At 42.9% G+C, this 144,179-nt stretch overlaps 6 protein-coding genes across 9 annotated transcripts; 2 read left to right on the top strand and 4 right to left on the bottom strand.

The window, feature by feature from the left end:
- The first annotated feature begins 4,195 nt into the window (after positions 1-4,195).
- Positions 4,196-8,149, top strand: tmx2b (thioredoxin-related transmembrane protein 2b). The gene is made up of 8 exons (XM_070922122.1): positions 4,196-4,384; positions 5,577-5,637; positions 5,844-5,957; positions 6,534-6,610; positions 6,704-6,810; positions 6,887-6,952; positions 7,033-7,162; positions 7,964-8,149. The coding sequence occupies exons 1-8, from the start codon at positions 4,196-4,198 to the stop codon at positions 8,147-8,149; spliced, it is 930 nt and encodes a 309-aa protein (XP_070778223.1).
- Positions 8,150-12,690: 4,541 nt separating this feature from the next.
- zdhhc5a (zinc finger DHHC-type palmitoyltransferase 5a) lies at positions 12,691-34,113 on the bottom strand. The gene is made up of 11 exons (XM_070922017.1): positions 33,652-34,113; positions 30,187-30,308; positions 24,713-24,870; positions 23,033-23,205; positions 22,177-22,279; positions 21,859-21,950; positions 21,359-21,485; positions 20,374-20,482; positions 20,109-20,218; positions 16,836-17,980; positions 12,691-15,081 (listed from the first exon to the last, which is right to left on the bottom strand). Exons 1-11 carry the CDS (start codon positions 33,813-33,815, stop codon positions 14,841-14,843), a joined length of 2,544 nt encoding a protein of 847 aa, XP_070778118.1. The 5' UTR covers positions 33,816-34,113; the 3' UTR covers positions 12,691-14,840.
- Positions 34,114-50,749: 16,636 nt separating this feature from the next.
- Positions 50,750-68,888, bottom strand: slc43a1b (solute carrier family 43 member 1b). Its single transcript, XM_070922081.1, has 14 exons — positions 68,735-68,888; positions 62,168-62,351; positions 61,985-62,040; positions 61,398-61,474; positions 55,774-55,866; positions 55,518-55,651; positions 54,831-54,976; positions 54,103-54,249; positions 53,861-53,896; positions 52,576-52,708; positions 52,313-52,442; positions 52,117-52,190; positions 51,149-51,272; positions 50,750-50,971 (listed from the first exon to the last, which is right to left on the bottom strand). The coding sequence occupies exons 1-14, from the start codon at positions 68,886-68,888 to the stop codon at positions 50,750-50,752; spliced, it is 1,710 nt and encodes a 569-aa protein (XP_070778182.1).
- A 9,906-nt stretch (positions 68,889-78,794) lies between these two features.
- Positions 78,795-101,066, bottom strand: LOC139299094 (sarcoplasmic/endoplasmic reticulum calcium ATPase 2). Of its 3 annotated transcripts, none has more exons than XM_070922006.1 (23): positions 100,949-101,066; positions 100,536-100,553; positions 100,291-100,373; positions 99,806-99,910; positions 98,677-98,815; positions 95,317-95,483; positions 94,365-94,520; positions 94,085-94,226; positions 93,567-93,733; positions 84,176-84,264; positions 83,899-84,001; positions 83,579-83,710; positions 83,199-83,324; positions 82,611-82,832; positions 81,741-81,852; positions 80,932-81,173; positions 80,632-80,852; positions 80,332-80,534; positions 80,147-80,232; positions 79,718-79,851; positions 79,459-79,576; positions 79,083-79,217; positions 78,795-78,956 (listed from the first exon to the last, which is right to left on the bottom strand). In XM_070922006.1, exons 1-23 carry the CDS (start codon positions 101,064-101,066, stop codon positions 78,795-78,797), a joined length of 3,180 nt encoding a protein of 1,059 aa, XP_070778107.1. The 3 variants fall into 3 exon arrangements, with proteins under 3 accessions (XP_070778107.1, XP_070778099.1, XP_070778091.1); XM_070921998.1 differs by having other exon boundaries at positions 78,795-78,968; XM_070921990.1 differs by having other exon boundaries at positions 78,795-78,977.
- Positions 101,067-103,920: 2,854 nt separating this feature from the next.
- Positions 103,921-108,397, bottom strand: pold4 (DNA polymerase delta 4, accessory subunit). 2 transcript variants are annotated; one of them, XM_070922154.1, is made up of 5 exons: positions 108,298-108,397; positions 107,062-107,177; positions 106,645-106,728; positions 104,725-104,836; positions 103,921-104,197 (listed from the first exon to the last, which is right to left on the bottom strand). In XM_070922154.1, the coding sequence occupies exons 2-5, from the start codon at positions 107,165-107,167 to the stop codon at positions 104,173-104,175; spliced, it is 327 nt and encodes a 108-aa protein (XP_070778255.1). In that variant the 5' UTR covers positions 107,168-107,177; positions 108,298-108,397; the 3' UTR covers positions 103,921-104,172. The 2 variants fall into 2 exon arrangements, with proteins under 2 accessions (XP_070778255.1, XP_070778263.1); XM_070922162.1 differs by having other exon boundaries at positions 108,308-108,395.
- Positions 108,398-116,272: 7,875 nt separating this feature from the next.
- On the top strand, positions 116,273-124,603 carry p2rx3b (purinergic receptor P2X, ligand-gated ion channel, 3b). Its single transcript, XM_070922096.1, has 12 exons — positions 116,273-116,394; positions 117,908-118,043; positions 118,134-118,205; positions 119,927-119,996; positions 120,211-120,304; positions 120,730-120,807; positions 120,898-121,039; positions 121,516-121,652; positions 122,401-122,494; positions 123,405-123,470; positions 123,698-123,775; positions 124,481-124,603. Exons 1-12 carry the CDS (start codon positions 116,273-116,275, stop codon positions 124,601-124,603), a joined length of 1,212 nt encoding a protein of 403 aa, XP_070778197.1.
- The last annotated feature ends 19,576 nt before the right edge of the window (positions 124,604-144,179 follow it).

The following is a 144,179-nucleotide window of genomic DNA, read 5'->3' on the forward strand; positions in this document are numbered from 1 at the left end:
CAAATCTGCCAAGTGGCTGCGGCCACGGCGGTTTCAAGAATTCCTGCAGCCCTCGAACGTCGCCTCACCGTTTCGTTACGTGAGGAGGCTCGATTCCCTCCGTCATCCCGTTAGTTTGGAGGCTGCTGCTGATGATGGATGCTGCAGCTGCACGGTACCGGGAGAGGGTAGGATGGCAGAGCAGCCGGCTGCCATATAAAAAGGTCCCTACGAAAGTACAATAAGAATATTAGCGGAAACAATAAACCACCGACATGTTTGTAACAGGTAGTTACATTGACAATGGCAGAATGGTGGATGCTACCAGAGAAATATCTCCGCTGTGTAATAATAAGACACATTTGCGCCGATTTTGTCGCAGTTGCCGATTGAAGAGCTTCCTCTGCGGGCAGGCCGGGCCCGTCTCCTGGCTGTGTTGCGGTAGCCATGAGGCTAGTGCCGTTAGCCACAGGGAATCGCCGCTCGCGGGGCGATAAGCCCCGGATAACATGGAGCTGCACACTTCAACCGTGCAGTTAACAGTTAGACTTAGAAATAATTACAGTATTCAACAATTTTTTTTTATCACTGTCTATATAAATAATAATTTGACCAAAGCTAAATAAAACAGAGAATGTAACGTTAGTGTTTAAAAATCCCATATTTCTCCTGGCCAATGAAAAAAACCTAGCCAACGTTACTGTTAATAACGGGAGCTGTCAATGACAAGCGGGCTGCAGGGGCAGTGTCGACGGCTTACCTCTCTCCTCGCGTCGGCCCGGATGGAAATGTCGACGCGGTCCGACCTTTGGAGGTGAGCTCCAGCCGGAGATACGGCTCGGCGGCGTCTGCTGTTGATAATCCCGTCTGGATTCCTGCTTCACGAGCCACTCGTTGGGATGACTGCCGTAACGAAACAGTCCGGAGTCAAGCCAGCGAGAGTGGTACAGGGCACTTCCTGTTTGAATTTTCACAATAAAAACGTTTCAACCTAAACGGTATACTCTGTAGCCATACGTTGTTCTGTGTAGCTTTAATTGAAAGAAATGTGTAGTTTTACCACCCAAAAAGCACAATCTTGGTTTTCAATAAAACATTGTCCACATTGTAAAACATATAGGAGCATGACCTTGCTCATGCCTGTATTTTCAAATATGATCAATCCACAAACACATCAGTACGATCTTTCTGTAAGTCAAACTTTTCAATTGAGTATGAATGAATGAAACATGTTGCCAAACCTGATCATGGCTATTTGAACTTTCAACTCGTGACATATATTCATTGTGTTATTAACAACAGAATAAATGCTGTTAAAGATACTACTATGCTAAGATACACTTGGACGTTTCGTCCCTTCAAGACTTTTATTTTGAAGAAAAAGTCAAACTTTCTGTACGTTTAACTCTGCCGAGTTTGACACCTGGCACACACACGCCAGGGCTGACTGAGCGGCTTTGATTGGAGGGATTTAAGACAGAAAACCGATCCCAGACCAGCTGCTGAGCCGGAAGTGGAGCACTGGCAGTGATACTTTAAAATGAATAAATGAACCAGTAATTACATTTTTAAAAAAAAGATCCTAATAAAACATTATAATAATAACAAGAATTTGCTTTATAGTATAATTTCAAAATGAAAATAAAATAGAAAAAGAAAGATGGACCATCTTCATCTGATCTCCTCCTCCTCGTCCTCCTGCTGTGTGCTACTGACATGATTTTCCTGTTCACGTTGGAGGAAGTGATGAGGGAGCTCTGCGAGGGCCCCATAGGACAGCAGCATGCAGTGCAGGACCAGAAAACCAAATGAAACAATGGAACAAAGCTACTGCACCACCGAATAAATGTTTGTGACATTTTAGCATTTGAAATTCGTCAAATATGTTGATGTTTATGTCATAATGTTGATGATGGAGTGTGCATGGATAAGAACATAGTAACTCAGAAGTGACAGATGACAGAAACTTACATCAGGATCCACCACAAATATCAGGAAAGAAAAAGCTGAGTTTGCTAAAGCTACCATGATTCCTTTATGCATTAAGCCAGTGGTCCCCAACCTTTTTCTTAGAATCCCTATTTTACCATTGTACCAATACAAAAAGGGGGAAATATCTTTATGTATATTTCATTATATTCATTGCATAAAAAAACTATAACAGCACAGAACAATTAACCTAAATAGTGAATGTAATACCTGCAGTAAGTTTGTGTAAAACTAGCCATTTGTATAAAATTCTGAACAGACTATTTCCTGTGGATATTTCAATGTATCAGAGGACTTTTCCTTAATTTTTTTATAAACACAATTCCATGTCCGTATTATGATTCTATTTTAATTTCACTATCATACATACCTTTTAATAGTCCAAGCAGCCTAGCTTTATGATAAATAGACATAAGACATAAACTTCTAAAAAAAAAACTTAAATATAGTTGTCTTCTTCATAGAAATTAACTAAATGCATGTATATTATTCTTACACCCTTAAAATCAAGAGGGCTTCACGACCCCCCCAGGTTGGGAACCACTGCATTAAGCTATAGAGTTTATATTATGCCACCTATGTTTTTATACAAGCACAAGCATGGATACATAGACAGACAGAGGTGCTAATTCATAAGCTCAGACAAAAAAAGACAAAAACAAAATCAACATACAAAGCATTCACAAATGCTGTGTGCATCAAACGTATTCAGTTTTTTTTTTATTCCTTTTCCCCTTATCAACATTAATAACATTGGAAACATCAGATTTAAAGCTCATTTTCAGTGTCATGGGTACATGAGCAAATTTATTCATAACAAAAACACCTCTGTCAGATCAACACATGTAGGCAATGAGCTCACAAGTCCAAAATGAACACATTTCCTGATGAATCACACAGGGTGATGTCACTCCAAATCACACAGCAGACATTTTTTTTCTACTACACGGTTCTGCTGCGTTCAGGTCAGGTGGGAAAATTGGGACAACAAATAAGAAACACTCTCACGCTCCCATTTGGAGCCACCCGTACGTCACGATAGAGGTTTTCACTTGGTGATGATACATGTTTCAGCTCGAACTGAAAACATTGTAGTGGAAAAATACAATTGCATTTGCATTTCAATTGCAATTGAATGGGTATATTCTTACTCTTGGAGACATGAGTGCTCCATGGGGTTAGGGTTAGAAGGTCTCTGGCACATACAGTGGCCTGTCAGTAACACTGAACTGACGTGTGTGTGTGTGTGTGTGTGTGTGTGTGTGTGAGGAATGCTGCAGAGCATTGTACTGGGGTGGCGGTAGAAGTCAATAATAATCGAAACCTCAGCAAAAATAACGGAAACTATCTGTAAGTTACTATAAATGATATGGAACCACTAGATGTAGCACTAGAGCACCAGCAACCCGTCGACCACACCTCCCCCTGACCAGAAACAGCGGTTGTATCGCTCGCCTCAAAGCCACCAGACTCCATTGACAAAAACACAGATTTACCTCGCAGATCAACTCACCAAAACCATCTTTAAATATCTGATTTTGGGCGGGAGGTGAACAATATATTGAATATTGGACCTAGAAACACTGGTAGACAAATAAGTGAATTATGGCACAGCATTAAATCCAAGTTTTCCAACCCTTCATGTAAAATCATAACAACAATGGGACAGGTATTATTATATCACAGTGAACCAATCAGCAGTGACTTGTTCTCTACCCTGACCAATCAGCGCCTGCTATAAGACATTCGTCCTGATTGACCTCCGTACCTCTTTCCGCCCCTTTAAATCGGGATTTCTTTACAATTTTGCCGACTGCAAACTGCAAAGCTAAACCAAGCTACCGGGAGTTAGCCACTGTTACACAGGAACTTAGGTCCTTCCACCTTCATATTAAAAGTGGATATATGTTCATTTGGGCGAGAAAACGAGCCTGTGGGCGTAAATAACATACAAATGTATTGAAATATAAAACGTAATATTAAGTTCACTTAAAATACATTTTATTATATTGCATTTTAAAGGTAACACGGTGCATGGCATGCAATACACGGTTTTATTTTTAACTTCTAAACCGGAAGTTGCATTTGTGGTTACTTCCACATTGTTGAACACGAAGCTAGCTAACGCCGAGCCATTCATTTTGAGCTAACGGCTTCATCGCTGGGTAGCTTGGCCTTTTCGGGGTTCAGTTCCCGTCTTAGTTGTAGCGCGACGGTTAAATAGAAAATGGCTCTCCTAACGCCATTATTCGCTTTTCTGTACCACCTGCCGCAGGTGTACAAGTGGCTGTTGAAGCCCTACTATGTAGCTTCTCTGTTCATGTCCATAGCCTTCCTAGCTGTCCGAAAGACGCCTGGAATCTGCGACCATCTGGCCACACAGCGAGAGGACGGCAACTCCTGCGACTTCGACTGGGTCCGTAGAAAATGCCAGAAATTCACAAATTGCTTTTCAAGAATGTTTTTTTCAAGGGTAACTGTCAGTGGGATGAACACAGTTGTAGATCGTTGGACAGGCTGACAGCAAAGGACAGGTGACATTAGCTGTTCTAAGCTATAGGGAAGGAATGACAGGCCAAACTGCGTTCAAAAAACCTGAAATTCATAGTTTTTTTGAATTGGCAGAGATACTCACAATTAATCAAGGTATTATTATTGTATACGGCACATATAGACTACGCTTATTTTAAATGCATTTTTTTTACATTCAGCATTGGTTAATGTAGCTAACGTTGGCTAAATTATTGACCTTCTTTAACGTCAGTAAGTTGCAGGACAAGGAGAATCAACACAGGAGAGTGAATGAGGCAAGAGTTTTATGAAAACATTAGCCAAATCGTGTTTGCCGAATTTATCAGTGGATTCTCAACTAAACAAAGGGTTAGGGTTAAAAGTCGTATATCTCAGACTCCAATGCATAAATCTATGTTGACTATCATGTCTTAAAAGCCTAAGATTTTTATATGGAGTTTGTGGTGACATTGTCGCCACACAAAAGAGCATGAACTTGAAAGGAACGGAGGCCTGCTTGATATTACAGTAGCTGCTGCAGAAGCCTGGCCTTGATTTAAGTGTTCTCTCATCAACGCCGCAGCTCTTTGGGAGGAGATGCTTGCTGATGCTGTTGCGTGCACACCTGCTGCAGCTTCCAGGGCCCCTACAAACGTCCTGCTTAAATGCACTGTAGAGTGTAGTACACAAGCCATACAGCATTCATGCAGTAATGTTAGAATGAACCAAATTAACATAACCTTTGTATTACTGGTTGACACTGCCTCCATGCTCTCTGGCCCACACATTATACAATTATAGTGACATGTATGTCCACAGGTCTGGTTTTATGGGGCGTTCATGTACATCATATTGTAAATGACCAGGTAGGCGGCCATCATGGTGTCCCACAGTGATCTAAATGCTCTCAAACATGTTTCTTTCCCCGACCCTTACAGTGATCTGTCTTGTTTTTCCAGCTTTGAAAAATATGTGTGAAATATGTTAAATGTTGACTATTACCATCATTGGATTGAAACATGTCGGCACGATTCTTGGAAGGACGAACACCAATATGAACCAGACTGATTAAAGACGTGTCACGTTTGTGTTCTCAGAGGGAGGTGGAGATCCTCATGTTCCTCAGTGCCATCGTCATGATGAAGAACAGGCGGGCGAGTGAGTGAATGTCTTCTTTTCCCTGAGAATAAATATAAATATATCATGTTATATTGTCCTCTGTGGCAACATTAAAAGTTCTAGAAGAAGCAGAAAATATTGCCACCATCCTCCAAAACCCACATTTTGAGTAACGGGTAAGCGTCATTAACTCCTGCTGACTTAAATGTGTGTTCATGGAGTTTGTGTCTCTGTGTTCGTGTCAGTAACGGTGGAGCAGCATGTGGGCAACATCATCCTGTTCAGCAAAGTGGCCAATGTCATCCTGTTCTTCAGGCTGGACATCAGGATGGGACTGCTCTACCTGACACTCTGCATAGGTCAGTCCAACCTTTTTTCTATTACACACACACACACACACACACATGGCTGACTTCTCAGATGTGGCTTAAAGTCTCTTAAATATATATTTTTAAAATTAGTTTTTATTATTTTTATTTAAGATTTACGTCTTCAGTAGGAACCGATGGGATTTGTTGACATGATGTTAGCCAGCCAAAATGATCCAGCTAATTCTCTTCCAGCTAACGTGGTTCTTCAAATGTACATTAGAGGTTCGACTTTGTTAATAGGGTTCACTGCAGCTGCATGGTAGTTGACTTAAAGCTGAGGTAAACATATTCTACCATTTGAAATGAATCCTGCCAAAATCTCTCATTTAAAAAAAAAAGAATCAAATCAAGCTAACGTAGCAATCCACGTTTGAAGAGCAGAGCACGCGGTTTAATAGTAGATATCTTGAAAGTAAATACAGATATAAGGCGTACATTTTAGTTAGGCGTCTTTATAAATGATTTGAACAATAAAATGATCATATTTGTCCCCATTGATTCTGCCCATATCGTCATATCCAGTCCTAACATTCCCTCTCCTGTCGGTTCTTTTGTGTGTCTCAGTGTTTCTGATGACCTGCAAGCCCCCTCTTTACATGGGACCTGAGTACATCAAATACTTCAACGACAAAACCATTGACGTGAGTAAGATGGCGGGATTTGGTAGTAGCAGTTTGTCCATTACCAATTTCTTTTTTTAATCCTAAAATCCAAATGTGTTTGTGTGTGTCCAGGATGAGCTGGACAGAGACGGTCGTGTGACGTGGATCGTTGAATTCTTCGCCAACTGGTCTCCGGAGTGCCAGTCCTTTGCTTCCGTTTATGCCGATCTCTCTCTCAAGTAAGACTCCCCCTCTCAGTAAAAGTATGAAGTGACATGAACGCAAGTAACTTTTTTTGTTGTTGTGGTGTTTCAGGTATAACTGTGCCGGCCTCAAGTTCGGCAAAGTGGACATCGGACGTTACGGAGAGGTTTCCAAGAAGTAATACGTTTTCATTTGTCTCGATGTCTTGATGGGCTTTTATTTAGTCAGAGAGGACTGAGTATGTTTTCGTTCCGTAGGTACAAGGTGTCCACGTCTCCGCTGTCCAAGCAGCTCCCCTCCTTGGTGTTGTTTCAGGGAGGGAAGGAGGTGATGCGGCGCCCCCAGGTGGACAAGAAGGGCCGAGCTGTGTCCTGGAGCTTCACCGAGGTCAGACTGGACCGTACACCTCAGATCTGTTTATCAGACTGTTCACCTGGGGCACCAAAGAGTGCACCGGTGTCTTGAGTTAAATGAGGATCAGAGAACAAGTAAACAAGCCTGAGAATTGAGCAGAGCGTTTAACGCTCATTGTGGTCAGCACTGTAAGAGTTCCCTACCTAGGGCTGTTGAGCAATTTATTTATTTTGCTATACAATGTTAGGAAATAATGGAAAATGCCTCAATTTCCCAGAACCCAAGGTGAAGGTTTTACAGTGTGCCCGGTCAGGCTTAGCCGGTTTGCAGTTTTGGAAAGCGGAAGTAATAATCATGCAGGTATTAAGCCCCCCTCGCCTTACGAAAGTCGGAACAAGCTTTTAAACGAGGCCTTGTAGATCTAATATGAGTGAAGATTCAGTATTCGTTTGTTCAGTAACAGATTTTGGTGGACTGCTTAGGGGAAATAAGTGAAAGTTTACGTAACATTAATGGCAAACCACCACCAGGGCTTTGCATTGTGGGACACAGTAGGCGAGATAGACTGGTCCGATGCGTACTGGAGATTTCTTCAGAATCGGTACGACATCTGGGTGTTTTTGACATACTACATATTTTGCTTTTGTTTGCATACTACATGGTACATTTTGGCCAAATCAGTACGTACTGCTAGCATAGTAGGCGGTTTCCAGTACAGCCACAGTGTGGGTTCCTGAAAGCCGACTCTCAAGAACACTAGTCCGTGAGAAATACTGAATAGTGCCGGTTTGTTTCCGACTCACGTTAACAACAGCCTCTGTCTCTCTGTACCAGGAGAACATCATCCGAGAGTTCAACCTGAACGAACTCTACCAGAAATCCAAGAAGCTCAACAAGGCCAAGGGAGACAAGGTCAGCCAATCCCAGTTCCCTCCAGTCCCCGAGGAGGAGGAGCCAGAGCAGCAGGGAGCCGATGCCCAGGAGGAGGAGGAGCAGCACGAGTCCAAGAAGGACAAATAAGGCGGTTTGTGTCTCTCAGCTTGGACCTTGCACTTCTTGGACAGAACTTGTGCTCTCCTTCCCCTCTCCTTTTTTAAAGTGTTCAGTTTGTTCACACTTTCGAGTCATAACAGGACTGGTGTCGCTGTGGACCCCCCCCCCCCCTCTCCATTGTGTGGCAGGAAAGAACAGCAGAGAAGAAGTCCAGGCGTTCATGTCGCTGTTGTGTTTTGTGACCTTTCAGATCACATGTGGGCGCCTGGACTTTGGCCTCCCCAGCACCCCTTTACACCCAATGATCCAGCAGTGGTGACCTCAGTCCTCAAAGAGAACAAGTGTTCACTTTTAGTGGAGGGACAAACTGGGAAACGGTAAACCAGCTTTTTGAAGGGGGGTGTGTAATGTTAAAACCTGTTCCAGTATATCAGCATGAGGCCTGGAAATGTGCCGTGGTCACTGGATCACCGGAGTCTCCTCAGCACATTTCTGAGGGTTAAGCTGTGAGGTCTGTCAGTTGAGTTCTTACTAATCAACAGTAAGTGAATGTGATACTACTTTTGTTGTTTTTTGATTTAGATTTTTTTTTATGCAACTAATTTAATTCAGATTTTTTTTAAATAATTCTATGATTAACTGTATATTTATGTAAACTCACACAAACACACAAAGTAGGCTGTTTTTTACATAGAATTCATGTGCAGTGTTGAACGGTACATGCAGGTTCCTGGTAGTTTTGGTGTTTAAGTTAGAGGTACAGTATTAGAGCACATCTGCGTCACTCGAGTTTAGGTAGAGGGTGATGGCGTCCCCCATTCCTCCTGATGGAATTTGTACTATTTTGGACAGACCAAGCTCAACATTCCCTCGATTTCATGTTGTTTTTCCTCTCCTTTGCTCGTTGCTGCCTCTCAGACAGAGATGAAGCTGCCAGTATTTTACAGTTTCTCTACCTTTTCTGGCCAGGCACTCCTGTTTTTGGCTCCCAAAACTCTCAGGACCCCAGCAAATAGGCCGTAGTCAAATAGAGTGCTGCAGGAATGAGTCCTAAAACCCGGAAATGAGTTAGCATTTTTACACTTCGGGTTCCCTCGTCTGGAAGTCAATGGGTTTTTGGTTAGATGTCTGAAATAAGGTCTTTGGTTAGCACTAGTTCAAGAGATTTTCACGTTTTGTTCTACGACATAAAATGCGTCAGTAGATACCCCACTCATGAATTTTGAAGCTTTTACGTGTCTTAAAAAAGACGGTTGCTAACAAGCGGCTAAATGAGACTACAGCGGTTGTCGTGGACAGTAAATGTCTTCATGACGAACACGGAAAGTCATCTACTCACTAGTCCGCCTTTAGAGCCTTGTTGTGTTCATACTCTATATCTATCTGTCACTATATCTATATCTATCTATATTCTCTTAGAAGTGAAGCGTGGTGGTGGTGACGTTGAAGTAATGCGACCATGGTGTAGTTATTTTATAGCCTAACATTAGCTTTTTACTTCTGCTGATTCCATTTATGCTTCAAAAATCCTATAAGTGGTGTTCATTAGTGAAGATTATCTTGCTGAACAAAACGTGTAAGTATCATAAACTTTTGTTTTGCCACAGAGCTTATTTTCTGCAATAATCCAAAATCCCATGGAGAAATCCCATTGGCTTTTTGTGGGGGGATCAGGGCGATGCTAACTTTTGGGTTGGCCCACAAAAACACGTCATCCCTGCAACACACTATTGTTATGTGAGTTTTAAAGATGGCATGGAGGAATCTCGCGACCAGAACCCCATACAGATCTCAGTGTCATATATGAATATTCTAAGTAGTTTTATCTCACTTTGCTGCATTTGCTAACAGCAACAGCTACTGTGACTGTCCTGCTGACTTTGCCTCTAGCGCCATCATCAGGTCAAAGTTTTAATGTGTCCAAATACCTGCAGAGCTAATGACATTCCCATCGCCCTCATCTGTACTTTGTGTTTACTGCTAATTAGCTAATGTTGGCATGCTAACACACTAAACTAAGATCGTGGTAAACATTATACCTCCTAAACATTAGCATGTTGGCATGTTGACATTAGCATTTCGCTCAAAGCACTGCTGCACCTAAGTACAGCCAGAGCTAGCTAGCATGGCTGTAGACTGTGCTAGCTGCCAAACACCTGCTTACTCATTGGTCGAATACTGGACAAATCTGTGATTAGCATGTTGACAAACTGAAGTCCGGTCCATCACATTCCAAGATTTTCTTGTTTTAATTTCTTTTTTTTTATTTTTATAGATTGCATTTACATTATTAATTATCAGAGAGGCTGGTGAGCTGCTGCTTCTTGGTCTTTTTGGACCAGATGGAACAAGAGGCAGCTTTATCTCCTGTTTCTTTTAACATTCCTAATCAGATTTTGAGCGTTTTTCCCCCCTTGTTGTAATAAACACATGCACTCCTTAACTGTTTAGAGTTTGTTTTTTGAAGGCACTGTGAGTTTATTCCTTAATTACTAAAACAGTTTTTTGTTACGTATCTTAGACTTATTTAGCATTTCATTTGAGCTGCATTCTGTATCTTCTCCTGCATCAAGTCTACTGAAAAACACCTCAGAGAAGGAGTCTCACCTGTTTTGTTTTTTTTGTTATTCATGCAATAAAACGACATGCACATGATTTGCATTTCAGTGCTGCCTTCGTTCTTCAGACAAATACTCATTCGTTCCTCTAACACCTTTTTAGTGTCTTATTTCCAGCATATCAGAAAATCCTGTAAAATGGGACGCAATATAGAAGGTGAGAAGAACTGAAAAGCTTCCAAATGCAAACTTTAACTGTCAGTACAGTGTTCACAAAGTAAAGATTTGTTGCTGGATTAGACTGACAGCAGGATGGTTTAGACAGTAGAGATTACTGTAAACAAAGAACTATAAAGTCGAAAAATTACTTTTAGAGGACTATTTTAGTGAGTTTTATGGGTACGGATGAAGTCAAGTTATGGTGACATTAAGTACCCACGCTGCCAATGAAAGAAATGGCAAATGGTAAATGATCTCACTTATATAGCGCTTTTCAAACTTCGAAGTTCCCAAAGCGCTTTACAGCTAAGTCTCATTCACCCATTTACTCACACACCAACGGAGACCGAGCTGCCATGCAAGGTGCTGGTCTCCATCGGGAGCAACTTAGGGTTCAGTGTCTTGCTCAAGGACACTTCGACATGACGGGGGCAGTCGGGGATTGAACCCCCAACCTCCCGTGCGATAGTGCTCACCACTGCGCCACCATGCCGCCCAAGAAGTAAATGTTTAACTTTGCTAAAATGACAAAAGATCTTGATTTGTTTTTTTGGGCATTTGCCTTTAATGGCTAGTGACGGAGAGAGACAGAGAGGGGATGACATGCAGCAAAAGGGGGGCCCCTGGGTCAGGGTCGAACCCAGATCGCTGCGGTAAGGACTCAAAGTATGGTGTGCACTCTGCCAGGTGAGTTGCTGGGGTGCTCCCCAACATTTAGTTTTCTTATAGCGACTTGCAGCCTGGTGATAATTCTCTGCGGATCATCACTGAGTGAAACTTACATCACTTTGGTACCCTCCAGTGGTCATATCAAAAGGTGCATGGAGTAGACAACAATTTCTGAAAGTATGGACACAGGGTTAGGATGCTATTATTACATAGTTGTAAACATTGGAGGATCAGCCAGTTTTGGCAGTTTTCAGTAGCTGGAGCAGTACAATCAAACTCCACTCTCCTCCGTTGTATTGGGCACAACTTTCAGAGGTCAAAATCACAAAAAACTGAAGCCATCCTTACCACTGCACACCACCAGGGCCGATCTATTGTGTTCCCTGTAAAGAATGACTAAGTTCCACCTCATTATTTGAAGTTTATTAACAATCCTACAGCCCCTGCAGCACATACGTACAGCCACCCATCCACACACACACTCACACATACATTAAGCTGAACAGTACACGTGTTGTGTCTTTGATTTGAACTTGTTTCCTCATCAAACACACAGGCAGAGCAGCCTGCTGTCTTCATCTGCTCAGAGGGGGCGGGGGGCTCAAAATGACGGACTAAGCTGAAATGAAATACAGACTTGTCCTTTTTACGTGATGTCGCAGGCCAGAAATGGCATTCAAGACACAGGATCCTCTTCCTGTTCAGTTCTCTGATAGTGCTTTGTGTGTGTGCTTCATTTATCTGACCAGAACTGGTTGCATCATGTCCAACATGAGTTGACGTGGTCCTGTGTTGTTCCCATTTGTGGTTGACTGTGAAATCTTTAGCAAACAATAGACTACTTAGTGCACTAAGTCCTCCTTTTCCCCTGCTGAACATTGTGTTACAAGTGTCCACTACATCATCACCACTTCAACCATTCAACCACCAAGGCCCCGTTCACACCTGGTATTAACATGCGTCCTGGGTGGTCCGGTCACAGGCGGACCGCCGGGAGGAGGAGGTTTGATAAAGTTTATTTAAGCTTTACAGCCAACAGCTCCAGCAGCATCTGTTGTTTTTTCCAACCTATTTCTTGTCTCATTCATTCAAGTTCATCAAATTCAGCTTAAAAACAACGTATTTTGTCTTTGCAAACTGAAATGATGTACGTTTTTATTTGCATATAGAGTGGGGAAGTGAGATCCCATCACAAGTGGCATGTAAATACCAGATGTGAACAGACGTACCTGGAGCTGTCCACCAGTCTGATTCAAAAATACAAAAAAAATAAGTTTGTATGAGCTTCTTTAATTGCATCTTGAGCACCTTCACTTACAAATGAAGTTAAATTTACATGAATTTGGAGACCAGAAGAATTTCAGCATCTAGTCTACAGTTGTAATAGTGAGACAGGGTGTTAGGGCCACTGTGAGGGGAAACCGATAGAACCCTATGACTTTATTCTCATAATGCTTTATGTGCTCAAATATTACAATGTTTCTAATAAAATGACAACTATCTTTTAATGCCTTACCTGTAAAATTCTCTATATATTACCAAATCCCTTTTTCTTTTTGAACAGTGGCCCTAATACTCTATCTAGAATAGAGACCATGTTCCTTTCTGTAGAGAACTACTGACTGAAGATGCAATCTGATGGTGAGACCGTCAAATTAAATGTCTGGGTCTCACAGATTACAGTCCTTATAGAACATATAGGACATTGCAACTCTTGCAGAGAAAACAGCAGATCAAACTGTGGCGCTTCAGCTAAAACCAATCAGAAGGGCTTCTTGTCGTACTTGCGACAACATGACCCCTTCTTTTGAGTCAATATTAAAAACTTTCATTTATCAATAGCTATATTTTCATAGAAATTCATATAAAACAATTTCAAATTAAATAGGTGACATAAAAAAACACTTGAAATTTCAAGGCAATTGCTCAAGGAATTATTTTTCTAGGGAGTATCTGCCTCATCTTAAGGACCCCGTTAATGACAAAAAGGCCAACACATGATTTCCTTGTTCACTTTAGCTTCCTCACTTCCTGTTTGTTCAAACAGACGACAGCCAAACACGGTGGCCTACAGTGGCTAGTAGTAATAGTAGTGCATGCTGCAGTCTGGTATGAACGCCACTTTAAAAAACAAAAAACAAAAAAACAAAAAAGACATCCACATTTAAAATCACATCATCCTGTACAAACATATTCACATCTAGGAATAAATCAACAGATGAATCAAAGAAACACGGAATGAGCATTTTGTTTTTTGTTTTTTTTTTTCAATGTCACATCCCTCCGTCAATTCAAAGTCAATTCACGCAACAACATTGATTTCGGGGGAGGGGGGTGTTCACAGGTCACATTCCTCCCAGCCACTGGCAGATTGCCACAGTCCAGCTAACCGCTGGATGACTGACCTCCTGTCGGGTCAACTTGTGCATTTCCATGACTTGACTCGAAGGCCGCGAACGAGACGGGAGCATGACAACAGGTTATGGAAGGGGGGGGGGGGGCTGCCTGGGCTGCGTTGCTGACTCCAAAGCGATCACACCACGCTCCATCTGGTTGGACGCCGTTATTAAAAGTAGGGTTTAACTGACGACCGGGGGGCCACGAGCTATGATATGACTTGCGTCTGATCACACATTTAGTGCTCGTCTATGGGAAAGCCCTTAACTTTGAATGGATTCTACTTTGATTTTAGTCAGAGTAGGGTTTCCGGATTTCACAGACATTGATGTTGAGATGGTGAAGTGTTAAAATATTAAACATCTGCACCAATTTTTACCTAAACGCAGCTTCAGTCCAAAAGTGCTGATATGAACCTTCGTAAAAACCTGATCCACCCCCTTTGGTGGGGATCAGACTCCTCACTGTGGCAGTGGTAATGCCTTGTATAATGTAACGCCCAGACCGGACCACGCTAGCGCCTCCTGCTGCCTACTGAGCTACAGCCAAATCATGGTTCCTGTTTGGTCCGGTGAGATCCAAAAGAATGGTCTTTCCTAGCCCAGTGCCAGTGAGTCCTCGCTTACGTCAGTGCAGGTCCTAAGAGTTATTGAGGTGGATGTCTGGAGGAAGGACAGCCCAGTACAGTTTAGCTCCACAGTCAATGAGCCAATGAGTAGTGAGACCTGGACAAAAACGGTTCAACTCATCCTCAGTTGTCCAGGTCTACAGTAGGTCAGTGGTTTCTTTTATTATGAAAAACCTCAAAGGGCAGAAAGAGCCAGCAGTATTTCCTCTTCGTCTCATTGGTCCTCAGGCTGGAGGCTGGCTGCCACTCAGACAGAAATCTCATAAGTGGTGCCTCCGACACCCGTCACCTTCTTCACCCCGCTACCCTGGGGCTTATGGGCGGGGTTCTGCATCAATGCTGAGCTGGGATAGGCCAGTCTGGGCCGGGGGGACGCGCTGACCGGGTGAGAGGGAGAGGAAGGGGCGGAGCAGGAAGAAGAGGCGGTGAAGGAGAAAGGCTTGCCGCCGTTGGTCCGACTGAGAGGTTTCATCTGGATCAGCTCATCCCTGATGTTAGAAAAAACACAAAGACAAAAAAAAGAGAATCAGTGTGATGGTTTAGGACAGGAAGTCCAGAGTCCATCTGAAGAAGAGATGGAGATCTCAGTGACATGCACGTTCAGGATTTCACCACTTCATTTGCAAACTGCTGGCACAACATGAACTACACTTTCAGACCTGTAGCTCAGTTCATCTGGTCTGGACCTGGAGACAACATTATACAGTGTCGCCTTTTAGTTCTGGTCCGGTTCGCGTTCAAACTGGCTAAAAACAAACCAAGAGGAGTAGACATGAAGTTAAACAGACTGACAGTAACTCTGTCAGTCATCCCAGGAAACCAACATGGGGAAATCTTAATTCTGGTGTACCACACCAGAACCCAGACCCAGACCAAACCAAACAGAGTTGGGTGTGAAAGCACCTTTCGCTTAAACTTAGAAATACTATTTGCAGTTGGTCTATAGCTCACTCCCCCCCACTTCCCCCAACCATCAGTCTGCATTCAGTCTGTATGTACGTACACTCTCACTACAAGGGCCATAGCTGCCATCTGGAACGTGGGATTTTTTTTGTTGCCTTTAATTGACAGAGAGATAGAGAGGAAAGGTGGGAGATAGAGAGAGGGTGTGACATGCAGCAAAGGGCCCCAGGCCGGAATCGGGCCTTTGTATATGGGACGCCTGCTCTACCAACTGAGCTAAAGGGCGCCCCCTGGAACGTGGGATTTAAAGAAGCTATTGCACAAACTACAGACTTGGGCTTTGGTGTTTTAAACCCAGAACCGTTCTACATTATTTCAAGTTGCCAGAGACAATAGTAATGGAATGGTTTGTTAACTGGAAAAGCCTGCAGGACTGTCTCCCGTACAGGAGATGCTACAGTCCCAGATGGAGCTATGTTTCTAAGTACTGTGGTAGTTTTCATGTAATGCTCAGGCTTGCTGGTGAGAAAGCTTGTATCTCAGCATGGAGGTTGAAACATATCATGTTAGATTAATATAGAAATGTTCGCTATGCTGGAGAAATTATCATATAATATTATAATAACTACTTTGAGGCAGCATGGTGGTGGCAGTGGTTAGCGCTGATTCCCGGCTCCCCCCACTGAACCCTAAGTTGCTCCCGATGGAGGCAAACACCTTGCATGGCAGCTTGGTCGCCATCGGTGTGTGAATGTGTGAGTGAGACCTGATCTGTAGTGCTTTGGGAACCAAGTCCATTTACCATTTACAACACATGCAACATTCACACTCTATACAGGTTATGATGAAGATACACAGTCAGACATGTAGTAATGTAGACATTACTGTAAAACTAAACCCTTGCAGCTGTGGAATAACAGCACGACAGGGTTGGACAGTATCATTATCAGACATTATCATATTATATAAAATCCCTTCCTCTAGCCTTCTTTCCACGGTTAAAATGGCCGCACACTTCACACACACACACACGCACATGGCCGTGTCTGGCTGGCGCTAGTCAAAAATAATGTACTGACCAAACAGAGGGTGGTAGCAAAAATGAAAACGGGCACATCACAACAACACTGTACATAGAACAGTGAGAAATGGAGACAAATGGAAGACAAGCAGAGGGAAAAGAAGGAGGAACTCACAGGAAATCTGGTAGGAGGAGGTGAGAAGGGAAGAGGAGGAGGAGCAGTCAATCAGGTAGTCAGGTTTTCAGGCGGGCAGGTGGTTTTTTTTCAAGGTTAGCAGCAAACCAATCGTCCTGACAAATGGCGAAACTCATACTCACTTCAGCGCTTGTATTCCTCCTCCTCCTCCCATCCCTCCTCCTCCTCCTCCTACCCCTGCCGCATTCGCTCCGGCTGACGCGGAGGCCTTTCGGACCAGCCGGTACTGCATTTCAGCAGCGGCGGCACTTGAGTAAGAGAGCGACTTGCCCAGAGGTGGAGGGTGCGGCGAGCGGGGAGGGTGGGTCGTGGAGGTGGTGGAGCAGCCCAGAGGGGTGTCAGTGGAGCGGGTGCGGAAGGGATAAGCGTGGTGCGGTGGTGCGTGAGGGCCGGTGAAGCGGGGAGGGCGGGAGGTGGAGGAAGAGGAGGAGGAGTGGTGGTGGTGGTGGGAGTGGTGGTGGTGATGGTGGTGGTGGTGATGGTGTGGGGGAGGCGGGGCAGAGGAGGAGGGGGGAGCTGAGGCCTGATTGGCAGGCGGGGGGAGGACACTGGGATGGGGCTCGCCCAGCAGGCGCTCCCTCTCTGGAGGAGGCGGTGGGGAGGAGGATGTGGAGGAGGAGGAGCGGTGGAGGAAGGGGTGGTGATGGTGGTGGTGGTGGTGGTGCTGAGAGGAGCGGTGGTGGTGAAGGGGGGACTGGGAGGACTGGGAGTGCATCTCAGCAACTCTCTGTTGTGACAACAGAAAGGGGGAGCTGTAGCCCCCTGCTGCCGGCGTGCAGGGTCTCCCAGAGGAAGCCTCAGGGGCCGCTGAACCCGCCGGCACTCCTTTGTCGAAATCCTCCCCACCTGCCAGTAAGCTGTCATATGACAGGCTCCCGTTGCGGGGCGGGTGGTGAGGCGGGGGCGTCTGATTGGCTAAGCTCTTGAAGCTGGCTGAGGTGGTGGTTGCCTCGGAGACATGGGCGGCGCCCGCCGAGGTGTGCGTGGAGCTGGAAGACCGCGACGCCACTCCTGATAGGACGGTGGGGTCGGAGAAGGAGGGATACGAGCGTCCGCCAAGGGAGTAGCCCGGCATGCCCCCTCCTCCCGCCTCTCTTCCGCCCTCCCTCCTCTCCCCGCCTCCTTCCCCTCCCACTCGGTCAGATGAAGTGTCCCTCCTGTCCAGGCTGGGCTGGGAGCGGAAACCGGGCTGCTGGCTGGCCTGGAGGAGGGAGGAGGTGGAGGAGGAGGAGTCCCTGGCACTGCCAACACTCTCTCCTCGACTTAACTGGAGGAAGCAGGGGGAGAAAGAGGAGGGGAGGTGATAGAGAGAGGGGGGCAGAAGAAGGGAAAAGAAACAACAAGAAGCTGAGCAAAGAAGAGTGGAGAGCTCCCTCTGGTGTTGACATAAGGGATCGACCGATTATCTGCCTGGCCAATGGCAGATTTTCAGCATTTTTAATTATTGGAACCATTATTCTATTTGCCGATAAAATAATCTAAATGCGTTACTTTGGCTTAGACGCGGCCGCCACTCTCGGTCTGCAGTCTCGCTCTATGTCCCACCCACAGCACATCTGATTGGTTACATGAGCAATGGCTAGTAATAGCTAATAAGCACTGGAGCTGCTCCAGCTTATGATCCATTTCTATGAAGGCATGCGGTCTCCTTGACTACTAATAATAGTCCTGAAAAAGGGTTAGGGTTAGTCCTAGTAGACCCAACATTTGTCTCTTTACAGGTCAGTACTGATATTGTTGGTCTTAAGCTTCATATAGCCCAATTTTTTTTAGATATTCAAGACATTATAAAGAGTCTAGACCTGCTCTATGTATGAAGTGTCATGAGAAAATTTGTTGCGATTTGGCGCTATATATATAGAATTGAACTGAATGTTGAATATGACGAAACAATGCTAAGAGGAAGGAGCAATGAAGGCTCTGCACACTTATTAACACAATATAAACTTGGCCCAAACGTGACCCAAAGCTAAACAATCATATTAGTGCTCTTTCTCCACCTTGACAAGGAGTTGCAGGGGAGTGCCAAGGTCACACAAGTCATTCATTATAATTCAGACAGAATATTCCACATGAAATTAAGAAAACAAAAAAAACAATTGAAAAATGAACAGAATTCATGTTGTTGGTACTTTAATAGGGAGTGGTGATGTGTTAGTGGGATTAAAACGTATATATATATACACTTCCTCCTTCTATCTCCAAAAGCCCACAACATAGGAAAAGAGTTAAACAAGTTGATCTTCCCATTGATTGCTCTGTATTCTGACCATAGACTGTATATAAAGATGGCCGACGCGTCTCCACTTCCTCCCACTATACATCAGCGTGATAAGAACTACCTAAAATGACAGAAACCATCTTTGGGAAACATGGTAACAATGCTAACATGGACGGGGCGGGGCTTATGACCTACACTGCAGCCTTCACTTTTGGGGAGCTGTCATGACGTCCATCTTTATATACAGTCTTATACAGTCTACGATTATGACAGTCTACTTTGTAGTATCAATAGTTGGCCTCTAACGGAGGCATAAGGAAATGTTTTCTCTATATGAGACAGCTCAGGTGACAAGAGCATGAACCAATCAAAATCAGAGATCAGAGGGTACCTGTAGGACATTACTGAAACGGACAATTGTCAAATGATGGTAAAAATTTGGCTTCTCAGCTACATGAGAACAATTTCCTCTGACGAACTCTGTCGAGAAACTACAGGAGACACATTTCCAGTCAGGGAGGAGAAAAAACTGAAAGGGAAACTAATAAAGAGATGGAAGTTGTAACAACAAACTAAAGAGAAGGAAATAAAGGAGAATCAAAAACAACAGTGATACAGAGCGCTGGACTGACAGGTGGGAGGATATTGACCAGACATGGGTACAAATACTGAGTTGAACCAACTTATCTGTCCCAATCCAGATGTATTCGGGTACAATCCTTATACTCCTGTTTTACTGTCCAAACAGTAATGCCAAGACTGATGGATCCAGTCACTGATCATTTCAAATGTATTCAAACAGTATTTCACCCACATCCACAACAAACAAAAAGGGACAGGAAGTTATACATGGAAGATAAGAGGGGGGAAAAATGCTTTTAGAACAATCACTTACTGATACTGATCAACAGAAAGCCACTGAGAAACCAAACCAAGATGGCAGACAGGAAATCAAAAGGAAAAAACAAAAACATAAAATGGAGATGCATTAGATGGAAATCAAAGAGATAAAAGAAGCAGAGGCAGGGACAAATGGAAAAAAACACACACACACAACATACTTTTTAGTACAACTGATTTTTTGTGTGTGTGTGTGTGTGTGTGTGTGTGTGTGTGTGTGTGTTAGCGTCCTGGAATATCAGCTGGCTGTCTCTCCTGTGTGTTTATGCATTACCTGGTTGGCGTAAGCGTGCGTGAGCGCTGTGTGGTTCTTGCCGGGGCTGTAGGTGGGCCTGTATTTGTACATGGTGGGGGTGGCGGGGGCTTTGTTCAGTAGACTGCACTCTGCAGGAGGGTGGGGAGAGAAAGAAGAACAGTCTCACTGTGAAATCAACGCAAGAGTCACATCTGTGTTTTTACGACAAGAGGTTCAAGACAAAGTTCACGAGCGGATGGCCGCTGAGAGTCGGAGCTGAAGCAGGGAAGTTAGAAAGCATTACCCTCTGTGTTTCCTCTGGTGATGCCGGGGTAGCGGAGCTCTGGTTTAGGAGGAGGAGGAGGCTCAGCGTCACACGACTGGCTCTCCATCATCTCCAGACTAGACTTGGACTGGAGGAGGAGAGTGGAATTGTATATTTCTAAATTGATTTTACAGAACAATTTCTGTATCATAATATACACCATTACAGGGATATAAAATTACATATACCATGATAGAACATTTTGGCTATATCACCCCCCCATATAGTATGATAATATGTGGAGACTTGCAGTCAAGCCAATTAATACAAATTCAGTCCAAAATGAGTAAGAGCTTGCAATTTTGCCCAGTTGCTGCAATATTTCTGCAATGAATTAATAAATAAATTAAATGCCAAATTGAAAGAATGCCTCTAAATGTCTCAATGAACACCATGTACCCTATAAAATAATCCATTTCAAATCCAATGTTATGAGCCCAGGCTAAAATCAATCAATCATCAACCTCAACAATTCAATGTTCCAGCATTACTGCCTGTGGGACTTTATTCCACCAAAGCAGAGCTCTTCAATTGAACGTTATAACAGTTCCTCAAAAGTGAACACAAACAATCGCAAATGACATGACAATTGCTCAGAAAAGATTCAGCAAAAAATCAATCATTTTTGGCTCCAGTGATAATAATGTTGAGTCCTGACATCGGGGCCTTTGTTATGAAGACTGTCTGGGCTGACAGATGTGGTTGTGTTGTATTTACTGACCTTACAACAACTTTTGAAACCCTTGCTACCGTCTGGACCTGCCTATATGCAAACTTAGCAAGTGCAAATTTGAATGAGAAGCACAGTAAAGTAGTTGGTGACACATAACACACGTTTACCAACAGGTGAAAGCTATTATTTTTTTCTTTAACTTGTGTAATCAAACAGAATGATGGACACCGCAGTATTTACGGGCACTTTGGTATAGTTTGTCCCTATGAGCACCGATCCTGCTGTTCTTACCCGGTGCAGGTCTCCCTGTATGCCGTTGTCCAGGATCTTTGCAGCCAGCTGGGCCTCGGTCAGCTGTGGGCGCAGAAAAGGAGGCTGCACACACACACTCTGCACACACTTCTTTCTGCCCAAATACCTGTAGAAGGACAGAGAGAGTGAGTGTCCACTAACCAGTACACCAGGACATTATGTCACAGAGAAGGTATCCTTTGACCTTTTGGGTAAAAAAATGTCATCACTTCATTGTTGTATCCCATTAAACATCTGTGTGAAATTAACCCTAACCCTAGTCATAATCACTGCATCAATTCTTGAGTTATGGCCAAAAACAATGACCAACCAAATGCTAATCAGTTCATCCTTGAGTCCAAGTGGATGTTTGTGTCAAATTAGAAGAGACTCCCTCAAGGCATTCCTGAGACATCGTGTTCACGAGAATGGGACGGACGGACAACCCTGAAAACACTTGTTTTTTTAGAACAAAAAAGGTAAAAAAAAAAAAAATGCACCTGGGTGCCAGTGAGCTGCAGAGGACATGAGAGACATTCTTCCAACAGCCATTGGTGAATGGGTTAACGCCTCCCCTGAACTTCCCTGTTACCTGGAGAAAGATAAAAAGAGCCAGAACAGAGAGACATAGTTACATAGAAAAATGAGCATTAGGATGTACAAACATTCATTCAAAGGGGAAGAGGGAGGATGGACAAAGTATAAAAGGTTGTTAAATTGTTGAAAATATATATGATTTCAGGCATGGACACTCCAAATGTGTTCTGTACATTTTCAAATATCAACTACAGGATGTCTGGGATATTTGAGTTTCCTACCTGTTCATTGGTAGTCCTGCCTCTGGCCACAAGCACTATGTGGAAACCAGTGAGGCCAGCAACAGGGATGAAGAACAGGCCTGCAACACACATTACAGCCAGCCTGAGAGCACAGGGGTGTCAAGGAATATCTCGAGACCAGGTTCAACAGATAGAAGGAGGACCATAGAGAATACTTGTGTATAATGGACAGCCTAGCCTGGTGGTGTTTGATACGTTAGGATCACCAGAATAATTAGAATTCATCATGGATCTGTTGTTCTGGACCAATCATGACCAAGCAGTTAGCACTGTCGCACGGGAGGTAGAGCTCGTTAGAGCAGGTTGAGGGTTTGATCCCCGGCTCCCCCCGTCATGTCGAAGTGTCCTCGAGCAAGACACTGAACCCTAAGTTGCTCCTGATGGAGACCAGCACCTCGTATGGCAGCTCGGTTGCCATCGATGTGTGAATGTGTGAGTGAATGGGTCAATGAGACTTAGCTGTAAAGCGCTTCGGGAACCGTGAAGGTTGAAAAGTGCTATATAAGTGTATATAAATCATTTTCCAATGATTTCAATACCTTTTTAGAACAGACATCTCTCTCAAACAGCATCTGGACCACCAGGATACAACAATGCGCTACCAAAAACAGAACTAATAAAATCATTTTAAGCCAGTTAGCAATTCCTTAATCCAGTAATGGGCAAGTTTCATTATTTGAAATTCTCCCACACTGCACTGAAATTAATCCTCTGATACGACAGTTGTTTGGTTGCTTTAGTGAAGGAGGAATTTCATTGCAGAGGTAGACAACACTGTAACTGAACAGTAGGAACAGGATGAAAAAAAGACCTAGCAAAGGCCCTTAAAGGATACGTGACGATGGCGTGCAGGCGGTCGATGTTCTGGCGATGGTAGAGGATAAAAAGCAGGCCGAAGCCGAACACAGCCATGATGTGAGCCGTCAGAGACAGGAGGAAGAGGAAGAAGTAGCGGTAGTTCCTCCTACCGATGCAGTTGTTCACCCACGGACAGTGGTGGTCGAAGTCCTACAATCATGAGGGTTAAAAGACACTGGGGTAAGAAAACCGGTACAGTGAATGGCAATTGTCAGTTATCAGAAAGTGTTGTATCATTCCTTACTTCCTGGAACAGCAGCTGCATATTTACATTTACATTATACACCCTGTGAAGTGGCATGATAACATGGGTAACTGGTCTCCATCTCTAATCTGAAGTACGACTCAAATAAGTGTGTCTATATTCTAGCCATCTCATTCCAAGCCCCATGATACTTTGCTTGAATTACGGACGCAACTTCCGGTTATTTTTGTTACCAAACCGGCATCTGCGAGAGGTGATTCTGTTGCTACTAGAGATGGCTCTATCAAGTTTTTTGGCCCCCGATCCCGATCCGAGTCCTTTAATATTGGGTATCTGCTTTACAGAGATATGCAATGTTGTATGTAGTGTTGATTAAATATGTATCTGGCACATTGAAACTGCCGGTGTAGCCTACTGACTTTGGCACACCTTGTTTTTCACGACCTACTTAATCCAAATATGTAGTCATACAAAGACGCATCACTCTGTTGGTGTTCAGCTTACAGAGTGGAGTCTTTCCTTGCACAAATGATCTTTGGCTTTAGACACAGCGTCACTTGTCATTTTAGCCAGCGAAGGGATGGTCTGCGATGGTCAGCTCAGGACATCTGTAGTTGCTACTGGCGGTAAAGCGATCGATAATACGAAACGCTCTGAGGCTTAATCGGTACTCCCATAGTAATAAGGTCAGTTGGGCAGGAGGTGAGACACAACCATGTTGTTTTTTGATTCGTCTTCTCTTGGTAGGTGATGGACAGGAACTATCCCTTTTTGTTTTTGGTTTGTGTTCCACACCGTTGTTAAGGCAAAAAATTTTGTTTAACTTGATTGTTTGTTATGCTTGTCCCTTAACAACTGATCTAATGCTAAACTTAGTTTGTAACTGCTATGTTGCATTATGTTATCATAGTGTGACACTGTGGGCTTTTTCCGAGTCAAATTCACTTTCGACTGCATTATCCTGCAACCATTAAGCAAATTTGATGGCAATAAGAGGAGACATCATGTCCACGGTGATGGATTGCTAGACTCAGTCAAGTCTCTGAAAGTTGGTTCTTAGAGCATGAAAAGAAACATGGAATGAGGGAAAGACACAAGTACTCTTGTTTTTATCCTGGTGCCAAAATCGATCATCTTCAATGACTCATATACCACAAAGAAAAGGGTCTAAGGATGTCCCAAGAGTTTTTAATGGACAGGTATCAGCTACATATAACCTGATCCTACACTTTGGGTATGCTTGCTGTCACAGGAATGGGTCGTAATAGAATTGTATCTATTACAGAAACATTTTGGATGTAATCCATCTAAAGAGGCTGTCCAACTTCTGTCCAAAGTTTCTTTCCACAATAGATCAATACTGACCTCTCTCCACCAGACACCATTAAAGGAAAGCTGTGTTAAAGGAGTCCGTATTAAATGGAAATGGTGAACGGGCGAGTGCGAGCACACCTCGACACAGTTGTCACAGACGGAGCAGTGGGAGCACCGTGGCGGCCTATAGAAGCGGCAGGTTGAACACCACTTCATCCTGACCTGGATCCCTCTGATCTCCACCGTCTTGTAGAGGGGAGCGCGGAAATCATCCTCCTTGTCCTCGTCCTCCTCGGCTGCAGAGACGAGAACAGAAGACACACGCATGATCGCGTGACCACAATGACCATGAGTACATTTTCTCATTACAAATTGTGGCACAGTTCACCCCCAGCAGGAGATCATTGCTTTGTGCAAAATATGATGATACCAATATCCTGCTCGTACACTTGGATATCCTTTACCCTGTCTTCTCCTATTCTAGATCAACTACAGGTCAATTCATTAATTAGTCAGTCAATTAGCCGTTGTTATAGATCAGTTAATGGGACGGCTGTGAGCTCTGACTCAAACCAAATCAAATTTGGAACTGTCGGCATCAAGCCCTCCCCTCACCAATACAGCGAGAATCTGCCCGTTTGACACAAGCAGAGAAGTTTTACATCTAATACTTTGGTCTCCAACGATCTGTAAATGGCCAAACCAAAATGTTAAAAGTCCATAATCAAGATTTAGTTCTCTCCTCAGGTCTCGCTATCTCCAACCCTGTGATTGAAGATTTTCACCTCCCTGATCACAGTGTAGGGCTGCCCAATTATAGCCAAAATGATAATCATGATTATTTTGATCAATATTGAGATCACGACTATTCAATGAGGTAACGTTTGCAATGTTATTCTTCTTGGCCTTCATGCATTCAATGTACTGCAGTTTGTGGTGTTTTTTAGCTGGTTGAACAAGTTAGTTGCGTTGCTTTGCGGCGCAGACACAAGTCTCACGCACTCTTTGCATGATTTGTTCTTGCTTCACATCACTTGCCTTTCCGAAATACACTGCTCAAAAAATGAAGGGAACACTTAATCATCACAATATATCACCAAGTCAATTAAACTTCAGGGATATCAATCTGTCCAGTTAGGAAGCATAAGCAATTGTGAATCAATTTCACTTGTTTTGGTGCAAATGAAATTGACAACAGGCGCACTGGTGAGGCAACAGCAAGACAACACCCAAAAAGGGAATGGTTTTGCAGATCTGTGTCAGATCGATCTCAGTTTGTACATGTTAATGATGAATCCTCCATGTACGCCAAAGTCAGTCATGGAGTTCCACAAGGTTCTGTGCTTGGACCAATACTATTCACCTTATATACGCTCCCTTTAGGGGATATTATTAGAAAACACTCCATACATTTTCATTGCTATGCGGATGATACCCAGCTATATTTATCGATCAAGCCAGAAGAACCTCATCAGTTAGCCAAGCTTCAAGCATGCCTCAAGGACATAAAGACCTGGATGACCTGTAATTATCTGATGTTGAACTCAGACAAGACAGAAGTTATTGTTCTTGGCCCTGAACACCTCAGAAACACAGTATCTAAGGATATTGTTACCCTAGATGGCATTGCCCTGGCCTCCAGCGCCACTGTGAGGAATCTCGGAGTATTCTTTGACCAGGACATGTCCCACGTAAAACAAACTTCAAGGACTGCCTTCTTTCACCTCCGTAACATTGCAAAAATCAGGAAGATCCTGTCTCAAACAGATGCAGAAAAATTAGTCCATGCATTTGTCACGTCTAGGCTGGATTATTGCAATTCCTTATTATCAGGCTGTCCCACTAAGTCCCTGAGGACTCTCCAGCTGATCCAGAATGCTGCGGCACGTGTACTGACAGGAACCAGGAAAAGAGATCATATTTCTCCTGTATTAGCTTCGCTGCACTGGCTCCCTGTAAAATCTAGAATAGAGTTTAAAATCCTCCTCCTGACTTACAAAGCTCTTACTGGTCAGGCACCATCATATCTTAAAGAGCTCATAGTACCCTATTACCCCACTAGAGCACTCCGCTCCCAGAATGCAGGGTTGCTTGTGGTTCCTAGAGTCTCCAAAAGCAGAACAGGAGCCAGAGCCTTCAGCTATCAAGCTCCTCTCCTGTGGAATCGGCTCCCAGTTTGGATCCGGGAGGCAGACACACTCTCTACTTTTAAGAGTAGGCTTAAAACTTTGCTTTTTCATAACGCTTATAGTTAAGGGCTGGCTCAGGCCTGCCTGGACCAGCCCCCTAGTTATGCTGCTATAGGCCTACACTGCTGGGGGACTTCCCATGATGCACTGAGCTTTCCTCCTCTCCCTCTTCATCTTTGCACATTCATCACAGTCCAATGCATGTTACTAACTTTATTTCTTCCCCGGAGTTTCTTTGTGCTTTCTCGTCTTGCAGGTTGCTGTGGATCGTGGTCCTGTTATGCCTGGGTGCTGCTGCCATGGGCCTGCCTGACTCACTACAGTTATTATGTTTAGTCGTAGTTCTGTTACTATTAAAGCTGCTATTATTAATCTCAGCTAGTATTACAGCTGTAACTACTATTATCAGTCATATTTCCAGTATTATTATAATTATAGCTGCTATTTCTACTGCTAGTGCTGCCATACATCTCTGCCTATCTGTCTGTCTGTCTATCTGTGTCTCTACGTCTATCTCTCTCTCTGTCTCTTTCTGTCTGTCTCTCCCCCTCTCTCTCTCTCCCTCCCTCTCTCTCTCTCTCTCTCCCTCCCTCTCTCTCTCTCTCCCTCCCTCTCTCTCTCTCTCTCTCTCTCTCTCTCAAACCCAACCAGTCAAAGCAGATGACCGCCCACCTAGAGTCTGGTTCTGCTCGAGGTTTCTGCCTCTTAAAAGGAAGTTTTTCCTTGCCACTGTCGCCAAAGTGCTTGCTCATGGTGGGAACTGTTGGGTCTCTGTAATAACATTATAAAGAGTCGGTCTAGACCTGCTCTATTTTGTAAAGTGTCATGAGATGACTTTTGTTGTGATTTGGCGCTATATAAATAAAATTGAATTGAATTGAAATTGAATAGATGGTGGCCACAGACAATTTCTCTCTCGTTCCTGACTGATTCTTCTCTAGTTCTGTGTTTTGCTAGTGTCCTTGTCACTACTGGTAGCATGAGGAGGTACCTGCAGCCCATTCAGGTTGCACAGGTAGTCCAGCTCCTCCAGGATGGCACATCCATACGTGCCATCGGAAGAAGGTTTGCTGTGTCTACCAGCACAGTCTCAAGAGCATGGAGGAGATATCAGGAGATGGGCCGTTACACGAGGAGAGCTGGACAGGGCCGTAGAAGGGCATCATCCCAGCAGCAGGACCGGTATCTGCTCCTTTCTGCGAGGAGGAACAGGAGGAGCACTGCCAGAGCCCTACAAAATGACCTCCAGCGGGCTACTGGTGTGCATGTTTCTGACCAAACTGTCAGAAACAGACTCCATGAGGGTGGCATGAGGGCCCGACGTCCTCTCGTGGGACCTGTGTTCACAGCCCAGCACCGTGCAGCTCGATTGGTATTCGCCAGAGAACACCAGAATTGGCAGGTCCGCCATTGGCGCCCCGTTCTCTTCACAGATGAGAGCAGGTTCACACTGAGCACACGTGACAGATGTGAAAGAGTCTGGAGATGCCGTGGTGAACGTTATGCTGCCTGCAACATCAGCCAGCATGACCGGTTTGGTGGTGGGTCAGTGATAGTCTGGGGAGGCATATCCTTGGAGGGTCGCAGAGACCTCCACGTGCTAGCCAACGGTACCGTGACTGCTATTAGGTCCCGGGATGAAATCCTCAGAGTATTGTCAGACCTTACACTGGTGCAGTGAGCCCTGGGTTCCTCCTGGTGCAGAACAATGTGTAAGCAGTTCCTGGATGATGAAGGCATTGATGCCATTGACTGGCCCTCACGTTCCCCAGACCTGAAACCAATTGAGAACCTCTGGGACATTATTTATCGGTGCATCCAATGCCGCCAAGTAGCGTCACAGACTTTCCAGGAGCTCACTGATGCCCTGATCCAGGTCTGGGAGGAGATCCCCCAGGACACCATCCACTGTCTCATCAGGGGCATGCCCAGTTGTCGGGAGTGCATACAGGCACGTGGGAGCCATACACACTACTGAGTCACATTATGAGTTGCCGTGATGAAAGTTGAATCAGCCTGTGATTTCATTTTACTTTGATTTTCAGTGTGATTTTGAATCCAGCCATCAATCGGTTGATGATTTTGGTTTCCATTGACCGTTGTTATGTGATTTTGTTCTCAATAAATTACACAATATACAGTAAGATTTTGAACTTGAATATGTATTTTGTATAGAGATCCGATGTGTGATTTAAGTGTTACCCTAGGTTTTTTGAGCAGTGTACTTCCAAACAACATGATGATGATCCGTTTTGAGGGACAAGCTCTGCGCCTTCTGCTCCAGACATCCAAAAAACAGCTGTTGCACTGGTCAAAACTAAAAAACATGAGCCTCTGGCCTCACCGTGATTGATAACAATAGAGAAATAAGGAGAGCGTGCGGAAGGCCAGAGGGGAGGTGGAAGAGTGAGAAATTGCAGATCTCATTTCAAATTCTGAAGGATCTCTTGGATAAATACCAGCTGGCTGTCGAAATTGCCAGGGCCCAACGTTTCACTGATCTTATTGACAAAAACTGTCATAATCCCAGGGTACTATTTAGTGTGTTAAGCTCTGTCACCTCCACTCCCACCTCCTGCTTACAAGCACCTGTCTCTAAATGTGAGGAGCTCCAAAACTTTTTTTAATACACAAAGTCCTTGACATCAGAGCTAGTATTAGTATATCTGTAAATAGTTTGACTCGTAACTGCTCCGTCCTCCTGCAGCCTTTGACATATTCCATTCTTATTCCCAGATTAAAACTAATGGGCGGGGGTCTATGGTTCTGCCTCAAACTGGTTTTCATCATGTTTATCCAACAGGTCTTTCAGTGACTCTATTAGCAAGTCATCTTCTTTCTCAGCCTCAGTCTTGCTTATCCTGTCTTCAACTAGCTTAGAATGCAGTAGCAAGTTTAGAGCTTTAACAAGGTCAAAAAAGAGGGAGCACATTACTCCCATTCTTCTTCTCCCTCCCCACACTGGCTGCCTGTTAGCCGCAGGTTTGATTTTAAAATCCTTACTACAAAGTGTTAAATGGTCTCGCCCCCCTCTTACATCACAGAACTCCTATTCTCATATCACACTGTGTCTGTCCCGAGATCCAGGATTTAAGTGTTATGGGGAAAGGATTCTCTTCCAGCTCAGATGTTTCCCCTGAAGTCTCTGTAGGTTTGTGTTGTCATTAAATTTTGGATCAACTGTGTTGTGTGTAAAGTGCTGTATAAACTAAGTTTGAGGCCCTGACAGGAAGTCATCTTTGTGCGTGGATGAGCAAGAAATGTAAACACTTTGAAGATGAAGCCGATGACAGTGACATTTTGCAACAACAGCAATGTAAACACGCCGCAGACAGTATTTAGTGGCCTATTTGGCCTAATTTAGTGGCCCAAATGAACAGCATCGCACACACATATGGTACATTCAGCGATCCATGTACTCACCTCTCGGGAAGATGCCGGGGTCCATGAATGTGGCCATACAGAAGTTGGCCAAAACGAACAGGAAGATGACTCCATTGTAGATGGGCACAGCTACTGAGAAACGCTCCGACAGCCACGGACACCTGGAACATTGAACAGAGAAGACGGTGCACCTATCACTAAGACAAAGAACAAGATCAAGGTTCAGTCACATTATATGATTCAGTGGTAATGACAGTGAGATAGGATGATTCAAAGTGAGCTGAATCTTTGGTCGAGGATGAGGCTGGCGGGTGTCTCCATTTTTCTTATTGTCAACAAATCCCATGAAAAGACCAAACCCAACGATGAGTTAGTACGTCTCTAAATACTCTGACTCTCCTACCCTGTCTGTGGCACTCAGCCACCCGCCCATTGGTTCCCACTGAAGACGCTGTAGTCTTTAAACGAACGCTACTCAAACAGGAGGAAATTGTGGCATTTGTTGGGGACTATTTTCAGTGGCAGATTAACCATTTGGAGCTCTAGTGAGTATTTGGGGCAGCAGGATGATGTGTGTGGGATTGGGTCAAAATAAACTACAATGTGTGTGTGTTCATGGTAATGAAGGAACAACAGCTGTGGCTCACTGGTGTGTTTTTAATAGTTTTTGGTGCAACAATTGAGCTCTGTGGCACAGCAACAACAATACCTGTTCTTAGTAGAATACATTTGTTGACTTGGTCTTTTTATGGGACCAGATCTATCCTTTATCTCCATCCACTGACTCACTTTCAGACATGGTGACTCCTTTACGGTTTAAAATTACATACCCATAGAAACGAAAAAATGAAAACAATTTAACAACAAAACAATTAAATAAGAATCAACCCATTGGTTACCCCACAGCCTTAACCCAAACGACATTCGACAGAAAAACCACGGCATCCACTCCAGAATTTTGTGATCTTGTGATACAAAAAAAAAAAACAACTACAAAACTATCTAATCACCATGTTGCATCTTGTTAGCTAGCAAGCTAGTCACGACCCCCTGGGATCAATAAAGTATTTGTGATTCTGAAAACTACCTAGAGGTGCTCCAACCTGGCAACCCCTCACGAAATAGTCCAAATGACCAACAACAAAGACATTTTTGGAATAAATAAACATGTGGGCTGATATTTAGTTGTGGCTAACCATTTTTTTGTATTTAAAAAAATAAAGTCCATATTCACGCTAATTATATTTTCCCAAATAAAAGTGACAAGCCAACATATCAAAATGAATTACAACCACAAACAATTACAAACCTACAGAGGTTTCTTTATTTGGTTTTTTTGCGTTGTTCCCTCATTTTTCAGATAGTTATCATCGGGGTGTGTGTGCAGTGAGGTATTTATTTACTAATGAGAAAATAAAGAGGGAATGTGTGAGCGACTGCGGCGATACAAACACTCCCAGACTGAGGGAGAAACAGTGAGACGGGATGATGGGCTTTTGTCAGGGTGACAGATGTTGGCCTATTTTCTCCTCACTAATCTGAAGCACAGTGCCGACTACCCACCACACTGACCACACACACACACACACACAGACACACAGACAACATTTTCTCACATTTTCACACACAAATACACACACAGACAGGCAGGCACACGCCAACACACACACACACACCTGTCAATCTGACTTTCATACATGTCGTTTTCTCACACTCACTGCCATTTTCTTTTTGCCCTTCTCACGCTCACGCTCTCTGACAAACACACCCACACAAACCCACCGCAGAGTGAAGTGTCAGTAGGATTAGTGATGTCTAAAACACCATTGACTTAGCATTCTGTCAGAAACACTCACAGGGCAAAGAAGGTGTTGTTTACACAGCTGCTGTTTTAACTTTATTTTTATTTTTTACTCCTCTGCATCTCAGCAAGTGAAATATCTGGTCTGTTGGGGGGCATCCTAGGTGTCCTAGGGGTTAAGTCATGAACTACAACGTCCCTGGTTTAGGTCCGGCTTAGGGCTCTGTTCACCACTGTCCCAAACTGTCCCGAAAGAAATGCTGGCTTGTCCCAATTAGAATGGCAGTTTCTTTAATTAAAAGGTGATGCAATGATAAAACATCACAGAAATGATTACATTATAAATTAGCTAGCATTTTATTCAGACATTTCGTCATCTTTTCCGCTGTGCATTCTGCAGTGTGGCCGCCAGAGACACCAGAAAGCCCACCGCCACTTTGGGACGCCGTTTTAACTGCCCGACAGCCGCAGCGGGTATACTGCTGTGTGTGTCGGTGTGTGTGACAGAGTGAGCTCTCTCGAATTGTGTACTCTATTGCCATTCTACATTGACAACTTCTTCAGAGATTAACGTTACAGTTAAATCAGCATTATTTTGTCAAGAACGTTTGGGTGGAATTTTACACACAGGAAAAAGTGTAGAATGCACGACAGACAAGTCGAATTTAAAGAGCACTACAGCTCTACTGCTGCTATCAAATAAGGCAAACTATTAATAAACTATTCATCTTACTCAACTACTTAATTAAATCTCATCCAGCTGAGTGGGTTCTTCAAAACGCAGCTTGAGGTTCGATTTGTTAGGTGCACATGAATAGAGTCCCAATCGCGATCAGCTCTAATATGATTAGTTTGGTGCTGATTATGTGATTGTGCTCGAGATTGGCTGCTGTGTCACTATGGCTACAGACAGGACATCTCTGCTGCAGCTTTATGGTAGTTCATTTAAAGCTGATGAACCACCTTCAAAACATTCTACCTATGCAATAAAAACCTGTGGAAATCTCTCAGTAAAAGGATTCAACTTTGATATATATAAATAAATGTACTTATGATTTATGACCATGACTCAGATTTAACTACAATTGCTTTGACTGTATAGAAATGCATCATTTCATACATTTTAAGTGTTCAAACGACAAACCATGTAACAAACCCATCAAAATGTCATGTTTTCTGGTCCCATTAGTCTGAGTACTGTGGCCGAGTAGTATTTGTTTAGCTGATGGTACCCCAGGCTCTGCTGTACAAATTGAATTTCATTATATAGCCTATTTACCATGTCTAGATATTTGAGTCTTTATTGAGAAAATTAAATAGTGATAAATACACAGACAGATTTTGATGATTTCTCAATGACGTGTATCACCATTTCTCTATGAATTCCCCAAAGGAAAGGATGGAGTTCAAATTCAAAAGTGATCCAGCTTATTGTGAACAAGCCTGGTTTGAATTGGGAGCAGTGGTACAAGCTGTAAACACAACATTGACATAGTCCTCAATTGATAGAATGCGGCTTTAAGGACGTTTACCTCTGAAAACAATCAAGGTTCATATCAAATAATCACTAATCTAATCAAGTGATAACCTATATTGCATTTGTTATGATATATTTGTCTGTTTGTGAGATGAAACGGTGATGCCGTTGTGGCTTATTAACAGGCCTGTGTGTGCGTGCGAGATACTGCACTGCAGCCACTTACGTGAAGCAGAAGAAGAGCGTGGTGGAGCCAACGAGGAAGAACGTGGCTGCAGACACCGGGACATAGCGGGAGGGCCGCAGGGGCCTGCTGGGCGGGACCACGGCATGGGGGAGGGGTGACGAGGACGGACCCCGTCCTCCGCTCTTACTGCTGCCACCTGGCATCACTTCCTGTGTGTATCTGTTCAGCGACTGCTATGCCGCGGGATTTGTCATTCAGGGCTAAATGTAGTGTTAGGTGTGTGGAGTGGATTTGTAGTTTTGGGGGGTAGAAATGATGGGTTGGCAAAATGGAAAAAAAAATGGGGGGATAGGTGAGGGCTTCCTCTTTCACGTGGAAAAGAAGAAAACACTCCTCTGCATCACCACGCTGAGATGGGAGGAGGAGGAGCGAGTGCTTGTTTTCTTAGGTCAATCCTGATCTACTGTGTGTGTGTGAGAGAGAGATTAAAAGAAGCTTACAAGTCACTCTGCTGCAAAAGCCTTGTTTTCCTGTCAGCCACAAAAACGGGTGGGCGGGCGGGATCGACAAATAAGCCACAGATTGTAAAGAGGAAGAGGTGTCCGGACAGCTATCTCACAGGGTTGGGAGAGATAAGTACACAACACTAGTTGGACTCTAACTCAACATGTCAATCAATTACAAATGCTAGAGAGCTAATAGAAAGCGATCATTCTTACAGGTTTCTTCCCATGAGAGCAAAATCAGTCTAAAAAGGAGAAAATCTGCGTGTTGTATAGCAAGGTGAATAAAGGCTTGGCAAAAATCATGATAATAGTGCAATTAAAAAAAACATGGCTGTTATTTAAAAAAAAAAAGTATTTGGACCCTTCTGTCAAAACACAATAATTTAGCTCTTACGTGATATGATCAAAACAAAGCTAAAATGATGACGCCTGATGTGAACTGGCCCTGTTTGATTTGATTGGTCTAGAAATGGGGGTTTAGTGAGGTACAAGAGTTGACAGAGGTAGATGCGTTTTTGGTGGGAGACGCACTTACAGGATGGAGCAAAAAAAACAAAAAAAAACAAGAACAGCAGCAAGAAATGAAATGAGGCTGAAAAGGAAAGAGAAAATGGAGAGGAGAGCTTTGAAAAGAAATCTAGGATGATAATCCGACTTGGCTTTTTAGGTACCTTCCTCTGCGACTTTCTTCAGTTTGGAAAAAAGTGCAGGAAGAGACCTAAATTGGAAATGGGCTGTTTGTGGCTACGTCTGTGCAGGCAAAAATGTACGGAGATTCCTATTTACTTCAATGTAAAAGTTTTAAGCACCCGGAGATCAGCAGTCTGGGGCAGCTGTAGCAATGTGAGAAAAAAGTCTTGTAAATAAAAAATGACAACCCCCCCCCCCCCCGCTCTGTTAAGAGGAGGAGACAATCTGCATTCAGTCCAGGACTCGTATTAGAAACAACAGTCTGTAAGCGGGCCAGTGGAGTAGCCTGGTTTTCCTGTGTTGGGGCATCCCTAAACCCCGCCGGTGGCCACTTCAAACCACCTCACCTGCCAGCCGCACCAGGGATGTGATTGGAAGACAGAAAGCAGGAAGTGAAGGTGTGATTCTTTCCAAAACATCTGAGGGAAAATCCAGTGGAACATCCATTAGTATCCATGTAAAGAAAATATTTGAGGAGAGGTAGAATGATCTGCAGCGCTGGGGGTTGCGTGTGAATAGATGATGGTAGTATCTCATATAGCAGCCAGCAATGGCAACATAGAACTCAGTTCCCCCACTGGTCTCCTTGTTCCATGGTGTTAGTGGACGACCGTGCCTGTTTGTTACGTAACCGTCGGTCTCCCAGCTGCAGGCCGTTTTCTTCTTTGCCCTCTTTTCCGGGCACTTCCAGGGCCTTCCCTCTGCTTCCTTCCCCAGAGGAGAGCACTGAGGCTTGGATAACAACCTCCCGCCACAATCCCTCGGAGGATAAAGCCTCTTCAGAGCAACGTTGTAAAGATTACCTCGACGACAACGTGAAAAACTGTGGCTTTTATGTGTCGAGGACAGAGACTCCTCGGGCCATTTGTGTCTTGAGGTTTTTCAGGTTTGAAGTATTCTTCTCCAACCGCGAAGACAGGATGCAAGCGAGATTTCCCCCATCTAGTGCTGACCGGTGGCCTCCTCGTTTGTGATGTGGATGGCACAACAAGAAGAATAGTATCAAATATCAACTTCAACAGGTCGTCCTCAGCCGCCTAACAAGTGAATCCAGTGTGACGGTTGGTCAGGACGCTGCACCTACAATGGAACGTCAGAAAGAAAGGGTTGGTTAAAAGAGCAGATAGTCCAGTACACAGACATTTATTTTACACAGCACTTACAGGTACTGTATTTTAGAGGTTTTGTCCACTCTCCCTACAACAATAAGGGACATTGAACCCACACAGTTTAATAAAAAGTCTGGTATGTGATCATAATATTGTGTTTTCTATCTTGATAACAATACTAGGGGAAACACTAAATCCTTAAGACACCTCTTGTTAAAAGTGTCCACCGCAGGAATTTTCCCAGGGGACCATTCAGGGAACCAGGGATTGAATTCAGTTCCTGTAGAACAGTTGTTGTGTAGAAAAACAGTCCCTGCTCCGGGGTTAGCACTTCAAGGTGGTTTAGAAACTATCCAGGGCCGAACGTCACCAACTACTACAACTATTATACTATACTATACTATACTGCATATACTTATTTACAAATAAGGAAGTACTGGGCGCCACTAGTGTCAATATTAGGACGAGGGGCACACATTTTGTTTAAAATGTTAGTTAAAAACAAAAGTTATGTTGTCGGCTTCTTGACTAGTTAAAAAACGTGAGATAAAGAGATAGGGGGGGGGGGGTGGCAAAGAGAAAAAATGAGTGAGGGACAGAAACGAGACTTGATTTGCTGATAGTTACATGGCGGTCACACTCTAAAGCAGAAATAAAAACACTAAGTAGATTGTCTCCTGTGACAGAGACACCGTGATGTCCTTTTCCACCTCTGCGTGTCTCCTTTTTATTCATTCATTGCATCCATTAAAAAAAACAGCAGAGTCACACAACAGTAAATACAAGGAAGAACACAGTGGCTGCATTGTGTTTCCTCATGTGAAAATTACGTTTTTGATTCATCACAGGTCTAAATTAGTCTAATTTTCCTGTTTCTTCAGATGCAGTGAAACGCTTTGGTGGAAAAGGGGCCATCACTCAGTAGCTGTCTTTCATAAGGAACGAATATGTTCATTTGCTGTTCTTACTGGGGGTACAGGACTTACTACGAAAAGTACAGTAAGCCAAAGTTGTACCGGGAAGTGTGATTGACATTTATCCCAGACAGGCGATCATTTTACCATTTACCACTGCAGATATATCAGCATCGGTGCACGTGTTGGCCGATAAGTATAAGAAATTACAGTACGGAAATGCCAGGCTAAGTTTGAGGGAATTTAGAAAGGGCATCCCTATTACGGAGTTTGTCTACCAGAAGCACCGACAAGCGACTGTAAAATGTTCCGCTTAGTATGCACCTTGGTCACTACAATAAAAACAATTACAATGAATGGATGAAGGGATTCATAATTCATCATTCAAAAATCACTATTAACCATCGGTTAAGTATAGGTCGGCTGCACTGAGCAAGATAAATGGTAAACGGACTTCACTTAGGCCTATGTAGCGCTTTTCAACCTTAACAGTTCCAAGAGTGCTTTACAGATCTGGACTCATTCACACATTCACTCACCGATGGCGACCGAGCTGCCATGCATGGTGGTGGGCTCCATCGGGAGCAACTTAGTGTCTTGCTCAAGGACACTTCAACATGTGGATGGGGGAGTTGGGGATCAAACCCCCCCAACCAGCTCTACCTCCCGTGTGAAAGTGTTAACCACTGCACCACCGCTCAGATTAATGCATGCAAGGCTGCATCCCGTGCGTGTTCAGGGCCTGTGTTGAGCAGAGTCGGTGAACTGGACATCAACACCTCCCTCTGCAACTGGATACTAGATTTCCGAACCAACAGACCCCAGTTTGTTGGGTTAAACAACCACATCTCGTCAACCCTCATCCTGAACACCACCGTCTGAACACAGGGCTGTGTGCTGAGACCTCTCCTCTACGACTCCACGCCTGTACATGGTTCCAATACAATGAAGAGCCAACAACAATGTGGCCCTCAACACCAAGAAGACCAAAAATCTCATTGTGGACTTCAGAAAGACCAAAGGCAAGACACACACACACATCCATGTATCATCTGGACAGAGGCCCAAGCGTGTCTCCGGCTTTCCCAAGTTTCTGGGAGGCTTACCAGCATCTCTTCTTCTTGAGGAGACTGAAGAAAATCACATCTGTAACTGCTCTGTCACTGTCACTGCGGAGGGTGGTAAAAACTACCCAACACATCACGATACTCAACTCAATACGGTCAATAACAAGAACATTTTTGCTCTGCAGGACCAAAGTTTCAGTAAAGCTCCCACCTGCCTCTCCCCACTCTCTTCAATTCATCACAGAGCACTCGCAGCTCAGTGGCTTAACCAGAGAAAGCTGTTTGCTGAAACAAAGACAGGCAGAGACACAGTCCCTGCACACAGTTGTTCACTTCATGGACTCAATCCATAGGCAGATGAGTGCACCTGTTCAAGCAAGGTGTGATTGATGGACCTGTCTTCCTGCACTTAATCTATTACTGCTGCCCCATTCGTCAGCATTAATTGCTCTCGCCCTCTCTTTTTCTCTCTGTTTCCACGTGTATTGATGTTCATGGTGATGTTACGCACCTTTCAAACTCTACCAAGTCATGGAAAACAAATAAAATCTCCTCTGACAGCAGGTCTATAGCCCAATTAGTGTACCCTGTGTCCAACATTGAGACACACTCAATGTCTCCAGTAGGGTTGCGATTAATGACCATTTTCATCATCTGTTCTTCATAAATAATTCAGTTAATTCAGAGACACTCTCGTCAAGGAATTTACCTTTTTTTTTTTAGAAGTGGTTACCCAGTTAGATTTGGCAGAAAAAACTTCATGGCATAATGGTCATGTTTCTGAAGTTCAAACCCAAAATAGTTTACCTCAACTACTCACATGCGGAACAGAAATTGCAGAGCATGAGTTTTACCTGGAACGCTTTGACATTCTGTCTGTATCTGTATCTACTTCGCCTGTCATACACTACCTCACTATTTATTGTGAATGTTTAAGTGCAAAACATTATTTCTGATTCCGATTCTGACATTGCACCAGTTGTTGTCTGTCAGCTGTAGCATGCTAGTCGGCTTAGCCAGGTTGGTCAAGCTCATGGCAAACACAAACAAGAGTCGCTTCAAACATGACATTTACAACTGTACCATCAATGTGAATGCGAGTCCTCCTCCCCACAGTGTTCAGGCAGCCTCTCACTGCAGAGTCGGACCGTGACAAAGTAATAACTAATTCTACAGGAGCGTTTATCACTGCAGATATGAGACCGTAGTCGGCCGTAGAGAAGAGAGAATTTAAGCATTTGGTGAAAGTGCTTGAGCTCCGCTACAATGTGCCTTCACATGTGCATGTTAGACAGTCCGTTGTTCCTGCCCTGTATAAACCTGCAGGTGTTCAGGAAGTATCAACAGGTCAGTCTTACAATGGAGCATTAGTGAATAGTAGAGAGAGTAACAGCTACTTGTTTATTACCCAATATTTGACTAAACTTGGCAGGCTGTCAAAATGGGCCATGTTAGGCTAACATATTCATAACTCTACCAAATGGATTCTTTACCTTATTAAGTGCTCTCAATTCACTCAAATCTATATTGCAGTGGAAATCTCAACATAAACAGGATTATTTGTTTTTCATCAAGCTCCAGGAAGATAAGATTATTCCTCCTAGATGAGTTATTTCCTCATTTAATCGTTAGTCCTTTCCATGTGATCTGACCAATACTCCGATCTAAAACACTGTGCGTCCACTCCATAAGGCAAAATATCTACCCTCCCATGCTGTAAATGCTAGAAAATCCCCAGTCACAATGGCACCTTCTTGCATCTAAAAAGGAGCTTACAGCACTGCCAGTACTTACACACACACATAAATACTGGGTGTGTATGGCCCGCTGCAGTCACGGCAGCGTTGTACCAACAGCAGTTAAGAGCCTCTGTGTATGCACTAAACTAGCAAAATGATGGTTTTTACCCACAGTCTAATGGGTACCCAGCAACCTAATTCCTGACCACGAGTATCCAATTTGGGATTGCCATTTCAATCGAATTTTGCAGCGTTGAAAAAAAAACCTGGTTTGAATTGAATAGCTTACTAACGTCTCAAATACAGACAGAGGATGCTTTAAAAAGATGCAGCTGAGCCAGGTGACAACCCCTAATTGATTCCAGTCAAACGGCTCAGCAGCGCTTGGACACGATTCAGCCCGGCAAAAGGTGTGCCGCACGCCAAATACATTGAAAATCTCACAATTTAGTGTGGCGGCTGTGATAAACCAATGTACACGTTTCAACACATCATTAAAACCCCTTTCTTGACTCTTGTGGTACCCACTCTGCGTATATTTTTCGTGCAGTGGCTTCCGGGTGTGAAACAGCTGTTCCCAGCCAAAATTTTAGGAAATAACATTTGGCATAACGTTCTGTGCATGCGTGTACAATATATCCAACTAACATTGGACAGTGGGTAACATTGAAGACGGGGTGGGGACGCACGGTAAGGGCGATAATAACGTTACAGACCTGGTATGAGGAGCAAAATTAAAATTAAATTTCGGCGTTACGTTAACGGTAGCTGACTACAACGCTGACTAAAGCGAGTCCACAATGATGAAATGAAAGTAGGGTGGAGACAACTAAGGCAAATGAGTCACAGCAGCAGCACGATAATGGAAATTCTAGTCATCATAAGCTTGTTCATTGCAATTATGAACTAATTGGATATAATGGAAAAATATTACACCAAAGACTATTCGTGATTAAGGCGATGAATAGTGTGGTTGGTACGTTAAAGTACAGTATACTGTATGAGCTTCTTTCCCATGTAACATTAACATTAGCTAGCCTTAAGCTAGCGTTACTCAAGTCTCCATTGGTTAGCCCTGGCTAGCAGCAGACTAACAATTCCTTCACCTGTGAGGGGTTTTACAAGGGCTCTGGGTCCAAACGCGGTGAATGGGGTGTGCCCGTCTTGGTCGCGTTACTTCCTCTGGGGATTATAATCTGCAGATACCATTCGTTACATCCATTAATATCGATACGAGTCATTCGGCGGTGCCAGCAAGCTGTACGGGTCTTGCGCTGGTGGCTAGCTATCCTAGCGTCAAGCTAATTCACATATAACGTTAAATGGTTGGCTAGCTAACTTAGCTAGCCACAGATACATCCGACGTTATTTTACTACAGGCAGCTAGCTTAACTAAATCTTGGCTAGGGGTGGAAGCTGCTTGTTTTTACTTCTTGAAAATAGCTAGCATCTATCTGCAGGTCGCCTCTCCAATACGGAAGTTAAAAACAAAGAAAACCAAGCGAATATAATCCCAAAACAATGATGTGCTCTTCTTATATATCCATAATACTGGGGGCCAATAGATTCCCAGAGACCGACATATTTGTCAGCACTATAAAACTCTGATGCCAAGTCAGACAGCAGAATTGTCGCAATAAAAATAGAACTGACTGGACGACAAGGGTGTCAATCAAACTGCAAGCGTATTCCATTGCTTTCTGTAGCTTTGACCCCGCCTCCATACAGTGAGCGTCATGATTGCACTAAATCGTGATTAAATGTATTCCCCAGTACAGCAAAACGCAGTCCGCGGCTTGTTGACTGAGTTGCAATAGATAATAAAGTCTTGGTAATATACTTTATTGTCACTAAGCATGGTTGGCACATAAGCTGTCTCTGACATGAGGTTTTAATCCTCACATGTGACACACTGACACAGTAACGCATGTGAGTGTGAGTGTGTGCGTGTGTGTATACAAGTGCACGATACTGTAAGTGCCTCAGTGCCCACATAATGAGAATAAACATGCACACACACACACACACACTCACACTGGCTACACAAAGGGGAGATTAAAATGACAGCAGGGGCTATGAGGATAAACGCAAACACAACCAAGCTCCTCATAAACACACACACACACACACACACACACACACACACACAATCTCCAAAATAATAACAAATCTGAAATCCTGGAAGTGTGTGTGTGTGTGTGTGTGTGTATGTTGAAGCCCCCTTGGCAGTTGGCATGTGAGCCCTTAAAGCTCTTAAAATAAAGGGGAAATCATGGCATAAAAAAAAACAATGGATGATTTTGTGATGACCCGTTTCCTATAGGGGGTTCGAACAAAGAAAATATAAATATTTTTCAAGATTCAAGATTTAAGAACTTTATTTGTCACATGCACATGCAGGATGTGCAGTGAAATGAACAAATGGCAATGCCCCACAGAGATAACGCAGAACATAAAGAACAACAACAACAAAAAGCAACCACAACACTGCAAAAGAAATTACAATATAAACAATATTAATATATAAATGTATATTTTTAATATATGTGAAAATTGAAAAATATAGGTACATGTGTGTGCATGAGATGATGAGTGTGCGTTGTTGGGGTGGTTAGGATCCTTCATGATCCTACAGGCTGTATTTAGGGGTGGCATGGTAAAGCTGTTTAGAGCGGGTTGGGGGTTCGATCCCCGGCTGTCATGTTGAAGTGTCCTTGAGCAAGACACTGAACCCTAAGTTGCTCCTGATGGAGACCAGCACCTTGCATGGCAGCTCGGTCGCCATTGGTGTGTGAATGTGTGTGTGAGTGAATGGGTGAATGAGACTTAGCTGCAAAGCGCTTTGGGAACCGTGAAGGTTGAAAAGCGCTATATAAGTGAGATCATTTATTTATTTCTACACCTCTTGGTGTATGAGTCCTGCAGGGAGGGGCTCTGCAGAGCAGAGCTGTTGCCAAACCAGGCAGTGATGTTTCCTGTCAGGATGCTCTCTACAGCTCCAATAGAAGAATCCTCAGAGAGACTCCAGAAGTGTCTACTTGTGCTGTCCATGTCAGATTCTTTTTTTGTGTGTGTAACAGAGTCTGTATGAGGTAATTCCACTTGCTATTTCATGTAGATTTGTTGGCTCAAGGGCGCCCTCTTTCAGGGGTGGTAAATGCCACTGGCACCTTAGAGGCATTGCCAGTTGTGAGAGACATGCCCGCGGTAAGTTGCTGTGCACAGCACTGTAGGCAAATGTGGTGTATTAATGTCTGTATGTCCACCATATGAACATATATGCACAGTGGTTTACGGAAACATTAATTAGAAGAGTTACAAATGGGTTACTGTACTTTTTAAGTGCTAAAAATGTACAATTAACGGTATAACACATTTGTTAAGTTAGCTAGCTAGCGTCGATGTTAAAATAATTTGCTGATCTTTTGTAGTGTGCTGTGTGTGAGCTGCCTGAATCGAGCCAACTAAGAGACTGACCGGTACATGTTTTGTTCCTGTTCAGATATTAAACGGCGGCCTAAAAAGAGAAACCAGCCTCCTGTTCATCATTATTCACACGAGTCGAGGGGTTGATAGAACCGGCCAGTTACAGTGAAGTGTAGCTAAGCGTGGTTACATGCGCATGCGCCGACCGTGCATGCAGCCTGTTACAGTCGCTCCTGTTTGTTTTCTTCTTTTTCTTACTTTTCTCCTTTATTTCTTTATTTAACTCAGAACTCTTTTTTTTAAGTACTGACTTTTGAAGTTGTGCCCTCTTCAAACAACACAGTCAGAGGGAGTACCGGGAGTGTAGTTTAATGTGCTTTACGGAGACATGGCTGCACCAGGACATTCCCGACGACAACATTTCCATCGACGGCTTTCAGACCATCCGGGCCGACAGGGATTGCACCGGGAGCGGTAAGCGTAAAGGAGGGGGGCTTGCCGTTCTCGTTAACAACAGGTGGTGCAATCCTTCCCACATCACCATCAAGGATCGTGTCTGTTGCCCGGACATTGAACTGTTGGCTGTTGGACTCAGGCCAGGATTCTCACATGCCGTTGTTGTGACTGTTTACATCCCCCCCTCTGCCAACCCGAAGTCGGCGTGTGACGCCATTCCGCAATAGCCCGTTTACAGACTCAACACCCGAATGCACTCATTGCTATTTCGGGTGACTTCAACCACGTCACCATGGCTAAGACACTTCCCACCTTCACTCAGTATGTGAGCTGTCCTACTAGAGAGGAGAGAACCCTGGACTTGCTGTATGCTAACGTTAAGGATGCATTCAGCTCCTCTCCCCTCCCCCCTCTGGGTAGGTCAGACCACAACCTAGTGCACCTCAACCCCTGTTACGTGCCTCTAGTCAAGAGCCAGCCTGCAACCATAAGGACAGTGAGGAGATGGTCAGAGGAGGTTTATGAGACACTTCAGGGATGTTTTGAGGTGACTGACTGGCAGGCACTCTGTGAGCCGCATGGAGAGGACATTGATGGGCTCACAGAGTGCATCATGAATTACATCAATTTCTGTGTGGACTCCACTGTCCCAGCAAGGGCCGTCCATTGTTATTCAAATAACAAGCCATGGGTGACAAAGGACATCAAGGCCATCCTAAATAAAAAGAAGAGGGCCTTCAGAGCTGGCAACAGAGACGAGGTGAGAACGATACAGGGGGAACTGAAGGTAAAGATCAGGGAGGCTAAGGAGAAGTACACGAGGAAGCTGGAGTGGAAACTCCAGCAGAACAACACCAGAGAGGTCTGGAGTGGAATGAAGACCATCACGGGTTACAGGCCGACCAACAAAAGAGGAGCTGAAGGCAGTGTGGACCGGGCCAACGACCTGAATCTGTTTTTCAACAGATGTGACTCTGTGGGCCCTGCTCAACCCCCACATGACTCTTCTGCTGTCTGCCTCCAACCTTCACCTATTCCACTCGCCCCCCCCCCTCCTGCTCCTTACAGCCCCCCGCCCCCCACCCCCCTGTGAGAGCTTTCCTCACACCTCGTTCCCCAGTCCCCAGGCTGACGGCACGCTTCAACCTGATGACATCACCCCTCCCCCGCCGGTCACCTCGACAATGTGCTTCACTGCTGACCATGTTAGGAGACAGCTGATGAGACTCCCTGATGGTGTCAGTCCCAGAGTGCTTAAAGCCTGTGCCCCCCAGCTATGTGGAGTACTTCACCATGTCTTCAACATGAGCCTGAGTCTTCAGAGGGTCCCTGTGCTGTGGAAGGCGTCCTGCCTCGTTCCTGTGCCGAAGACGCCGCGTCCTAGTGGCTCTAAGGACTACAGACCTGTGGCACTGACCTCCCACATCATGAAGACCCTGGAGAGACTCGTCCTGGAGCAGCTCCGGCCCTTGGTCAAGCCACACTTGGACCCCCTTCAGTTCGCCTACCAGCCCTGACTTGGAGTTGAGGATGCCATCATCTACCTGCTCAACCGCATCTACGCCCACCTGGATAAGCCGGCGAGCACTGCGAGAGTCATGTTTTTTTACTTCTCCAGTGCGTTCAACACCATCTGTCTGGCTCTACTGGGTGAGAAGCTGACGGAGATGCAGGTGGATGCCCCCCTCGTGTCCTGGATTGTCAATTACCTGACTGGCAGACCACAGTATGTGCGCTTACAACACTGTGTGTCAGACAGAGTGGTCAGCAACACCGGGGCCCCGCAGTGGTCTGTCCTCTCTTCCTTCCTCTCCCCTGCCATCTTCAGAAGTTTTCTGATGACTCAGCAATAGTTGGATGTATCAGCAAGGGTGATGAGGAGGAGTACAAGGCTGCTGTGGACAACTTTGTCGCATGGTGCGAGCAGAACCACCTGCAGCTCAACGTGACAAAGACAAAGGAACTGACTGTTGATCTGTCCAGGGGGTCAGTGTGGACATTGTAGAGGATTACAAGTACCTGGGAGTTCACATAGACAATAAACTGGACTGGGTAAAGAACACTAATGCCCTCTACAGGAAGGGCCAGAGCCGTCTCTATTTTCTGAGGCGGCTGAGGTCCTTCAACATCTGCCGGACTATGCTGAGGATGTTTTATGAGTCTGTGGTGGCCAGTGCTATCCTCTATGCTGTTGCATGCTGGGGCAGCAGGCTGAGGGTGGCGGACTCCAACAGACTAAACAAACTGATCCGCAAGGCCAGTGTCATGTGGGGATAGAGCTGGACTGATTTTTATTATATTTTGTACATACTTTCTCTAAATTATGTTACTTTCTACTCTTGAATGGGAGCACCGGTACTGTACAATTTCCCCCCGGGGATCAATAAAGTATTTCTGATTCTGATTCTGATCCCCTGTAATGTGGACTCCCAGGCACTTGAAGCTGTTCATCCTCTCCACAGTAGTCCCATTAATTCTCAGTGGCGTGTACCACAATCAGCTCCTTGTTGTTGGTGACATTCATGGGTACCTGGGTAACCAGGGTTGGAGGTTAAGAATTGTCTAGTCTGGCTCACTGGATGTAGGCTGCTGGGATAAGTCTGGCAACTATTTCAGTCGCAATTCTCCTCCCCTTCTGCTAACTGCCTGTTACTGTTTTCAAAGTCTGTGGTTTTAACGGGTCCAGTGAGCTCCTCCAGAGCTTAAGTGTAGGTCGTCTTCACCTCTAGGACACCGATGATCAAGTTATGTTCGTCTTTTTTAACAGTAAAAGTTGTAAAATCACATAGTCTACATACGTCGGGATTTAACCAATGTAATGCCAGGGCTCGCCTCCCCACGTGCAAATGTTCCACCAAAACAAGTTTCCCCCCCATAGACACTATTTTGCAAGGGCACCATTACTGCATCCTGGGCTTAGCGCCGCACAAGACGATTGTGATTGGTTTAAAGAACAAACAAGCCAGAGCTTTTTTTCCTCCTATCCCACAACGACCATGGGTTGAGCCAGACCTGTATGTGGAGACAGGTCTGGCTATGCGATACTAGTAATTATCCAGTGTTTACTCTTACAGAAGAGTGCTAGTGATTTCAGCGCTCCATTAAGGCGGAGGTTCCAAACACTAGTACTTGTCTTTGCTCTAGCTGGGTTAATGTCAGTGAAACACAGAACTAGTATTGTAAGAAAGGTTGAAATCTGAAGTTTGATGTATGAAATAGCTTTTCTCAACAAATACAAGTAAAATGTAATATAATCAAAGCATCTGCAGCAAAGGATTATGTGTATTCTCTCAAAATCATGTCGGAACTTGATGCATTCATCATGATGCAGGGAATATAAAGAATCTTGTATTCTAGGTCTTTCTTCTTAGCTAATTCCTGTTTTTTTTAATATGGGAACAAAACCAGAAACTCAATTTCATTTTCAATTTTAATGTTTTTTTTTATTCTTTACATTTCTCCACAACAGTTCAAAGCAGCATTGCAAATCAAGTCAGAAACCAAATAAGTGTAACACAAAATATATCTTTCTCTTCAGGGAAAAGTTATTTACAGTGAACTTTTCAATTATATTCAGATAATAAACTTCTGTTACCTCTCACCTTTAATTACACAATTCTACGATACAACTTTGGTTTCCTCTTCATCACCAACAGAAGTAATGATGAGTGCTGTGACAGTTGATTCTGCTGTGATCAGCAGGCCTTAATTACCACTGCTCAACAACAAAATAATAACACACAGCAGATGGATACAATACAGTGGATATACAATAAATACTACCTTCCTGAAGCCTATTGTCCAATTTCCTGTGTTTCTGTGTTGGATTGCATTGTATTTCAAGGCGTGCCTGCTGTATATATTCTGTCTAGTCCGTCTATAGGCAGCTATCAGGTGAGCGGGTGCATGTAAAAAAAAACATGATTTCAAATAAGGTGTTTTCTTTATTTGTGTGTGCGTGCTGCCTTGAAATCAAGACACTGAAACACCTACAGATTGCACTTTGTAGGGGTCAACCCCAAGGCACACATTTCAACTATTTTACATGTAATTACGTAATCACTGTATAATATCTTATCATTGACCTGTTGGCACATTTTCCTATTAAATCTGTACAGAGTTTACTAGAAGCCGTGTCATGCTCTCACAACAAAACACCATTTCAAATCTTTATTCACGGTGCGCTGGCTTTGCTACATTCAAGCAACTGTACAATAAAGCAGCTTTAGCTACTAGCTACTACAATATTTATTTTTTTTACTCTACAACATATTTCTTCAAGTCCCTTACTGTATTTTACACATTTTCGTGTGTCTAGACTTTATCACTTTTGTTTTTGCTTGCTCCAAACAAAGTCTGTGCCTGCACAGAATCTCAGAAAACCTTTAGAAGACGAGGGGAGGAGGAGCTGCTGTTCAAAAAAATCCAAATGAAATGTATTATTTATGGGACCATGCACCTGCATCGAAACCCTTGAACGTTCTGTCATTTGATGCTGGCGTTACTTTCCGTGACATCCGCCCCTCCTCCTTCTCATTTTTTTTGTCCTCCTAAGATACACTGGCCTGAACAGAGCTGTGATTGGCTAAAATAATCCCTAGACTGTGATGTCATTTCAAGTTCAAGTGCAGCAAGGAAGAACCACCACCGACAAGAACAAGAAAACACATGATGCACTTCTACGTTACTAAACAATATAAACTACTAACTATGCTATATAACTATAACAACTAATGTTGCGCTCAGGAGACAAACTTTAAACACTTTAAAAATGTGTTTTTTTAATAGACTCAACTTAATAAGTCACATTTATTTCATTTTAGCAAAATGTGCCTCCTTCAATAAGCATGTGTTTTTCGTCAGCAGATGTTAAAATATCTCATTTCAGGGTTATCTGTTTTCTGCTTTGTATTAAGTGACGATCTATTTAACTTGATTTAATTTCCTTCACAAGACATGTCATAAAGCACTTTCTGCCCGCCTCAGTTCTCAGTTTTTTCAGGCTGCGTTGTCCAGTGAATGAACACGCCACAAGACAAAAGCGATTGAACTGAAACATTACATTCAGTGGTCTTGTACAAGAAATCTTTTGGTGCCTGCATGTTTAGATTGTTTAGATTGAGCCACACCTTTTTAAATTGATATGCTACTTCTTAGCGAACGGCTGCTTATTTACACATTCAGGTGATCTCTGTGGGCTAATTACTATGAGCGACCCGTTTCACATTGTCACGCTGTTTTCACAGTCAGTTGATACATTGTTATCATAAAAATCATATCATATTATAGCTGCTTTAAGGCCGTGCAAACAAGGGAATTCAATACATATTAACCCTGTTCAACTATTTTCTGCAGCTGCAATAATAGTAATGAGTTAGAACAATTTTTTTTAGTTTTTCCTTTCATAAAGTTATATTATAACGAGCACGGTCTAGACCTGCTCTATATGTAAAGTGTCATGAGATAACTTTTGTTGTGATTTGGCGCTATATAAATAAAACTGAATTGAAGTGAATTAAATTAAAGTCACATATATTGATTCCTAATGAAGTAATTTTCACCTTTCTGTTTGCGTAGAGCTAAAAGCTTTAAAGGTGTTGGTAGGTGGATTTGAACTGATTAATTTGAACAGAGGCCAGGCTAGCTGTTTCTCCCTGCTCTCCAGTCTTTATGGTAAGCTAATTGGCTACCATGAGAAGGTATCAATCTTCTATTCAACTGTCCCTTTAATACCCACTGGGGGAACACTACCTGCAGGTTGTTTATCATGTTGCTTATTGCTTTCATGCTAGCGTGCTGCGTTCAGCAAGTAGCTACTTCAAGAGTAGAAACTGTCGTATATTTGCTATGTCAAACAAGGAAGCACAGAGTGGCTGTGGCTGTTCCTTCATTTTAGGTCCATTATCTTAACATCCCAACTCAAAGTGAGACTATGTAACTTTTGTTGAACAGTAGGCTTAGTGATGTTGATTACTGAGCCATGTCTAGCATCTAAGCTCGTAGCAGTGGCTACCATTTAGTAACCACAAGCTACTGGTCTTACCAGGCCAAATAAGGCCGTCAAAGCAAACAGTGAGTGTATTGAAGTGTGTTTTATTGTTTACACATTTAACTTTCCATTCGTAAAAGAAAGAATGTGTATTTCTTTTTTCAAAAGTTACATAGTCTTGCTTTTTAATATCTCATTATCTTGAGAAAGTTTTCGTGTTTCGTCATGATTGTAATGACGTTTCTGTCATTTACATGTGATTAACCATAGAAGGATATGTTCACGGTGTTTCATGTCTGCCATAAAACAATAGTGACGTGCCCATATGAACACTGAAGCTGTTTTTTGCTTGTTGCAATCATTCCTCCAGTTCTCTTCCTAATGCACTTTTAATGCAAGTGATGGGGGGAACAAAATGTATTCAAAACTTTATATGAAGTTAATACGAAGCTTCAGCAGGCCAAGGTAGACAAATCAAGAGGACAAGAAGATATCATCGATATCTTTCAATGGCCAGCATGAACACGAGGAATGATTACAGCGAGCAAAATCTGTGTATTGTTTTAGGACAGATGAGAACGTTTGTGAGCCCATCTCTTAAAGTAGACATTCAAAACATGTCCAAAATAACTAGCTATGTCAATGCTTGATTGGTTAGCTGCTTACCATGACAAATCATTTAACGCGAGCAGGTCTCAAGCCCATCCAATATTCTAAAAAGTGAAGCTATGCTTTGAGTAATGGCTGGAAATCCTCTAGAAGAGCCACTGGTATGGCCCTTGAATATTCATGTTCTTTTGTCACTTATTGACAGGGTCAAGGGTTTGGGGGGACTGAAGCCCTTTCCAGAATGCAGTTCACTTGTCTGTCACATGTACACATATTCTCATCTAAGGGGCAATTTAGGGTGTTTGCGTGGCAAGCAAACCCCCCATGAACAGGAGAACAACACGTAAGCTCCTCGTAGGAAGGAGCAGGGCTGAGATTGTGAAGTGACAGTGCTAACCGCAGAGACTATTTTTGGGATGAGAAGCCTGAGAAACTTCCATGGTTCCAAGGCAAACCCTGTCAATATGTGGCACCATTACTGACTAGAATTTTGGCATTTTGTTTGTTTTAAATAAACATAGAATAAATAAATGAGGTTGCATTTACCTCCTCAGAATATTCATAAAACTACTGAACGGTAATTACAAAAACAACTGTAATATAAATTGATCATTTCACTCCTGTCAATCATCTTAAACAGTATGCCCGTTTGATGTGTATCCTGCATGCCCATTGGCTAGGCTCTTAGCAGTTCCACTATCTGATTGGGTTAGAGGAGCAATCTCTTTGTCTGACTGGGTGGCAGCCAGCCTATCACGCTCTGCCTTTGCCTTGATCAAGTTTCTACGGTGATAGTCCAGATAGCCCGGCAACAGGAAGCCAGCCAGGGAGAAGACGAGAAGGCCCAAATTGATCTGTTGTAAGGAGAGACATGTCAGTGCATGTGACAGACCTGTTATAAAACCTGTTATGTGTATTTGCATACTCTTTGTCTTCTCTTCTGTAAATTTCCCTGCTGTTGTAAATTTCCCCGCTGCGGGATTAATAAAGTCTAAGTCTAAGTCTCATGTGTGTGAGTGTGTGCTCCCTACCCAGTAAGGATCTCCGCTGAGGTGTCCCACCATCACTATGAACAGCGGCTGTTGGAGCAAGGCGAAAGCAGCACTGATCATTGACTGCATGCCTGTCAGTGTCCCAAAGTGGTTGGCCGGGTAGCTAGAGCGAGTGATAATGATGAACAATCAACAGGAGAATAAAAAGAAAGAGAAAGAGTGTTTTCATTCACAGTCAAAACTGTCGACTGTATGCAAAGATGGACGACATGACATGTCATAAGCCCCGCCCCCTCCATGTTAGCAGATGGGACATCAAATACATTTTTCCCAAAGATAGCAAATTATGTCACCAGCGCAAGATGGCAGCGCCCGATATCTTGGCTTCATTTTTGTACAGTGGGAGGAAGTGGAGACGCGTCAGCCATCTTTATATATACAGTCTGTGGTCAAAACACGCTAAACCTAGCTTAATACCATGATCAAACACCAGTTCCACAGACATACCACATCGACTTCTGACCAAACCCAAATATGTGCTGCACAGGGGGCAACAAACCATCTGGAATTGGATTGCAACGGCGTCTTTACAGACCACAGCACAGTCTGTGCAGATGTCTTGCTCATTAAAGCAGTACCACTGTTATTTCATGAGCTGTGGCTGCATTCTTTCATTTTTTTTATAGTGGGCAGCACAACAATCTGTAGACCTTGTTTTTATTGCTAATAAAAGCATTCATTTATTTTTCATTTTTTATTTGTGGTCATCTGACAAATGTAAGTCCAATATTCACTCTGTTTGTAGCTCTGTTTTTGGTCTCCACCGACTCTTGAGAGAAATATCTGGCTCTGCAGCTGCTAAAAGCTCCACTATGTTCAGTAGCTGGCCGCTAACTTTGCGGTGAGACTGAACTGAAGTTGCGGGCTGTAAAACTAAAACAATGAGCTGGAAAACATATAAAATGATGTATTAGTACAGCTTTAAAGATGCCAGTGGTGTTACTTACACAGCGGCATAGAGACCTCCACAGCAGGAGTGGATAAATCCTCTCACTATGGTATGCAGAACAAATGACACCATCTAACAGAGAAAGAAAGACGAAATGACAGAGAACAGATTAATGAATGATCATCAAAAGTGTCAGTGTGTCTGTAAATTAAGACATTGAGCATGCAGTGTATCCTGTACAGTATGTTTCTAACCTGTATGGGCAGGTTGTCAATCAAGGAAATAATTCCAAAGGTGACCAATAGGAGGTTGGTGAAGACGAAAGCTCTCAAGGCATTGGTCAGTTTCTGGATCTTTTTGTCTCTCTTTGGGGGATTGGATTGGCTGAAGGGGACACATGTCAAAAGAGGCTTACAGCTGAGACAGAGCTGCGGGTGTGTTCAAAGTGCTCTGTCTTTGTGACAGCTATACAAGAATGTGTAAATGTACTGTAGAAGCCACTGAACCCTCTTCATACCTCTTCTCTGTTTGCGTGTCCACGTTTTCCTGGTCACACTCCGTCATCCTCCAGTCCATGATGTAGCCAATCAAAGGACAGGTCAGTAGACACAGCAGCTGCATTGCGCCGAAGATAGATGAGTAGAAGCCGACTGGGGAGGACACGCAGAGATGGAGTCCACAGAGACACATGGAGACAAGTAAAATAGGAGACACATTGAAGCCTCTACATACATGTATTGTCATGTCGGGATTTGTAGAAATACCAAATGTTTTAAGGTTTAATTTCCCAATATGAAGGTCTAAATGGTGTTTCGAAGCCCTCTCTACACTGCTAGGAATACAATTCACTTTTAACTGTAGATTTTAAACTTCCCTAGGTTCATAAATTCCCAGAGAAAATGCCATGGACATGATCTCAGTGTCCTCAATAGCAGCTACAGTGCTGTTTATTGTCCAACTGATGAATACAGTATCAATACAACAATCAACGTCTTGTCTTTGGTAAACACTCAAAACCTGATTGTAACATTTTGATTGGATTCCACACCGGTAAGTTTAAATTGTTTTATTGTAATTCTCAACTCGAGTATTGTCATTTTTAGAATTACCAATAGAGTGCTGCAGGGATGATGTATTTTTGTAGGCCAACCCAGAAGATAGCATTGCCCTGGTTCCCTTGACAAAAAGCCAATGGGATTTTTCCATGGGATTTTGGATTATTGCAGAAAACAAGCTCTGTGGCAAAACAAAAGTTTGTGATACCTACACGTTTTGTTCAGCAATATAATCTTCACAAATGAACACCACTTTTAGGATTTCTGAAACGTAAAAGGAATCACCAGAAGTAAAAAGCTAATGCTAGACTATAAACGAACTACACCACCACTGAACCTGAGTAGTCATTTAGCCACTTGTTAGCAATGGCCTTTTTTAACATGTAAAAGCTTCAAAATTCATGAGTGGGGTATCTACTGACGTATTTTATGTCGTAGAACAAAACGTGTAAATATCTTAAGCTTGTGTTAACCACAGACCTTATTTCAGGCATCTAACCAAAAACATATTCAAAAAACCTATTGACTTCCAGATGAGGGAACCGGAAGTGTAAATATGCTGACTAATCAGCCCAGTGGATAATAGTCACATGTTCACATGAGGAAAGAAAGACAAGTCAATTTTATTTGTATAGCCCAATACCAAAAACCTGCATACAACACCCTCTGTCCTTGGACTCGAATGAGGAAAAACCAAAAAGCTCTGACCCACTGTCCACTCTTAAAACTAAGCATCCTGATTCTTACCTTGTTCCTCCACCTCCTTCTGCAGCTCTTCTGAGGCTGAAAGGGACAACAGCTGCAGGTCAGGGTCCATCACAAAGTCAAACACAACAGTAGTGGCAGCATTAGTTTTTGTCTATAATTGTCTGCACTGACGACAAAGGAAACAAGTGTTGATGTCCAGTTCTCATAGTTTTGTTTTGTCTCATTCATTTATGTAGTACTTAAATTGAAAAAAAGAAGAAGAAAAAGATCATTATTCTTACGGTTGGGGTCACCATGGGTGACCAGGAACTCCAGCATCTTGTTCATGGCGCCCATGAAGAAGATCAGCCTCAGCTGGGTCATTGCCATGGTGATGAGGCTCCACAGCAAGATGGGGGAGCACATAGAATGACAGAGCGGCACCGAGCCTGAAGATGCAGAGAGAGAGAGATAATGTGTGAAAGCAGCCTTTAGTTCAGGTAGGGAACTTCCTCACTGGGAGTTCAGTCACACTGACCAATCCCAGAATTCACTGTAATTCCCCCTGTAGATATGTATTAGTAATGGTCACTGATAAGACTATGCAGCCAGTGATGCAAAAAAGAGGGATGGGTGACACAGATCCTTGTCCGTGTGGTTAATTGTGCGTCGATCTGTTGGTAATGCCTCAGAGTTTCATTCCAGCCATTTTGGATGGACACTGTGGAGTGGAGTAATCCCACAGTGCAATTCTAAACCTCCACTATTGGCCCGGCATGAGGATGACTCATGAGTGGGCGAGTTGGTATCTTCAAAACAATGATGGGATACACATTCAGGTTCAATAGAGCATTTTTTTGTCTGTGGATATAACACAGAGTAATGCCTGCTGATACTGCAAGCTCACATGCCTTTCCACCCTGACAAGAAGAACAAATCTGATAGACACCTCCATATTTGTTGTTTCACACAAAGACATGAATGTAAACGACCACAAGAATTGAACGTTATCGATAATTACGTTCCTTACCCTGGGTTGTGCTTTGGGAGTCTGTCTGCTCAGGTTGTGGCTGTTTGGCTCCCATCGTGTCTTCCATGACAGTGATGTGGGTGACGTACTGGTCCCCAGTCACCTTGTCCTCTGTCACAACCCCACTCAGCTTCACCTTTTTACAGCTGTGAGGAGAGAAAGATAACAATAATAACGCCAGTGTCCATGCTTACTTTACTGCACATCTGTTTTTAAGCTAAAGTTACAGCTAGCTGGCTAACCTGGCTAACGTTATCGCTAGCAAAATACTATCTGAGAGGATATGTTACAATTGGCTCGTTTGACAAATTACTTCACCAGCTAACGTGATCCATGATACTAACTGATCATTATTACATGATCCATAATTATGTCAAACAATGTTGATTTTAACCCACAATAAATGATGTGACGTATAAAGCAAAGGTGTATAAGGGTTAGGGCGATTTTTGTTGTTCTGTAACTTAATGGTCTGCGTCTTTAAGTTCCAACTTATGCTGAATGGCAGGGTGACTAAACAACAGTGTATTTAGCATGTATTAGAATCCCATAATGAGTGTTTAGCAGGTTTAATCATAATTGAATGTGCCATGCCATATATAACCTAAAAGAGGGGAGGCATGAAAGGTTGTGTTATGTGTTTTCATGTGTACAATAATGCGACTACAGCATGTAGAGTGTACTGACGTGTATCTGATGTCTTCAGGTGCAGGGAAGGATTCAGCGGGCCAGTTTAGAAAGCAGTTGAGGAAGACCATGCAGGCCATACCGGACCAAACCCACATGATGACACGGAACGACACGCCAAGGTCATAAATCAACTGGAGAGGAGGAATGAGAATGGGGATGAACAGAAGACAGGTGGAGAAATGATAATTAATAAATAATAAACTGTTGGCAAATAATGGCATGCATGTGTCTGCGTGTGTGTGTGTGTGAGCACCTTGACACCAGGGAAGGTGACAGCCGAAGAAGCGTAGGAGCCGATCATCAGGGAGAGGATGGTTGATCGTAGATTCCCAAACATGTTAGGCAGCTAGATGAAAGAGAGAGAGAAAACTATGACATCAAACGAATAAATGAACCATGCAACCATCCTTATCAGTCAGCAGTAAATGTGAAAAAATAAGCTCCTGTAAACACACTCTGTATAAAACAACATACAATGTAAAACCGAAAAAAAAGAAATGAACTAAATAGCTGTTATGATTAAACTAACGCACATTGTTAGTGATTCAAATGCACTTGAAAAACTCAACCAGCAGGCGCCGCTACAGCATTCTTATAAACGCAAGCTTGTCACTGAGCTGAGGAAGTTGAGCTGATTAACACACACACACACACACACACACACAACCCCTACGTGTCTTGTCACCCATTTTGTCATGACAACTTGGCGTGTGTGTGCATGTGAACATTCTCTGGCCATGCAGATGATGGTAAGTTTTGTGTGGGTGTGTGTGTGTGTGTGTACAGACTTTCACTCTAACTATAGACGCAGCTGGAGCGCTGCCAATCACACAGCACACTGCACGTGGCTCTATTCACACTACAGGCCTTCATGCTCAGTTTAAACCTGCTGCTCATGTCAGATATTTTTTGGATTGACTACACTAATAGTGTATTCCATATCAGTGGGAACGGAGGTCATGTCAAGAACACACACACTGACAACAAAAAAAACCTCTGCTGTTTCTGAAGTGTGCAACACTGATATTCATTATGGTCATTTGAATTATAAATGAAAAGTGACAGCCCCCATTTACATCTTTAAACAATTGAAATGAAAAAATCTGCAAACTGACAATCATTGACAAGGCAACATTAAACTAAAAACTAAAACTGTAAGCTGGCATTTTAGCATACTTTAGCATACATTACAAAGGCGTGGCAAGAATCAGCTGCAAACAGGCTGAGCTATTTTTATTACCATAACAACTACATTTTAAGGTCAGGTCTCAGTGTTCCGCAGTTGTGGTGACTTAAAATCCTGCATTTGTTTTTACTCTGGGATCCAATTTTTTTTAGAAATTTTAGCAAAATCCAGGATATAATTTCCCCCTTTCCAGCCTTAAAAGATCATAGTTTTATGCATGTAATCTAACACACGTAGTTAACTTTGGATGCTGTGACTAAAGGGATACTGTGTACTCTGCTTGTGTGTTTTTCACCCGCTGTGTTATCTCAAAGGGTCTACTCTGACGTATTCTATATTTGTCGGATGAAAGCTGTCCTACTCTGATGGAAACCAGATTCAAACAAAGTACAACTGGAAATGTATGAGCTTTTTTTAGGACCTTTGGATTAATATTACAGAGTGTGCCCAATGGGCCCAATGGGTATGTTGTTCAAATTAAAACGCAATATTGAGCCATGATTTGTGTTGTCTGAAGATCATTTACTTTGAGCGGATGGTGCAGATTCCTTTCTACTCTTGATCCCATATGCAAGGTGAGATAAATGATCAAAATTCCATTTACACAACGTGTTTCTGTCAAACATTGTTTAAGCAAACAAATGAACTCTTGTCGGCTGCCCTTCTTCCTATTGGTCTGTCCATTTATCTGCCCAGTCTATGTCACAACAGCTGCCTATTTTGCCAATTCTGGCTCTAGGTCCCTCCCTTCAGCCACATATCCACTGCCCTCGGGCCCCTGCATTTCTTTGAAGCATTGCAGTCATTGCCATTCTCCATCCATCCACCAGATACCCTCAGACTTCCCCACCTGTCCCAGTGACCTGACCCCTGACCATGACCCTACATCCTCCTGCTCACCTGTGTCTCATTCTCCAATCACCCTGTCAGTATACATACCAGCCACATTTCCCCAGTCAGTTGCCACATTGTCAATACTGTGTCAGTCCTCTTTCCAGCCTCTTCTACCTGAACCTAAAGCTGTGCCTACCTGCCTGTACCTGCCCCCATTCCTTCTTTTTTTTTGTCCATCCATCCATTTTCTGTCAGTTATCCAGGGCTGGGTTGTGGTGGCAGCAGGCTAAGCAAGGTAGTCCAGACGTCCCTCTCCCTGGAAACATTTTTCAGCTCCTCCTGGGGGATCCCGAGGCGTTCCTAAACCAGATGGGATATATAATTCTATTTACCCCGGGATCTCCTACCGGTTGGACATGCCCACAAAACCTCCAAAAGAAGGCAATCAGAGGGCGTCCTGATCAGGTGCCCAAACCACCTCAACTGGCTCCTTTTGACATGAAGGAAGGAAACTCGAAGGACACCCATTTTGGCCACTTGTATCCACAATCTTGTTCTTTGTCCACTACTCAAAGCATGAACGTAGGTGAGGGTTGGAGTGTAGATTGACTGGTAAAACAAAAGCTTTGCCTTCCGGCTCAGTTCCCTTTTCACCACGATTGTTCAGTACAATGCCTGCATTACTGGGAGCAGTCAACCCAAATCTAAGGTCCCCCAGACCGGACACTCTCCTACACCTTTAGACCCTGTCCATGGAAATCACAAACATAATCAGCGACAAGGGACGAGTCTCTCTCTCTCTCTCTCTCTCTCTCTCTCTCTATATATATATATATATATATATATACATATATATATATAAGCACAATATAAACTGAAACAATGAAGACTTGGTTTCGACATCGCCTCTCTAATAGAGCGATGCAGGACCAACATTCGTTGATACTGTGTTGTAGTGGTCCAAATTCCCTAAGTCGTTTGAAAATAAATCTCATTGCCAAAAACCAATTGACTCAAAAGGACTGAGGCGGTTAGGACCCCATAGAAACTGCCTGCTTTGTGTGGTTGGCAATCCAGCTTTGAGTAAGAGCAGTTGTAATTGTATGTAAAGCTACCGATTGTCTGCCCTCAGTATCAGTTACATTGGACCGTCTGTCTTTCTGTCTGTCCATTTGTTTGCCATCCTCAAGTTTAACTAATGTCATACCACTCTACCCCCCATTTATCTTGATTCGACTGTATTGATAGTAGTGGTAATAGCATTAGCTGTAGTGGTGGTAATGATAGTAGGAGTAGTTACAGAATTGATATTGTACCCAAATGTACTCCAATGTAAAGGTGTTGATAACCTAATATCACCTATGCGTTTATCTCTCTGTCTTCAGTCCTCGAGTTCAACTAATGTCACACCTCTCTGCTCTGACTTTCTCTCTCTCCTCAGTAATGTTTCCATGTTGTTGTAGCTTTGCTTTCTTATCCATTCTTATCTGCCCTCCCCTCTTTTCCATGGCTCTCCCCCTCTCTTTCCATTAGCTCTTCCATCTGCTCTTGCCTTCAGTACGCTTGGTCTGCCTCTTATCGTTCTCTCCTTCATTCTTGTGCCCTGCTGTAGCGCACACATAGTTTGAGAGACCAAATATGTGGGGAAAAAAAACTATTAACACAAAGTTCTTCTAACAGGTACCATTCAATTTCCCTATCTATATATATATAGTGGTAGGGGCTCTAGGGATGGCAGTGTCCCACCCAATTACCAGGCAAGATTGTTGACGCTGTAAGATACGTCGAATGGCAATGTTTTTCAAATTTTTTCCATCTCCCCATAGCAACTACAGTATGGTTATTTTAGGAAAATATCATGTTGGTTAAGATATGATTATGGTCTGGCAACAAAATATTTGGTAAAGGTTAGAATTATGGTTCCTGATGGTTCCTGTTGATAAAAAGGCGAACATTAACTGCATGCTACTCGCCAATCAACCAAACCCTTACTTTCCGCCTTGGTACAGAAAAGGTACACTACTTGAACCATGAGGTGTGGAATCATCCAACATGAATGTAATTCTTAGCACACTGGGCTGGTTCAGAGTACAATATCTCGACATATACTAGATGAATGGCCATGACATTTTGTACAGACATCCATGGTCCCCAGAAAATGAACTGACTTGACTTGGTGATCCCATGAAGTCTTTTGCTTATCCAGTGAACATTTTGACATCTAGAACAGTGGTTCCCGGCCTTTCGGAACACCTGCAAAACTAATGCCATTCACATCAGCCTCGGCTGTATTTTGTGTTTAGTGCTAATTAGCAAATACATGCTAACATGCTAAACTAAGATGGTGATCATGGTCAGCTTTATACGTGCTAAACATCACCATGTTAACATTGCCTTTGTGAGGCTTTCCAGAAATGTAATAAGGACAATATTGGTCCCTGGAAAGAAGGGGATTTTAGGCTTAAAAAGCTTGTGTGTAGGAAGATTAAAATACCACTGGTGGCTCTGGTCGGTCAGTTTATTATAGTACAAACTGCCTTATCAAAGTTGACAGAGCACCAGATGTGTTGGTGGCCAGTTACATTAGCTGGGAATATACCGTTTACATCAGGTAGTTATGTAAAAGCTTATCAACAAGATAATACACGCCACAACAGACCCAAACACAAACACACACAAACAAACACAAACCAGAATGACAGTGGCAAGGCCAAAATGACCATGTCAAGTCCAGGACATAGGTCTAGGTCAGGAAATGAGAGGAAGAGAGAGAGAGAGAGCGGGAGAGAGAGAGAGATTGGGTTGACAAGGGGACAGGGCTGTGAGAGGGTGTGTCGACCGCCCATGTTTTGGATTGGCTGGGAGGCCGCAGCTGAATTTAGAACAAGTGGAACAGCATGTGCTGATTTCCAAAATACACACACACACGTACACACACAAGAACGTGTACTCGTAATCACAGGTACACAACTCATAAAGCAGTCAAAACCAATGTGTTTGGAATATGAAACGCCAAATGTTTTGACAGATAGAAAGATGGAAAAATGAGTATATGGGGGTGTCCTGGTGACCTAGTAGTCTATGCGATGTACTGTGTTGCTGTGACGTTCCGGGTTCAAGTCCAGCCGACAGGAACCTTTGTCCTATGTCCTTGCCCTCATGTTTCCTGTCACTCCTGACTGGTCAGCTTCCCCCGCTGATGATGCACATAGACTCCCTATCTGCAGTGCTGGATATGGCCTAATTTAGTTCAACACTGAGACACTTAATATCTGTTCATGTTATTGTTCTTTCATCAGAGTTTCATCAGCATCAATTATGAAATGTCAAAGAGGACTGAAAGTAAATGTAGGTTCCTGGGATATCATCATCATGCTTTAGCCACTTGGGGGCATCAAAACAAACATGTAACAACAACATTTACATATTTATCACCTTATAACATTTTTTAGTTTGTGGCCACCTGATGAACATAAGTCCAATATTCAAACAAAGGGGAATAAGCTCAATATGTGATATTAACCGACACAGATAAACTTGACTTGACATGTAATACACAACAAGGTGTCCAGATATAGAAAAATAACGGACACGGTAGAATCTCTGTTCCTTAGTTTTCATATATCTGGACCCCTACTAGTGTATTACAACACATGCTTTGCTCATTAACCAAAAGGAAACAAGGTAGGTTGTGTTCAAATCTTAATGCATGGGGGGAGGGGGGGGGGGGTTGCAGCCACCGCAACAAACAGGAATATTGTAATATAAGGAGTTCTTTTTAAGTTATTGACACTTCTCAGCTAGTTTGCAAATACAGTGTGTGTGTGTGTGTGTGTGTGTGTGAGTGGGAATCGTACTGTGAGTGAGGTGAAGGTCAGACAGATTCCTCCAAAGCCGTTGAAGGAGACAGCGAGGAAGATGAGGACAGACAGCACTGATGGAACACATGGAAATAAAGAATACCATGAGCTATAATGAAAAACGTGCATTCAGGTTTTTTGGGGAGGTCTGTATCTTTGTCCCAACCAAAAGTGAGTGCCCCCTATAAGTATGTCTACATAAGTATAATCTCAGACTGCACACAACTATGGTAAATAGGCTCGGTCAAAGTAGATTTCAGGAAGGCAGGCTGCAATATGTACATTTTTTGAGTTTTTAGCTTGGGTATTACTGTAATTGCAACATTTGGCTTTATCTTCCAAGTTACACTGCCAAGTGTAGGCATGTTTCCAGCCTGTTTCATCATCGGACGGCTCACCATACTTGTCCCAATGGAGTGAATGATTGCAGAACTACAAATCTAAGGCCGAAGCTGTAATATGACAGATGTTTTCCTTTCAGTACTGCATCTCTGTGGGAAAATTGCACTTTTACAGTTCCAGGATTAGATCAAAGCAAGCATTTGATGATTCTGAGGTTTGGACGTTCTGATGTGTTGTCTTACCTTCGGGGTTATATGCAGCGGCAGCTATCATTGCACAGGAGGCTGCAAAACATGAACTGACATATATGCAGACACAGGACGTCAGAGCACATGTGGGGTGTGGTTTAAATGTCATTAGTTCATTTAGTAAGCAGAGCACTGTCATATTAAAAAAGCTAATGATAAAAGGACTGTCCGTCATACCTGCCAATGAGCCTCAGTGGGCGCGGCCCATATCTGTCCATCAAGATCCCCAAGGGTAAAGTGGCTGCACTCAAGAGGAACGAGCCAATGGTGAAGCCAAGATTCAAAACCTCTTCCTGCTCCACACAACTCCGCCAGTCACCGCTCCCCACAGAAGTCGCATTGGTGTCAACCGTCTCGTTTTCTGGAAAAAAAAAAGTCAGGAGATATCTATAAACCGAACTGCTGCTCAGGCTGCCAAAACACCTCCTCGCTGCGCTGAGAAGACTAGACATCACAGTATATGAACCAAGCAACATGATCCCTGGCCCTGGTCCCTCAATGTAAAAGGTCAGAGGGGGGCAAGAGGCAGAAAGAATATTGTCCATTTGTTGTCAATCATGTACACAGCAGATTAAAATAAATATTTAGCGATCACTTGACAAGCCGCTGGTGCGAACGCTGCTAAATGCTTTCCCAGGTTTGTGTGTTGAATGTGAAGACGCCGTCTGTGTAAGAACACGTAGTGCCATATATGTAAATGCTATGGTAGTGAGATTTTTCTCTTTTATTAAATGGAGCTTTGTAGGATTTCATTGCTTTGAAGTCCTACAATTAGTATTCAACTGTTGCAATGCCACCTGAACTACTTTAGCTGAAGAAATAGTCCCAATGACAGCTGTTGACAGCGGCTTGTGTAGGTTCATCCTAAGCTTTGTCAAAAATAATTAGTTTTTTAGTTCTGACAAACTCATACACGAGAAAACAAAAGGAGTCCTCCTGGATCCTGGACGAGGAGAGGCGAGTTTTACTGAGTCAACTTGTGGATGATTACTGAAGAACGAACCAATGCAAAGGTGGTCACAGATACCACTGAGGCGATGTAACCGTATTTTATTTATTTGAGTGAACTGTCCCTTTTAAGTATTTTACTAGTTTTTTTATCTACAAATGTAAAATTTACCATAAACCAAGATTCCATTACAAAAATAAGGTCACGTCTTTACTACGTGGATTGTGCTGCCTCACAGTTTATGTCACAGAGATGAATCAGAAATGTTGCAATGTGTTTCAATAGGCTATTTCCTTTACAGAGAGTCATTCCAAGTGCACAAAATGAAACTAAAGTCATTTCAATAATGCAAATAATAATGCAAAACAAAATCTCTATTTCATTACACACACTTGTAGCTACAGATTTAGAAATACAACAGTGCTGGTCGACCCTGCCTTCCGTGTTTGGCCGCAAGCTCTCGACCGCATCACACCTTCTGTTCTCTCCAGTAATCCACCTGGGAAGGAATCTTTCTGACGTCTGATCCATCCCTGACAATCTGCAGCTGACGTGTCCAGACGTCCAGCATTCATTTTGTCCAAGAGGGACATCTGATCATAAACTGTCCACTTCCATGAGGACAAGATTGATGATGTAAAATGTAGATAGATAGCAGATTATAGTCTAAAGTACAATCATCTCGTGTTATGTTTTGAACGTAAATTTACAGTTTTTTACAATTACTTAACCTCGATTTTGAAAACAGAACTTAACCCAACACAACCACACACGTAAGTAGCAGAACACCTCCGATCTTTAGCGAAATGAAACGCTTCATTCAAAACTGTACAATAAGTTAAAAAAAACCTTACGGTGCTCAACCTGAAACACTTTTAACATTTCTACTTTTCTGATGATAGTCTGGCTTTGATTCAGAGATATTGTTCGATTAAAGTACATGAATATTTTGAGCAAACACAACACACAGGATCAGTAATGACAATCAGTCAATATGTCCATGCATTTTGCACTGAAGTCAGAACAGAATTTATTCTTAGAATACAGCACATAAACAATTCAATTTTATTTATATTGTGCCAAATCACAATAAATGTTATCTCTTTACATATAGAGCAGGTCTAGACCGTACTCTTTATAATATTATTACAGAGAAAATAACAGTTCCCACCATGAGCAAGCACTTGGCGACAGCAGCAAGGAAAAACATCCTTTATACAGGCAGTAACCTTGAACAGAACTGGACTCTAGGTGGGCTGTCATCTGCCTCGACTGGTTGAACACAGCATAAACATTAGCATGAAAAAAAAAATCTGGCCACAGCACTTCATCCACGTCACAGGCAGATCTCTCATAAGAAGGAAGGAATCTTCCTGAACGGCGAGTCCATCCGTGCACAGGACCCTGCATCTATTTGGTCGCAGCCCTCCTACACAGCCTGAATGAGGAGTATCCTGACGCAGGGCTGGAAATTGTGAAACCTCTGGCGGTCATGCCGATACAAACTCCTCAATGGGGTTAAGTAAGGTTAGAGTATGGCGCCTCCCGCCATACTCTAACCTTACTCTAACCTATTGGAGTGAAAACTGTGCTGCTGATGCTGATGAAACATGTTTTGGACCTCATGTGCTCTGCATTCATTTGGTCTCCTGCTGTGACGACATCGTGTAGTCTGTCTAAAACTGTGGTAAGGACCGTAGTTGGCATGGCGGTGGAGGAGGATCCCATTCTGTGGGTTTGCAGCACACATTGCGATGTTACCACCCATATTGGCCCGGGAATTTCAAAATAGCTCCGTGGCCAATGATGTTTCTTCCTTCTTTTGCCAGGTTAAACCCAGCCTCAAGGGTAAACATCAGCATCCATTATTTAAAACTGTGTGGTCATCGAGTACATTTGAATTTCTCGGAGGCGTATCGCATTGTTGGCCAAAACCACAATACAATAGCTCTTTCTTGTTCTCTGAGAACATTGGGCCCTTTCCTCCTTGTTATTTTCAACCCTCAAATCATATGTAGACCAATCAAAATACATGTAAAATGTCACAGGACAGCGTACAAGGCAACAGTTTTGATAATAGTACGTAAACGTGCAAAATGGAGTGTAATTACACAGGTAATTGGTCGTGGTTGAGTTTGAGTGAGAAAACACTTTTTGCATTTTGTGTCAAAGCAAGTGATCCACAGTGAAGTGAACTTCAGCACCTGGACTCTTCAGAGACCTATGCCAGGACCCTGTTTGTGGACTTCAGCTCCGCCTTCAACACCATCATCCCAGCTCTGCTGCAGGACAGGCTCTCCCAGCTGAGTGTGCCTAACTCCACCTGCAGGAGGAAGCTTGGGCAGCTGGGTAAACATGTGGACCATCAGCGCTGGTTCCCCTCAAGGCTGCGACCTTTCACCTCTGCTCTTCTCCCTGTACACCAGCAGCTGCACCTCCAGTCATCAGTCCATCAAGCTCCTGAAGTTTGTGGATGACACCATCCTCATTGGGCTAATCTCTGGTGGGGATGAGTCCTCCTGCAGGTAGATAGGATTGACCATCTGGTAACATGGTGACCTGGAATCCTTCTGCTTCCTGGGCACCATCATCATTCATTCTGGTCGGTGTTTACATTCCACCGGAGGCCAACGTGCAGGACGCACAGCGCGCACTCGCCGACCAGATACTGGAAACGGAGCAGACCAACCCGGACTCCTTAGTTATTGTCCTCGGTGACTTTAACAAAGGTAACCTCAGACATGAACTCCCAAAATACAAACAGTTTATTAAATGTGTGACTCTCCAGTGGACACTGTGGAGTCCTTCCGTTTCCTGGGCTCCATCATCAGCCAGGACCTCCGGTGGGAGCTGAACATCAGCTCCCTCATCAAGAAAGCCCAACAGAGGATGTACTTCCTGAGGCAGCTGAGGAAGTTTAACCTGCCACAAAAAATGCTGGTTCACTTCTACACTGCCATCATAGAGTCCATCCTCACCTCCTCCATCACCGTCTGGTACGCTGCTGCCTCCACCAAGGACAGACGCAGACTGCAGCGCCCCCCCCCCCCCCCCAGAACACAAACACAAGCTATACGTTATATTAACGTACATCACCCCTGTCCCCACTGCGTTACATTAACGCACCCACCCCCTACTGGACACTTTACTTTATTCTGGTCACTGCACTGTTGTTATTTATCTTATCTTATTTTTATTTTTATTCTTATTTTAGCTTTTATATTCTACTTATTTGTTATCAAAACAATAGCACCTTCAGACCACAGCAAATTCCTTGTAATGTATGTTACTTGGCAATAAACAGTTTCTGATTCTGATTCTGATTCTGATCATGCAGGACCTCAAGTGAACGTTCAGCTCCCTCACCAAGAAAGCCCTGCAGAGGATGTACTTCCTGCAGCAACTAAAGAAGTTCAGCCTGCCAAAGTCAATGATGGTGCACTTCTACACCACCATCACTGAGTCCATCCTCACCTCCTCCATCACCATCTGTTACTCTGCTGCCACAGCCCAGGACAAGGACAGCGTATCAGAAAAGGTGATTGGACGCAATCCACCATCCCTTCAGGACCTGTAGGCCCCCAGGACCCTGAGGTGAGCAGGAAAGATTGTGGCTGACCCCTGCCACCCCTGACACAAACAGTTCCAGACACTCCCCTCCGGCAGAAGGCTGCGGCCCATAAGGACCAAAACCTCAACCACAAGAACAGTTTCTTCCCAACTGCAGCTGGCCTCATCAACAAGGCCCGGGGAAAAAACATGATTCAGGGTTATTACACAGAAACCACCACAAGTGTTTCCAGATAATGAGTCACAGCATTGAACATATCATTTGTACAGTATTTCCTTGAAACAAAAGGGAACATTTGGAACATAAGGGAGGAATTTCAGCATTGTTATATGGTAATTACCAATTTTGGAGGTATTATGCTGATAGTAGGCTGTGTACAGCATCACCAGAACTGCAGTCATAAAAAATGGTATTTTAGTAAAACTGAAGCTTTGAAACTATCCGAGAGAGGTGAGCATCCAGCACATCTGACTGGACGATCACTGCACTAGAGGCGACTGGAAGAGCTGGTTGTTCACTCTCCAACCTGACGACTCCACCCCTCTCCCACCGGTCACCTCTACAGTGTGCTTCACTGCTGACCATGTTAGCAGACAGCTGATGAGACTCCACTCAAGCAAAGCTGCGGGCCCTGATGGTGTCAGTCCCAGGATGCTTAAAGCCTGTGCCCCCCAGCTATGTAGAGTACTTCACCATGTCTTCAACATGAGCCTGAATCTACAGAGGGACCCCGTGCTGAGGAAGACGCCCTGCCTCGTTCCTGTGCTGAAGACGCCGCGTCCCAGTGGCTCCAAGGACTACAGACCAGTGGCACTGACCTCCCACATCATGAAGACCCTGGAGAGACTTGTCCTGGAGCAGCTACGGCCCATGGTTGAGCCACACTTGGACCCCCCTCAGTTCGCCTATCAGCCCTGTTTTGGAGTTGAGGATGCCATCATCTACCTGCTCAACCGCGTCTACGCCCACCTGGATAAACTGGCGAGTCATGTTTTTTGACTTCTCCAGTGCGTTCACACCATCCGTCCGGCTCTACTGGGTGAGATGTTGACGGAGATGCAGGTGTATGCCCCCCTTGTGTCCTGGATTGTCAACTACCTGACTGGCAGACCACAGTATGGGCACTTGCACAGAGTGGTCAGCAACACCGGGGCCCCGCAGGGGACTGTCCTCTCTACACCACAGACTTCAGCTACTGCACAGAGACCTGCCATCTGCCAAGTTTTCTGATGACTCGGCATTAGTTGGATGTATCAGTAAGGGGGATGAGGATGAGTACAGGGCTGCTGTGGACAACTTTGTCACATGGTGCGAGCAGAACCACCTACAGCTCAACGTGACAAAGACAAAGGAGCTGACTGTGGATCTGAGGAGGACCAAGGCACAGATGACCCCTGTTTCCATCCAGGGGGTCAATGTGGACATTGTTGAGGATTACAAGTACCTGGGAGTTCACATTGGCAATAAACTAGACTGGGTAAAGAACACCAATGCCCTCTACAAGAAGGGCCAGAGCCGTCTCTATTTTCTGAGGCGGCTGAGGTCCTTCAACATCTGCCGGACTATGCTGATCATGTTTTATGAGTCTGTGGTGGCCAGTGCTATCCTCTATGCTGTTGCATGCTGGGGCAGCAGGCCGAGGGTGGTGGACTCCAACAGACTCAACAAACTGATCCACAAGGCCAGTGACATTGTGGGGGTGGAGCTGGACTCTCTGACGGTGGTGGCAGAGAGGAGGATGCTGTCCAAGCTACGGGTCATCTTGGACAATGTCTCACATCCTCTCCATGATGGGCTGGTCAGACACAAGAGCACATTCAGCGGGAGACTCATTCCACCTAAATGCATTACAGAGCGCCACAGGAAATCATTCCTGCCTGTGGCCATCAAACTGTTCACCTCCTCCCTCTGAGTGTCAGACACTCAGAATTAACAGACTGATTCTGGACTTATTTCACCTGTCATATATACTACCTCACTATTTATTCTTTAAATTTCACAAGTGCAATACATATATGTATGTATATCTATATCTATATATTTTTTTTTTTCACTCAAAGATTGTAAATGTATATATATATTTTTTTTATATGTTTATTTGTACATGCTGCTTTTCTAGTCTTGAATGGGAGCACAGGTAACTTGTGTTACTTCCCCCCGGGGATCAATAAAGTATTTCTGATTCTGATTCTGATTCAGGTTCAGATTGTTCTGGCGGTCTTACCAATGCAAAGGTGGGAGTAGAAGCCTTCGTTCTTCAGCATGATGAGCAGTGAGCCCCAGCCCAGCAGAACAGCAGAGAAGAGCAGGTTCTCTATGATGGCGGTGAAAGCCATCCACCACCTCCTCCTGTACGCCTGGGCCAAGCTGGGAGCCATGACAGCTGAAGACACACAGGAACAGGAAACACGTAAGAGGAAAATGTTAGTCCACCAAACCGTTTGCTAGGAACCACCAAGTACAACAAATCCTTCCTTTGCACCACCATATTTTACTGCCTTAGAGTCACATTAGAGTTTGATTCACACAACATTTAGCTGCAGAAACACATCATGTTGTAGTTGCAAGAAGAATCGAGAAGAAGAATCCAACTCCTACTGGATTAGAGCTTCAGTATAACTTAAAGTATAACAGTATATTAGTGTAACATAACACTTGCCTTGCATCAGACGTGCAGTTCTCTACATTTTAACTTTGTCCAATCTTATCTGTGGAGTTTTGGGCCACTTGTGGTGCTGTACATCTTGTGTTCTACTAGCATGGGCACGGGAACGTGGGGGTGACGCAACACGCACGCCTCCAGATGGCAATAATGCAAAAGTGTAGCACATGTGAGCCATAGTGCCTACAGAAAAATATGGTTACATCTTGGCTTTTTTTTTCGTAGTTTGGGCCATTGGTTTTCTCACTTATGATGACATTGTACTTGGAACGCAAGATCTTGGAATGTTGCATCATTGCTAAAAAGTCGTATGATCATCACTGGTTCTAAACAATTTCACGGTTTACCTCCACGTTGCCAGATCTCAGCAGTCACTTTGGTGGGTGCAATATTATCATAACCACTAGAACTGATGGCCAGGGCCAGTTGTAAAAAAAACAGTTTACCTTCAAGTTGATATCAAAGTTAGTTAACATAGCTAGGATATTACTGCCATGAGAAACCTGGAACATTTCATCAGTCGGGAATATCTATTTGGGTCTATTAAGTCAATTTTGCGAGCTAAGTCAGAGAAAAATAAAGGTACAAAATCCTGTAAATCCAAAACTCATGAGGTGAAGCAGCATTGCCCATGGCCAGCTATGCCCATGGCCCCCCCATAGCTATCTCGGTATAAACAGTATTGCAAACCTCCATCATCTCATTGTGGATAGTGATGTCAGCTGTCACGAAAGCTGAAAGGAACTGAGTGCTAAGAGTGAGGAGGGGACGGGAAGATGAGGCCGAAGAGGGAGACGTTTGACCCCACTTGACCTTCTACTGTAGCTGGAACTATCGAGTATCATGCGCTGATCCAACCCTCATGCACACACACTCGCACCTACATTCAGGTTGAACCACAAATCGATGGACCCAGTGTTGTCCTCCGGCTCTGAGTGTGTAAATATCTGATGGACTGGATTGAAAATGTATGTGGTGAGTGTGTGTGTGTGTGTGTGTGTGTTTGCCAAGCTTTGGAAAGCTGGTGAGTCAACCTGTATAAGGCACACTGGGAGTCCTGCTGACGACACAAATAGATAGCAGTGCTCTCTCTCTCTCTCTCTCTCTCAAACACACACATACATACTAATATCAGGAATTGTGGGGGAACCACTATTCAATTTGTGGCGAATTGTGATAGTCTTGGTGCAGAGACATCACGTCATCCAATGAGCTGTGTGTGTGTGTGTGTGTGTGTGTGTATATATTTGTCTTTGGAGTTTTGTTCCACTTACATGTTTCTGGTCTCTCATAGCAGCCTTACTGTTTTTGTCATTTACTCTCCCTTGCCCTGCCATCGAAGCTGTAATGAAACCCCTTACTGTAAAACTGCAGTTAACAAAAACCACTTCCTGTAGTTGCTTCAAAATAAAAGAATCAGCATACTGCACTCAAACCAAAAACCAGGTGTGGAGTGTAATTAAGATTTGTGTGTTGTTCCCAATTAATTTTCTGTCAATCGGCAAATCGATTAATAGACTTATAATTTCAACTCTTAGTTAAGACTGATGCATTAACACACAAGTAACATTTTAGGGGTCATGAGATGATAAATGGGAGAATAAATAAAAGTCTGCCACACAAATTTGTATTCATATTTTGATTTTTTTCCCTCTAGTCTTTGATTTCACCACAATACCATCATTTTACCTCGCAGAGTGGACAGTAATGGTGCCAGCAGGTGGACACCATGGACAGTTATGCAGGTTGAGTTTTTGCTCTCTTTGTTGAGTCATGGTGTCCATTAGCACATCAGCTAACTTGCTAACACAGACTGTATATAAAGATGGCCGACGTGTCTCCTCTTCCTCCCACTGTACAAAAGTGAAGCCCAGCTTTCCCAGATAGGGCCGCTGCCATCTTGTGCTGGTGACGTCATTTCGGAGTCTGCGCAGTGGTGATCGTGGGAGGGGGGTGGTGGTGTGGGTGGAGCCGCGGTGCGTGGTCCCGATCTCCACCCGCCCGACCCAATCGAAAGCAAACCACAGTCAATCTCAGCTGTCAATCGTGAAGTCTCACCCCGTTTTTATAGCATCAAATAACCAAACGTAACAGAAGAAGGAACAAACATCAGCATGATAACAACTACCTGAAATGACAGAAACCATCTTTGGGAAAAACGTATTTGACGTCCCATCCGCTGACATGGAGGGGGCGGGGCTTATGGCCTATACTGCAGCCAGCCACCAGGTGACGATCGAGACGTTTTGGCGTCACTTGGGGAGCTCTCATGTTGTCCATCTTTATATACAGTCTATGGTCCCACATGGTTAAATGAGGGGCTGCCTATTGGGTCCCAGTAAGACCCCCGTTTGGGGAACCCCACAAAAAACAAAAGAAACAAAGAATTTTTTTTAATTAAATTTGCATTATATCCAGGTGCTAACCACCAATAAACATTGCCAGCCGAGACTATGTAACTCACAAAATCCTCCTGCAAAGTTGAATTCATAAACAATAAAATGCACTTTTGATCTATTCAGTGCACCCTGGGGTTTTGCTTCTGCAGCCAACCAGTAGCTTATGCTGACCATGTTAGCTAATGTTAGCTAACAGCCCGCTGACTTCATGACTCTGTGCTATGCATTTACTATTGGTTGCTGTTTAGCTAAAGTTAGGCCTGGCTTTAAAGCCCACCTCCTCCTATTTAAGAGCCTTTATGGTGTAAGTGAACACAGCAGGAGCCCATGTTGGCCCTCTAGTGACACACTATATTGAGCTACACAGGGCTGCCAGGATGTTAGAAATACTGAGGTCATGGGTCCTAACGCCTCTAGGGGGGTTCAAGGGCATTTTTACTCTTGGGCGTGGGGTAGCCGGGCAGGGCCAGAAATAAAGAATGTCAAATTTGGTGGTTACCACTTCCACTAAAAATGGCTGCTCAATACAAGGGAAGAAAGAGGAGCTGGAAAACGTTTGACTTGAAAAACTACAATTTGATTCATACGTATTTCTTTGCAAAAACAAAAATGTATTAATTAGGCCGAATTAGGCCAACACATAATGTGCCCAATAAGAAATAAAACACTGTAAAGAGGTATTCTGGACTTATTTCTCCTCTGTCAGCAACCACTACCTCATTATTTATTCTTTAAATGTCACAAGTGCACATATGCAATAGAGCAGTATTGCTCTATTGCATATGTGTGACATTTATATATATATATTGTGACATTTATATATATATATATATATATATATATATATACACATACACATACATTCTTTTTGTATATATTATTTTACTTTTATTTTTCACTTAGATATTGTAATTGTGTATTTTTTTTTTCTATTTTTGTATATACTCTTATTTCTAAATGTATGCTACTTTCTACTCTTGAATGGGAGCACCAGCACTGTATAAATAAATAAAGTATTTCTGATTGTGATTGTGATTCTGCTATTTCTCATTATTGGTCGATGGATTATCGTGATAAATGAGGTATCGCTGAAACATTTGGTAATAATCACTGAACAGACAACTGTCTTATATGTGCCTAATTTCCTGTCTGATAGAGGAAGGTGTAGAGAGCATAAAAAGAATTCGGAAATTTTGTCATTCCAAAATCTTTAGCAGCACAGAGACCAGAAAAGACCAACTCCTCCCTCATACATGCGAACACATTCATTTTGTGCGCCCTGATGCGACCCTTCACAAGGCCCAGCGAGGCGTGACTGCAGCAAGGCAGGCTTAAATGTTTATTCCAAGCTGCTGCCGTGTACTGTAACTTTCCTGCTGTGAATATTTTTGCCAGTGAAAAATGTCAAAGCAGACAGTCCTTAAAGGTTTGGACATCGTCACGTTTTGAAAGCACACAGGTGAATAGTTTCTTGAATCAGTCGCTGCTTCTGCTCCTCTGGTGCAACTCGTGGTTACTTGTTTTTGAGTGTGCAGGTCAGGTGGAATATGGTCTACGGAAGGCTGTACTCAGGCCTGTCACTCATGGCAATGACCAAACATACACTCCACTTCAAATTTTTTAAATTCCTCAAAGACATGCTGGCTGTGTGTTGTCATTACCGCTGTTGTATCATTCAGCAAAAATGTATGTTGAAGTGTGTGTAAATGTCCATGTCAATGTGTTCCTAAATAGTCTTGGCACTTCCTACAAACATTTGTCGTCCTTGTTGGCGCTGGCGAGTGGAAAAATAAATCATAATAAACCATTTACATCTACTAATGTTCCCTCCAATTACATTCCATCCCACAAACCACGTGTTTCTGTTACGCTTTAATTTACAGACACTACTCTTGAATCCGCAGACATGCGGCCAGTCGCAACAATCAACCATCTTCTTTTTGTTACTTGCATTTTAATGTTATGTTTACGATCAACAGCTGCAGACCATCTCCATCATTGTCAGATATAGGACATGTTGGACAGTTAAAGACTTCCTGCAGTCCTTGTCACAGCTGTTGATGACTGTTGGGGAGAGGAAACTAACTGATCCCGATGCAGCTTTGACAACATAACCCGGACTCTGAGTGCAGTCCCCATACAGCAACGGAGTGGCATTGAATCCTCACCCAGGATCTATGAGGGGGACACCCTCACATTCACTTACACACAATCCTGACTATGCTACAGGCCACTTACTTTATGAGTTCCTCCGGTAGATGATCCCGTTTAGTGTTTATGTGGTGATGATTGTTTCCCAGCAGGAAAGAGTTTTGCTTTCTTTCTTCCTTTTGTGGATTTAAAGTGTGATATCTGTCCCTCTGTGTGGCAGCTGTATTCACTGGCACAAGTGCACTCACATTGACTCTCTCCATGTACAGTATGTCTATAAATGGAGCTCAAGTCTTGCCCGCCCACCCCACTGACCTTAACACACACACACACACACACACACACACACACATTCACAAACACAGCACACACGTTTTGACTTTATTGCGCCAGAAGCCAATGTGGACACATTGTGTCAGATGGTTGGTAGAAATGCTGTAAACGTTGTTGCTGTCAGCTGGTATTTTATCTCCACTTTTGATTTAATGCTTAAAAATAAGTGAAGGATTTAAATTTCTCAACCTCCCCCAGCTTCATATAATCATTAAAATGAATTGCTTGCAAGTAAGTAAGTAAAATATTATTTATATAGCACTTGTAGCGCTTTGGCATGTTGGAGAACAAAGTTCTTCAGCTGATGTGATCAGTCTCAGGCTGATACACTGGCAGCCTGCTCACTGGCCCCATCATGTGGTAAGTTACAGTAACATTTATCATGAATTTTAAAGGTCTCATATCATGCTCATTTCAGCTATATATTTTTATTCAGGGACTCCACTAGAGTAGCTTTGCGTGATTCACAGTTCAAAAAAGTCCTTATTTATCTTCTACTGGCCCTTTCTGCAGCCCCTCAGTTCCCCCTCAGTCTGAAACAAGCCGTTTGAGACAAACTGAACAACTTCCAAAAACCTGAAGAGTAGTCTTGAGCGGGTGGATGAGCGTCCCTGTACTTGGTGGCCGTGCTGTGCCTGGAGATGACCTGCTGAGGGCGTGGCTGAGTGTGGTGACATCACAACCTTATGGGAGTCCTTATGGGGCTCGTTTAAAGGCACAGTTTCTGAATGCGTGGACTGAGCGTTTTGATACTTTCACAGTACTTATACAGCACCTAGACCTGCTTTATAACCAAACAAGACATGGAGATCTCACTTTCTACAATATGGGACCTTTAACTGTGTTTAAATTGCTTATATATATAAATATATAAATAAATGGGTCATTTCACTGCACTGTAATGTTCTCTCTTGAACACATTTTGGTTAGGTTCAGGAAAAGATGGTCTTAAAATAATATGTTGACTTGGTTTCTGTGTTTGGTATAAATCTTGCGAGTTTTACAAATCTAGGGTTACCATGGAGAGACAACCCTCCAAGAGTCACTGACCTGGCCTGCTCCAGCAGGACAGGAAGTGGCTCCTTGTGGATGACACCGATTCATCAAATACTGCAGAAAGAAGCGTTTACAAAAATCCCTGCCACTTGTCCCCGCGATCACTGAGATACAAGGTGGTAACTCTCTTACCACTGCTGATGTTTTATATTCCTGTAATGACACAGTCGAGGTTGGAACCATTTCATATTTATTGTTGCTTTCATCCCGTAACATCATTTCCAACGACAAACAAAACTTTTCAACAGCAGAATGAACGAGAACAACGTTTCAAATCAAAATCTACAAAATGGGGCTCCCTCGTTTAGCTTCAGCATAGACGCTGTTGGTTACTTAGTGATGAGGGAACAGAGAGGAAGATAGGGAGCGATACAAGATATAAACATATTTGAAAACTAATTCAATTTAACCTTTATTTAAACAGACGAGTCAGTCAAGCAGAACCTTTTCGGTTATTGTGACAGTCTGGAACCACAAACCCTCCTCTCCACTCATTCTACATTAGCTATGATGATAAATAACAAACGGTGTAAACAGTTGGTACATTGGGCTGGGCTGTCATGGCGTAATATACCCTTTACAGAACAATAAAATATTAATAAATAATAATACAAAGAATAAGTACTCAGTGTATCTACGTGTTTCTTCTGCCTTTATGGTTTTTAAAAAAAAACTACATTGCAACAAATGTCCTCTTTGTCATCACATGAGAAAAGTTTTGGACTGAACATAAAAAACAAACAAACAAAAAAAAAAACTTCTTCTATGGTTTTGGAGAATTAACGAGAGAGTCACTCGAACACCTCTATTTTTAAAGCGATATCTTTTTGTTTTTATTAAATGGCATCATAAATAGCCTAAAATTCGTACATATTGAGAATGTTGCAATATTTTGAGAAAGAAAATCATAAAATTACCAGAATAAAATTGCAATTTTTACGAGATTAGGTCATAATATTATAAGAATAACTTCGGAATTTGAAATAAACACTCAACAAAGTCACAATCATATGAGAAAAAGTCATAATATTATGAGTCAAGTTGTAATTTTGAAAAAGCCATATTATTAGAATAAAATTTAAATTCTTACAAGATGTGCCGTTTTTCTTTTTGCATGACTTTATTCTCTGAACGTCACAACAGCGGCCCTAACACTCTGTCACTGTGGCCAAATGTGATGTACAAGAGAAGATATTGTAACTGCATGAATCAAAAAACGCTTTTTTCCACAAAAAAAAACAAAAAAATCCCTTCAATGGTAAACAGAGTGAGATGTCACAATGGCATCACTGGAGAACATGGCAGACAGGCCACACAAAAAAACACATTGAAATGAAACACTCACTCACTGTTAGGCTTACTGTGGGACCTGTGGGAGGAGATCGTGTGGAATCTGTGTACTGCAACTTGTTGTCAAGTTGAAATGTTTCCCAGCGCTCAAACACGGAGGCAGATTCTTTGTTAAACGGGGAGGGGGGGGGTAAAGAGCTGAACGGAAGCAACAAAAAAAAAACAGTGTTGTAGTGGGACTGTGGTGACGTAGTGAGAGTCATAAACACATACCGTATATTTAAAACCAAAAAAAAACACCCTCTACTGCGTTTAACCATGAGCACAAATAATATCATCAACGTGTCTTTACTAATCAAACGGACTCAACTCAGTCTTTTGGTGTGAACGCTTGAATTCAGCCTCAGGGTGTCTAAAGAACCAAGCAAGAGTCGGGTCAAGTCAGGTTAGGACTTGGAAGAGCTTTCAGTGTAAAACATTGAAGGGCGTTTGAACTGTGGATCTATCAGGATGAGGTGACAGACCTTCAGGATCTAAATGCTGTGATGAAGTGAACCCCTGTACACGCATCCATTTTAACCCCACAGTACAGTCACAATACAGACCTGTGCTGTTCGAAATGCGTGGCGTGTAACTGACATGTGTTCTGTGATGGTCTGCCGACAGTAGTCCTCCATAGGTTCAATGCTTGTTTACGGGATCTACAATACTATAGTATTACAATAATGGGACTGAATATTTCTGCATTGCAGCATAATGACCATTGCGGTAGCCATTTGCGGGAGGGGGTTCTATGGTACATCTAGTTATCTGGCCTCATCACCTGTTACTGACCATGTATTATTACTGGTGAATTACAGTGTGGATGTAATGTTGGTGTGTGTGATTCTGGACCTTTTCCTCTTTCTTCTATCTAATCCACTCATTTTTAAACCAAAAGAACGTTTATCTAAAAAGGTGCTGTGTGTAGCATTTAACCATCAATGTCAGACTTCAACATCTACACCAGTGGTTTCCAACCTATGGGCCGAGACATGACTAACAAGAATGATTTTTCTGACTTTTCTCTTAATCTTTTTATCTTAAAAGTACTGGTTACTTTGCCCTCTCCAGGAGACGGTTGCACCAGCTCTTCCAAAGTTCTTAAAAGACTTAAAAGAAAAAAACCCCACAATATATCTCAAAGCCCAAAACATTATGCCAATAATCTGACATACAACATAGCGTTGGTTAGGTTAGCTTGATCGGATATTTCCCTCCCACTCTAAACTACATGAATACACATTTACGAAAAGGCACCTAAAACTGTAATTTTTGGGATTTATGTTACATTTTATGATGCTACAAGGACTTCCTGTGTTCGATTGGACACAGTTTCCTAGCAACAAGTCTTTACTAGCTAATACATTTCCAAGTTTTACTGGTGCAATCTGATTTAGTTTAAAGCTAGGTAGTAGTTACTAATACCTCAGGAAGGACTCTACACACATAGCTAGTGGAAGTTTTAGCTGGTACAACCTGATTTAGTGACTAATTTAAAGCTAGCTAGTAGTTACTAAGACCTCAGGAGGGACTCTACACACAAAGCTAGTGGAGGTTTTAGCTGGTACAACCTTATTCAGTGACTACTTTAAAGCTAGCTAGTGGTTACTAAGACATTTGGAAGGACTTTACACACAAAGCTAGTTAAGGTTTTAGCTAGTACAACCTGATTCAGTGACTAGTTTAAAGCTAGTTACTAAGGAAGGACTTTACACACAAAGTTAGCAAAGTCCGCTACGAATAGCTGGTGCAACCCAGTCCTGGTCTCTAAAAACATCAACTGAAACCAATCTAAGAGGGAAATGTCACAAGTTGGGAACCATTGGTGATCTACATACTTTGCATTGTGTGTCCCAGCTACAGCTACAATAACAGATTATAGCATGCTAACATGCTAATGTTAATCATGTACCCTTTAGTATTTTAGAAAACAAAGGTTAGTATTAAAGTACAGCTTTAGAGGTATCTTGTCAGATCCAAAAGAGGGAAAGCTGATCCCAGTACAGACTAAGTAAGATAAGGGACTCAGATGACTTGTGATCAGAATAGAGAGATCTTTAGCTACACATAGCACCTTTTAGTATAAGAGCTGGTCTACAACTGCCATGCACTTTCTTCCTTGTTGTTGTCTGATTGTCGGTTGGCTGAATATTTCACTCTTTATCCCTCACATTCTTGTATTTTAGCAAAGTATTTGTATCTTTGCTGGCCTCTTGTTTCTCTCGCACCTGGCCCCACCCTTACACCCCCCCCCCCCGCATTTTATTCCACCAGTTCTTCTTTTGCTTTTCTTTCTTCTCTCCCATCTTTCACTGCTTCCACCACAGTCCACCCATCCTCTCTTTCTCCCATCACTCCCAGAAGATGTTGGTGATGTCAGAGTCCAGGCTGAAGATCCAGACCACGAGCGGCGCGGAGATCAGGACGAACGACCAGGACACGCCCTTCACTGACTGGCACAGCCTTGTCGCCATGGTGCCGATCAAGCCCGTGCTAGCCCTCGTCCTCTGCAGCTCCTCTTCCTCCTCCAGTGACTTTTGGATTTCAACAAATAAAAAAGAGTTAGAGGCAGACCACTTTGAGATACAAATGGCCCTGCTGCGCATTAACAGAAGCACCATCATCGCATGTCTTCTGACCTGGATCTGGCTTCCTGGCTCAATGTAGTTGCGGGCCAGGAACTTGAGAGCCTCGTCCATGAAGATGACAGGAAGTGACATCTTCAACACCACCACCCACTGAGGCCACGACAGAGGGCGTATCTGGAATATCACCTGAAGACACAGACAGAAAGAAAGGTGGGTATTTAAGCCCTGGATAGATAGAATAATATTAATAATAATAATAATAATAATAATAGAAGTGTCAGCGAACACGTTTTTGGATGTGTGGTATATGACACAAAGGACAAGTGATGTGTTACTCACTACATTTCCTGGCATCAGTACTATAAGTCAACAATCAGTGGAACCTTTAAAGGAGTCTTTCAGACACATGCAGTCCGTGTGTGCTTACCGGCAGTGGGTCTACATAAAGAATGAGGAAGTGTAGAGCCATGGACAGGCAGATGGCCCCCACCAGCCAGGGGTTCGACCAGGGAGGCATTTTCAGCAGGGACTGGTTCTCTGAAAGACTGGACGGCACAGCAAAAGAAGGAAGATGTGATTTTGTTTAATATTTACACCGTCTGCTGGGCCCCTTTACGGTTTAGAACAGTTTTAGGGTGTCTCACGCGGGGCTTGCAGTGTACTATGTGGGTGTGTTTCGTTCCTACCTGTTCAAGGCGTTGCACATCTCTATGGTAACCAGCACAGACAGGGCCATGGTCATGGGATAAGGAGACTCAAAGACTGAACACTGCACACCAGCAAACTCTGCATGGCCTTCACTGCACTGCAGGTAGTGGGACTGTGGAGGAAGCCATTTTAAAATCAATCAATCAAAACGTTTATTGTATTGATATTCCTCTCATGTCTTATTTTGAAATTGTTTACATCTATTACCTACTGTTCAGTTTGTAAAAGAGATGATCTGTAGTTTGAAATCAACATTTTTAGCAACATGTGACGCCACGTTTATGGTCACAAGAGGGTTTCAAACTGCTCACCCTGTTTGTGTTAGTGCCACAGTGTGTCCACTAGACTACAGTTATATAATGTGGGTCCACAGAACATGGGGAGGGGGGGTGGGGGTGGGTGTTTACCAGTTGATAGTAGGAAAGTTTTGGTCCGTCGTGGGCTGCCATAAACCACCAGGCAGCAGCTCCGACAGTGGCTGCTCCCACGTAACCTGCAGTGACGGGGGGCGAGGACCAGTTTGGTTTTTAACCTGCAGATTCTGATCAATGACCATAATTTGATGATGTCATTGTGTCTGCTTGTGACTCACATCCAATGATGAGGTAGCGACAGAACAACCAGCCAGAGATCAGAGGCTCTTTCGGGGAGCGGGGAGGGCGGGACATGATGTCCAGGTCGGGTGGGTTGAAGCCCAGAGCTGTTGCTGGGAAACCGTCTGTGACCAGGTTGACCCACAGCAGCTGGACTGGGATCAGCGCTTCGGGCATGCCCAGTGCGGCTGTCAGGAAAATACTGAGGGAGGGAGGGAAGAAGAAAATTATCCACAAACTAAACTACAATCACTCACAAAGCATTCTTTGACTAAACCTTCTGTAGCTCTTCTACTAACCAGACCACCTCTCCTATATTGGAGGATATCAGGTATCTGATGAACTGTTTCATGTTGTTGTAAATGGCTCTGCCCTCCTCCACTGCAGCCACTATGGTGGAGAAGTTGTCATCGGCCAGGATCATCTCAGAGGCTGACTTGGCCACTGCCGTGCCGCTGCCCATGGCAATGCCGATCTCCGCCTTCTTCAGCGCGGGTGCATCGTTCACACCGTCACCTGTCTGAAACCACGAGGGAGGGGGGTCATTTGGTTATCGACATGCCTGCGATGCCGCTTCGAGCACGAGGTGCTGCTCTCACCATAGCAGTGATGTCGCTCAGGCTCTGCAGGTACTCCACAATGCGACTCTTGTGTGCCGGCTCCACCCGAGCGAAGCACCGCGCCGTCCGGCAGGCCTGACGCTGCAGGTGTGGCGGCAGCTCATCAAACTCCCGGCCAGTCAGGCCCCCGTTGACCCCAGCGCCCTCCTGCTCCTCCTCCTCCTGCTCCGTGATGATGCCCACCCTCCGACAGATGGACAGGGCCGTACCTTTGTTATCCCCTACAGAGGGAAATGAAGAGTGGTGAAGTGTTCGATGACTTGAGAGTGAACAGGATGTTGCGGTGAGGGATAATAGATGTTATTCTTTGTGTGATAAATACATCATCAAGGCTGAATTATTTTCATATCAAAGTCAACATTTGACAGAGAGCATTTTCAAATTCCAAGAGCTGCAATTTTAGATAGAACTTCATTAAAAATGTCTAATTAATGACGTCACTGTTAATAATGTTTTAAAGGAGAACTCCATAATTTTAAGACAATAATGATACAAATTAAAGACGCTGCTGGCTAAAGGTCAAGGGTATCGCAGTACCCTTGACGTTGGAATCTCAGCAGTAAACTTTAAGCACATCATATCATGATGCTTGGTACAACCATTGTTTAACTCAATGTAGTTCACAAAAACACAGACCTGGAATTAATTCAAACGAAAAAAATGCAATTTAAATGACCTGGTATACTGCTGAGAGGAGACTATGTCAGTGTGGGTTAGTGTGTGTATTAAAGGTGTGTTTTTGCACACATATAGTGTACATTTAGGTGTGTGTGTGCGTGCAAGCTTACCTGTGATCATAATGACTCTTATGCCAGCCTGCCGACACATTCGGACTGCGCCGAGCACCTCTTTCCTGGGGGGGTCCAGCATGCCAACGCAGCCCACGAAGGTCAGTTCCGACTGGAGAGAGAGAGGGAAGAGGTGGAGGGGAGGCCGAGTAGACAAGCTCTGCTTCCTCTTGTGTCTTTATTTAGAGCCTCTTGTAAAGGCTGAGAAGAGACGTTCTTATGCCTCTTCACCAGACAAGTATTCTATATCTTATGGGTGTGCTCTCTCCAGCACCAAACAGGAAGCAGCAAACCGGGTAGTTACTTTGTGTACGTAATGGCCAAAAAAACTCAAAACACCGTCACACACACGACAGACGGCGACGTGTATCTGATCCACCAACCAACACTTATTTTAGTGAGAAACCTTATTTTTGATACGGTTTGCCTCTCATTCCCACGGTTTTCTCCCACTAAAATGGCGCAGCTAACCAACCAAGGCTGGTAGCGAGTTGAGGTGACAAAATTCTAAACTACTATACTGATGCTGAATTGTCAAGAAGACTGACGAAATACAAAGCACTTTATCTTGTATTTCTAGAGTGATGTGTTTTAACGGACACTTAAGGAATTAAATTAAAAAATTAAAAAAGTATTAAATGGAGTTTGGCGTAATATTATCCTTGGAGAGCTTTAGTTGAATTCAAACTGCTGATATGTATATTTTTTAACGTTTTGTCACCACTAAGTTTGTCTGATGCTCACTGCTGTTAGTTATTGGTTTGATTAAAGGTTAAATAATGTGTGTTTACATTACTGACGGTGGCTGATCAGGCTAATTATCAGCTAATTGTACCCTTTTTAAGTACATTTCATCATCATCATCATCACCTCGTAGCCAGCAAAGGCAGCCGAGTTCTCCAGGTTGAGGCAGTGGATATCAGGGGGTGTGTCCCTGGTTGCCATGGCGAGGCAACGCAGCGTGTCTCGGCCCGATCCCCATTCCCGCAGAGTGGACAGGAGCTGCTCTCGAACTGCCGGGCTCAAAGGCACACGAGCGGAACCGCTGACTCGGATGTAATTACAGCGCTCCAATACGCTCTCGGGAGCCCCCTGAGGAGAGATGAGGGGGGGAGGATGACACACCAGCCTCTCTCTCTTTTTTTTTAAGATAATGTTTTTGGGCATTTTGCCTTTAATTGACAGAGATAGAGAGGAAAGGTTGGATATAGAGAGAGAGGGGGTGACATGCAGCAAAGGGCCCGGGGCAGCTGCGGCAAGGACGTCAGTCTCTTTATATAAACTGCGTAATTCAATTCAATTTTATTTATATAGCGCCAAATCACAACAAAAGTCATCTCATGACACTTTACAAATAGAGCAGGTCTAGACCGACCCTAACCCTTTATAATGTTATTACAGAGACCCAACAGTTCCCACCATGAGCAAGCACTAACCATAGCAGTGTGTGTCACTCACCTTGACAAACATCTTGGCCCCGGAGGCAGACCTGGTGAGTTTATTGGATAAACAGAAGACAGACATGGACTTCCTGTCTCTGGAAAACTCCAGCGTCAGCTCCTTCTTCATCAGCTGCTTAATCACCTGAAAACAACCCGATGAAACGCAAATTGCAGCATGTGCAGCTCATCTTTCGCGCAGCTTAGTGAGCTTCATTGGCAGAACATGCAGATATAGAAACAGAAAGTAACACCGCTACCAAAAAACATGCCAGCAGAATGTGAAACAAGTCTTCATGGTCAACTCTTATGTCTCGTTAGGACAAGGTTTCAGCAAGTCCTGCATAAAGGACACACACACACACACACACACACACACACACACACACACACACTTACGGAGCAGCACGCTGTAGCTCTCTCAGCAGGGCTCAGTCCTCTCAGGTCGGTGTCGAACACGTTCATTTTCTCCACCAGACAGCAGAGGGCAGTCTCTGTTGCCTCCCCCACCTTCTCATACACACCCTTTGACTGAAACGCGCGCACGCACACACACACACATACACACAAACACACAAACACACACACAAAGACACAGAAGGAACAGAGGGTAAGTATGCTGTAGACTGCCCTCTGTACTGACCAGTATAGGACCAGAACCATATAAGGTCATCTATGGTGGTCTGAGGCATCGCTGCCGCCATGTTTGCACGTCTTACCTCATTGTAGTCCAGTGATGAGTCATTGCACAGTGCACAGATGGAGGCCATCTCCACCAGGCCTTCATACTGACTGCACTTCACCACTGAGCCGTCTTTATAACTGGAAAGACAGGAAGACGGGCCATGGCAAGAGACAAGGGGGAGAAAGAGGGAGAAGTGGAGGGAATGTGTACAAAGAGTAAGGAAGGAGAGCAATTGTGGGCTCATGATCCACATCCATCCATAATCCATAAATTGCCAGCGGTGTTAAGTGTTAAAGGTTAAAGACACTCACACTTCCCCTTCAGGGGCGTAAGTAGATCCAGTCACTGTGAACTCGCTCTGTCTGCAGCGCTCCCCCGACACACTGTCCACAACAAACATCTGAACACACACGCACACACATTGACAGACATTGCAGTAGTTGATTAGTTTGATATAGGCCAGTCCACCTCATGGGCTTCATGAGACCAATGCTACATTGAGGGCACCTTCCTGGTGATTAATCATAGGCTGTATATAAAGATGGATGACAGCCTAGAAAGAAGTGAAGCCAAAACGCCTTGATTGCCCCCTGGTGGCTGGCTACAGTATAGGTCATAAGCCCCACCCCCTCCATGCTAGCGGATGGGACATGGGCCAAAATAAAAAATCTAAGTACACATCAAATAAAATTTTCCCGAAGATGGTTTCTGTCATTTCAGGTAGTTCTTATCACACTGATGTTTGTTCATTTTTCTTATAAGTTTGGCTTTAATTAGTTATTTGACGCTATAAAAACGGGGTGAAACGTCACGATTGACAGCTGAGATTGATTGTGGTGTGCTCGCGATTGGGTCGAGCGGGTATATGGGTGGGACCTCAACCTTTTAATTCACTAACTATTCCAATTGCTTCCACTTTTCTGATTTTTCATTTGGTGTTATGCTACTGTCAGTGAAACTCAACACTTCCTGCAAATGCATCAGTACAACAGTCACCTCATACTCACCAAGTCTGTTGCTCTTAGTTTCTCTTCTCATGCATAAATGCTTTTTTTTCATTCACATATTAATTCCAGTCCTTTTACTTTTCCATTTTTCCTTATTGACGTTGAGCTACTGTGAATTCAATTCGACACCTCCAGCTAATTAAACGTATACCAGCCTTCCTGTTACTGGTAGGCTTTTTTTTTTTTTTTTTTTTTTTAAATCAAGATCTTTTTTTATTGAGTTTGTACAGTGCAAACACACGCAACTCAAGGAAAATAAAGAAAGGATATACAATGACACTATGACACCATACAGCAATGAGAAGTAATGCACATAGCATGTATACATTTAACATATAAATAAGATGAGTTTGCACTGTTAAAAGACTATACACAAAGAAAAAGAAAAAACTGACACAACACTAACAGTAACAGTTACTAAAAGAATCCCATTCACTGCCAGTGGCCCTCATTCACATGAGTATTCACCTGCCACACCAAAAGACTTGAATACGTGAATAGTGTAAGCTGCTGATCAGCTGTACTTTGTGACAGTAAATCATTTTACAAAGTCTGGAATGTATCTAAGAAAGGTCCCCAGGCTTCATGAAACCTCCTGTTTGAGTATTTAAGTGAATATCTGATTTTCTCAAGTTTTAAGCAGGACATTATGTCTGTTAACCACTGCATATGAATAGGCGGGACAGTGTCCCTCCACCTGAGCAAAATTGCTCGACGAGCCAGAAGGAGAGCAAAGGATGAGGATCACCGCTTTTCCGCTGCAAGATTGATCTCCTTTCACGATGATCCCAAAGAGGGAAGCCAGAGGGTTTGGCTTCAGTTTGATGTTGAACACCTGAGATAGAGTTTGGAATACCTCCTCCCAATACTTGCTAAGGTGAGGGCAAGACCAGTATAAATGAATAAGAGAAGCTACAGCATTTTGGCATTTATCACAGTAGGGACTGACTTCAGGATACATTTGAGATAGTTTGACTTTAGAGACATGAGCCCTGTGTACCACTTTAAACTGTATTAAGCAGTGCCGTGCACACAGAGAGGTTGAATTAACTAGTTTAAGTATGGAAGTCCATGTATCCACTGAAAGAGAGAGGCCCAAATCCTCCTCCCATGCTGCCCTAAGCCTGTCTGTGGAGACATGCCTCAGGCTTGAAACCTTGTCATAGAGGACAGAAAGAAGCTTTTTCTGAGATGGATTTAAAGAGAGGACAGTGTCAACAATGGTTGCTTCAGTAAATGTAGAAAAGCTGGGTGACTGAGAGAGCACATAATACCTTGCCTGTAGGTATCTGAAAAAATTAGACGTGGGATGATTGATTTTTTTGCTCAATTGCTCAAATGATGCAAAGTGTTATCTAAGAGAAGATCCTTAAAACGAGCAATTCCCTTCCTGCCCCACTCTTGAAAGACAGAGTCCCCCACAGACGGCCCGAATAAGTGATTAGATGTGATGGGGCTCAGAAGAGAAAAGTCCGACAAGCCAAAGCACCCCCTAAACTGGACCCATATCCTGAGAGAGTGGTTGGAGAGAATTCTGGTACTTTTTCACTTTCACATTACTTTCATTCAAACATCGGACAGTCGCGCAGCAACTTCTGGGCCGCTTTGTTTACTCCAGAGATCAGCTGATTGCTCTGAAGCTGGCCGGCTTGGAGACCAGATCATCGGAGATCCCCGCTGAAATCTGGAGAAAAACACGCAGAGGATGCAGAGGGGGAACGAAGCGACGAGGGAAGAGAGGTGGGTCGAGACAGCAGAGGTTTATGGAGAAAAGGAGATATAAGCCGTGTCTCCCCTCTCTCATCATGGGCAACGTGAGATCGCTGGCAAACAAGATGGACGAGCTAACAGCGCGGGCCAGGAGTCAGAGGGAGTACCGGGAGTGTAGTTTAATGTGCTTTACGGAGACATGGCTGCACCAGGACATTCCCGACGACAACGTCTCCATCGACGGCTTTCAGACTGTCCGGGCCGACAGGGATTGCACCGGGAGCAGTAAGCGCAAAGGAGGGGGGCTTGCCGTTCTCGTTAACAACAGGTGGTGCAATCCTTCCCACATCACCATCAAGGATCGTGTCTGTTGCCCGGACATTGAACTGTTGGCTGTTGGACTGGCTGTTGCCAGGATTCTCACATGCCATTGTTGTGACTGTTTACATCCCCCCCTCTGCCAACCCGAAGTCAGCGTGTGACGTCATTCACTCCGCCATAGCCCGTTTAAAGACACAACACCCGAATGCACTCATTACTATTTCGGGTGATGGTTGAAGTCACCATGGCTAAGACACTTCCCACCTTCACTCAGTATGTGAGCTGTCCCACTAGAGAGGAGAGAACCATGGACTTGCTGTATGTTAACGTTAAGGATGCATACAGCTCCTCTCCCCTCCCCCCTCTGGGTAGGTCAGACCACAACCTAGTGCACCTCAACCCCTGTTATGTGCCTCTAGTCAAGAGCCAGCCTGCAACCACGAGGACAGTGAGGAGATGGTCAGAGGAGGCTTATGAGACACTTCAGGAATGTTTTGAGGTGACTGACTGGCAGGCACTCTGTGAGCTGTATGGAGAGGACATTGATGGGCTCACAGAGTGCATCACGGATTACATCAAGTTCTGTGTGGACTCCACTGTCCCAGCAAGGACTGTCCATTGTTATTCTAACAACGAGCCATGGGTGACGAAGGACATCAAGGCCATCCTAAATTAAAAGAAGAGGGCCTTCAGAGCTGGCAACAGAGACGAGGTGAGAACGTTCCAGGGGGAACTGAAGGTAAAGATCAGGGAGGCCAAGTAGAAGTACAGGAGGAAGCTGGAGTGGAAACTCCAGCAGAACAACACCAGAGAGGTCTGGAGTGGAATGAGGGCCATCACGGGTTACAGGCCGACCAACAACAGAGGAGCTGAAGGTAGTGTGGACCGGGCCAACGAACTGAATCTGTTTTTCAACAGATGTGACTCTGTGGGCCCTGCTCAACCCCCCCATGACTCTTCTGCTGTCTGCCTCCAACCTTTACCTATTCCACTCCCCCCTCCCCCTTTTGCTCCTCACAGCCCCCCACCCCCCTGTGAGAGCTTTCCTCACACCTCGTTCTCCAGTCCCCAGGCTGACGGCAATTTTCAACCTGACGACACCACCCCTCCCCCGCCGGTCACCTCTACAATGTGCTTCACTGCTGACCATGTTAGGAGACAGCTGATGAGACTCCACTCAAGCAAGGCTGCAGGCCCTGATGGTGTCAGCCCCAGGGTGCTTAAAGCCTGTGCCCCCCAGCTATGTGGAGTACTTCACCATGTCTTCAACATGAGCCTGAGTCTTCAGAGGGTCCCCGTGCTGTGGAAGACGTCCTGCCTCGTTCCTGTGCCAAAGACGCCGCGTCCCAGTGGCTCCAAGGACTACAGACCCGTGCCACTGACCTCCCACATCATGAAGACCCTGGAGAGACTCGTCCTGGAGCAGCTCCGGCCCTTGGTCAAGCCACACTTGGACCCCCTTCAGTTCGCCTACCAGCCCCGACTTGGAGTTATGGATGCCATCATCTACCTGCTCAACCGCGTCTACGCCCACCTGGATAAGCTGGCGAGCACAGTGAGAGTCATGTTTTTTGACTTCTCCAGTGCATTCAACACCATCCGTCCGGCTCTACTGGGTGAGAAGCTGACGGAGATGCAGGTGTATGCCCCCCTTGTGTCCTGGATTGTCAACTATCTGACTGGGAGACCACAGTTTGTGCGCTTACAACACTGTGTGTCAGACAGAGTGGTCAGCAACACTGGGGCCCCGCAGGGGACTGTCCTCTCTCCCTTCCTCTTCACCGTCTACACCACGGACTTCAGCTACTGCACAGAGACCTGCCATCTTCAGAAGTTTTCTGATGACTCAGCAATAGTTGGATGTATCAGCAAGGGTGATGAGGGGGAGTACAGGGCTGCTGTGGACAACTTTGTCACATGGTGCGAGCAGAACCATCTGCAGCTCAACGTGACAAAGACAAAGGAACTGACTGTTGATCTGAGGAGGACCAAGGCGCCGATGACCCCTGTTTCCATCCAGGGGGTCAGTGTGGACATTGTAGAGGATTACAAAAAGTAAAAGGTCGTCAGCATAGAGAGAGACCTTATGCTCCATTTTGGCCCTCCATATACTGGATATATCTGTACAATTGCGTAAGGCAGTGGCAAGCGGTTCGATGGCCAGATCAAAAAGCATGGGGCTCAAGGGACACCCCTGATGGGTACTGCGATGCTAGCTGAATGGTTTCGACTACTGAGAGTTGGTACGAACTGAAGCTGAAGGATGCGAATATAGTAATTTAATCCACAAGGCAAAGTTTGGTCCGAAACCAAATGTATCCAGAACAGCAAACAGGTAGTTCCACTCAACCTGATCAAATGCTTTCTCTGCGTCAAGAGAAACCACACACTCAGGGACTCCTTCAGAGGGTGAATAAACAATATTAAAAAGTCGACGGATGTTAAAGTAGGCATGCCTGTTCTTGACAAAGCCAGTTTGGTCAGTAGATATAATAGTAGAGAGGGCATCCTCTAGCCTATGGGCCAGGACCTTTGCTAAAATCTTTGCATCTGTGTTCAAGAGAGAAGTAGGCCTGTAAGAGGCGCATTCGCTTGGGTCCTTCCCTGTTTTGGCAATTAAAGTGATACAAGCTTCAGTAAAAGACTGGGGAAGAGAGCCCTGTCTGCAAGAGTCGGATAGAACAAAGCACAAATATGGAGAAAGAGGCAAAGAGAACTTCTTAAAAAATTCTGCAGGAAAGCCATCAGGACCTGGGCTCTTGCCGGACTGCATTGAGGAGATGGCTAGAAGTATTTCTGCCTGAGATATGGGTTCCTCTAATTTCCTCCTGAAGTCAGGTGAGAGCTTGGGAATATTGAGACTGCTTAGAAAATCAAAAATTTCATTGTCATCTGTCTGAGACTCTGATGTAAAAAGCTGTGAGTAGAAATCCCTGAAGGCTTCATTAATTTGTGACTGGTCAGAGGTTAAATGGCCATTTTTCATTTTAATAATGGAAATCTTTTGCTTCACTTTAGAGCCTTTAAGCAGATTAGCCAACATTTTGTCAGATTTGTCTCCATGGATGTAAAACATGGTGTTTTGTTTTAGAAGTGAATATTCAACTGAATGTGTTGTAAGCAGGTCAAACCTGGTCTTGAGTTACACTCGTTTTTTATAGAGGTCTGGATCCCTAGTTTGTGCATATTGCTTGTCAATCTCTCCAATTTGGTGAGCCAGATCTGTTCGCTCTCTGAGGGATTTCCGTTTCATTTGAACAGTGTATGCTATTATCTGCCCCCTCAGGTAGGCCTTAAGAGCATCCCATATGATTAGGCTGGACATGCTGGGGGACATATTGGTAGAAAAAATAAAGGCTATCTCTCTCTCCATGAATTTCACAAAGTTATCATCTGACAGTAAAGTTCAATTAAATCACCACTGTCTAGTCCTCTGTGGAGTGCCAGAGAGAGACAGATCCAAAACAACAGGAGCATGATCCGAAATTACAATGCTCTGATATGCACAGGAGTTGACCAGTGGAAAAAGTTGTTCATCAATGAAAAAATAATGTGATGTGTGATGTACGTGTGGAAAAAAAAAGAGTATGCCCTATCATTTGGATGTAAAGAACGCCAAAAATCACAGATACCGTAGTCGGAAAGAAAAGCCTTGATGAAAGAGGCAGATTTACTTATGTTAATATTAGTAGATGATCGATTCAAAGCTGGGTCAAGCCAACAGTTGAAATCACCACAAAGTATGAGAGAGTATGTGTTGAGGTTGGGTAGCAGTGAAAACAACCGCTCGAAGAAGGCTACGTCGTCAGAATTAGGAGCATAGATGTTTACAAATACCACCAATGTATTGAATAGTTTTCCAGAAACTATCACATACCGGCCAAATTTGTCAGAGATCACATTGTGTGGTTCAAAAGAAGTAGCTTGGTTAATAAGAATTGAGACCCCTTTGGCTTTTGCCTGGAAAGAGTGAAATCGCTGTCCCCTCCAGCTCGACAAGAGGCAATCATTGTCTGAATTACGAATATGAGTTTCTTGCAGAAAAGCTATATCTGTTTTGAATTGTCTGAGGTGTGAAAAGACCTTTTTCCTTTTGATGGGATAGTTTAAACCCTTAACATTCCAGCTCAGTAATTTTAATCGATTAGCCATACATTTTAATTAAGCGGTTAGGATGTAAAATCAATAACCTAAATAGTAACTTGGAAACAAATCTACAGCAAAATAATGCAGATCGGGTCTAGCTGGTGTACAAAGATGAACTTATACAGGTTACTGACTTGTCACTGGCAGTGATGAACCCCTCCCTCCCCCCACCCAAGACAACTGCTAGAAGAAAAAACAGCAAGCTCTTCAAAACCCACATTTTACAACAACTCTTCCTGTCCTAACAAACTCTCAAGTTGCTCCAGTATCAAGAACAAAAATAAGTTCAAACGCCCTACCGAAGAGAACAATACTTGAAATGTAGTCTGGAATAAAACCACCAGTAAGGAAGGGTGCAAAATATATCCGGTCAGGTCTTTGTAAGGGACCATTGAGAATAACCATAATAATATATATTCACCTGCACCGTTCAAAGTGAACTATTAATAAAGAGGGGGGAACGGCACATATAACATAACTGGTAATTCCAGGCGGTCTAGTTTCTACATTGGCACGCAAAAGAGTGCATAAAATATAAGTGTACTCCCTTGTGCCGTGGAAACGCATCTCAACATAAAAACCGAGTAAACATACGCAAATTAGTCCGTGTAAACAAACCTCCGACATTGACCGACATGTGTCGAATGTTGTGAAGGAAGGCAAAGCTGAAGAAATAAGCAGGTCCCTTTGCACGGTGGATGTCTCCAAATAATCACTTTTTACGGTTCCGTTGACCGAGGGAGGGTGGCGATGTACTTGCGTGGCTCTATCACGGAGCCGATCCACTTTCTGCCTCCGTTGGGCAATGTGAGGCGAAGCCAGGCAGGGAAGAGCAAAGCGGGCTTGAGTCCCAAATTGTAAAGTTCTGCCATGACATCTTTGTATTCTGACCGCTGGCTCAAAACCTCTGGGCTGTAATCCTCAAGGACACGGATCTGTCGTCCACGAAATTCAAGTTTCCCTCTCCGTCTCCGTAAAGTAGTACAAACGGTCTCGAGGTCCACGACCCGCTGAGTGAGATCGTCTGTAGCAAGTTCCAAAGACGAGAGACGTTGGCCGTGGTCCTCCACTGTAAGCCTCGTTTGATCCAGCTTCAACTCGAGTGTGTGAAATGAAGCCTTGAACTCAGCGGCAAGCGCCTCGCGGTGTTGCTCGAGCACCGTGGTGATAGCTTCCAATGTTAAGCTAGCTTCTTCTTTCTTGCTTGATTTGGCGCTTTTCGAAGCCATTGCGGCAAAACGAGGACTTAACAGGAGGAATGTTGAATGAAAAACGCCAAAGGGTGCGTTAAGGCAAGGAAATTAGAGGGCAGGATGGGTTTAAAAGAGAAGGGCTCCTGGAGCACTCACAACGTGCGACTACTCCATCTACCTGTCAACCGGAAGTCCACTACTGATGTGTCGGTCGCGAACGAGCCGGTTCAAAGAGCTGGCTCTTTTAAGTGAACGATGGGAGCCGGCTCCCGTCCAAGACCTAGCCGGGTTTTTTTTATGTAAAGTAATACAAGGCAGAATGATATGACGATTATTGATATTTGTGCCAAAGGCACGGACAATGAGGCTTACCTCGTTGTTAGGCAACGCCCTCTGCACACGGCTCGCACCAGTCTGCAGGCAGAGTTAAGTTTCGTTTTCCCACTTCTCACCCGCGATCCACAGAGACGGCAAAACAGCTGATTGAGCTCATTTAACACAGTTCTTGTGCGTCAATGACAGCAAAACCATACCTACTGTAGCGATTTCTATTAAGTGCCTGTGCATCTGCCTTTAAAGTGCCTGCTTCAGATATAAACCATTTAAAGCATATCCCTGCCTCCCGTGTCCTGACAAGACACCCGCAAATGTCCTAACCAGTGGAGCTTTCCTACAATATTAGAAAATGTAATTTTTACTTTTGAATACTTCAGTACAAAGGATGTATTGAATAATTTAAGTGATATATGTGTACACATACAAATCATAAGTCAAAACAGCGCTAAATTTGGCTGAATTATAAAAGGTATAAGTGGTAAAATGAAGAGCTGTTTGGGAGCCGAAAGAGCCGGCTCTTCTTGGTGAGCTGAGCCAAATGATCCGGCTCACTAAAAAGAGCCGGAATTCCCATCACTAAAGTCCACTGGTAGGCTTTTTAAGTGAAAAATTAGCTGTTAGTCGGTTATAGGTTATATCAACCCCCTCAGTGTTTAAGCTGCCGACCTTTATTTGTCCACCTATTACTTAAGACTAGGCCATTATTTGAATACTGGTTTTTATATGAGGATTTGTGGTATCTATTTGTTAGGTAGGATGTAAGTGAGCTTAACCCTTTGTTAATCAAATGTTAGCATGACAAGACATTAGTTGATTTCCATGGCCGTGTCCCTCCTGTATTACTGATCAATGCCACAATGACTATGTAATCAATAGCACTCTTATCACATCAATCACATTTGAGCTAAATGAAGCTTTTGATGCAAGGAGGATGCCAGCCCCACATTATCCTCCCACATCTTACACCTCATTATCCTCCAACATCTTACCCTGCAGACCGACATCTGGTTGGTGGTCAGCGTTCCCGTCTTGTCAGAGCAGATAACAGAGGTGCAGCCCAGCGTCTCCACGGATGGCAGGCTGCGGACGATGGCGTTCTTCCTGGCCATCCTCCTGGTGCCCAGTGCCAGGCAGGTTGTGATGACTGCTGGGAGGCCTGGGAGGAAATGCAACAGGCCCGACAAGGGGGGTATGAGAATGCTCTTTTTAACATGTATGTATCCAGGGTAGCTTCGTGGTCTTTTCTAGTGTTTTTTTCTGTCAGCCACTGCGCTTCTCCATTAGAGAAGTTTGATTTTATATGCCATGCTCAAGGGCATATCTAAGGCTAGCTAGAGTGAGTGGAGAAAGTTATTTTGTTTCCCTGCCCAAATTTTGCCAGCTTGGTGTCTTTAAAAATGACATGTCTATATTGACTTCCTTGCACTACCAAAAAATATACCTCCTCTTGTAAAAACATAGAACACACATTTTTTTTCTGCGCAGACATATAGATAAGACGTCTGACCTTCTGGTATGGCAGCTACAGCCAGCGCGACAGCAATCTTGAAGTAGTAAACTGCTCCTCTCAGCCAGCTGCCTCCATGGACCGGGTCATTAAAGTGTCCCACATTGATGGCCCACACCGCCACGCAGATCACGCTGATGACCTGCAGTTTACAACAAGAAAAGTGTCAGGTAATAACGCACATGTATTACATCTATAGATTATGGGACCAATCTTATAAAGTATCAAAAACGGGGTTAGGGTATAGTCCAATGTGACCCCAAAACACACAGGTCCTTGCCTTAGACAGCTGTTCTCCAAACTGGTCTAGTTTCTGCTGCAGTGGGGTCCTTTCAGGGTCAGTGGCAGCCATCTCATCTCGGATTTTCCCAATCTCTGTTTGCACCCCCGTTGCCACGACAACCCCGATGGCGCGCCCAGCTGCAATGTTGGTACCCTGGGCAAAGGTCATACAGGTGATAACCTTACTGTCTAACATGTCATCATAACAAATACTGAGACGCAGTTTCGAAACATCGGCAGCGACAGACTGTGAGTGTAATCTGTGTGTTTTTGAACGCTTTGTCTGTCCTGCGTGCGCGCACATACAGTCAAAGCGAAAGTGTACTGACTTTCTTTCTCTCCTCTAATAGCAGGTTCCAAAGTGTTCCCTTCCCCATTAGTGTATGAAATCACACTCGGATGACCACGCCAACAGAGACAACCTGTAGGTCTGCAGGCCTGTCACAGTGACGAGGCTAAATAAAACATCAATGGCTGCTGTTCTTTGACCACAGACCACCTGGCGAACGCAGCAGCCTTTGACGCCTGACCGAGATAATACAACACACACCATCAACCACGGCTGCTTTGTTCCCGCTCGCACACACTTCAGTCATGTCTTGTGTCTTTGTAGTCTCATATTCTTGTCATTTATAGCACCCTTTTAACATTTTCCCAATTTCTATTTCATACTTTTAATTTGACTTTAGTTGACGTCCCCTCCCTGTGTGTGGCTCTCATCTCCAAGCCCATTGGTTCCTACAAATATAGATACGTTTTTAACAAACGTTACTTAAACAAAAGGAAATGCAGGACTGTTTACAATATCAAAAATAAAGAATATCGCCAACATTATCCTCCAAGTATAAACACTTAAACACTTGGTTGCCATCTTTGTTGTGTTTTATGTTGACTGCATGTGTTGAAAAAACACACACAGCCACAGGCAGTTATGGTTTGCTGAGACTCACAGAGAAGAGCATGTTCTTCTTGTCCTGGTTGACGGCTCTGGGATCTGGCACAGGGTCTGTGTGTTTGAGCACGGACACAGACTCCCCTGTCAGAATGGACTGGTCCACCCTCAGAGTGGTGGAACGGATGGACGTCAGCCTGATGTCAGCTGGGACCTTATCACCGACTGGGTGGTTGGAGAGGGGTGGCGAACAGAGACAAATAAACTTTGTATTCTGCACATAAACGTTGCTTCCACAACGTACAAAATAAGCCAAGAATAGTGACAAACAAGTGTGTATCTGTAGCATGATGAACTCCACGGACACTTTGGAGACAGGAACTGTATACCATTTCATACCATTGGCGGAGCTTGTAATGGGTCATCTTCTGTTATAGAGTAGAAGGACACCCAGTTGTGGGTGGAAGCAAAGAAGCCGCCATTACTGTGGAGGCCATTCATAACACTGTAACGTAGGCAAAGGACTTCACATCTTAAATGCTTTTGCCGAGGAAGAGGAAGTTCTGAGACTTAAATATAACTGTATCTTTCCACCATGACAGCTTGATCTTAGGGGCTGTTAGGCTTGCACGTGACACTGCTATAGTCATTTATTTCTTGACACATTTCCATGAAAAACCTTTCACTTGTCTCCCACAGAGATTCCAGGAGGAAATCATGTGTCCATCGTGACATTAGGAAACGTGTAAACTGCTTTATGCAAGTTAAGGATGGACTGCTACACGTGAAAGGTTAACATTTTTTCTTTTGGAGGCGCACAGCTGTTCATAAACTGTTTACAAGTGTTTATATATGCGAGTGAGTCGGAGAAACCCAGAGAGAGCATTGAAGAAAGGCAGGCTGTGCTGACATGTCAGCCTTTATTTCATCATTACATCAGCTGACCTTATTGTAACAACGATGGACACAAGTACTTCATATCGGCCCAAAAAAGTCATATTGGTCACTCCATTATGTTCAGCCAAAAATGTCAGAGAGAGAATATAACAATAAGAAGGGGTCACATTAAGCACAGCCTCCGGCCCTGTCATTAGTGTCACTGAGTTCCCATGCTCTGGAAGTTGAATACTTTTACTACAGACACAGGGCACTGGATCACTAACACACACACACACACAGTCCTAACCCTGTTTCCTCTCTCAGAGGACCCTGAAATAGCAGTGGGTATCTGGAGGATTCTACAGTTTTCTTACTGGGTCAAGATAAAATCGTGTGTGTGTGTGTGTGTGTGTGTGCGCGCAGGCTGTTACTACAGCTGACAGTGCTCATACAATCCAGCTGGACTGGTTGTTTCCGTGGGTACAACTGATCTCAACATGTCTGACTCAAATATAAAACATTTTTCACATAAATCATTTCAGCAGTTAAAATTTTAAAAAAGCCAGTGGACCAAAGGGATAAGGTCCCATCTGGTCCCTTCGGTCGTAGTGCCGTCTTTGAAAAGAGAGGAGCACCGACACTGAGAGATGTGATTGGTCACGTTGGTGACATATCAGTGGCTATACTTTGCAACCTTCACAACCGTACAAAAAAAGCCAGAGCACTGAATACAAACGCTGACAGTCACAAGCACCGTAAAACTCTGAATGCACTCTAACACTTGAAAAGCACTCCAAGTGGATTAAAGAGATTTACACACAAACTTAAATGTCATATGCAAGTGTAACGAACTGTTCAGCGGGCGGCATGGTGGCGCAGTGGTTAGCACTGTCGCATGGGAGCTAAAGCTGTTTAGAGCAGGTTGGGGGTTCGATCCCTGGCTGCCCCCGTCATGTCGAAGTGTCCTTGAGCAAGACACTGAACCTGAGTTGCTCCAGATGGAGACCAGCAGCTCACTTGCCATTGGTGTGTGAATGGGTGAATGAGACTTAGCTGTAAAGCGCTTTGGGAACTGCGAAGGTTGAGAAGCGCTATATAAGTGAGATCATTTACCATTCAGAAAAGATGTAAATAAATGCTTCAGACCCTACAAAACTTTTTAGATTGTGGCTTTGAAACGCACTCCAAACAAATATTTTCTATGAAGGCTGTGTGTGCCTCTCACTGGGTTTCCATGACGATAACAGCCAGAGGAGAGGGCAGAGATGTAGCGGCAGGCATGCAGATTAAGATGTTTGCCAAGAAGGACTAAACATAGATGCCACGGTGTTATTTCAACAATGTCTAAACAACCTTGCAGTGGAAAAGCACGGTGCTTAAATACACAGGTCTTCCCGAGCACACTGCAGTGCTGCAGGCACACTGTTAGACAGCGTATAGTAAGTAAAAGCAATCACTTTTTATTCAGGACCCAGATCAGCAACATAAAATGGATAGATGGATTAACCAATTTTCCCGTTATGACATGATGAGCTTCCTAGCTGCTGTAGCTAGTAGTAGCAGTAGCTGCTGTCGCAAGTAGTAGCAGTAGCAGCTGTAGCTAACATTAGCAATAGCTGCAGTAGCTAGAAGTAGCGTGTGTCTGTCTCTGCCTCCTAGGGAACACAAATATACAACGCAGCTTTAAAACACCTTCTAAAATACTTGATTACTTGACTTACACAATCCAACACAACAGCCCTGCACTAAACTCTATGAAGTTTCTCATGTTCAGCTTTTGTTTTTGGAGGTTGTAGTTTGTGTCCGTGTTATATTACATTAGCTTATATTATTTAGCTATAAAATAAATTCATAACAAAAAGAACTGATAAGAGTACTGTTAGTATTTGACACTGGGTGATATATTGATTATGTTCTATATATCGAGTTTCAGTGTTTCCAGTTTCCAGCTCTGCAGCTCTGAATACAAATAAACAGCCTGGCTCATAAACAGCCTATCGTATCCCTTGATAACGGAGGTGACCATCGACACAACAACAGAAACAGTTTGAGGTGAGAACATGAGCGCAGGCAGTGAGGAAAAGGACAGGTCAGCTCGTGAGTACGGCAAATTCAAATTCAACCTTTTTTTCTCCTGGTCTTCATTCAAAATAGGTCATTAAAATGATCAGTAATTATCGATACTTCCCAGCTCTACTAATACTTTGAAAATACTCTACTACAAGTAAAAATTCTGCAAACCTTACTAAGGTAAAAGTAAGTATTACAGCAAAATGTACTATCTGATATTTCTGGATTAATATTACTGTGTGTATGTTGCATTTTTACTGCTGTAGATGTTTAAGGTAGAGCTCATTTGAACTACTTTATATACTGTTGGGTAGTTTAAATCTAACAATGAAGAGATGCTGAATGGAGTACCAAGGATTTTAAGGTAGAATAGTAAAAACTGCACATTTTACGTTTGTCTCAGGCTCTTAGAGGGTGACAAGAACCACTACATGTATGATGAGGATGACGGTGCTATTTGTCTACTTACCAGCGACCTCCACAATGTCTCCGGGAACGATGTCTCGGGCTCGGACTCTCTGGACGCTCTTCTTGTCCTGTCGGTACACCTTGCCCATCTCGGGCTCGTACTCCTTCAGAGCCTCAATGGCATTCTCTGCGTTGCGCTCCTGGAGAAAACAGCATAGAAAGTTTCCATGAGCTCTGAAAGCTCGGCACTCAAGCTTTAACTCCTTTAATTAAAGTTCAACTCAACTAAATTGTTGATTTTTACGTACGTCTGCTTACGATATGGAAAAAGGTGTCTATCTGCATATAACATGGTAAACACAGCCTGAGCTGATAACCCCTATATTTCCATTTTATTCCTGTTATTAATTCCCATAAATTCCTGTTAATTTCCATGGAAAGTTTCCACCTCGACTATTCCCCTAATTTCGCAACCCCGGTCAGTGCTAGTTAAAGACAGCTGGTTAAACTAAACAAGATTCAGAAATTCAGACATCCACAGATGCAGGTACTCAACTCAGCTGGCAGCCAGCTTGGGGAATCTTGTGAATTTCAGTTCAGGAGTTTGGGGCATCAATACTGAATTGACCTAAGAGACGATTATTTTCCTACCCCTAACACACTCACACTGGAGTTTTCACGCAGCTCCCCTATGACATTTCTCTGTTCCAGGATGGACTTTTCTTATAAGCTGTTCAGTCATCATCACTCGCTTAAAAACAACGGAGGACTGTGCAGAGCACTGTTGGCAGATCGGTGTCAAATGGCTCAGACTCGGCTTTAATTTAAAAACATCAACTCATCAACATGTGAGAAATAGACTTAGCGTGACTGTGCAGGACTATGAGAGTCTGAAGATCAGAAAGTACACGGCAGCCCAGGATAGGTTTGGTCCAACCGTAAAATAATAACAACATAATTAATAGAGGGGGGTACTACGAAGCTGTTGTGGTGGTGCTATTGATGGGTGAAATCTGATGCTGGACTATGAATCACAACCTATCTACAGCTGGACTACCGTTAACTCATTGTGTTCAGCTTTAGGCTATTTTGTATTACATTATAGTTGCAAAACATAAAACACATATTTGGGAAATTTGAGGATTACGACAACAGTAACAATCCATAACAACATTTTAAAGACAATTTACCTGCCACACTCCTACAATAGCATTAGCGATGAGGATGAGGAGGATGACGAAGGGTTCAACAAAGGCTGTGATTGTCCCCTCCCCTTCTTCGAACCAAGCCAGGGTCTACGAGACAGAAGACAGGACTGAGAGATTTGTGTTCAACGTGGCTCTGGATTATTAACACTCGTTTCCATTTGTGTGCGTCCATAACAGGGTTAAAGTAAGATGTTTGTTGTACAAATGAATGTGATTCCTTGTATATGTGAGTATGTATGTGTTTGCTCCATAGACTCTATATAAAGATGGACGACATGACAGCTCCCCGAAAGTGAAGCCAAAATGTCTTGATCGCCCCCTGGTGGCTGACTGCAGTATAGGTCATAAGCCCCACCTCCCCCATGTTAGCGGACGGGACATGGGCCAAACAAAAAAATCTTTCGTCAATTCGTCCATCTTCATATACAGTCTATGGTTTACTTGTGCACGCAGTTGCGTTCCCTTACAAAGGAGATGCATGCCGCCAGAAGCAAGATTCGGACCAACAGATCCTCAAACTGTTCCAAGACCAGCTCCCAAAGTGACTTCCCTGCACGTGGGGACACACCAAGGAACACGATGAGCAGCAGCAGGAGTGAAAGAAAAAGGACAAGATGGTGATTTAGACTAGATAGCGATGATGAAAGAAAGAAAAAAGAAAGAAGAGATATAGGACATAGGATATAATAAAACAGATGAGTGGATGGCTCACCTTCTTCGGCAGGCAATTCTGTGAGTTAAAGGTCGATAGGAAGGAGAGAGGACGAAGGGGAAGAAAAGAGATGCCATCATCACCCCTGGTACTTTGTTTTATGAATTACAATGCAGAGCAGTGAGCAGGTATTTTTTCTTTCCCAAGCACTTGGTGCAGATGCTTTTTTTTTTGCAGCAGGACTACATTGATATTGTGCTTGCTAATATTTGAACATGGCATGTGAGAAGCCGCCTTTTATCACAATGACTATGGCTATCATTTTAATTAGAAGTTGTAGTAATAATTGTAGTTGTTCGAGCATCAACATCACAGACATTTAAACAGGATGAAATCCACCGTGAGGCTAAAGTGAATTGTCGATTTGTTTTGAAGAAATGTAATGTAAAGTGTAAAAACATTTCCATTTGTACCATTGGGTCCCCATCTCTCCCTGTTCTTCTTCAGCTGCTCGCAGCTCAGACCTGTAGACTCATTTATGCTGAAGAAGCCCAAAACCTCCTCCACCGTCTTAGTGTGAGCATTATCCATCACTGTGGAGCGGTGAGGAGAGAGAAGACAACACAATACAAACTCAAATCAACAATAAGCTTCTTCGTATTTTACTGACCTACAGAGGCAGTAATAAAACTGAAAGAAAGGCATCTCAGTTGAAAAGGTTTGGAGTATATAATCATGCTTCTTTACAACAAAAGCTTTGTGTAATAAGATTTTTCGCTGTATTCAAGTTTTTAAATGTTATTTTACACACTTGAAAGCGCCTGCTTCTCGAACGTGTTTCAATACAAATTACACACTGTTGCAGCATTAGTTGGCTAGGGAAATCAAACTGTACTGTATAGCCAAGCAACCACACAAACTGGAACCCACAGATACAAACAGGCCCAAGAGACATGAGCCACCGTCCATGGGGTATGAGCTGCTCTGAAAAACCCCCCATCTCCCTGTGTTGCATCAAATAGACAATATTTATCTCTGTGTTTCTTTTTATTTCAGGGCTGTGCTTCCCTGACAGTACCAAATTCCATTAGAACGTTTGACAATTTAACGCTCTCTTGACTGTTGACAATTAAGAGGTGCCTGTTTGAACAAGACTTGAGGCCTTTTACAAACAGATGGGGGCCACTTACCAGCCGGTGCACATCTAATGCACCCTTTACGTTAGTTTTCATGCATTTAAACAATAATGTAACGGCAAGAAATTATTTGACTGTTCCACCACTATGGCCGTGTGTTAAACGAGCAGCCTGGGATAATTCAAAAACTTTAACATCATTTAAGGGCTGCATGGTCGATCATATATGCTCATTTAATTTATCACAAGACTCTATTCTCAATGATCCGTAAAGGCCCTAGGTCAGGTTGTAAGAAGTAGGCCCGTGTTTAAGATTATTAACTCTGGAGGATCGTCCCAAAACCACTGATGACAATTTCTGCATCGCATTAAGCGACCGCCCCTGCTTTCAGCACAGGAGCCAAACATTATACCCATAAATTGGTTGTATACGAAACATTAATAATGATGACACCGGCCGTTCGCTCAACGTTTGACGTAAAATATGTAGCGTTAAATAACGTTACTTTGCCTCTGTTATTACGAGTAGCCTCGCCTAAATCCTGGGTTATAAGGATGACATAACGGCAAATACTCAGAGGCATGTTGCTTACGACTGATGGGGTTTGCCAGGAATTTGATACGGCTGCATAATTACCAGGTTAAGCCATATGATAAGCTGATATATCAAGCGACAGGTGAAAAATCACAACAGGCTAAAGCCTTCGAGTCATAAGCTAGCAGATAGCAAGTGCGCTACATGGATGTAGGTGACTAGCTAGCTAGGCAGCTAGCTTTATGTTATAACGTTAATCCTCCGGAGATGAACAGGTTGCTTACCAGAGCGGTCGGTGTGCCCGTGTATCGTCTGTCCACTGTCCCTCCCTACAGTGCTAATAAGACAGGATATATCACAGCACCATGCGTTCTGGATTAAATTCCTCACAGCAACGAAAAGAAAGCAGCAAAAATACTTTTTAAAAAACTAGTTTTTACAACTGGCTAATTAACGTTAGCTTAGTTATACTATGACAGCCGCTCATGAGTGAAAAATCATCAGGACGATATTTCCACTGAAACAGTATCTGATTCCCGAGTGGAAAAAAATTGTTGTCTGTTAAAAATTAAGGCTTATTTAAGACAAATGTTTCTCTAAATATGGTCCAAGACTAGTTCGTCCAGACAGTGTGGCATTATTACTCTTTATCCTGGCTGCAGAAGTGTCTGTGGGTCAGTAATATTCAGCCTACAGGCTACAGCGCCCAATAAAATCAAGCCAGACAATCACAAACCACAACCTCCGATCTTAACCTTCAAAGTAAAGATTTATCCTTAGAAATGCTACATGCCATGATATTATCTAAATGCATATTTCATCACAATGATTGTTTCACGGTATTTGGGAAAATTCCAAGTACTGCACAACCAACGGGTAACTGGTGGCCGTACTTCTTCCAACAGTGGCAGCTTTTAGGCTTTTATTTCAAAAGGAAGTCGTCTTACTTCTTGTATTATCGCGGCTGATTCCGTCTAACTTGACGCTTCTGTCCCGTAATGAACATGATTAGCGGAATTTGCTAATGCAGAAACGCAACGGAGCTAAGAATGGACCAACGAGAGGCCCAGCAATCAGACTGACGTAACACATGAACAAATCAGCGTGTAGAATCTTCTAAAGTCCCGCCCATTAAAAAGCATGGCTACGGAAACGCTCCGCGTTTGATCCCAGTCGCCGAGCTCTCGGCCAATCAGCGGAGAGTGCGTCTGCTGTCGCTCAACCGATCGACATACAAATCAATCAGCGTTGAGCTCTGGGTGTTTGACGCCACTTCAGACCAATCGAACGGCGCTGGAGGCGGGGTAATGCGTTTAAAGTGAATAGTACCTTCTTTTTGTTTCAATGGCATCATCTATGTATATCCAGCATATAAAGAGAGACCTATATATTAAAAGAAGTCTTGAATATGTTCCAATAATCCTATTCATGTCAGTATTGCCATTACTTGAACCACCAACTTAGGCTACCACAGACCTCTCTTGAACGCTACAGATGCTGAACTCTTTCCTATGTTTCCTTCTGTCGGGAGCACCACATGACACACTCACTAACTTCTTCTCTCCCTCATGTCTCTCCTGGAGTTGAGAGTAAAACAGTGGGACCGTGTGAAGTTAGGTCAGTTATAAAAAGACTGAGGCAAATGTATGTCAGTGGGTAGGCCGCACGGGAGATTCTCTGTCATTTTTGTCTCCTTCACTGTTTCATTTCTACAGTGTCAACAGTGTGCTGACCTCCCCCTCGATTAAACATCACAAGACAGTGTTTTGGTTGAATTTTTAATTAAAAACATAGCACAACTGCAAGAAAACACACACGGCTAAATGCTCATAAATGCTCTAAATGGTCATTCTTCTGTCTCCATCCACTGTTGCTCTTCTTGAGGTTTTAAATATTTTTCCCTGTTAGAGTTTTTTTGAGGGTTTAAGGACAGGAAGGTAAATCCCTCTGAGACACATTTGTGATAGAGATGAACTTGGGACTTTAGTTGGCGTCAGCGTTCATTTCTCTTTCTCACGATGTCTTCCTCACAAAGGATATCCGCTCCATAGGCTAAAAGACAAAGGACACAACAGTTAATTAAGACCAACCTTATTAACATGAATATGTGTCTGCAGGAGTTAGGGCTGAATATCATTCCACATTTTTCAGCAATACATGAACTTTTGCTGAAATTAAATGCAGACTAAAATGATTCGTAATTATTGTTTAATTATTAAAGATGATTAAAGAAGAGTTTGAAGGGTAAGCTTTCTTTATTGACAGTGTTTGATATCTGTTCATAGCACGATACATTCTCCGCTTGATAGTGATGTTATTGGCAGGAAGTGTGGCAACCTGCGTTCATGCATGTCTGCCATGTATCGTAGCTCATGAATGGGGGGGGGGGGGTCCACTAGCATGATTTACTAGTGGAGGTCACGGAAAACAAGATGGCTGACATCACACATAAATAATAGCTTTGCTCTCCTACAGAGGTACAGGCTTAGCATGTTGAGTGAGCCTCATGATAATAACACATTAGCATGTGTAGATGCTGATATTAGACTGCTAACATTAGAGTAGTGTGTGTGTGTTACCTCAAGTTGTACTCGGGGTCAGTGTGTGTTTGCAGCAGCAGGTATCTGATCTCCTCAGGTGGGTTCAGACCGTGAAGTTTTGCTCTCTCCCATCTCTGCAGCCTGCCGATACCTGGAAAGAGAGAGACGGTACATACAACTTCACCTTTCCCAAAAAAGAGCAGACAGCTACAATTCTGCTTAGTGCATCAAGATGTCAGTGGAGGAAACACAGACTGGAGAAAAACATGGACACGATGTTCTTATGTGTTTATGACCAGGAACATCCTACAGCCTGGAGCTCAGCTGATCTTTTTTGGATAGAGATAAGCTGAGACTCAAGTCAACCATGATGCCCCAAAACATACTTCTTTCAGTACTGCTTTATTTAATATGCCATTAAAGCTGCAGTTACACGTCTCTCGGCCACTGAGGGGCAGCAGAACAACATCTGACATATAGATGTGCTGAAGGAAGGAGTCCTAAAACCCAAAAATGAGTCAGCATTTTTAGACTTCCAGTTCCCTCTTCTCAAAGTCAATGGGTTATTTGAATGGGTTTTTGGTTAGATGCCTGAAATAAGGTCTGCAAGAGATTTTCATGTTTTGTTCTACAACATAAAATATGTCAGTCGATACTAGAATTTTGAAACTTTTATGTGTCTTAAAAAAGGCGGTTGCTAACAAGCGGCTAAATGAGACTACAGAGGTTGTCGCAGACATTAAACGTCTTCATGTCGAACACGGAAAGTCATTCAATTCAATTCAATTTTATTTATATAGCGCCAAATCACAACAAAAGTAATCTCATGACACTTTACAAATAGAGCTTTATAATGTTATTACAGGGACCCAACAGTTCCCACCATGAGCAAGCACTTTGGCGACAGTGGCAAGGAAAAACTTCCTTCATCTACTCACTAGTCCGCCTATACAGCCTCCGTGTGTTTATACTCTATATCTTTCTGTCTATATTCTCTTAAAAGTGAAGCATAGTGGTGGTGACGTTGAAGTAATGCGACCGTGGTGTAGTTCATTTATAGCCTAATGTTAGCTTTTTACTTCTGGCGATTCCATTTATGCTTCAAAAATCCTAAAAGCGGTGTTCATTAGTGAAGATTATCTTGCTGAACAAAACGTGTGAGTATCATAAACTTTTGTTTTGCCACAGAGTTTATTTTCTGCAATAATCCAAAATCCCATGGAAAAATCCCATTGGTTTTTTGTCGAGGGAACCAGGGCGATGCTGACTTCCGAGTTGGCCTACAAAAATAGCACTCTATTATAACTGTATATAAAATTGACATGGTAAATGTATTAGCAGTTGCCCATTTAAGCATCCAGCAGACACAGGGCAACATAAGCATCTATTTGGAGTTGTTTTTATGGCCACCGGGTGAATGTAAGCTCAATATTCTCATCGCTAACTTTATTTGCCTGGAGACAGCGAGAAGACTGAAACCAAACAGTACAGTAAATGGGCCGTAAAAAAACTAATCAAAGAGCTAAAAGTGGCTGCCACTGGAAAATGCAGATAAACCTGATAAGCTGTGGATGAGATAAGCCACAGCTCAAAAGCTCTAATGTGACATGTTCAAAACATCGATCTATTTAATTGGACCTGCAGAAGGGTGTATTTTTTCTAGGGTTGCAGTTTCCCCCCTGCTTCCCATCTTTGAGCTAAGCTAGGCTAACCAGGCCTCGGACCTATCTCTGCGACGGACTACTATAATATCGACCTTCTCATCCGACTTTTAGCCATTTTGTGAATCAGAGGGACTATTCTATTTAGCATGCGGCGCTTGTTGTAGTAAAACTGGTCCTCATCCTGTACACAAACTCAAACCAGTGAATAATATTTAAGTTGACTTGATCTTATCTCTTTTGTTTACGCGAAAAGCCCGATATATTCGACAGCGTGTTCCATGTGTAGTAATGTTACCCGTGCAGGGCCCAAATCTCCAGTCCAGGTCAAACTGCCTGAGCTTCTGCAGCTCCTCCTCTCGGACTGTTCCAGTTTCGGGCCCTGCACCGAGACAAAGATTCAGAGAGAAATTCAAGTCACTGCTACTGTGTGTCCCAACACAGCATCAGACAAATCTGACACTGGTCTCACGTTAATAATATTCATCATAAACATTTTCTTTTTGACATTAACACCAAAAAATAACGTTCACATTTTTACAGGGCACATATATGTATCTACCATTAAACATTTTTTAAGCTACCTTGAACTGAAGGAAACACCTATACACTTAATAATATATATGGAAAATATATTTCAGCCCTGTTCACAATATGCAAACAATGAATGGCTGTTCACTGAGGGGAGATTTATAAATGGCAGAACAATCTTCACCTTCCTGTGGTGGAGGGGGAGTCGGCTTCCTCTCTCGTTCCCCCCCCCTCCTCGCCTTCTTCACTACCTTGAATGAATCAGTTATCAGTCCACGCTTGGTTGTCATGGTGACTGATCTAGAACATATACACACGCACATACACTTTACTGCGTATACTTTACGCGAGTGATAATAGAGCCTTAATAAACAGTGAGCTGGGGGATTCTTTTCCACTCAAATAATAAAAAAGGATTTCATTCTGAAAGGACGCTATTGCTATGATTACCCTGATTGGTTGTTTGATTCAGACCTGGTCCAGTTTTTTTAAAACGCTAAAGGCAAAGGGGTCGGGTGCTCACAGACACACATTTTTTTAAAGGAGCCCTTCAATTAGATTTTGTTAGCGACATGCAATGGTCAAAATGAGTTACGAAATTATAATTCAATAATATTGCCTACTGCAGCTTTAAGTATTATTTTCTTTCTAATTGTAAGTTGCAGCCTATTTGCAGCTCCAATGACAGTGACCCTGCCAGATCCTTGATTCAACCACATTTAAAGTGAACTACAATGCAGGGTGAACCGACCAAAACTCCAGTTACATCACCTCTTAATGCGTGGAGTTTAACAGGAATTACCCTTGCAACTGGATTACTCACATTTTCACATTAAGAGGCATGCAGTAGTTGCTGCCTCGTCATGGTCACACATGTAAAGACCTTTTTAAACTACATTTAAGAAGCAGTCTCTACTTGTCAATTATCAAGTATTACTAATGAGTGGTTACTAAGTAATAACACTTTGTCCATGCAGCGTTTAGCTATTACTTACTTCCACATGAATCTCTTCTGTAGCCTATAGTCGAACATGTATAGTGTGCGGTAGTATAACGTGTAATTTCCCCCCGGGGATCAATAAAGTATTTGTGATTCTGATGTGTGGGTAAAGGCTTTTAACTTTCAAAATAAAACGACACCAAAGGTCACACCAAACTCAATTTAAGAATCTGGTGATTTAAGTTGACCTGCTTCTTACAAATATAAATGCCGGTGGGATAATGATGTTCACGAATATTGATGATTTCACCTTAAAGTCGGATCAAACAAATAAAATGAATTTCAATACGAATGTGAGCTACTTCCTTGTGAACCCTTTTTAGCCACTATACTGCCACTCCCTTCTTCTTCCACATGATCATACTGTAACTTTGGATGGACGGACATTCACCAGTCATTACAACTTTACATTAATGTTACCTGAACTTACGTCGTTATTCAAACAATAGAGCGTTTTCTCTTCATTTAGTCTGCAGCAAAACCAGCGCACCAAAACAATGTCGACAACGAGTTCTTCTTCTCTCTCTACGGAAGAATACGGACAGTCGGGCCCCTTTGCTGCCGCCTGTCGTTTGGCTTGCGTATTACAGGTCAGCAGTGGGCTACTAAACCAGAGGTTCCCAACCTTTTTCGGAAGGGACCCCTACTTTACACTGACTACACTGACTACCCCCACCCACATAAAAAGGGGAAAAAGTAGCCTACTTCCTTTGAAATATCTTTATGTATACTTCATTATATTCACTGCATAAAAAACAATAACAGCACAGAACAATTAACTGTACAATTAAAACTAGCAATTTGTATAAAATCATGTGGTTATTGTATCAGAAAATTTTTCCTTAAATTTGAAGGAACACAATTCTATGTCCCTTTTATGATTCTCTTTTAATTTCACTGTCCACGTTTTAATAGTCCAAGCAGCCTGGCTTTATAATAAATAAATTATAACATAAACTTCTAAAATAACCCTTAAATTTAGTTGTCTTCTTCACAGAATTTCATTAAATGCATGTATATTATATTTATATATTTATACAAAAATTCTTACACCCTTGAAATCAAGAGGGCTTCACGACCCCACCGTGGAGCTTTGGCGACCCCTGATGGGGGTCAGGACTCCCCAGGTTGGGAAACGCTGAACTAAAATACATTCAACAATCAAATCCCTATTTCATTCTCATAAGCTTTTGAAGAGTTACATTAGAGGTCGATTAGAGATTCATAATTATGCAAGTAATTTCCAACAGCTGTTAATAGATGTTTTTCCCTGCCTCTCCTCTGCCTGATCACCTGTGTATTGTATCTTTTTTGAAAGTAAAGACTGTCGAATAAAGACTTTTGATTTACTGTTATAACATTAAGCTGTAGTTGTTAAATCACTATTAATTCCCCTTCGTTGGAGCCTCCATAATAGGAGACATGTTGAAAATCATTTTCTCACCATAGAAAGTGAAACCAAAAATGCCTCTGTTCCAGAATGAATGAAACCTCACACCTGTAATAACACCAATGACTAAAAGATCCAGTCGTGAACATAAACCTGCTCAATAGCACGTTGTGTTGTTCACTCCATATGTGGCAATCTAATGGTACGGTTTATTTCATACTTATGTTTTCATCTATTTGTTTATTCTTTGACAAACACAATTTCCTGTTGTTTATGTGCTGCTGTGCTAGCAAAGCTTCATGGGAACTGTAACTTTCCCTGAAGTTCCCTGAAATTTTGCATTTGTCACCATGAACGATTTCATTAAAGAGGACCTATTATGTTTTTCCTTATTTTATTAGTCATATATATATATATATATAACGTTACAATGTTGGATATTCATACTAAACGTTGTTAAAATTGCCAAATAATGAGGTAAAGGTATGTAAAAGTAATCCCTGTGAGGCAAAAGCTCAGGCTTCAGGCTGAGGCTCTGAACGGTCCATTTCAGTTTTTTCAACCGCCGTGTCGATCAGATAGACACAGACGAGATGTTTATGGTCATGTCAACGTTACTTAGAAACGTTACAGTTTACCTTTGGAAATCCTTCCAAAGACTTCTGGAACTTGGCCAACCAATCAGAAGAAAGTGGGCTTTTAGGGAGGGGGGCCTCAAAGAGACAGGAGCTCAAACAGCTCAATCAGAAAGAGGGTGAACTGAGGGGCTGCATGAAGGGCCAGAATAAGATAACTAAGGACTTTTTTGAACTGTGAATCATGCAAAGCTACCCTAGTGGAATCACAAAATGAAAATATAGAGCTGGAAATGAGCATAATAGGTCCCCTTTAATTCAGTGTCACATGACAAGAACAGCGACACGTGGTTTTAGAACAATGGCAGTTTCATTTAATCTAATAACAATAATAATAATCATCATCATAAGAATAACAGGCAACAAAAAACAATAGTAGTTGTGTGTAATTGTAATAATAATTATGTATTCACTGCATGGAGAACTCTTCACCACTTCCACCCATCAGACAGTGAAAAGAAGACATTTACTTTATTCTTTATTAGCCCATTAGCTTCCACACAGGGTCCAGATCAAAGTGTACTGATGTGAACTTTGTAGCTAATGCTTCAGTCATGTGGCTGGATGTAATCTTTACAATGAAGAAGATGATGATGGAAGTTACCCTAATGATGATGATGATGATGATGATGATAATGGGTGACAGGAAGGCAGAGCCAATTGCAGCTTCTCTCTCTCTCTCTCTCTCTCTCTCTCTCTCTCTCTCTCTCTCTCGCTCTCTGTCTCTCTCTCTCTCACTGGTCGTAAATATCAAAATCAATACAAATCTTTTTGACCTGTTCTGCAGCCTTCTTACTTGTTTTTCCTTCTCCATGTCTCCTTTATCCCTCCATCCAGACAGATCGCTTACCGTATAATCTAATCTAAGGTGTGTGCGTGTGTGTACATGCTTGAGTGTTAACTGCTGGAGAGAAAAGCCACTTTCTCTTTGTCTATGCTTTTACATTAAAAGCAACGGAATGCTTATGAGAAACTTGGAAATACAATTCACGTCATGATTTGATTTTTTTTATGATTAAATAATCAGAATCAGAATCAGAATCAGAAATACTTTATTCATCCCCGGGGGGAAATTATACAGTACCGGTACTCCCATTCAAGTGTAGAAAGTAGCATAAATTTAGAATAAAAAATAAAAGTATGTACAAAAATAAGATATAAAAAATAAGAAATAGAAAATAAGAAATATACACATTTACATTATCTAAGTGAAAAATAAAAGTAAAAAATATATACAATAACAATGTATATATCCAGAATCAGTCTGTTTATTCTGAGTGTCAGTGACACTCAGAGGGAGGAGTTGCACAGTTTGATGGCCACAGGCAGGAATGATTTCCTTTGGCGCTCTGTAATGCATTTGGGAGGAATGAGTCTCACACTGAAGGTGCTCTTGTGCCTGACCAGTACGTCATGGAGAGGATGTGAGACATTGTCCAAGATGACCCATAGGTTGGACAGCATCCTCCTCTCTGCCACCACTGTCAGAGTGTCCAGCTCCACCCCAACAACATCACTGGCCTTGCGGATCAGTTTGTTGAGTCTGTTGGAGTCTGCCACCCTCAGCCTGCTGCCCCAGCATACAACAGCATAGAGGATAGCACTGGCCACCACAGACTCATAAAACATCTTCAGCATAGTCCAGCACATGTTGAAGGACATCAGCCAGCCACCTCAGAAAATAGAGACGGCTCTGGCCCTTCTTCGCCCAGTCTAGTTTATTGTCAATGTGGGACTTGTAATCCTCAACAATGTCGACACTGACCCCTGAAATAATGAGATCTATATATTAAAATGCAACAACAATGTCCTGATAGAATAGAACCTTTGTCATTATGTGCTTCCTTCTTTGAAAAAGATGCTGTTGTTTTGTATGGAATAGTAATATACAATATATGGCTTCTGGAAAACAGTATCGATGAAAAAGAACTGGAAAAAAGGGCAGACACAAAATTAGCAACAAAAAAAAAAGAAGATACATTTGGATTGATTGCTAATTGAATCAAGACACATTACAGCTTGAGTATGAAAGCCTCTTAACCCATTATTGGTGCTATTTATATATCCCAAATGTCTTGTCATCCCAGCTGTTTCTGCCTGCTTCTCCAGCTATGTTGATCATTTTACGAACAAATCTTTTGTTTCCTCTCTTCCATGTACAGTGCGGGACTCAAAGGAGAAGATAAATATCATAAAGGCACACTCATTTATGGACACACAAGATTAACTACCAATGTTGACCACTAGGGCCGCTTAGATGCTTTGCCACAGTTTTTAGACCAGGTGCACATAGAGTGTTGCAGGGGTGATGCATTGTTGTTGGCCAACCCGGAAGTTAGCTTTGCCCCGGTTGCCTCGATAGAAAGCCAATGAGATTTTTCATGGGATTTTGGATCATTGCAGAAAATAAACTCTGTGGCAAACAAAAGTTTATGATGCTTACACGTTTTGTTCAGCAAGATAATCTTCACTAATGATCACCACTTTTAAGATTTTTGAAGCGTAAATGGAATCGCCAGAAGTAAAAAGTTAGGCTATAAACAAACCACACCACGGTTGCATTACTTCGACGTCACCACCACTAAGCTTCACTTTTAAGAGAATATAGATATATATAGATATATAAACAGATAGATAGAGAGTATAAACACAACGAGGCTATAAAGGCGGACTAGTGAGTAGATGACTTTCCGTGTTTGGCATGAAGATGTTAACGTCTGCAACAACCACTGTAGTCTCATTTAGCCGCTTGTTAGCAACCGCTGTTTTTTAAGACACGTAAAAGCTTCAAAATTCACGAGTCTACTACTAAATCTACTGAAGTATTTTATGTTGTAGAACAAAACGTTAAAATCTCTTAAGCTTGTGTTAACCTTATTTCAAGCATCTAACCAAAAACTCCGGAAGTGTAAAAATGCTAACTAATTTCTGGGTTTTAGGACTCATTCCTGCAGCACTCTATTGTATAAAGGAACTAGCTGAGACTTGTTCTTACCAAGAACTTTGACATGTATGAAATGTGTCTTCCCTCTATAGGCAATGTAATGGGACAGATAAGGGCAGTAAACCTAAGTTCCATATATGTTCCATATATATTTTCCTCTGACAATCCATTCTGTGATAACCTCAAATTATTAATTAAACATTATGCCGATGATGATGAAGGTTCTGTGGATATAGCAGTTTCATGAGTATCTCAATCACTTCCCTGAACGTTTACAAGAAATTACCTTTGACTAAAGCCTCCCTATGAGTCAGTTTGGTCTCAACTGACAAGATGACCAAGGGAATATCATGAGAAATGGATAAAAGCAGCCAGAGAGAGAGGTTCAGTACAATTTCTCAAAAAAGAATGGCTGTTCTCCGGACAACAATTACTTCAAGTCTTATCTCAAATATTCAGCACTGGGTAAAGAATTTGAAAGAGCAATTGTGTAAAACTGGCAGATTCTGAGCTCTGATCCATTTCTCAAAACTGAGCTCAAAGATCGAGAAATGGAGTACTCGATAGAATCTCTAAAGCTCTCTCTAAAATGAACAGAATCTGTGTTAATAAGTGAGCTTTTAATTAGAGGTGTATTTTCTTTTACCTTTGGACAGAGCCACTTCAACTGTTTTCCTTGTTTCCAGTCTTTGTGCTAAACTAAGCTAACAATACATATTTACCATACAGACATGAGATTGGTATCAAACGTCTCATTTGACTCATGGCGAGAAAGAGTACAGAATTTTGAATAACATACCGATTTATGTCAAGAGTTCCAGCTCTCATTGGGCCTCATGGAGGAAGCTATATACGAAAAAATGTTATGTTATTTTTGTTCGCCCATTGATTTCTGGGATTCACCAGTGTCTTAAATTTGCTCTTCTCTTAGGCTCTTACCAAGATAAGAAAAAAAATCTCCTTCTCACAGTCCACAAACTGTTTGTCCAACGTACAAAGTTACGTGGTCCAAGTTTTAAATTTGAGGAACATAAAAAAACTACCACTACCACTACTGTGGTACTGTGTTCCACGTCTTCTTGACGTGAGTCAACATGGAACAACATGGCATCTTGGTTCTCCTCAGCTTTTATTTTATGTAGCCTTCTCTTTGCTCTCTTTTTCTTGCCTGTTACTCCCCCTGAATCCCTTGTCCTCCTCCATTTCCTCCCTCCTATTTCCTTCCATCCTTTCCCCATCCCTACTCTCCATCAATCTCCATCTCTATTCCCAAGCTGCTCCCTCAATCTTTTTCTCCTCTTCTTTTATCTCCACTACCTCCCCTATTCCCCCTTCCATCCTCTGCTCATCTTCTTCCAGAAAAAGAGAGAGAGAAAGAAATCCTTAATAATATTTTACCACTTCCTGGTTCTCACTCAATGGCGGTACATTATCGACTTTTCATAAGTGACTGCTGTTTAATGGAGGCATTCAGAGAGTCTTGATGGCATTAGAGTGAAGGTAGCTATGATTGAATTAGTGTGAAATGTTATCTCCTGGATATGGCTTGTGGTGTGTATTCGGATGTCGATACTGATACATAGGGCTCATAGTAGCCTTTTATACAAAATGAGATCTGCTCCACTGGTCAACCTTTGACATGATGGATGTAATGCAGTTGAATCATTATGTATTTATCGTAGAATTGATCAGCTACACTACACTGGTTGTGTAAGGGAAGACGTGCTCCTATGTCTTAAAATGATACTAATGGGATATTTCGATCATTTCGATTTAAAGCTATGTATCAGTATGTTAGCGATACGTCCAGCTTACAGTTTGATCCAGCTAGGATATTGGGTTGATTTTATTATTCTAATGTTTTGAGCAAAAACTGAATGAAAACAATTGTGTCTTAGTTAGTGGTGTCTAAATTGTGTCCTAGAAGCAGGGGAAACAGCTAGCCTAGCTATAAAACTATAAAGCTATAAAGCGAAAAATACACCTTCCAACCACTCCAAAGCATTTTCAATTGAACAACTCCTTTAAACTCTAAGCTCCAACTTTACTCCCAGTAGTTACTAAACACCAACCTCCGGGTCGGAAAAGTGAAGTCAATGCGGAAGTGCCTTAAACCTGCATTCTTTCTAATGGCCAGGAGGGGGGTGACTCCACAAAAAGCTGTCCAATTGTATAGAAGTCCATGAAAAAATGCCCCTACTTCTCACTTGATTTATTGCCTCAGAAAACATTTTCCTCATGAGTTTATGGTCTCAATCGCTAGTTTCAGTCTTCTTCAATACAACATGATGTTCATTTTGTAAATTATGGTTCCATTTAGAGTAAAACAGACAATCAAGCAGGGTATGCTTTAGGGCGTGGCTGCCTTGTGATTGACAAGTCGCTACCACGGCAACCTGTCAATCAGGATAGAGGCGTTCGGCTGTACTAAAAGACACCCTAAGAGTTGGCTGTTCAAGTACATTTACAAGCTAACTTTGTTAACAGCGACTTCGCATGGCGTAGCCAGGAGCCAGGTGCAGTCAGGTTGCCATAGGTAGGTAGGCGTGCAAAGTGTCCTTGGGTTCTCGTCCACATATGGTCACATCTGGTTCCAAAAAACCAAGATGGCCACGGCCAAAATGCCAGACGTCATGGTGGCTACGTTCACCTCTTTTATACAGTCTATGGTAGTTACACATCATTATTGCAGTACCAAATTACATCGAAAAAATATCAATTTTAATACCTCTTAAAGCAGATTTTACAATTACACAGCTTTGACTGGAATTCGTCCTACTTTTAGTCAATACTCTTACATTTGATTACTGTATTACTTGATTGACTGTAAACCCAGCATGCCGCACACAAAAATCTTGGCCATGAACGTCCATGGTGCGCTGAGCAGAAGGAGGGAGGGAGACCTCGAGGAGTCATTTAGATAATCGAGGGGGGAACCAGAGTCAGAGATAAACAAGAGAGAGAGAGAGGGAAGAAGAAAGAGACTGGCAGAATGGCTGAAGAGAGAGGACAAAGCGAGAGAGAGAGAGAGAGAGAGAGAAAGCTGTTTACTTGTTGACTAGTTGGTCAACATGATACATGAAGTCTGAAGTTACAGGAAGAGAGCATCAGCTGAAGGCTGGGGTCACTGAGCTACAGGGATTCCTGTGTTTTCAAAGACAGCTTGACCTATTCCACGAAGAAGAAGAGGTACAACCCTTGGATGTCTGGATACTGCTCTCACTGCTGGACCTGAAATATTGATTTCTTTTCTTTTTTTTCCCCCAACACAAAATGATGTCAGCCACATTTGGGGACAGCATAATCCACACATAGAGGAATTTTTTTAGATTTCTGTAATTTGTTTTATATTTCTTCAAATCGTATTGCATCACAGAAAATACACAAAACAAAGAGTTTTTGTATTTACTTACACACACTGTAGGGATGTGGTCTTGTATAACAGACTTCTTCACCTATGAAACCACCAAGTCGGTGGTAGTGAAGAGCTGGACCATCGGCATCATTAACCGCGTTGTCCAACTCCTCATCATCACTTACTTCATCGGGTGAGTATTTCCCTTCATTCTGGTATATTTTTAGAATTACATAGTATTTATTGTGGTTGGGTTGAATGAAACACTAGCAGCTGCCAGTTACAGTACAATGTATTTTATACTTTTATATTTAATGTAATGGATTAGGTATTGATTATTTTATCAGACCCTGATTAATTGACAATTAACTACTAATTACAAAGCAATCAATGTAATATGACATGATAGGAGAAGTTTAAAATTAAAATGTAACGTGTTTTAAAGCTAAAAGTGCTGTCATATTATATTATCATTTTATTACAGTAAAGGTTTTTATCATAGGTGTTATTACAACAATGTGAATGCTTTAAATATTACATTCATTCAAATATTAAACCTATTCATTTATCACTGGCAACAAGATTGAAGTGTTTGAAGTGATTGAAGTTAGTCATCCAAATCATGATTAGTGTGTATTGCAGGGGTCAGGGTTACCCTAACTCAGTTATGTATTCAAATTAGGATTCATTTAAGTAAAAGATCAGGTTGGCATATACAATATACACACAATTTCCTTCTGTTCTATAGATATGTAAAGGTGTATAAAACTTGCTGTCAGTCAAATATGCTTTTGAGTCTCTTACTGTACTTTTTACATTTTCCCACAAACTGTAATTTTTCACAATAATTGTATCTTTGTCCACGATATGTGTTTTCTTTTGGAAACATCTCGATTTACAATTTTGTTTAAGCACTTCTCTGATATAGGTAGTGACAAAATTTAGTACCAGTATCACACACACTCACACACACACACACACAAAAAAAAATAAAACAGTAAACAATGGTTAGCTTCCACTTGTGGTTTTATATTATTAACCAAATCATCAATTAAATACATTTTTAATTTGTTTGTTGATAAAAATCCATTAGGTATAGTTGTAGTCATTTGGTGTGTGTCTTCGTCTGCTCTCGGTAATCGCTAATCCGATTAGCAGCTCCTTTTCTGTTTTAATTGATTGTTGTTGATTGATTGGACGTTTCATCTTACAGTATTGAAGCAGCATGTGGAGAGCAAAGATCTCCCTCCCAAACATACCCCACTGACCCACAACCCCTCATGCAGTTTACGAGTTCTTGGTATCAAGGTGTGGACATTACTATAACTCACACTATGAGCCGTGTAACTGAAGATCCCCCATCAGCACGTTCACAAAACCACCAAAGCTCTCAATCTAACAAGCTAACTAGGTGCTGCTATTTTTACATTTTACGTCACTGCTCATTCAGTCCATAACAGTGTCAGACTAAAATGAGCAACGGAAAGTGGCATAAGCTTATAGCCTATTAGCTAATTCACCATGATAGACAGAATGATACATGAACAGGCTCCACTGCATCTTAGAATAAGGCCGGAGAGATGTAATACACAAGACCAGTTTTTGGTTATAACAATGTCTAAATGCTTGGCCCTACTGTACTGCACAGGCCGAAAATTTCAGTTTCAGTTCAATGTCACATTTTGTGTTGTTTGTGTGTGCTTCAGGTGGGTGTTTGTCTATGAGAAGGCCTACCAGGTGAGAGACACAGCTGTTGAATCCTCTGTGATGACCAAGGTCAAAGGTTTTGGAATCTACAATGACAAGGTCATGGATGTTGCAGACTATGTCACTCCTACACAGGTATGGACAGGTAGATGGATGGATGGACAGACAGATAGATGATTGACAGTAGGATACAGTAATGGTGATGTGCTACATTTGTTTTCACAGGGAGCTTCAGTCTTTTGCATCATCACTAAATTGATCACTACCGAGAACCAAGTCCAAGGATACTGCCCTGAGGTCAGCTACTGTCACTACCATTAATGCAATACTACTACTATTATTAGTGCCTCACTATTATTTATACTTCTTCCACCATTACAACTACTGTACAATAGCATTAAGGTGAATTCTGAAAAAGAAGTGTAGCATCTTTCCATTGACTTCCACCTCTAAAGTTTGAAAAAAAAACGTGACTGCTCGACTCTAAGAATCTCAGTCGACTGAGGGGTCTTCGACTGATGAGTCGAATCAAAATTCGGGGCATCAGGGAGCTTGTTGTTATCTCCTGTACCATAATCTATGGTGAGCACCAACAAAAATGCTACCATGAAAAGTATGGTACCGTAAAAAACATCAGGTCATGCTGCCAACAATCTGCAAGACCTTGGTGTCACCAAGAGGGTCATTTTCACCAGTATTTTGTAGTTTACCACACTTCAAGAAGGCCAACAGTGTGTTCTTCATCCAATCTCAACAGACTATGAGGGGTCTATGCTTCAGAGTCTGAAAAAGAATCGCTGGAGCAACAGGTAGTTGGCTCTTCTCTAACAGCCTTTCAGTTGACAACAGTGACATCAAACTGATGAACCGAATCTTCGACTTTCAGGGGGCAACCCTTGTATATGGTGTTATTGTGATATTATGTTGTTATCTCCTTTACCACGATCTATGTTGAGCACCAACAAAAATGCTACCATGAAAAGTATGGTACCGTAGAAAACATCAGGTCATGCTGCCAACAATCTGCAGAACCTTGGGGTCACCAAAAGGGCTCCCTTCTTCTCCAGTGTTTTGTAATTTGCCACACTTCAAACAAGCCCAACAGTGTGTTCTTCTCCCTGTCTCAACAGACAATGAGGGGTCTATGCTTCAGAGTCTGAAAGAGAATCACTGGAGCAACAGGTAGTTGGCTTATTGGACAGTAGGGGTGTCTCTGTTGACAGCAGTGACAATGAAGCCTGTCATATCCTGCCCAACAAAAACAAAGGTGCGACACCATCAATAATAATCCGCTTCATCAACAAAAGGAAAAGTATGTGCTCCTTAGACAAAGAAGGAAAGTAAAGGGGGCCGATGTGTACATCATTGAACACCTCACCAAGAAGCCAAGAAGCCAAGAAGCCTGGATATCAAGAAAACAGAACAAGATCTTGGACCGCAAGTTGCAAAGTTGAATGGATCGACACCAGAGGCAGCGAAAGTTCTCATTATCACGGATATCAACAAACTGAATAGGTTCGATGACTAAATGACCTGCGGGGACTATTGGATCATGGAGGTGGGATTATTCCGTGTACTATCACCACTGCTGATGGATATCTTGGAGATAACCACACTGACAATGACTAACAAATGGTCTTATTCCAGATTACTTTCCATGATCTCTTTAGAGTACATCTTCCTCACCTAAACCCAATCTTGATAGGTTGTTTCTACAGAATGTCTGAGAAAATTTGAACTTGACTCTCTTACTGTAACAAAATTAGAGGTGCACATGTGATGAACATAAAGTAAGTCGCTACCTGTGTCTATCTGCTGTTTGCTGCTGGGCAGGTAGTGTGCAGTGGGTTTATAAGAACCTTTTCACTGAAAACAGGGGCTTGCTGCTGATGGAAATGATACTGACGTGAGAAGTGAGACGGTTATTGCTATGAACGGTTATTGATCTAGTGTTATTATAAAAATAATTATTAATGCAGCTTTATTGTGTGTGTGTATGTGATTGTGCAATTACCCAGAGTGAGAAGAAGTATAATTGTGCCAAGGACAGCGACTGCATGAGGATCATCAACAAGCCAGGAGGTTATGGTGAGACCTTCTGTGTGTTATGTTGAGACCTTCTGTGTGTCTTTTTCTTCTTCTCATTTCTACTTATTTGATGAAAACAGTTTTATAATTATGACTATTATTACACTAATGCATACAGTGAATGTGTTGAATTAATACATTAGAACTGGTATTTATTTCTAACATTTATTTTTGCTTTTCAAGTTTGCATAAAGGCCTTTCTTTTCCTGCTCAGGAATTCTTACAGGGAAATGTGTTCCTTTCAATGCCACCACTAAGAGATGTGAGATAAAAGGATGGTGTCCTGCCGAGATTGACACCATCAAGACGTAAGACGATACTGTGCATGTGATTTTACAAGGCTTTGCTATCACTGTTGTGTACTGTTATACTAATGAAGAATATTGACATGAAACATTGAGAGAGAATAGGGATATCCTGATAGCAAAGTCATGATATGCCATTCAGTTCAGACACATGTCTGTGTTAGGGCAGTGCTCTTTAAAAACTCTTTAAAAGGGTCACTAATCTCGAGTAATATCTATCCATGCAGATCATTTTTGTTTTATTGATCCAGCTTTAGTCCAGTTTTTGTATATCTGAGAAGGCAGACCTCCACCCCAATACAGTGGAGTCAAACATTTGTATCCATTGGTAGAAATCTGAGCCTTACCACACCATGAAATCCAATGCTGTTTGTATGTCTATCTGTCTTTTCTCCTCTTCTGTGTTCCTCCCTACCCCTCTCTTTCAGTACGCCAATGATGGAAGTGGAGAATTTCACCATTTTCATTAAGAACAGCATCCGCTTCCCAACCTTCAACTACACCAAGTACGACAATTATGATTTGAAATAAGATGATGATGATGACACTGATAATGTCTGACATGTTGATATGACGATATGTCTGTATGTGTGCAGGGGGAACTTCCTTCCTACCATCACTGATGATTACATCAAACGATGTAACTTTGACATGATTAACAACACCTACTGCCCCATCTTTAGAGTGGGAGATGTGGTTCGCTATGCAAAGCAGAACTTCACTAAACTGGCAGACAAGGTAGAATCAAGACACCTTTTTTAAGGTTTCTCGGGCAAGTTTGAGTCATGTCCTTATAAGAACATTGCAAGCACTGGCAGATGATTTTCTGGTCTCTCAGTACCGACCATTACAAATATTTGTTACGTAATATAATATGTAATCATTCCTGCGCATTGGTCTAATATATGTGCAAGGTTATGTGGGTATACACTGCATTGCTTATAGCTGTCTCATTTGTTATTGTTCTGGGATTTTACCAGGGTAGAATTTGAGACATGTCTTGCGTGTCCCGACCTTAAGTCGCCATTTTTGTGACTTAACCCTGGTTTGCTGTGGTATAATAATATCACACTGTCTCCTGCATACAAACAAAATGTTACTTGACCATAACACAGGCAGCAGAACATTTCTTGCAAACATATTAGCCAGTACAAATTAGTTGCATGCAAGATCCTTGGAGCCAGTTCTATGTAACTCTCTCATTTATCTGTCAGGGAGGGGTGATTGGAATAAAGATCGGCTGGATATGTGATCTGGACAAGTCAGATGACCACTGTAACCCCTCATACTCATTCAACCGACTGGATGCCATGTCACAGAAGAACGCTGTCTCACCAGGCTACAATTTCAGGTATTTAGCTTCATGGTTGGACTGGTATGTTCCATACAGAGAACTCAACAACTACTGGCCAGATTGCCATGAAATTCATTGCAGATATTCAGGGATGGACCCCAGGAATGATTATTTTGGGGACACCATGACCTTTTCTCTTGGAACTTTTGACCAAAACTTCCACTTTACAGAAGAAATATAAGATTATCTAAAGGCAGATGGAGTTTACAGACATATGAGGATGAACCCTGAACCCTGATCTTTGAACTTTCCTCTAGTGCTAAAATAACTTTGTATTCAAGATATCAACAACACAAGGCCATATCAGTAGGAAGTTTACTGTGGATATTCATGGCTCCCAGAGAATTAATCATTTACATAGTTTAGACGTGGGTATTAGCTAGTTAGCTGTGCAGCTAGCATTCCTATTAGCTTAGCTGACTCTGCCCGGACTGGGATCCCGGAGCACCGGGGGAGCGTTGGTGTTCACCGCTATCTAAGGAGCTTTGGACCGTCGGGAGGAGGAGGTTTTCAGGCCTGGGCTCTGAGCCAAGTCTGGTGCAGAGTCAGCTAGCTAATAGGACCAGCTAACTGAGCTAAGTAGCTAACGGCAGCTACAGTTGCCAGTAGTTAGCGATTACTTTAGCAACAAGTAAAGCCATCAACCAAAAATGTACTTCTCAGTCGCAAATTGGTCCATAAGCTTAAAAGTGTTCTAAAAAAAGTTCTTTAATACAAAAATAGTGTGATGCGTCTGTGTGTGCAGGTTTGCCAAATACTTCAAGATGGAGAATGGGACGGACTACCGCACTCTGGTCAAAGCCTGTGCTATTAGGTTTGATGTTCTGGTCAATGGAAACGTGAGTATATAGCTTAGTGTGTGCCAGAGTTTGTCAGCCGCTCATTCTCAATCAATATAACAAGGTTTAATTGCGTCAATTCAGCAAGAATGAATATACTGAAGACATTTGTCTAGAGCTCTCAGTTAAGTATGTGTACTTGCAAAACATTATGAATAATGACACAGGGATGTGGATCTGTATGTAGTCATTTTGACATGGAACGTGAAAGCTTAGTTAAGTACTCAAATATATTTTATGGTTCCAGTTGCAGATGTTTTTATGCACAATGCTTCTGCATCTTTTTAAGCATTTTGTGTTACAAATTACTAGAGGTCTTAGCAGAATCATTTGTACAATACATCAAAGGTTAATTATCTTGGGAAAAACTTCAGGTCAGATAAACATGATCCAGGAAGCCGGAAGAAATCTATCGTTGTCAAGGGTGGTTAACAGTTGAATAGTCAGTTGGTGGATGATTTTTTTCTGTGCAAAGGAACAAGTCCAGGCCATGATGCAGGTGGGGTGGAGACTTGTGATTTAACAGTAGTTGTGATCAATGACGTTTGATTATCAGGCATCATCAACATTTTTGTATAAAACAGTTGGGGTCTTTCTGCATGGAGTTCGCATGTTCTCCCCATTTGTATGTGGGTTTTCCCGGCGTACTCTGGCTTCCTCCCACAGTTCAAAGTCATGCACGTCTGGTGAATTGGAAACTGTCTGCTAACAGGGGCACCTTCTTAAAAGAAACTCTTCATCTGCCACTATTTTCATCACAATGTAAACTTTGGAGATTTAGGAGAGATAGTGGAAAAGGGAATTAAATGAACAGAAAATGGAATTTCTTGCACAACTACATTTATAACGTGCTAGTGATGCCCACGAGACTGAAACTTATTGATATAAAACTACCGCTCTTCCTTTGTAGGCAGGGAAATTCAACATGATTCCTACACTCATCAACATGGTGGCAGCCTTCACATCAGTGGGAGTGGTGAGTTTTACTGGCATACTTGACACAACCAGTATTAAAGTTCATTATGTCATCGTTCATTTAGTAGTTTTGTGTTTTTTTCTTGCAGAACTGATAAACTGAGCCAAAAAATTACCCTTTAATCTCTGAGTTTTAAAACATGAATAGTGAGTTTCATCTCCACTCTTGCTTTGTTTAGTGCTTTATAAATGAAGGTTATTATCATTTTTACAATCATTGTTTTGCAGGGCACAGTGCTGTGTGACATCATACTGCTGAACTTCCTGAAAGGAGCGGAGCAGTACAAGGCTAAGAAATTTGAAGAGGTAAAATACTCCGTTCTTAAGATAATTGAGCACAATGTGATGCACGCTTCATTAGATTTTTCTCAGTCACTTTGGTACATTTCTCAGATCAGAATTGAAATTCTCAAAAGTACTTTTGAGTCACTTGTGCGCACCATAAAAGCAATTTCTCATTCTTTTGAACAAATTGAACTGCTCTGGCACAGTCATGCAAATTATTATGTTCAATGGTCTGCTGTTTCCTACATTATCAATTCTTGTGTCGTGTTGATCAAAATGTATTATACTGAGTCTTACCCCCGAAAAGTCGTTACATGCAAAATGGTTCATGCATTTCTATATTTCTTTTGTAAACGTGTCCTGAATTGATGAATCTTGAATTGGGTGACGCGTTCTCCAAAATAGCCCAGAGGTGCATCTCATGAACCTTCAATTGGCAGGCACATACAGACAGATGTCACATGTAATCATTTGATCGATTGTTATATAAAAATAGTGATTTATGAAGCTTTAACTGCCAAAATGTCAGTATATTAACTGAAAAAGCAGCATGTGTTTAAGCTTCTAAATAAGGTGTCGGGTGGTAGAATTTTCCTAAGCTATACTTGTATGCAGTTAAGACATTAAAATCACCAACACTGTGGAGGAGGCTTTGACAGATGACAATATGCGTCTTAATATATTAAAGAGCAAAACATCTCTCTCTCTCCCTCTCACATACTGTAGGTGTCAGACAACCCACTGGATCAAAGCAATGGGCTGTACCGCTCCCAGCTGTCACTCAGACATCACGAGACCATCATGAGGTCCAGTGACTCAGGGGCATTTTCTATTGAACATTACAGTTAAATGGACAGGAATAACAAGCCAATGGTCGGGGAGCAGTGGACTGAGGAAGACAGATGTGGGTTGGGTTTCTCTAGAAATGTTAAAGTTTTATTCATTTTAGTGGGCCCCTTTTTATAAAATACAGTACCTTAACATTACCCAAAGGTTTATGCCAATGTCTTGAATTGTTGCTGTTCCCCTTAAATATTTCGAAACAGTTACAGACAATAACAAACGAATATATATGAAATCAAAAAAGCATGAGTGTCTTTGCATGGTGACACGGTCATGGTGTTTCAAAAGGGAATTAAACCTGAAAAAATATTTCATGTGAGCTCTCTTTGCCTGTTTTTGCACCTTGCGTTGAAACTACTGCAATGCACGACAACTACATTATCGAGACCATTGTGACGAGAAACCATGAACAGACAATGCTTTTGTGATGAAGGACTGAACCACAATCACATCAGGGGTTAGGGTCTTCAAAACAGTCTCATTTACTATCATCAGCATTTACGAATGGATTTAAGCACATCCAAACAGGTGTCTTCACTTAAACATGTATGTATCCATGTATGTATGTATGGATTACCATGTAATTTGGTACTGACAGAGGATGAATCCCACTGACTTTGGTGATTCGCTGTCCTTATCTGTAGTGCCACCAGTTGGTTCACATTTGTTTTTTTAGTGAAATATCTCAACTATGTTGTGATGTTCCCCTCAGAATGACGTGCCATCATATACATATCTGTATTATGTCTAAATGTATCAAGTACCTTGCTAAACAGACAAAGATGCAAAATACATGTGTAGGGACATTGCTCACTTTATGTTGTTGTTGTGACCAATTAACCCGAAACTCAATGGGCATTAAAATGACTCCATTGCTATCTTCAGACGTGTGCGACAAGGTTTCCATCTAGCGTATAAAGCCACATATAAATCTTCAGCAGACCACGGCCTTCCTGTATTTATATTTAGTATTGTATCCAATCTCAAGGGGCTTCTGAGGAACTGCTGTTTTGTTTAAGCAAGTGGCCTAATGACACTACCCAGCCATGGTGGGAGGACATATCAACCCAGTTGTTCATATAAAAGAAAGCAAAAAAATCAATAGGCGCAAACTCACTTTTAATGAATCTGGCTACTGATTTAGAGATCCATCCATTTTCCAATGCTTATCCAGGGCCCGTGTTTCGGTGGCAGCAGGCTAAGCAGGAAGTCCAGACCTCCCTCTACCTAGTGACGTCTTCCAGCTCCTCCTGAGGGATCCTGAGGAGTTCCTAAACTGGATGAGATTTATAATCCTGCCACCATGTTCTGGATTTACCCCTATGAATTAGACGAGACTGGAAAACCTCCACAGGGAGGGCACCCATGTGCCCAAATACCACAATCATATAAACACAAGCCAAATAGCCGTTTCATTTAATAGATATTAATCGTGTGTTCTTGCCTTTCCGTTTCATTGTCGCTGAGCAGCGGCTCACTCATTCTTCACCTGAGGGGGTGTGTGTAGAAAAAACGAGTTAACTCAGAGAGACTCTCTGAGTCGGAAGTTCACCTGGCTCTTATGTACAACTGTGCATCGAGTTAACTCGATGATCATCTGCCTCACTGACCTGAAAGACACATTTGCCAGTGACATACCACTGCTGATGGTGTTTTACCGCTACCTTCATCTGCCCATGGTATGTGGACTGACAGCTGCATATTTTTAGGGACCACATTAGACAGTCTGTACAGTGACACACCACTGCATGTGTGTGGAGGGAGGATGGATTGCTACCTCTGCCAGCAAAGGGCACTGGGGTAACAAAATAAAAATGTTTTGTCATTGATTGATTTTCTGACAAAAATAATTTTTTATTCAATGAGATAGAAAAAATATACAGATGGTAAACCAGCTCAGAGGCAGCTCAGCACCTCCTACAAAAGACGTACAGTATTTGATGTCTGGATGAAAGAGGCACTCCTCACATCCACAAGAGGTCACAACGTTGAACCTGACACCATGATGATAAATACACTGAGGCCAAATGTGAGCTGGCAGTATAGACTGATAATGGGACGTAAAGACACATCAGTCCCTTCTTGCACTCACATTATATTCATCAAATTGAGGTCATTTTTAGCATTTTAACTTAATTTACATGAGTTTCCAATGAATCCAACAGACACTCTTACTCTTAAAGTTACAGTAATTCCCATTACTCTATGTGGATCCATTCTGTGTCTGCATTAGACATATTTTTAATGTACCAAGGGTCACCCAAAATAAACAGATGAGGACAAAAAATTACTTTCACCCACATAACATCTTGTACATAACATCTTGTTTTTATTATTTTTCTTCTTTGGACATCTTAATATTTATTGGAAATTGTGTCAATTCCTCCTGTCTTAGTTACTCTCATGTCTGTTTTAAGGCTCTTGCAGCCTTCATCAATACCTCCAGAACTTTATCATCTAGAGACAAAGGGAATCCTGCTGAATTTGTGCTGAAGAAATGTAGATATAAAACAGCATGAGGCCCTGGGATTCTGTAGAGGAGTTGTTAAGACAGCTGCAGCTCTGCAGGTTGAGATGGGCAGGTTGAGGTGGAAGTATGTCTCATGGTGAAATATTCTAATCATAATCAGGTAAACACATATGAATCTGAATCACGAGAGCGTTGAGCCTGATCCAAACCAGTAACAACCAGCTGAAAACTCACGATAAAGCTCTGTAAAGGCGAGGTGAGCCGCAGATTCAGGAGATAAATCTCTGCAGCTTCATCACTATGAGAGTCCCCTTTCACATTGTTTTCACAGTCATTTTATCAGAAATCAGCAATCAGAAATCAGAAACTGTTTATTGCCAAGTAACATACATTACAAGGAATTTGCCGTGGTCTGAAGGTGCTATTGTTTTGACAACAAATATGTAGAATAAAAAAGGTAAAATAAGAATAAAAGTAAAAATAGAAATAAGATAGATAAATAACAAACAGTGCAGTGACCAAAACTTGTGTTTGTGTTCGGGGGGGGGTCAATGTAAGTTCGTCAGGTTGACTGCAGAGGGGAAGAAACTGTTTTTGTGGCAGGAGGTTTTGGTCCTGATGGACCGCAGGGGAGGGGGTTGAACAGATGGTGTCCGGGGTGGGAGGGGTCGGCAGCGATCTTCCCTGATCTCCTCAGGGTCCTGGAGGAGTACAGGTCCTGAAGAGATGGGAGGTTGCAGCCAATCACCCTCTCTGCAGAGTGGATGATACGCTGCAGTCTGCGTCTGTCCTTGGTGGAGGCAGCAGCGTACCAGACGGTGATGGAGGAGGTGAGGATGGACTCTATGATGGCAGTGTAGAAGTGAACCAGCATTGTTTGTGGCAGGTTAAACTTCCTCAGCTGCCTCAGGAAGTACATCCTCTGTTGGGCTTTCTTCACCAGGTCCTGGCTGATGATGGAGCCCAGGAAACGGAAGGACTCCACAGTGTCCACTGGAGAGTCACACAGGGTGATGGGGGCGGGTGGGGCTGCGCTCTTCCTGAAGTCTACAACCATCTCCACTGTCTTTGAAGCGTTAAGCTCCAGGTTGTTGCTGTCTGGTCACCAGATGGTCAATCAATGTAGGCAGACTCATCCTCTCCAGAGATGAGTCCGATGAGGGTGGTGTCGTCCGCGAACTTCAGGAGCTTGACGGACTGTTATTTTACATTGTTATTTTAATGGTGGTGCAGTGGTTAGCACTGTCGCACGGGAGGTAGAGCAGGGTAGAGGAGGTTGGGGGTTTGAGCCCCGGCTCCCCCTGTCCACATGTTGAAGTGTCCTTGAGCAAGATACTGAATGAAGAAGTTGCTCCCCGATGCACCGTGAATGTGGGTGAATGAGACCAAGCTGTAAATCGCTTTGGGAACCGTTAAGGTTGAAAAGCGCTATATAAGCGAAGACCATTTCCAACACTGATTTTAGCTGCTGTAATTGTGTAATACATGTATTCAAACTTCCTCTTCAGGTTAATCTATAAATTCATTCGACCTGTTCTCCTGTCGCAGATGTGACTGTCTCCCCTGGCGTCACAATCCATCCTGTGCTTTCTAACAGTCTGAGCCGCAGATTCTTATTGTCTCCATCATCATGATGTTTGGCGGCACCTGTTGATGGATAGGTTTTTGACATGTTGACATGTCATTCGTGTTGGATCTGGAGTGGCACATTTAATTCCTTGACATTGTATCCTTTTACTGTGGATTTTATAAAGGCAATTTATGAAGCAAGTATCACTTCAATTAACATTTAACTGATGCTATTAAACAAAACTGGTTTAATGGTTATTAAAAAGTTCCAAGTCATAAGTCTATTTATTTGTCTATTATTCAGTATACAAATGACAATAGAACACTACATTTACTTATGCACACATTTCAAAATCCAGTATCACATTTAATTCATATCTGCATTTATGCATATATTCAGTTTGACTTCATTTTTCTATGCCAAAGTATCCCAATCCAAAACTACATGCTAATATTATTCAGTATGTACCAAAAAGTCACTTTTATAGGTTTGTACTGTTTCTTATTGATGTACTCTGTTTTGGGAGGCAGCATATGAGAAACTAATTTGCTGCTCTCAGCATCACAGTTTGGGATAACTCTCTGTGACAACATGCTGGACCTACCAGAGGACACACCCCTTCCCCATGCTGCACATCTTAACCCTGTACCATTCCCAGGCGGAGCCATCCCCCACACACAGGCCTCTCAGGACGCAGCATAGATCGGCGATACGCCATTTTGCAACATCGGTGGTCATTGGTGCAGTGGTTTGCACACGGTACACCACTTAACAACACAGCTTGTGATTGTACTTGTACTCTCTGAAATTCCGACCCACAGTGCACCAGTATGATTTCTCTCCAGTGTGAGTAAGCATGTGCGGGCTGAAAGTATATGGGCGACTGAAATTTTTCACACACTGGTCACAGCTGTGTGGTTTCTCAGCTTGGCTGTAATGAAACGCTGCTATACGGCTGCAAAGGCAGTGATGGATCGATGTAAACAATGCAAGATTCAAAACACTTCAAAACAGAAATCAGCTTAGCAAGTGTTTTATGACAAAAGAACGTGTTAGTTAGACCTCAAGACATGTAAAACCTCCAAAATTCATGAGTGGGGTATCTACTGACATATTTTATGTCATAGGACAAAACGTTAAAATCTCTTCAGCTTGTGTTAACCACAGACCTTATTGCAGGCAGTCCAAAAAGGCAAACAAATCCGACAAGGAACAGGCAAGAGTCAAAAGTCAAATCAAACAACAGGCAAAGTCCTAAAGGTAAGGTCCAAAAACACTGGTAATGCTGGTAGAACAGGGAAACAGGGAGCCAAGACTCGAAACACACAACAATATAACATACACAAACTGGCAAAGAACAAAGGAAGTGAACTGGTATAGTAGTGATGGGTGATTCGAGAATGAGGTGCAGGTGAGCAGGTGACTGCAGGGCTGATGAGGGAAGTCTCTAGAATGGACTTTATGTCGGTTGCAAAACGTCAGTATACAGTGACATAATTGCTGATGTTCTTGAAGAGGATTCCCCTGCTTTTACTGGTCTGGTCGGTGTGAAAAGCAACGGTATAAATCAGCTGCTAGAAGACAGTGATGTCTCTCCAGAGATAGATGTGGTTCATGTTAACCCGAATGACGAGAGCAGCAACGTTACTGTGAATTGCGAAGGTGTGTATTCCACATAAACTACCCATTTATTTATTTTGGCCCATGGCGCTACCCATTCACTTTTTTGTTTACTTTATTTGTAACCTTCTTTTTCACTTGATTGAATGACCTTTATTTTTACTAATTATTTTTATATTCTATTATTATTATTACTATTATTATTCTGTCCTGTATTTTCCAAGTTATGTATGTATCTCTATGTTTTTATTAATTTGCTCAGTTATTCAGCATAAATTTGCACACAATTTTAGGCATGAAATGAATAATTCATAATAAAGACAACGATTGAAGTTTAAGTAATGGAAGAAATAGGCTAATTATAGTTTCTGTGCAAGGGACATTTTTTGTAAGATATGCACATTATGTAGCTTACCTGCGCTTGAGGACTCCGATGCATCGCTCAACAATTGACCTAGTGGTGTCATGGATGGTGTATACCGCCGTTCTTGCTCAGTCCTCTGAGTAATCATCTGTGTCATCAGCCAGCGTTTCAGTGGGTAGTCACTATTGCAGAGGAGTAGCCCGTTCATTCTTCCAGTCTCAAAGTATAACACACTCTCCCGGAGGATGTGTGCGTTGTGGGTAGATCCAGGATATTATATCCATCTTGCCACCAAATTAAAGATGTTTATAATTGGCGTCACAAGCAATCTGAACATTGATTGAATGGTATCCCTTGTGGTTGACATATGAATCCCATCGATGTAGCCCACGATGCCAGAGCCCCGGCAGAATCGCTGACTTCGCTTCAGTGAATAGATGAGCATACCACGCACAACGGTTTTGAAATGCGCCATTTGCGTAAAAACTAAGTGCTATTAGCAGCTGCAACATTGGTGACAATACTGTGTTGTGGTCCAACACAGCTCTTCAATAAGTTCAAATAGATCTCTCCAACATAATCGAAACCTTTCAATCAGCTCCTCATCATACATGTTTCTGTCCCTAATAACTCTCTCCTGTCTAAAAGCCAGCTTGTTGTAAAGTCTATATATGAGACATGCCAAGTAGTAGTAGCAGTAACAGAAATTATGCTAATAGAGGATCCAGTGACCAAGATGTTGCTTCATCGCAACATCCTTATGATGTTTTATGATGCACATGAAACGACAAAAGTCATCATCAACCATGTCCAAGTCCACTTCTTGAGGGCAGTACATCCTCTCGTTATCAGGAGAACGAGAGGGTGTAAAATCTGTGAGTTGCTTCACTTTTGTTTACTGTGCTGGTCAGGAGAACGAGAGGATGTAAATTCTGTGAGTTGCTTCACTTTTGTTTACTGTGCTGGTGCAAGACACTGTGAAATGTTTTAGTGTTTAGCAGCCACATTGTTCCTTGAAAGCCATTTGTTGTCTCAGCCATCCTCAGGAGATCATGGAAACCCCTCCTGTCACTGTCCTATAGAGTAAGATTATATTATATAATTATAATACCACCAGTTCCTTCAATTTGTGTATTAAAAAGAGTTAAAAAAAACAATTGGAGTTGAATATATTTTTTCTTGCATTAAAGGTGCTATATGGAGTTTTCAGAAAGTCATTGTTATTAAGGACTCCTGTTGCTCGTGCCTGCACTCTGTAGGTGCGAGGGAGTATCCTGGGAATCAGCCAAACGAGTGACGTGACGTACACCAGACTGATTTACTGTGATTTACAATCATATTTAGAATAATGTTGCTATCTGTAATGTTCCTATATTTTATTTGGACCATTGGCTCCGTGATACAAATCATCACTCATCATTCATCAGCTAACGTTACCAAGCAACCAACACCAGATCCATGCCACATAGCTAAGTTACAGCTAGCTACAGTTAGGGAGTTGTCCACCCCTGCCTTACAACACTCTTGGATAGTAGAAAGCAACTATTACAAACATATTCAGCAAGCAACCATATTCGCACAGGTGTGCAGTGAGCCGGCAACACCCCGTGGTTTCAGATGGAATGTGCGAGCGCCGTGTCCGTTATGTTCCACAAGCTTGCTTCGCTTTTCATAGTCAACAAAATTAAATATTCTTGCACCTGCTTTCCTTATTAAACAGAAAAATACAACCATATACCTTCTTAATTCAAGTTCCTCTCTTTCTAAGACTAGCTTAATTGCCAATCGCAGATTCGTCCACTAATACCCAATTGGGTATTATCAGCATAGCAAGGGGGGTGGTGTATATTGAGAAGAGAAAGGGACCTACAACCGATCTTTGTTCTAACCCAGAAGAAAAAAAGTGACACTTGGACTCCTCTCCTTGCCATGCCACTTTGAAGTGAGGTAGGACTCAAACCAGAGTCGCTGTGCCAGAGATACCTGGTTTGGATGAGGCTCCGCCTCAGCATTTGGTAGCTCACTGTGTCAAAGGCTGCCAACAGGTCTAGCAACTGAGTGGGAATCACTTCTTACTGACCTCAGGGTTTCTATCATTGACTGCAGGACAGTACAGTTTCAGTGGAATGGCCACTCTTGAAACCAGACTGGTTTGAATCAAGTAGATTAATAAAGGAAGTTTGAGACTTAGGTGAAAACTGCACTCTCCAGGTCTCTGGATTTGCATCATTTTCTCTCAGTGGTTGTGAGGCTGGTTCGCAGCCTGTATAGAATTTTGGATAGCCAGGGCTGGAAGGAATTGCCCGAGCAGGTTGGATAAATAGAGGACAGAGAATGTCCAGACAAGAGCTTAATGCAGAACAGAGTGGCATACCATTAGTGGGGAGAAGGTGCTTGGGGGTTGTAGGGTCGAAGTGAGTAGAGTAGAGAAGTGAGCGGGCACAAGGTTGCGGAGATTGCAAAGACCATTGGCATGTGAACTTAAGGAAGTTCAGGGAGGGGACACAGTGAACTGAATGACAGAATGGTCAGACACATGCCACAGGATAACAGAGTGATGTCCAACCGGCAGAGGGGTGCAGACCTATTTAAGATTAAATTGGCTCAAGAGTGAGAAAGTCAGCTGATCAGGGTTTGCCATAGTGGATGTTCATATCACCCAGTAATGTGAGTGGACAGTGTTCAGGGATGGATGGTTTGTCCAGCTCATTAGCAAAATTGCCCAGCTGTCCTGGTGCACAGTAGATAGCAATAAACTATATTTGGAGTGGAGCTGTCAATGTGATTGCATGGTATTCAAAATAAGAATGGTTGCATATAGAGGATAATTTCCATTTGTTGGAATTGTATTTTAGTAAATTTTGATTCATTTCTCGTAATCCTCTGCTTCTTTAGTCTATCAAAAGCTATCTTGTTTCATTCTTTGTGTTACCACTTCTAGGTAAACTAAGCAGTAAAAAGCAGCCTATTATTGAAGAAAGCTGTGAGTCAGTTACAGTACTGTGCTACTTCCCTCTAGGCAGGCAGAGAGGAACTTGGAATACGATGCAAGAGCAGTGCAGACAAAGGAACACACACAGGACAGCAGAGCAGAGAGAGGGAGAGGGAGAGGGAGAGGGAGAGGGAGAGCGAGAGCGAGAGCGAGAGAGAGAGAGAGAGGACATACAGTCAGGCTCGAGCCAGAACAGCATCTCAGTGACTAATCACTGAATCCCTGTAATGCAGCAGAACTGATGATCAGACACACCAGAGGTAAGAATCAAAGAAATAAGCAATGTCTCTTTCTGTCCGTAGTGTTTTCTGCAGTTGCTGTCGTAGGGTGCAGCATGTGTGTGTGTAAGAGAGAGAGAAAGCGAGCAAAGCAGAGAGAGTACTAGATCTTGTTACCTCAGACTGGAGGACAATGTTATTAAGCCTTGTGTATTGGTGCTGTCCTGTCCTTGTGTGCATGTATGTGTGTGAGAGAGCCTGGTTTGTACCTGTGTGTTATGTGTGTGGAATATATCACATTTACATGAGTTGTTACAGTTTTCCTGCTATGTCTGTGTGTGTGTGCGTGTGTGTGACCATAACGGCTTCAGCGAGCTGTGTCATCGCATCTTGACAGTGTAGTCTAACGCCGCAGTCCCCCCCTCCCACCAACCCACCAACCCACACACACTCTATAGTCCCCTCTGCCACTTTCCCTCTCTATCCCACTAGTTTCTCTCACTATGATTCTGCAAGCTGGGCTAATGGGCTGTACAAAATTAAAGGGGGCGGGGGTTGGGTGAACCTCGTGTTTCATAATATTTGCTTTCGACTCTCCTCTTGATTTAGGATTTTGTTTATTAGAACAATTATTATTAATATATATTATATATTATTAATGTTTTTTTTTAAAGATTGAACCTGCTCCTTTGTAAAAGAGATGGTCGAGCCTCACAGAGACCAATACTATGGTATAAATGGCTGCAGAACTTCTGGGTTCTTTTCCAAAAGGAAGAAAACCTCAAAGTCTGATATCCCTAACCCAACATTAAATGTATTAAAGCAAATTACTAAAAATATAGCCATGGAGCATAACCTTACTCAAGAGTATGTCATGGTTCACACCATACTGTATGTCTAGATAAGGATGGTAAAGTTAAAAAAAAAAAAGTCTTAATGTCACAGTAAGGGGTAATACCCGTAAGATGTTTTGTTGTTAGGTCTAGGGGATTTAATTACAGCTAAGCCTCATGGCTGTACCAGTTAGTAACAGGCCACAACATACGCTGATTGCCTTTGGCTGACAACAATAAGAAAGGATGCTTCACAGATGAAATACGTCAGGGATGAAGATATCATTCATTGAAAAGAGTTCCTTGCTGTCATCTGCAGCATGGCACTCTTATGTGACCATAACTCTTAGACTTTCCCTCTTGAAGTTTGGCAACCAAAAATGACAAATGACAACCTGTGACTGTGACATTTCCACCCCTGACAAACAAAAAAAAAAAAGGTGAGAAGATTGTCTGAGCAGAGAAAAACACACACCCGCTAAGGGGGCCTGGGGGTGCTCCCCTGGACATTTATTTTTGAAAAATAAGCTACTAAATGATAATTTCTGATGACTTTTAGGAGAAAGTAGAAGAAACAAAGGGGACAAAGCTGAGTTTTGAGGACAATAGCAAATTATAGACCAGATAAATGAACACTTTATTGTTAGATTATTAGTGTTCTCCCCTGCAGTATAACTAATAAGAATGCATTAGAATAAACTGGAGGCAAAAGTTGCCTTTAATTGCTGATCTAGGATGAGTGTCACTACCCCAAATGTGATATTGACCAAAATAAGAGAACAATTAACAACAAAACTTAACACTAACATTAGTTAGTGATTGCAAGCTAGCAAAAATAGCCAGCTACCTTGTTCTGCCTATGTCTCCAGTGAATGCTCCTGTGTCCTGGCTGACGGTGCAGACTATGATGGGCTCCGCTCTCCCACCTCAAACTAGCATCCTTGGACCCTCCCCTCCCAGCATGTGCAAACTGTACCGCAGCCCTCCATGAAACATCCTGCTGCCTCTCATTACTCAACCCAGGCCATTAAGCCTAGCTCTCAAGGTTACACTGGCTACTTACAGTCTACTCCTGGTATCTCAGGTTCCCATGCTAATACCCCAAACATTATGAATAATCCCCCTGCTGCTGGGTCATCCCTCAGATGCATACAGCGCCAGCCCGTTTACTACTCTCAAGACCAGTGCATGGGGCCCAAACATAACCCCACCCAGCCCTCTGAATATGGCAAATGCAAGTTTTAGCCACACAGCTCCTCCTCATGCCCCCACTCCCCACTGCATCTACAGACCAGGCATCCCACAGATGACCTACGGTGGGGTCCATGCAGACTCATCAGGTCAAGAATGGCCAAGTGTGTACTGGTAATGTAGATAGCAAGATGCTCGTTGATGATTGGATACGTGATATGCTGTACCTTCTGGAGGCAATAGAGCTGCCTGCACACCTCCGCTTTTCTACTGTTGTTCAACACTTCAGTGGAGAGGCCAGAAAACTGGTACCGAACCTACCTCCCCATGAACAGACCCCAGAGAAGGCATTTGAGGAACTAAGAGCAGAGTATAGTGATACACAAAGCTCCTTAGATCCACTTGCCAACTTCTATGAGTATAGCCAGCGGCCAGGGTTTGCCTGCTCTTATGCTATTACACTGGAAGCAACATTGCGAGCTGTGGAAGAAAGTCAAAGAGTTCAGTTCTTAAGAGGCCTCAATGATGAGGAGGTGTATACAAGAATTTAACCAATGAAGCCCAGGCTCTTTAGCTTCAGAGAGCTGCAAGTTGAGCAATGAAGTCTAGCAAAAGAAACTAAGACATTCCAGACACAACACGAGAAAATATATGCTCAGGTGCATGTCACATCTGAGTGTAATGAAAATGTGAAAGCAGACAGGACGAAACGTACCTCAGAATTATCAAAGTTGACTGAGGTGGTCAAAAAGTTAGCCCTTAACCAAGAGGAACACATATCCAAGTAGTGGTCAGTATCTATCAAAAGTGGTCCAAGGAAAGAACAGTGGTGAACCGGCGACAGGGTCATGGCTCATTGATGCACGTGGGGAAGCGAAGGCTGGCCCGGGTTGTCCGATCCAATAGGCGAGCTACTGTAGCTCAAATTGCCAAAGAAGTTAATACTGGTTCTGATAGAAAGGCGTCAGAATACACAGTGCATCGCAGTTTGATGTGTATGGGGCTGCATAGCCGCAGACCATTCAGGGTGCCCATGCTGTACCCCGTCCACCGCCGAAAGCGCCAACAATGGGCATGTGAGCATCAGAACTGGACCACGGAGCAATGGAAGAAGGTGGCCTGGTCTGATGAATCACGTTTTCTTTTACATCACGTGGATGGCCGGGTGCATGTGCGTCGCTTACCTGGGGAACACATGGCACCAGGATGCACTATGGGAAGAAGGCAAGTCGGCGGAGGTAGTGTGATGCTTTGGGCAATGTTCTGCTGGGAAACCTTGGGTCCTGCCATCCATGTGGATGTTACTTTGACACGTACCACCTACCTAAGCATTGTTGCAGACCATGTACACCCTTTCATGGAATCGATATTCCCTGATGGCTATGGCCTCTTTCAGCAGGATAATGCGCCCTGCCACAAAGCAAAAATGGTTCAGGAATGGTTTGAGGAGCACAACAACGAGTTTGAGGCCTCCAAATTCCCCAAATCTCAATCCAATCGAGCATCTGTGGGATGTGCTGGACAAACAAGCCCGATCCATGGAGGCCCCACCTCGCACCTTACAGGACTTAAAGGATCTGCTGCTAACATCTTGGTGCCAGATACCACAGCACACCTTCAGGGGTCTAGTGGAGTCCATGCCTCGACGGGTGAGGGCTGTTTTGGCAGCAAAAGGGGGACCAACACAATATTAGGCAGGTGGTCATAATGTTATGCCTGATCAGTGTATAGCCAAGGTCTGCAGAGCCATTTTTTCAAATCCCAACCGACCTGGGTTCAGCAACCTCAAGCTCAACAACTTAAATAAAGAACGAGAGAGTGCTGCGACTCAGCACTGAACCAAAGAACGAGTGAGTGCTGCAACTCAGCACTGAAATAATCTGTTCTGCGACAGAAAATAAGTAGAAAATAAAATAAAGAGCCAAAGTAGTCATTTGTGAGTCGGTTCACTAGTGGCAGGTGAGTGACACGAACCGGGTTATTCAAAAAACTGGTCTTCCCATCACTAGGAGTGAGGGCCCTGTCCAGAGCCAAAAAAGCTGCCTTTCGGTCAGGTCACAAGGAAGCATACAATTCAACTAGAGTGAGACTGAAAGTTGGCATCAGGCGAAGCGGAGACATCATGAGAGACTGGAGAGAGACTTCAACACCAAAGACATGTGGTGGGTAATCACAGGCTAGAAAAGCAGAAGCACCCCCATCATGTGTGAGGCCACACTGCCAGATGAGCCTAACCCATTTCATGCTCGCTTTGATCTCCTCAACAAAGAGTAAGCTGCCAAGTCTACTCTACCTTGAGAGGAATGGCCACTGTGAGAAGAACCCTGGGGTGAATAAGAGTATGGTTGCTGGGCTTGATAACATACCTAGCCGTGTACTATGTGCCAACCAGCTAGTCGATATAATCACTGGCGTTTTTAACATCTCACTGTCACAGGAGATTGTTCCCACCTGCTTCAAGACAGCCACCATTGTTCCTGTACCAAATAAGTCTGCAGTGTCTAGACTGCCACCCTGTGGCACTCACCTCTGTTGTGCTTTGAGAAACAGGTTCTCCAACACCTCAAAAACAACATCCCAACCAGCCTGGACCCTTGCCAGTTTGCATATAGAACCAACAGACCCACTGAGGATGCTAGAGATCCACTGCATTCAGTCTTCACACATCTTGAAAATAACAACACCGACATCAGAATTCTGTTTGTTGATTTCAGCTCAGCATTCAACACAATCTCCCCCATGAAACTGATGGCAAACTTAGCACTCTGGGCTTGAGTACCACACTCCACAACTGGATATTGGACCTCACAAACAGACCCCTGACATTTCGGATTGAAAGTCACACCTCCTCCACTCTAGAGCTCAACACTGGTGCCCCACAAGGCTGTGTGCTCATTCCCCTCCTGTACACGCTGTACACCCACTACTGCAACCCCCAACATGGAGAGAACTCTGTTGTGAAGTTTGCGGACGACACTACAATCATCGGCCGGTGTACATATAGTGATGAGACTTCATACTGGTTGGAAATTAACAATGGTGCACAGAGAACAATCTACTGCTCAATGCCAGCAAAACTGAGGAGCTGATCGTTGATTTTAGGAAAAAAGAGAAGACATCAGTGGAGCTGAAGTGGAGCAGGTGAACAGTTTCAGGTTCCTGGGAATCAGCATCACAAAGAACCTGTCATGGTCATCTCACATCTCCACACTGGTTAAGAAAGCTCAGAAATGACTGTACTGCTTAAGGAAACTCAAGAGGGCAAAATGACAGAGGAGCAATAGAAGGCAAACTGGAAGCATTACAAATTAGCATGGAATGTGGATGGCACTGCTCTGCGGGTGACAAAAACCACCCAGAATATCATGGGTACCGAGCATCAGTCAGCAAGGAAAGGTGTCTGTGTAGAGCCCAAAGGATACTGAGAGAAAATGCTCTGTTTGTGTGAGTGCAGCATGAAGCGACGACAAATGTAAATTTTGTTATACATCCTTGTGTTGTAAAATGACCATTAAACGAACCCTTGAATCCTTAATGATATCATGAGCAGAATGCAGCTGAATAGATTCTGTCGGTAGTTCTTTAGCCCCAGCGTAACTCATTACAATCATGGAACATACAACTTGTATTAAACATTACATATTAGCCACAGCTTAACATAGCTTAAGTATTCTCTACTAATGGTTCGTTCCTTCAGAAGTTTAGAAGTAACAAATGCTGCTAGGGCGTGACACCTCCACTGGTTCTGCATGAATTTGGAAAGTTTTCACTCTCAGCGCTGCTGATGAAATGAGAATGAGATTACTTATTGATATCAAACACTAGCTTAAAATAGCCGTTGATAGGTTTCTTGTCAGTAAGGCCCTGGTATTAACATATATTTTGGGTTATTCGATTGAAAGCTTTTATGAGAATCACTCCCATATGCACTGCTGCTCAGGAGCTTGGATTACCTAAAAGATCTTCATTTATTATTATTATATCTGAATTACATAAAACAATTTGTTTTGAAGAACTGGCTGAGGATGCAGAGGGGACCATGTCATGTTTGATATCCAATCAAAAAAGTGCCCAACAAACAGTGTTGGGTGTAGCAAAAGGTCTAATTTAACAAGCAAGCTTTTTGCCCGTAGTAGCGGGGTAGCAAAACCAAATCCCACATTGCTATATTTGATCTTATCTGAAAAGCTCACAAATGTTTGCTCCGTCATCAGTTCTCATCATGAATCTGGTGCTACTCTGGTCTGAGTCCTACTTCATAGGGCAATGGCATGACAAGGAAAAAAAGAGTTAAAGCGTCACATCTTCAGGGTCAGGCTAGCTGTTTCTCCAACTGTTTCCAGTTTCTGTGCTAAGCTAAGTTAGCCAGCTCCTGGTGGTAGCTTAATAAATTAGTGCACCGACATGAGAGTGGTATCAATCTTCTCATCAAACTCTACGCAAGAAAGCAAATAAGCATATTTCTCAAAATGTTGAAGAACTTTTCTTTTAAATATGTGCCAAGACCAAAAAAATTTAAAACTAGGGAGTTGAAAAATAAAACGAGCTAACAAGAGAAAATATAAATATATATATAAAATATAAATCTTCATGTTTCTTTTTACACCATTTTAATGTTTTAACTAACAGTATTAGTTATTGATGTAATAAGTTATATTAGTGACTTGTCTGATAATCTTTTACTACATTCAGTTGTGGGGCTCTGGATAAGAGATGACAATTAAAGTTCCCATATTATGCTCATTTCCACCTCTATATTTTTATTCCGGGACTCCACTATAGTAGATTTACATGATTCACAGTTCAACAAAGTCCTTATTTATCTTCTACTGGCCCTTCATGCAGCCCCTCAGTTGACCCTCTGTCTGAAACAAGCCGACAGCTCGGTGCCCTTCTTTGCCACACCTGAAACAGTGGTTGCAGCTTGCAGTCCCTTGAGGAATACATGACTTGCATCTCCCCCTTGTGGCAGGTTTCGGTAGTGGCACAGTACATGCTGGGTTGACCTGTGATGGCTGTGGCGCACAGGCTATAGCGGTGACAGCCTTCTCTATAGTCTTTGCTAAGGCTGAGACCTGAGCTGTCAGTTCATTCATAGCTGTGCGATTAGCCTGGACGTCAGCTTGAGTTTGGAGGACACTGGCTTGAACTTCAGCTTGAGGTTGGGCTGCATGTTGTTTCCCCACTTGTTGCGTGGCATTGACTGTGATTGTCTTTTTGTGCCTGTCTCTCAATTTCTTCACTGACTGATTTTGTCATTACCTCCAGGATAAAATCATCAGTTACACTTTAAGGTCTCGTCTAACGTATGCATATTTTTCACTTATTCCTTGATACAGTGAATGGAGAAATACTCCATGGACAAGTTTGTCATCATACTGAAACTCTGAGCTACCTTGCTGCGAAGCGAACAGTACTCTTTGCTTTAGCCCCATTAAACGATACATGAAATGTTGTGGGCTTTCTCTGTCATGCTGTTTAGTGTTGCTAAGTTCCTGAAATAACTCTGCACTACTCTTGTCTCGCAGGTGTGCTCTGAGGAAACGTTTAAGTTCAGCTACTGTTAGCCCATCTTTAGTCATTAACATGTCTTTAAACGTACCAGGCTTAATTATCTTGAGGACAGTACGAATTACTTCTGCCTCTGTGAAATTTTCATTTAGCCCTTCATCAATTTGCCTGCACAGTGAAATCTGCCCACTGTGTATCTTGAATTCTCTACAAGGCAGTAGAGCAGCAACATCTGTCAATTTAATCACATCAGCTACCTGACTGGTTACAACTGGTGATTTGTCGGCCTTAACCACTTTTATTGAAGGTGCCATGACTGATTCAGCCTCTGCCAGCTCCTCACACTGCTCCTTTGTCTCCGCTGGGGGTTGTTGCAGTTCAGTGATGAGGTCTGTGAATTCCAACAGGTGGTCCATGCCTTGGTCCTCTTGACTTGCCAGCTTGCCACTTTTCAAAAAGTCCACAATGAAGTCATAGAGTTCCACATCAGTTGCATCGCCCTCAGGTGGATCCTCCTCTACCTCATCTCTGATGCATGCTGCCAGCCTGTAGAGCACATCTGTCCTGGCAGAGCTGATCAGCTGGTGGAGCTCCCTCTGGACTTCCCTCTGTAGTTCTCGTAGCGCAGACATCTCTTAACCTCAGAAGTCAGTAGTGTAGCACGTTGGTCCAGGATCTTGTCATCAGGTTCATTTATTGGTGATTAGCTGCCAGCGGGAAAAGGCGCTAATCCTGGACGAGCCCCCAAAATTGTTACTTCCTCCAAACCAGCTTGGTGAGGGAGGGGTGTGTGAATAAACCCTGAGAGTAAAAACACAAAGAGGCAAAACTTAAGCTTCTGCTTAGCTTGACTGCAGGATTTATTCTGCACATCAAAATACACAAGTAAATACTCAATAACCAGTATGAATTAACTGCATTAACATATAAAGCAATAACATTCACACACTACTGCATTTACCTCTCTTCCAAATCATTAGCAACACACAAAAAGTATTTTACTACATATAATATGGTACTAAATATGACTCAAAATTGGTTAAAACAAAACAAAACCACGTTGGCATGACTCATTAGCATCTCTACTGTACTGTGAACGTGACGTTTCTGTGTTAGCAAAAGTCCGCAAGCTTAGCATAGCTAATCATCTCTAGTGAAACACATTACCGTAAAACCACTCAATTTAACACACTGTACACTTTCATCAATGGTTCCAAACACTCTTATACCTTATACTGGTGTACACTGGTGTGATTCTGAAGACTTTAACCACCTGAGAGTAAAAACACAAAGAGGCTAAACTTAAGCTACTGTTAAGCTTCTGCTCGACTGCAGGATTTATTCTGCAGCGATAGCCTGTAGGTAGTTTTAAGTCCCACCCAAGCTCAATGCGCCATCTAGTGACGTGTTTGAGTATCGCTCTGACACGGTACACTGCAGAAACAACGTATTTCTCATTAAATTGCTATTTGAGACAAAATACATTTAAAAAAAATATAGGGGTACCTGTTTTTAACTAATTTTACTTATTATTTTAACCATGAACTCAAGTATAGTACCATAATGAACTTTACAGACTATGTGAATTTTTTAAATGTTTTTTTCCCATTTGTCCACATTTATGAATTTACTTTTAACCCTTTACATATACATTTTTAAAAATTTGATACACCGTCCCATAGTCATTAGTTCAACGTATTATGAACCAGTCAGACTAGTTCAACTAAAAGGGGATCCAATTAGTTGGCAGTGACTACATTGGAGTAATTACATAGTTACATAAGCTCTCCAGTGCTATTTAAATCACTCCTTTGTTAAGAAAAGCCAATGGTGGACGAATTATACAGACACCATAACTATTCATATACCCTCTTCAGACATGTGTAGAGGAGCCAAAAACTGTACTCAAGTAAAAGTACTGTTACTTTATAATCACAAGTGCTCAAGTAGACTAAAGTAGTCAACAAAATTGCTAATTGAATAATATGAAGATGTTTAAGAGTTTAATATTGAAGTAAATAACATTATAAAATGCAAAATCATACTGAATATATAATATATATAATATATCTGTCTGTCAGTCAAGACAATCATATAACTGGCTCTGCCCCATTTCACAGATTAATTTCACAGATATTGTTTGTATTTATTCATGAGATGATGTATTTTATGATGTCTTATTTACTGATTTGATATTAAACTCTTTGGATTTCCATATAGAGTAAGAGTATTAAAGTTAAGTTATTAACTGAAAAAAACTGCATTTTAGTAAGTAAGTCCTGCCATCAGTAATGAGTTTTGTATTTATTTATTTATATGTGTACATGACTGACACTGTTTCAACCACAGGTGATCTTTCTCGGGTAAAGAAGCAAAAACACAGTTACAGTTGCTTGATGATTCTAGCATTGATTTACCGTCACATCCGATGGTAAATCCACTGAAAGGGTGCCTTCTGTACCCTTCTCTGTCTTAGCTAGTTACCTACGCTCCTCCATGTGGTTGCTTTTTAATGTACCCCGGGTTTTGACAGATCTGGGAAAAACTGCATTTTCCTACTATGCACCTTGGGCAGGGTTAGGGTTATCTAAAATTAGATACATTTATGAGTTTATTTTTGAAGGGAGTCTGGTGACTTTCTGCCGGGCAACAAAGGAGAACATTGTAGTTACTATAAGACATTACTTAGACTGTTTTTATTTAAATGTAACAAAATGGGTCTTAAAGTGTAATCAAAACCGATGACAATCAAAACATGTCTGGCAGACAGACTGGAATACCAGCACTGCCAGTACAAAAACCACAACCAAATA

This window comes from Enoplosus armatus, chromosome 2 (assembly GCF_043641665.1).
Source record: "Enoplosus armatus isolate fEnoArm2 chromosome 2, fEnoArm2.hap1, whole genome shotgun sequence".
NCBI lineage: Eukaryota > Metazoa > Chordata > Actinopteri > Centrarchiformes > Enoplosidae > Enoplosus > Enoplosus armatus.

What these genes read in the sequence shown, in the direction of transcription:
- LOC139299094 (XM_070921990.1), bottom strand. Translation starts at nt 101,066, where the DNA reads ATGGATAATGCTCACACTAAGACGGTGGAGGAGGTTTTGGGCTTCTTC. An exon ending in GAGCTACAGCGTGCTGCTCC is followed by an intron (nt 83,325 to 83,578) that starts GTAAGTGTGTGT and finishes GGTTGTTTTCAG; the next exon opens with GTGATTAAGCAGCTGATGAA. An exon ending in TCGCTACCTCATCATTGGAT is followed by an intron (nt 80,233 to 80,331) that starts GTGAGTCACAAG and finishes CCGTCACTGCAG; the next exon opens with GTTACGTGGGAGCAGCCACT.
- slc43a1b (XM_070922081.1), bottom strand. Translation starts at nt 68,888, where the DNA reads ATGGCTCCCAGCTTGGCCCAGGCGTACAGGAGGAGGTGGTGGATGGCT. An exon ending in CACCCATGGTGACCCCAACC is followed by an intron (nt 53,897 to 54,102) that starts GTAAGAATAATG and finishes TGTCCCTTTCAG; the next exon opens with CCTCAGAAGAGCTGCAGAAG. An exon ending in GACACGCAAACAGAGAAGAG is followed by an intron (nt 52,443 to 52,575) that starts GTATGAAGAGGG and finishes TGTCCCCTTCAG; the next exon opens with CCAATCCAATCCCCCAAAGA.
- pold4 (XM_070922154.1), bottom strand. Translation starts at nt 107,167, where the DNA reads ATGACAACCAAGCGTGGACTGATAACTGATTCATTCAAGGTAGTGAAG. An exon ending in GAGATTTGGGCCCTGCACGG is followed by an intron (nt 104,837 to 106,644) that starts GTAACATTACTA and finishes CTCTCTTTCCAG; the next exon opens with GTATCGGCAGGCTGCAGAGA. An exon ending in GACCCCGAGTACAACTTGAG is followed by an intron (nt 104,198 to 104,724) that starts GTAACACACACA and finishes TTTGTCTTTTAG; the next exon opens with CCTATGGAGCGGATATCCTT.
- zdhhc5a (XM_070922017.1), bottom strand. Translation starts at nt 33,815, where the DNA reads ATGCCAGGTGGCAGCAGTAAGAGCGGAGGACGGGGTCCGTCCTCGTCA. An exon ending in TCTGTGACAACTGTGTCGAG is followed by an intron (nt 23,206 to 24,712) that starts GTGTGCTCGCAC and finishes TCATGATTGTAG; the next exon opens with GACTTCGACCACCACTGTCC. An exon ending in CACCAGAGGAAACACAGAGG is followed by an intron (nt 20,219 to 20,373) that starts GTAATGCTTTCT and finishes ACCCTCCTGCAG; the next exon opens with AGTGCAGTCTACTGAACAAA.
- tmx2b (XM_070922122.1), top strand. Translation starts at nt 4,196, where the DNA reads ATGGCTCTCCTAACGCCATTATTCGCTTTTCTGTACCACCTGCCGCAG. An exon ending in CTACCTGACACTCTGCATAG is followed by an intron (nt 5,958 to 6,533) that starts GTCAGTCCAACC and finishes TGTGTGTCTCAG; the next exon opens with TGTTTCTGATGACCTGCAAG. An exon ending in TGTCCTGGAGCTTCACCGAG is followed by an intron (nt 7,163 to 7,963) that starts GTCAGACTGGAC and finishes TCTCTGTACCAG; the next exon opens with GAGAACATCATCCGAGAGTT.
- p2rx3b (XM_070922096.1), top strand. Translation starts at nt 116,273, where the DNA reads ATGTGGTCTTGTATAACAGACTTCTTCACCTATGAAACCACCAAGTCG. An exon ending in TCCAAGGATACTGCCCTGAG is followed by an intron (nt 118,206 to 119,926) that starts GTCAGCTACTGT and finishes GCAATTACCCAG; the next exon opens with AGTGAGAAGAAGTATAATTG. An exon ending in GAGATTGACACCATCAAGAC is followed by an intron (nt 120,305 to 120,729) that starts GTAAGACGATAC and finishes CCTCTCTTTCAG; the next exon opens with TACGCCAATGATGGAAGTGG.